Source organism: Capra hircus, chromosome 10 (assembly GCF_001704415.2).
Source record: "Capra hircus breed San Clemente chromosome 10, ASM170441v1, whole genome shotgun sequence".
Classification (NCBI taxonomy): domain Eukaryota; kingdom Metazoa; phylum Chordata; class Mammalia; order Artiodactyla; family Bovidae; genus Capra; species Capra hircus.
Genome location: NC_030817.1, coordinates 43,952,244 through 44,096,422, shown reverse-complemented (window position 1 = coordinate 44,096,422; position 144,179 = coordinate 43,952,244). Strand labels below are relative to the sequence as shown.

General features: G+C 42.9%; 2 protein-coding genes across 3 annotated transcripts; both read left to right on the top strand.

Annotated features, from left to right (window-relative positions):
- CYP19A1 (cytochrome P450, family 19, subfamily A, polypeptide 1) lies at nt 37,857–88,464 on the top strand. 2 transcript variants are annotated; one of them, XM_013967046.2, is made up of 10 exons: nt 37,857–38,043; nt 54,462–54,644; nt 57,839–57,989; nt 72,520–72,674; nt 75,586–75,762; nt 78,174–78,288; nt 81,331–81,445; nt 82,107–82,269; nt 85,077–85,318; nt 86,483–88,464. In XM_013967046.2, the coding sequence occupies exons 2-10, from the start codon at nt 54,500–54,502 to the stop codon at nt 86,729–86,731; spliced, it is 1,512 nt and encodes a 503-aa protein (XP_013822500.2). In that variant the 5' UTR covers nt 37,857–38,043; nt 54,462–54,499; the 3' UTR covers nt 86,732–88,464.
- On the top strand, nt 114,742–140,265 carry LOC102172726 (aromatase-like). The gene is given in 10 exon segments (XM_013967186.2): nt 114,742–114,886; nt 117,447–117,597; nt 126,278–126,432; nt 129,812–129,988; nt 132,562–132,673; nt 136,266–136,380; nt 136,791–136,952; nt 137,537; nt 138,079–138,320; nt 139,487–140,265. Coding segments are annotated over 10 exon segments (1,509 nt in total). The 3' UTR covers nt 139,736–140,265.

The following is a 144,179-nucleotide window of genomic DNA, read 5'->3' as shown; positions in this document are numbered from 1 at the left end:
ATTTAACCTCTTGTGGTCTGGTCTCAGCTGGTTCATTCAAGGACCAGGGAGAGCATTATTTAGTGAAGACTTGGCAATTTTGTGTTTAAAATAATTTGCACAGACAGTCAACAGTATTTTGCACCAGGCAAGGTTTGTTCCCGTAACTCAGCAGATTTGGCCCCTTCGCCTTTTCTATCCAGCACTCCTCTGGAAGCCGAGCTTTCTACCCGAGATTACCATGGTCCGTGGAGCACTCGGCCCTAGCAACCCCGGCCTCTCCTCAACCCTGCACTGCCAGCCAGAGAGCCTGGTGACTGGTGACTAGGCCTGTGAGGCCTAGAGGAAGGCAGTCAGGGAAAAAAGAAAAAATGCTTCTCTTGAGAAAGCCGCCTTCCACCCACACAGAGGGACCCCAGACCTTTTCCCAACATACATGTGTAAGCAAGCCCCCATTAGCCTACGCTCCTTTGGGCAGTTTAGAAAAAGGTGTCACATCTGGATGGACCTAGGACTAGGCAAGAAAGCAGGAGCTGGATTTCATTCCCACTTGGCCCCTGCACCTTTGGCCCCAAGTAAAGAAGTCTTTTCCTTGGCTTTTTAACATTGTTCCTCCTGAATCAGAGGCTGACAAAATGGGTAAGACCAAGAAGCAGCTTAAATCCACACAAGTTGGATATGATTGGCCCCTTTTGGAAATGCTCAGAGCTTTCTACAGATTTGGGGATCCCCAAGGCTCTTCGACAGCCTAAGCCATTACTGCTCCCACACAGAGTGGCGGGTTGGTTGAGGGGATCGCCAAGATTCTAGCATCATGTTAGAGATACGCTACTTTCACAGCCAGTGGTGGTGGCAGAATGACCCCTGCCAGAGAGTTTGAGTTGAAAGGGAGGTGCTGTAAAACTGTTGCTTCTGAAGTATGGTCTGTTCAGGCCAATAAATAATCTGGTTGGGGATGATTTCTCTCTTTGCTCACTGCAGGGATTATGAGATGAATGATTAAATCTGTGCAATCCTGCCTGAAGGAGGGAGGGTCCCCTCCCCCACCTCTTTCAGTTCTCTCCTCTTTGACTCTTCTTGAAAGGAGAGTCCACACTCGCTGCTCAGCAGCTCCTCTGCTCACCATCTGACAGAATCTGGCTGGTGGCAGAGCAGCAGTGTTCTCCTAATGGTTGAAGCCACTAGCCTCCTCTTGCTTCTTCAGCTTGTCAATATAGTGTTCTAAGCTTATGGCTTCTTGCTCCTGTCTTTACATTGCCCTCCTTGGACTCTCCAGTTAAATGATCCACTCCTGGTTTTCCTTCTACCCCTGTGGCTTCTTTTCTGCTTCTTCATTAGTTCCTAAACCTAGGGTGCCCCTCAGGGTGGTGGCCTGCACCTTCTTTCCTGATCTCTGTGTCTGTGCTGGAGATCTGATGTGTCCAGGAGTGGCTGATGCCCAGGTTTGTCTCTCCAGGTCCTGATCTATCTACAGATCTCTAAGCCCACAGCTCTTGACTGCTGACTGGACTGCTGCCTGTCCTGCCAGCCCCTCAACCTGTTCAAAGTGGTCATCTTACCCCTCAATTTTGCTCCTCTTTCTGGCTTCTCTAGATAAACACTCTGCACCACCAAGGGCAAGGACTTCAGGGTCATGCTCCTAGGCTGGACTCTGGCTCTGCACTTTAATGGGTAGCCTTGGAGGCAAGGTCCCTGTTTCTCAGGTTCCTTGTAGGCTACCAATGCTCCTTCCATAGTAAGAACTTGCTAGATGTTAGTCACCTTGTCCATTTCTTCCTAGCATGAACATCTTTCCTATAAAGGGGGTTTGCCTCCCTGGGTGCTTCCTGCGAAACTGAGTGGGAACCTCAAGTAAATAGAAACTGAGGGGTTAGGAGAGAGTGGGATCATAGGGGAAGGCACCATTCAAAAGACATTTTTTGCAGTTACCTAGTTGTTTCACGTAATAATGCTCTTTCCCTTCCCCTACACCTCCCCAGATTCACGTCAATTCTTCTAAACCACCTCTCACATTGGTTGCCTCCTCTCCACCTTGAGGGAAAGTTATCTAAGTCCCTGTGATCAGTGTCTCTGCCTTCAGGCTTTGCCTGTCCAGTCCATCTTGCCCACATGTGGCCTTCCTGCTTGAACACCTGTAGTGACCCTACCTCCATTCCATACCTTCTGCCACCAACCTAGTTTTCTGCCAAACCTTGACTGGCTCAATCACAGGGCACGCTGGGATGAAAGTGGCGTAGAATCTGGCATTTGGTGGGGAGGATAGCCAGTGTTCTACCCAATGGCATCCTGTCTAGAGCTTTTTGGGTCCTGGTGATGCTCAAAGTGAAGCAGGGGCTTTACCTGCACTAAGGTACTGAACTCTTGCCCTCAGGACTGGGGTCATGGCAGGTCTTGGGCAGGGAAGCAAACCTGTGCCCCCACAGAGCCAGTTAGAAATCAACACCACAAGAGGACCAGCTGGAAATTCAGACAGACTCAGGGAATGGAGAAAAAATTCCAGCCTCCATGTGGAGAGCAACATGACAAAGGAGAGGGAAGGAAGAAAGCAGGGCTGTGATCCTGGGCTATAGGCAGTAAGATGAATTCTGGACTCTGAAGGCAGAACCTCAGCTGTTTATCTTTCTGTTCCCCAGCTTTAGGTGGGAATCTTGCAAATTTTGCTTGCTTGTTTGGTTGTACACCTCTCATTAGCTTTCTTTCCTCCCGTAGATGGCACTGGGTCCTATGAAATCTTTTACATCATCTGATGAGCAGGAATTCTCACAACCAACACAGAAGACAGATGGGTGGTGTTTTGTCATAAACCTCCGTCTTAGGTATTGAGCAGTATACTCAGCCAGCACGAGAAAACTTTTTTCAACTTTCTTGGAGATTTAGGAATAATAAAATGCTCTTTATCATTGTCATTTGGCTAAAATGCATTCTTTTTCTACTTTAAAGAACTGCAGCTCCCTCCATTCCATAACTGTTAAATGAGTAGTCCACCACGCGCTGAGAATTTAGCTGCCCACCACTCTCCTGGTCCCCGGGCTATTCCTAGCAGCTTTTATGTAAGCATCCTGGATTTCATTCTGGATTTGTTCTTTAATGTCTAATAGCTAACATTTACTGAGTGCTTACTATGTGCCAGGCACTGTGCAAAGAGAAACATATAGTATCTTTCCCAAGTGGTTCCTGGGAATAATCTGAGCAGGAATGTGAGATAAAAGGAAACTCTTAGGAGCTGGGGAAGTAGGCTCACACAGGATTGGACCAGCCAGGGATAACAGTCTTCAAAGGGTACATTTGCAATGCACCCTCAGTTTCCCACCTGCTATCTGCCTTCCATTCACTCAGCGGTGGGCCTGAAGTTGAGTGGTGGGGCAGGGCCATGGCGGAGGAATGTGGGGGCTGCTTTCACTGAACCTTGCCAGCCTCTGCTGGGTCTGGTAGCAGGAATGTGGTATAGGATATTACGGCACTGGAAAGAGCCTCTCTCAGGCTCCTCCAGCCCCCTGAGGGTTAATGATAAATCCCTTCAAAGAGGCCAGTCTTTATTCCTTGATTCACTGGAAAGGGGCTTAAAAAGCAAATAGCTCTAGAGAAGGTGCTGGGGTTACCTCCCATTTACAAGAAGAGATTTGTAAAAGCTTGGCTCAGGAAGGCTTTCTGGCAAGGAGTGTAGAGAGAAGTGGTGTGAGAATCCTGCCTGTCTGAGGGGAGTAGGGAAGAAAGGGGACACAGTGGGCAGCTGAGAGTTCAGCAGGCAAACCTGCCATCTGAGCATGGCTGGGAGCGCCAAAGCACCCACCCAGCTAAAGCTGGAGGGTAGTTTGCAGCCTTACATGAGAGGACACCCGAGAGTGATGACAAGCAGAGCCGAGCTGACATCCCTGTGGATGAGAGCAGGACTCTGGTAACATGAAGCCTGTGGTTAGAGTCAGGTGCAGGGGCCCTGGGGAGAGCAGCTCTTTGCCCAGAATGATGCCAGGGGAGCCATCTACTCACTTGGGGGCCCCCCTTTCTCCCAATTCATGATTTGAGAAGGAATTCTTTTAAAGTGTTTTTGGAAATGTGTATAAAGTGCAACAAGGCATTTGAAATGTAAGGACTTGTGTATTTAGTAAAGCACAAAGTAAATTACCTTCACTGAAATGAATTAAAGCACCATAGAAAGTAGGATTGTCCCCACCAATTCAGTATGTCTCATTACTAGGGAGCTGTACCCCTACCCCTCCTCCCATGGAGAAAGTAACTAACCCCAAACCCTAGTTCCACAGCAATATACCTATTTCAGAGAAATCCCTCCCCACTTAGTTCACCTTCCATTTCTCTTGACAGTGCAAGAAGGATGCTGGAAACCAGTGTGTGTATGTGTGTGTGTGTGTGTGTGTGTGTGTGTGTGTGTGTGTGTGTGTGTGTGTGTTGGGGGTGGGCTCACCACCATTACTTGCAGATCCCTTTGTTGAAGGTTGCCAAGAAAGGTTGGGAGATCTCAGGGCCCCCTCACTATCTGTGGCCATATGCTAAGTGGAGGGCCACCTGGGAGGAGAGGGCACAGGGCTCAGTAATCCCCTGCCTTGACTTAGACAAATATGGTCAGTACCGGGGGTTGGGGGGTGGTTCGGGAAATGGAGATGGGGGTGTCCCATCAGAAGGGCAAAGCAGAGACCAGACTGAGGGCAGAGAGGCTGCTGTCAGCACTGAGAATAGTCTGAGTTTAACTGGGAGTAGACTGTTGGGTCAGGGGGTCAAACCAGGGCTTCTGTTTCCAGGAAGGAAGGGATGGAGGGTGAGGGGAGGGGAACAGGCTGGGGGATGCGTGGCCGCTATCCATGTAGTGGGCTGCAGAAACGTGCACAGCGGGGTGGTAGAGCTGGCGTGCTTATTAGACAGCTCACCCACACCGAGGAAACGGGGTCAGATGAGTCCCTACTCAGTACTAAACACTTAGGCCCAGGGGAATTGCAAGGAGTTATGGTGGAGAACCTGACTTGAGTAACAATGTAGAATGCTAGGGGTCAGCTCCAAGGCACCAAGGCCCAAGTTAGAAAACTTGGGATGGACGGTGAGTTGGTACCACACTTTGAACTGTGGACAGAGCTGTGGCTACTTGAACAAAAATCCCTGTGTCAAGACATGATTGGTCTGGGAATGCGGCGGGATTGAGAGCTCAGGTAGCTCAGCTGTCAGGCCCCGAGGAGCACCAGGGAAGGTGGGGACTGGGGACATGAGGTGAAGGGTAAGTGGCAAAGTTCACTGTCCATCTACTAAGGGCTGCAGACTCCAGCAGCCTAGGGATTAGAAGATGAGTAAGACATGGTCCTTACTCTTGAGGGGTGCATGAATTTGGGGGAGAAATAGGTTGGGGAAAAAAATAGAGACTTTAGCGCCTTGAGATAACTTGTCACATACATGGTGCTTTTAAACTATTACATGAAAACAGCCTTCTACTACTTAATATTTTACTCTAATAATAGTCTTTAGCTAATATATCAACTCTTTACTAATATATCAAATTCAGTCATCCATGGACTATTTCACTGAGGCATTGAACTTTTTAACATTCCACCTTCAATTCACATCCCACCTCGAAGACGTCAGAATTTCCTACTAGTTACCAATAAAATCAGCTGGCGACCTGGATCTGCTTTGGGTTGGACATCCAGAAGGCAGTGCTTTTTTGTTTCCTTTAACAGTTTTAGCCCTGCATCATTGCAGATTATCAGGAGTCAGTATGATAATTACTTTGGGGGTTTTAACTGAACAGTTAGAGGAGGGGTTGCCATTTGAAAGTAAGAGGGAGACCTGCAGGGGCAGAGTTAGGGCCAAGGTGCTTGTGGCCGAGAGAGGAGGAGGGGCCTGGGGAGCCAGTGTGGGAACAGGTGCCTTCCAGCAAGGTCGTGTACCAAAGCCTGAGCTGCAGCTGCTTGAGAACTGGAAGAGGCTCACTGCAGCTTCAAGGAAGCAGCACCATGAAAAGCCCTAAGTACAAGGGGACTCTGTTTCCTGGTCACTTCAAAACAGACCTTCCCTGGTCTTGCATTGCGTTAGCAGTGCCTCTTGGAAACAATCACACTTAACCCCGTGGCAGTGGTTAGCCACTGTCTCTCTTGGATGACAAGGCTGGGTTGTTTTCCCTTTCCTTGAATGTTGTATTTTCTATTCTTTTGATTGGGCTTGGTCTAGGGAACTGGAAAGGACAGGATAGGCAAGGAAGACTAAGAAATTTCCCAGCTCATTCCCACAGGGTCTATTTTTCATTCCTAGTGGGTGTCATCTGGATGAGTTATGTGTAGGAGGAACGTGCAGGGGCAAACCCTAACAGTTGTTGACCCTGCCCTCTCCTGATGCCACCATATGGATTGAAATGATGGGTGGGATGGATTGAAAGCCTTTTCTGCTGGGATCATCCTTGGCAAGACTGGGGCAGCACCTTCTGTCCCCTCCAGAGGCCTCCTAGAGGTGTGTTCTGAATATGCCACTGCTTACCTCTCAAGATGTCATGGGCACGAGGTCTCAAATTCTTGCTTGTATGTAAGCCAGAATGTCTCCTCTGCGTGGATCTCTTCCTTTCATTTCCTCCTGGGTGGTGTTCATCAGCCTTCCACTGGATGCCTGCTGCATGCTTTGTTGTTGTTTAGTTGCTGTGTTTACAAATCAACAAATCTCCTGCAGGATGAAAACAATTGGGAAACCCTGAGTGGGAAGGAGGTAATGGTGTCAGAAGCACGGGCAACTGGAGAACATTTGTTCTTTTGAGGAGGAGTCCCTTTAAGCTAACAGAGGACTGACGCCCTTACACAGTAGGCTTTGGCCATGCCGGGTGGTTACAGCACACTTGGCTTCAAAATGCAGTGTGTAGAGTGAAATAAGCACTGTGTACCCTGCTGGCTGAAAACTGTGGTTCAGGCAGGAATCAACCTTTAAAAGAGGGAAACAAAAACTAACAAAACAGGTTCCTGAAGACAGAGCAGTTTAGTTTAGTGCTTTTTGGCCTTTATCTTAGCCCACCTCATTTCAAGATGTGTGTCTGTCCCAGGCTTGAGCCAGGTATGCATAAAGATGGGGCAGGAGAGAGAGTGCTTCCCTGCAGAGGAGAGGTGGCTTGATGGGGGGATGTACAGGGAGAATGGGAAGACAGGGATAGATTGACTCAGAGGTGGATCAGAGAAGGGAGAGAGACTAGATTGAAGATAATTTTGCTCGGTTAATTTGTACTTTGCTAAAGCAACATTGTTGGCTTATAATTGTGTTGCAATTAGTAATTATCTCCCTTCGACCTCTCTTGAGGAGGATTAGAAGATTCTAGAGCTAGTTTATAGAGAAATTTTAGTGTGGATATTAATGTATGCACCTTGTGAGGACATGTAATCCTCATAAGTCAAGAGCACCAGATCCTTGACTTCTGTTTGCTTCCATATTTCCCTACCACAGCATATTCTTCTTTTGCTTCCCATTCCTTCTCCCATTTTTTTTTTTTTTCTCACCCAGGAAACTACTTAACAGATGGGTATAATACCAACTGCAAAAGAGGGTCAATGAGGGCCAGACAATCTATGAAGAGAACATCATGGTTGTTTCTCCAAGAAAAGCAGTGAAATTGGATTATGTGGTGGTTCTTATCAGGCTGGGCTCTTTTGTTATGTTAATTATCATACAAATTGCAGTCCGAGAGCTCTCCCTGCCTTGAATATCTGGCAACCAACAAGATGGGTTGGACATACATGCTTGCTCTGGAGACCAGGGGTGGTGGATGGGCTCTTTGTTGCGGTCTTCAGCATGTCAGAGCAAGGTGCTGCTGAGGCCTTTCTGGAACGGGGTTGCTGTAGCCCCTCTAGTGGCGGGCCGGTTGCCAGAGTGTTGGTATGACCAGAGCTTTGGGGACGTGGGGTGGGTGGAAGCCATATTTCCTATGGCAGGGTGGAGAAGGAAGGGAGAGAAGGGGCGTTCTACCTAGCAGGAGAGAAGGGGCAGAGGGTTGTCACAGGCACATTATCTGGATAGTTGGATCAGGTCCATTACTGGTAACGGGGGCAAGGATGAATCTTCCCTGAGCACCCAAGGGATACGCTGTGTCTGGCCTTGCTCTTTAGGTGATTATTGGACAGTGCGCCTGTGGACAGATGTATACCCTCAAAAAGCAGGGACACAATCTGGATGGGGGAGCAAGGTGTTTTGAGGGATTTTTGCTGAGTAAGGCTGTGATGATGTGCCAAAAGGGGTGATGCCATGTGATGTCTTAAAGCCTTCACTGCCAGGAGAAGGTGAGACCAGGAGGCACTGCCGTCAGGGAAGGCAGCAATATCATGAGCCTTGAGGCCTGCCTCTGTGTCTCAGATCTTAGCATGCCAGAAGTCCCTGTGGATTTCAACAAGAGTTTGGCGTCCAGAGAGGCAATCAGCACAAGGGCAAGCTTGGTTGCAGTACTTCTAGCCAGGAAGGACAGCCGTCTCTGGGAGAGACAAGCCCTCTCTGCACCTTCACCTCACACCTCCCAAAGTGGCCCTGAAGTTCAATCTGAGTCAGGGGTGTTCCGCTGCCGTCACTGTCCAAATCCCGTTCTTTAATAGCAGCCACTGCGCTGACAGCTAGAGGAGACTTTTCTGGGGCGGCAGCTCCTCTGTGGCCCTCCGGTACTCTAGCTTTTAAGAGTAGCTTTCTGCCCAGCACACAACATTGGCAAGGTACCTTGTTTGGTACTGCTTAAGCTTTTAGTAGTTGCTGTAGGCTGCCTGCAGGCAGAGGCGTCCCTCGAGAGAGGACCTCAAGCACTTGAGGCAGCCTCCATTCTTATCTAGTAGGGCATGCTCCTCTGGATATGCCCTTTGCCCTCTTCTGGGGATAGTTTCCTGTAGAACTAGGCATGGAAGTTGCAGGCCACTATACTGGAAGCTTTCCAGGATAGGAGTAGGTCCTCCTAGCTAATTAAGAAGGGGGCTCTTCTACTTCTAGAAAGTGTCTTTGGTTTTCAGTCAAGAGAGGCAAGTACTAGGGGAATTACTAGCAGTTGGGTAGGAGACAATAGATGCAATAGGGTGCCCAGTTGGGAGTGGCATCAAAGAAAACTGCTTTCATCAATGAAAGGCACTGGAAGCAGCAACCACTTCTGCAGGGGATGCCTTGGGGCTCAATGTCTCTCAGTGTACCATCTCCCTACTGTTCTGGATTCCCAGCTTCCCCCTCATTCCTGAGGTTGGGAGATGGAGCTTATATGGGCTGAGCAGCACCATGGCAGTGGTAGAACCAGGCTGTGGGGGCTCTTTGGTCCATGCATCTGTAGGAAAAGTGGTCTGCTGCACTGCAGGATCCCCAAAACACCAGATCACATTCCTTGGTGCAAACAGTTTATTTCCTGTGAAAAATGTCCTTTCAGTTTGGGACACTTGTAGGCAGAGGCTTCATGGATCCAAGCCTATTTTCTTCAGTCACACAGGGTTGACAACTGAGTGGGTCCTTCACAGACCCGCTGCATTTCTCACCTCCATCTAGGCAGGTGAAATGCTGGGGCTTGGCCAAAGATTGGTATCCTGAGTGGTGCCTGAATCACCTTCCAATGGGAAAGAGGTGGCCAAAAAGACAGGCAGGGGCCTCATGTCACAGAGGTAGAAGCGAAGAATCCAAAGCTAATGGCCACAAGGGTGGGGAGAGTCAAAACAGAGCCAAAGGAGTTGAGAGATTAGGGCAGATGGATAAGAAGAAAGGTGGGTTTTACTTTCAGATTGGACTCCAAAATATAAACATCTGCAGAGCCTACTCCTTTGGAGGGAACCAGGCATATGGGGTATAGGGCCAAGGAATAGTTCAACCTCTTCAGGCCCCGTTTTTTTTTCCCTTTGACTTGGAAGTTAACAAAACCATTTGATTGAGGTCTAAATGCAAATGCCCTGTACAAAGTATGTGGAACTGGGGAAAGAAAAGTATAAGGTGGTCCCTGACTTAAGAAACATGCAATCAACTTCATGGCCTCTTTCCCCTTAACCTCCTCTATGTTTCTCTCATTCCTTCAACTAAGGACCAATCATGTACTTGGGAATTTTAATTTCTCTTGACTTTTCCTGTCCCTAATTGCTCTCAGATCCCTTCCCTTTCTGCTTCCATTTCTTTCTCAAAAAAAAAAAAAAAAGGCAATAAAGAAAAATTGGGGGGATTAGAAACGGAGAAAAAAGACTTTAAGGGAAACCTTGGTGACATACCTGAGTTTATTCTGCAACACTCACATGCCCTATATCCATCTGACTCGTAGCTTGGGCTGGGCAAAGTCAGCGTTTCCTTTCCTCTTACAATGAATTTCTACTGAGCATTAGCCCCATTCCATTTGTACAGGTTGTAATTTTTTTTTTTCTAACTGCCATGTATCTCTAAATAAGTTGATACTGGTGGGTCTTTCATCTACTCTGTAAATGAGTGATGAGATGATTGCCACCTGACAGAGATGAGCACAAAGTAATGAATGAGAGCCAGACCACTGCATCACCCCACCTGATGCTTCCACCCTACCTCCTGGCCCTGGCCCCACATTCTCCCACATAATGTGTTCATCACAACACTATTTAGGAGTCAAGACAGGCATGAATTCTTTTCTAACAGCAAGCACTTTGGAGGCTTGTTTTATATATATATATATATATATATATATATATAAAATTCTAGGTACTCTTTTTATCTTACTTGATTCTTAACTCCAAGTCTTTGATCCCTTATTGCTTGCTTGCTTCTCACCTAAGATGGGACCAAAGAGAATTGTGAAGAATGGAGGAGGTAGGAAAAGAGATAGAGGATTGCGAGGCGTTATGAAGTCATACAATTAAGGAGTGCATATGGCTTTATTTGGCTCCCCTACATCACCTATCCTACCTGTTAGAAGCTTCACATGCTACCATTCTCAGTCTTTCATTTAAAAATATATCCCTAAAACGTAAATGCCCCCTGGGAGGGGCAATACTTGAATGACAGCTAATTTGAGGGGAGAGTCTCTCAACGGGCAAAGTCACCACACAGTGGGAGAGAAAGAACCCCAAGGCCAAACCTTAGCTACTTAACCAATTGTTTTTATTGCTGTCTCCTTGATGGTGCTGCACAGGGGAGAAGATAAAAGGCAGATTTGTACACCAGCCCCCTCCTCCCAGCATGGTACAGACCTGCAGCAGTGGCAGCTGTTCACACACAGAAATATCTGGCTGAAGCCTAAGATCACTTCAGTTTCCCAACTGAACATTTTTCCAAGTACAGCATCTTTTTTCTCTTAATTTTCCTTTGAAAAAGCCAAAAGTAGCTCCACAATTGCCCTGTCTTCATACTCCAAACTGCACCCAAGTTTACCTGGGACAGGTACATGTGTGTACGTAAATGTACATCTCAGACCCCCCATGAGGAGTCAAAGTTTCAGAGAGCCCCGTGAGGTTGTAACTCTCTCCCAGGGAATCAGCGGTGTTACTCCCTGTCCATGGGAGCGTACGCACAGATCTTTTCTCCTCCTCATGGTCCGTTTTCTATTTGTGATTAGTAATTGGCTTCTCTTGGTACGTTACGATCTATTACAAAAGCCAAACATTAAGAGGGCGAGCTGAAATGACAAATTTTGGTTATAATTTATGTTGGCCTCTGACATATATATTTTTTTAAATGATTTGGTCTCTAAGCAACTGATCTCTTAGCAACAAGAAGCACCTTTATAAAAGATGGCACACAAAGAGTGATTGCCAGAAAAGCCACCCGGTTCTTTAAACAGCCGCGCATCATTAGCAAAACTCACCATCTTCAAGAGTCCAAAACTAGAAGTGACCAGCAGACCCAGGTAACCTTGATATTTGCACATTTTCCTGAAAGAAAAAAAAAACAACTCATGCAACTATTGAAGAGAACAAAATTCTTTGAAATATGTTCCTTTCTTGAGGTCTTGTTAGTTGGTCTCGGCTAACTTTTAATAGAATGTATTCTATTAAATAACTGTTTCTTGATTTTTTAAAACAACTTGGACTTGAATTTTGTGATCAGAAAACTGTTCACTTAAAATATTTTATTGATATGAGGATGGAAAGGGGAAGCAATCTCTCCTTTTTCTGAGTTTATTTCTGTAGGTTTTCATTTGAGGGGAAAAAATCCACACTGCGGCAATATAGGAGTTTGCAAGTATCACCCCGAATGGTATGCTCTGCTAGGGGGAAATATGTGAATTTTTTTCCTAGTGCATTTTTAAGCTGCTAAAATATTTAAGGAGTATCAAAATAATTTTACTTCTAAACTTCAGCTTTTTAATCCAGTTTCTGTTTCAGTAGCAAGTGGTCTCTTTTTGTAAGTATTTATGGACCGGTTTTTCTCTTCTCTCTTTCATAGCACAAAAGCAAGCATTTTTCTATTTGTTTTCATTACCATAAGAAAAGATTTATTCCGAAGCTAAAAATAGAAATTCCAGGCATCTGTGCCTTGTTTCCTTTTTTTTTTTTTTTTTTTCAGGTACCCAGGAGTAGCTTTAAATCTTTCTAGAAATTTGGAGTTAGAGATGAGGAACAATTTTTTTCATCTGAACTCCATCAATTAAGACTGTGTAATTATAATCACACTTGGGGATTGCATAAAAAGATGTTTTGTAAGAGTGAAATAAAATTTTTTCCAATTGAACCTGGAAAGATTATAGAGATACCACAGATCTAAGCAAAGAGACTTTAGAAAATTTCAGTTTCAATAAAGACAAGTTGGGATGATGATACTTCGGTTTTTTATAACAATTGTGTGTGCCACTTATCTTTAAATTGAACCGTGTGCTGACACCTTTTTGGAACCAGAAAATGGGATACTTAGTCTAAATACAGAGTTCAGTGGGTCAGGGCATTCAAAATCAGGACAGTCCCAGAAAATTTGGGACCTAAAATTGCTCGGTTAAGAAAATGCTCCTTAATTAGCACAACACGATGATGCTTGATTTTAAAAGCTGCTTATGACTTGTAGTTCTGTTACTGCTACCAATTTCAGGCAAAAAGAATTCCTTCTTGTGACTGCTTTGCTTGGAAGTTAGCAACTTGGATATTTTAAATTGAATTGCAGAAAGTTTTTTTTTTTAAAGCAATGTACTATGCAAGTACAGAGAAACATAGCTTTGTCCTTTAGAACTAAAGACTTACTGTACTTCTGGTCATTATTACGGACACTTGTTTGTGGATTTAAGGAACTTGGATAAATAACTATAAGATATAACTTGTGTGGACTGTGTTTGGATGTATTTCCATTTTACAGCGTACCACAGTCTCCTAAATATGAAGGGGAATTAAGCGAAAATATGATAACATTTTTATTACAAGTGGTAGTTAAGTTTTTTCAGTGGTTCTTTAAGATTTTTCAGATCCACTCACTATGTCTTTTGAGGGTTACATCTACATTTTGTCTATGCATAAGGAAACAAAGGGGCCCACAGTGCTGTAGAGCTTGTCATTTTGGCTGTCTTAATGAGCTGTCTGACCAAGACAGACAAACAATGGCAAAATTTGAGATACACAATGAGATACTTAGAACAGACTGGCTACTATAGACTAAGGCAATTTGTTCTGCTGTTTGGGGATTAGTTACTTCTGAAACACACACACAAATACACAAATGGTCTCTATATAAGTCATAAACCAGGAAATCAAAATAAGCCTCTCCATTAGTGAGGGCTTCCCGGGAAAAAGAATAGTTTTATGAATGAAAAGCTTCTAATTATTTGGTGTCTAGGATTTTCAGATAAACTTAATGGCCCTTTTCCTTCAACTTTTGGGCTGGGATTGGGCTGGTAGGGTGGGGAGGGGTATGAGGGGAGGGTAACAGCTGGCAGACCCACTGGCAAACTGTCCTGCTTTGTGGGAGGTCCACACTGCAAACAAATCCATTTACTTTGGACACCTTAATACCTGAAACGAAATGGTCAGTCAGAAATGATCAATTATGACATGATTGGCTTTTTAACAGAAAAAATTTTAAATGAGTCATCCTTGAGATAATTTGGTCATTCTCTGGTGAGAAGGGAGCAAGAGAAAACCCTTCGGAGCAGCCCCTGTAGGCTGGGTGCTTTACAATATGCAGTTCTGTTTAATCCTCACAACAACTGTGCAAAGGCATCAGCAGCTCCATTTGACATGTGTGTGAACCGGGCTCAGCACTTTGCCCCAGGATGTTACTTGAACAGTGAATGTCAAGTTGGGATTCCCACTCAGGGCCAGTCTGAAGCTGCAGCCTATGTGCTCTCCTTGTGCCACAATGGCACAAGCTACCGTTTTAAACTGACCTTCAAGTAGCCCCTCTAGTCTTAGTAAAGCACAAGTTTTTAGTAAGTGGGCTGGTGGTAAAGCTTTAGGCATCTTTTCACAGCAGAGACTCCTTAACCCCTGGTTCTGGGGTGACTCGGCTCCCCAGTTTTCAATGGTTGTCACAGGCTATGAGCTGGAGGGGGGCACCTGGCTGGGCTGTGGCACTAGCAGCCACAAGGCATATGGCCTCCTTGCCGTGATGCACATCCCAAGTCAAATGGGGCAGGACTCTTTGAGGTGCCCTTTCTGTGAGAACAGAGCCTGAGGCAGGGCTCCCCAGGGGGCAGCCCCTGATCACAACAGTCACGGACTGCATGGGTAGAGGGGAAGCAGGTCAAGTGACACGCCACCAAGTTACAGTGACTGGGAAAGAACCCAGGTGGGCTTGGGTGGGGGCGGGTGAGACGATGCTGCCGAAAGCAGAGCTTCCTCCGAGGGACACAGCTTCAAAGTTGCAGGACAGCAGTGCCCTGGGCACTCTTGCTTCTAAAGCCTCTGGTCTGTGCAGTTGCCCCTTCTTCAAATATCCCTAACAAAAGGATGAGTCTTAGTTAATTTAACAAAACTTCCCTGAAACAGTATTTGAGGAGGAGATCTATAGAGGAGGGAGGGCCAGGACGGCTGTGAACCCTGGAACAAAGTGTTTCACGTGCCCTCGTCTCTTTTGATCCTTATATCAGCTTAGAGACCTGAAGAGTCCTGCCCAAGGCCTAACTCACGTCTCTGACTGGAAATCCTGTGGTTCTTTTCCTGCAGCTGGGAAATAGGGTGGTGTTAGTATATACAAGCACATACAGATTCTAAGGTGTGACATGGATCCAGAAAGGTTTGGGGTTGGAGGTGATCTGCTTTGAACTTGGCATGATCATCAAACGAATACCAGGGGCAGCTCTTCACCTGCTGCACTTGAGTCCCTCCCTGGAAGAAGGACTAACACTCCAACAGATGTAACAGGCAACTTTCCACTTCTTTTTCCAGACTTTCTCTACTGGGGTATACCCACAGGCAATCCCTCCAACCAAAGAATCAGAGGGCTAGTGGGCAGCTTAGGAAATGTGAAAAAAAAAAAAGTATGATAATAAGTTCTGCTTTTGCACAAAACATAATCATCATCTTTGGGCAAAGGTATCCAAATAATTCACATGCCTGTACTTCCCTCGAGTACTTGTCTTCAGTCGCACTCACCCTCTTTGAGCTCCTGCCTGGTGCATGGTGCTGTGACTCATATAGTCAGCACATAGATGCCATATACCGACCTCGGACAGCACAGGCCATGCCTCTGTCTCTATACAGGGTGCAGAAAGTCTCCTCTTATCTGGAATCCCTGTGTAGAAGAAGCAGGCCACTTCATTTCTTAAAAAGTATATCCATTGCAATTTGGGAGCTGACTTAGAGTTTGCCTCTTTTAGACTTCTCAGTTTAGAGATGAGGAAACTGAGTTGAAGTGATTTGCCCAAGGTCTATGCAGCTAGTCATAACAAGGGATAGAACTCAGTCCTCTTGACTCCCAGTCCAGTGCTCTTTCCTCTGTATTATAATTATTAATAAGAAGAGGATGAGAGTCCAAACTATTACCCCTATTTTACAGATAGAAAAACTGAGAGCCTAATTCAGTTTAGGAATGACTGCCACTCCAAAATTATGAAAATTCTCAAGTTTATGGAAGTGATTTGAAAGCTCCTCAGGAATTCTATTTTCCACTCTTCCTGATGGAAACACACGTGCAGAGTTCATTGCTGCAGTGAACACGCTGACGCGTTCAAACGCTGTTCAACCTGCTGATCATACAATTTCTCTCCTGTATGAAAAGGAAGGAAGGGGATTGAAACTGGTCCTTGCCATGATGAAGCCTAGTATCCAAACAGATTATGCATTTATAGATTCTCCTAAAAAGGCAAAAAAAACAGCATATATCTGCCTGTCAGATGTGTCACAGCCATGCCTCACACCAAAACTTGATAACAAAGGGTACTGCAAGAAGCAGTCTTGTGGATTTTCCTCCTGTTGGACTCACACTTGAATTTGGTACTACTCCAGAAAAGGCTCTAACAGAAATACCCTGATATGCAATTATGGGAGCTCGACAATTGTGATGACAATTCTAAAAATTTAACAGAAAGGTGTGAACTCAACATGGACTGAACTCTCTGTGCCAAGTTCTGTGCTAGGACCTTTACATGGGTTTTCATATTTAATGTTGGTGACCTATGATGCTAGCATTATGAGCACTGTTTTCCATATTAGGAAGCTAAAACTTCTTCACTTGAGGAACTCGCCACCATAAAGTGGTAGTTGATTATTCAATATATGTTTACTGCACTTAAATGATGTGCCTGGCACTGGACTAGATGCTGGTAATATAAAGTTAAATAAGACATGGTCCTTGTCTTGAAGAAGCTCATAGCCTGATGATATTCATTTCCAGTTGATGTGAGAACTTGTGCTTGTCAGAGCTAGATTAATGTAAATATAGTATTTGCTAAGTAAATTCTAAAAGACTTGCTCTAGAACATTCATTTTAAAGATTGGAAAGGGTTAGAGAAGAAATCCTAGGATAGCAAAATATAGGACTAGGGTCTACAATGAGAGGGAAAAATTGAAGACAAAGAATTGGCATTCATGACATGTGGAATAAAATGGGCAAAAAGCATGGAGGTGAGAATGACCAGCTCACATAAGAGGGCCAGCAAACCTTGGGTTTCTTCTCTTGGCTGGAGGTGTTTCATGTTGAGGAATAATGTGAACAATAAACCTGGTGATACAAGACACTGGCAGAAAGCCTTAGTGACCGGACAAAGCAGTTTGAATTAAGTGATCAGAAAATGAGTCAATAAAAATATGCTGATTCAGGCTCCTGGTTTTTGAATATCACTAGACTGCAGACATCTGTGACAAATAGTGCCCGAGAAAGAGTTTTGTCCATGTGTTACTGATCCTGACTTGGGGATACTACCAACTAGATCAGTCTTTTGAAATCCTTAAACTAATCAGGAGTGAACTGATGGTCCTGGCCTGGGCAATAGATGCAGAAGATAAAACCCAACTGGAGATGAGTTCAGAGCAAACAATGGGCTAGGCTTTGTGATTAGATGAAAGAAGGGAAGGAGGAAAGAAAACAAAGATAATGCTGGTAACCCTAGAAATAACAGAAATTTAGGAATTAGCTACCTAGTCAGATTGGTTTTCAGTAAGGTTTAGAGATTATAAATGTGCTTATTCAAGTGGGAGACATTCCTTGAAAACATTAAATATGTCCCCCAAAGTATAAATCAAGATATTTGGGGGGTGGGTCTAAGAATTTGTGCTGTTTTTAGAGTACAAGGTGGGAGTGGGGGGCAGCCTGGAAAACATCATGTCGATGTTAAGCCATTAGAATTTCCAAGATATTTTAATGGTTTTATGTGAAGATGAAGAGTAGGGGTACTCTGGAACACCCAAGAAGCCTGGGACCACACCTTTCAGCAACTGACAGACCTGTTGGAAAGGGTCTTGCTCCTACAAGTGTTTGGAAAGGTGTCTCTAAGAGTGAGTGTGGAGAGGGATGAAACAGAAGACCTCAGTCTGCAGACTGGGTGACCCTGGGTGATTAATGAGAAAAGAAATCACAGGAAGGAATTAGGGCAGAAGACAGATAAAAGGTGACCAGAGAGCCTTTAGAAGAGAGCCCAAAGCAAATAGTTGCAAGATGTTCTCTGCAGCAGCAGCAGAGTAAAAATTTCTTAGACTGGCAAGCAGTCCATCAGACTAGTGAGAGAGAAGCCGTTGGCATCCTCAGAAGATAGCATGGGTGGAACAGGAAACTGGTGGACCAGGAGGGGCAGGACATCAGAGCCCAGTCAGGCCTCCTGACATGCAAGCCCATGTGCTGGATGGATGCATAATTAGTCAATACAAAAGCTTGGCCATAGCATCAGTCTGTTTTAATATCTAGCTGTCTGGCTGAGTCAGACTGGGGAGGAAAGAACATGAACTTTGGGAGTCAGACAGAAGGATTTTAATCCTTCCTCAGCCAGAAATCAACTGTGAGAAAATACTGAGGAGATTTAACCTCTATTTCTTCATCTTTAAAATGGAACTGCTTTTCTTTATCTTACAAGGTATTTTTCCCCCCTTTTTTTAAAGACTAAGGTAAGAAAAAATGCCTAAAAATTATGGTTAAAGGTACTCTGCTGCTGCTGCTGCTAAGTCGCTTCAGTTGTGTCCGACTCTGTGCGACCCCATAGATGGCAGCCCACCAGGCTCCCCCATCCCTGGGATTCTCCAGGCAAGAACACTGGAGTGGGTTGCCATTTCCTTCTCCAATGCATGCAAGTGAAAAGTGAAAGTGAAGTCACTCAGTCATGTCCGACTCTTGGCGACCCCATGGACTGCAGCCTACCAGACTCCTCCATCCATGGGATTTTCCAGGCAAGAGTACTGGAGTGGGGTGCCATTGCCTTCTCCGTAAAGGTACTCAGTACATACCAACTCCCCTAGGACAGTGGGTTGTGTAGCTGTGTTACTTAGTGTCTTGCAGTTCTTAAGAGGATTTTCAGAAACTGTTTTTGAAGGTCAGGGGCAGGGAAGTTCTGGAGACACAAAGGCTGAAGCTTCAACTACACCCTACTCTTACTAGAGCACTGTAATTCCATAAAATTTTTATTTAAAAATATGAGGAAAGCAGAGACAAAACGACAGAGACTAGTAATGAATTCAGCAAAGTTTCAGGCTACAAGGTTAATATACAAAATTCAATTGTATTACATCAGTAGCAATCAATTGAAAAAAAAATTTAAACCATTCCAATACAATAGGACCAAAAGCCATAAAATACTTGTAATTTAAAAAAAAAAAAGGATGTTTAAGATTGCTACATCAAAAAGTACAAAACACTGCTGAGAGAAATTGAAGATCTAATGGTGAGATATATCAGATTTGTGCTCTAAGGCTGTATAGTTAAGGTGGCAATTCTGCCTAAATTGTTCTGTAGAGTCAATGAACTGTCAGTTAAAATTCCAGCAGGCTTTTTGCTTAGAGTTTCAAAAAACAAAGCTGATTTCAAGATGTATCAGTTCAGTTCAGTCACTCAGTCATGTCCCACTCTTTGCGACCCCATGGACTGCAGCATGCCAGGCCTCCCAGCCCATCACCAACTCCCGGAGTTCACTCAGACTCCCGGCCATTGAGTCGGTGATGCCATCCAGCCATCTCATCCTTTGTCGTCCCCTTCTCCTCCTGCCCCCAATCCCTCCCAGCATCAGAGTCTTTTCCAATGAGTCAACTCTTCGCATGAGGTGGCCAAAGTACTGGAATTTCAACTTTAGCATCATTCCTTCCAAAGAACACCCAGGACTGATCTCCTTTAGGATGGACTGGTTGGACTTTCTTGAAGTCCAAGGGACTCTCAAGAGTCTTCTCCAACACCACAGTTCAAAAGCATCAATTCTTGGGCACTCACAGTCCAGCTTTCACATCCACACATGACCACTGGAAAAACCATAGCCTTGACTAGACAGACCTGTTGGCAAAGTAATATCTCTGCTTTTCAATATGCTGTCTAGGTTGGTCATAACTTTTCTTCCAAGGAGTAAATGTCATTTAATTTCATGGCTGCAGTCACCATCTGCAGTGATTTTGGAGCCCAAAAAATAAAGTCTGACATGTATACAGAAATGCAAATAGCCAAAGTATGGTTAGTTAGGGACCTCTGAGAAGCAGGCAGGGATACTGGATTTAGATATGCAAGAGATTTCTAGAGGAAAATGGGAAGGAGAAAAGGTGGAAAAGGGAGCAGGAACAGACAAGAACGCTGTCAGATCCCAATGCAGGTGGGGCACCCATGAAAGGAGACAAGGAGGGAAGAATTGTATGTGAAGGGCTTCAGACCAGAGTGTAATTCTGAGAGTTTTAGTTAGGAAAGAGGTGTCCCCAGGCAAAGATTGCCTTTTGGAAGAGTCTTGCATTGGATGGAATGGGTTATCAAAATAACCACACCATACTCAGTCACTGGTTGGAGCTACCAAGAGAAAGATAGCCTTTTTGTGAACTTGCTGATGAATCCATAGCATTAGAGTCATCAACCACACGTCCAAAAGCAGGTTCTTTTGAAGGAGATCTGAGAAGCACACTTCCATGGCAAAGGTATTTATTGGGCTGCTCTGGGTCTTAGTTGCAGCGTGCAGGATCTTTTAGTTGTGGCATGAGAACTCGGTCACAGCAGGGACTAAGGACTAAGGACTCTCAGTCTAATTCCTTAACCAAGGCTTGAACCCTGCATTGGGAGCATTGAGTCTTAGCCACTGGACCACCAGAGAAATCTTGCAAAGTAATTTATAAAGAACAAAGTTGGAGAATTTGTCTTCCAAGTTACCAACCTTATTGCTATATTTCAATACTTTCTATAAAGCTACAGTAATCAAAAGTTTGGTATTGGCAAAAAATAAACATAGAGATCTGTAGAACAGGATAGAGAGTCCAGAGAGTCCTATACATATACTGCCAATTTTAAACAAAGGTACCAAGACAGTTCAATGGGGAAAGAAAACTTTTTTCAACAAATGGTGCTGGATCAACTGGATATGGTTAAGGAGGTAAGGGGTGGGAGAGGCATCAACCCTTAATTCACACCATACACAAAAATTCACTCAAAATGAATCACAGACCTAAATGTAAAACCTAAAACTGCTAAACTTTTAAAAGAAAACAAGAGAAAAAAAATATTTGTAATCTTGAGGTGGTGAAGGTTCCTTAGAATACATATAAAAAGCACAACACAGAAGAAAAATTAATAATTGGACTTCATCAAAAGTTAAAAAACTTAAGATTTTCAATAGACAGTAGGAACGCAAAGCAGACCACAGACTAGGAGAAAATATTTGGAACACATATATTAGACAAAAAACTTGATTTCAAAACAAGAAAAGAAAAAAAAAAACCTCTTAAAATTCAATAAGACAAACCAATTTTATAAAACAGGGGAGGGAGTTCACTAGTGGCCTAATGGTTAGGATTCCAGGCTTTCACTGCCAGGTCCAGGTTCAGTCCCTTGTCAGGGAACTGAGACCCTGCAAGCTGTATGGTGCGCCAAAGCAAACAAAGCAAAAAGGGGAAATATTTGACCAGATGGTTCACAAGAGAAGATATATGGCTGGCCCAGCCCTGCTGGCCTCCACAACTGATTTGGGCTGGGTCTCCTCTTACCTGCTCAGTGAAGTAGGTTGATGTGGGGGCTGGAGTTTTTAAAAAAAAGAAGAAGATAAACGAATGGCCAGTAAGCTCGCTAAAAACAGCTCAAAGTTATTAGTAATTCAGTTCAGTTCAGTTCAGTCACTCAGTCACGTCTGACTCATTGCGACCCCATGAATCACAGCACACCAGGCCTCCCTGTCCATCACCAACTCCTGGAGTTCACTCAGACTCAAGTCCATCGAGTCCGTGATGCCATCCCGCCATCTCATCCTCTGTCATCCCCTTCTCCTCCTGCCCCCAATCCCTCCCAGCATCAGAGTCTTTTCCAGTGAGTCAACTCTTTGCATGAGGTGGCCAAAGTACTGGAGTTTCAGCTTTAGCATCAATCCTTCCAAAGAACACCCAGGGCTGATCTCCTTCTGAATGGACTGGTTGGATCTCCCTGTAGTCCAAGGGACTCTCAAGAGTCTTCTCCAACACCACAATTCAAAAGCATCAATTCTTCGGTGCTCAGCTTTCTTCTCAGTCCAACTCTCACATCCATACATGACCACTGGAAAAGCCATAGCCTTGACTAGATGGACCTTTGTTGGCAAAGTCATGTCTCTGCTTTTCAATATGCTATCTAGGTTTAGGGAGAGGCAAATTAAGACCACAATCAGATACTTCTAGAATGGTTAAAATTAAAAGACTGATGCATATCAAGTGTTAGTGAGAATGTGGAACAACTGCAACTCTGATACTTCTGGTACTTTGAAAGATAATTTGGCAGTTTCTAAAAAGTTAAAAATATAGCTACCACATTCTATTCTTGTATGCCTGTGTTCACTGTAGTCTTATGTGAAATAGCCAAAAAGCTGGGAAACAAGTTGAAGGTTCATTAACAAGTGAATGGATAAACTGTATAGAATGCTACTCAGCAATATTGAGAAACAAACTGTTGAACTGAACAATGACATAAATGAGTCTCAAAACCAATATGCTAAGTGGAAGAAGCCAGACAAAAGAGTACAGATTATATGATTACACTGAGATAAGATTCTCAAAAATGTAAACTGATCTATAGTGATAGGAAGCAGATTTGTAGTTGAGGATGAGGCAGAGGAAGGGATGGCTTACAAGAGGATGATGAAAATGTTATCTTGATTTTGGTGATGATCTCATTCATGTATATCCATACATAGATATGTGTCAAAACTCATAAGATTGCATGCTTTAAATGTTTGAGGTTTATTATATGTCAATTATGCCTCAATAAAGTGGTTTTAAAAGGATGAAGGAAAGAGATAAGAGCTAGTGTAAACCATGCAATCCCATCAATACAATAAAAAGATTTGAACAGTGTCCTAGAAGAAACATAGGGAAGAGTGAGTCTAGTACTTTGCTTTCCTACTTGTCTATTGAGAATCTGCCTTTCCCTTAGGCTGGAGAGAGTGGAGAAAAAAAAGAGATGCCTAGTCTGTCCTGCCCAGTGAACATGGCTGGGCACAGATGGGAGAAGGACAGGACTGGTGCACAGCCAAGGGGCCTGAGTCATCACAGGGTGGTTGCCCTAAGAGTATCCCTGTGCCCAGGAGAGCACAACAGCAAATGGCAAACTTTAAAAGGCGGAAAGACCATGGAAGAAAGGAAAAGGCCTTTCCCTCCCTGCTTTTGGAACAAGAGGCTCCGCCTTTTCACTTTGCACTGAGCTGCGCAAATTCTGTCTATGCGCTGGCTGTGGAGTTGCCTGCTTGAGATTGCTGTGCTCCTCCCAGACCTGCCTGCCCAGTCACTGCCAAGCTGTGGATTGCCACCATGATAGGAGCTGGGCCAATTTTGCTCCTAAGAGCTTCCCACCACTTGCAGGGGAAAGGTGTGACTCAATTCAGCCTGCCCAGGAATGACAGAGAGTGGAGCATTGTCAGGAGAAGGTTGGAATGTAGGGCACATTCCCTCTACAGAACAGGAACTCTATTAGGATAGAAGTGAGGGAAAGTCTTGCTCTCCTAAGATCCCTCTGGATGCAGACTTCCCTGCTTGTTGATTTCCTCTCCAGTGTGGAATAAGAGTGAAAGTCCCAATGTGGTATCTTGAAAAAAGTAACCATGACAACAGCCAGGTCCTTAGAGAGAGTAGTAGAATGTATTGAGCTCACTTTCAATACATAGCCCTTCCTTCCGGAATGACTGCTCCTACGCAGTGATACAACTTCAACAAAAGAGCAGAAGGGAAGGGCAGGCCTGGAAAACCTTCGTGTGCCCAGGCCCATCAGAGATTAGTGGTATCTCGTTGATTTGTCAGTTCTGTGCCTCCAGCTGTCTTTACACAGTCCAGGTAGTCCGAATCAGCTTTAGAAAACTTATTCTGAAAGGATGAGAGCAGATAGGAGCTCTTTTTAGAAACATATCTGTTAAACACATGTGTTTAGAAGTAAAAATAAACTCGGAAAATTTCATTAAGTGAGTTGGGATATGGTCAAACTTGAGTGGCCTAATCTTTGACTCCATGGTTGGAGAATGAACTGGTAGGAGTGTTTTTCCTTCGGTCCCAGGGAAGGGCTTCCCACCAGCCCTTCTCCAAGGCAGAATGAAGCAGTCTAGTCTTCAAGGGCACTGGCTGGGAAGAGAGGAGGTCTGGGTTCTAAACTCTACCACTAACTTGGGACCTTGGGTACGCAGTTTAGTCTCTTAGGCTGAGCCAGTGTTTGCCCTGCTCTGTCAGTGGATGTAAATCACTGTGACCTGTGAGAGCATATCACATATTTGTCTTTGCTTTTCTCTGAGTCTGGCATTTTTTGCAAGGTGAAAGATAAGTCTTTCCTCTGCCGAGTCTGGGAAGACTTGGGGAGAGAACAGAGGGTTATTGCAGCTTTCCACTGAGGAAACCAGCTATTGTTCTCAGTGTTGGGGGAAGGTAGATTTGCTTTGTCTCTGAGATTATAACTAGACTTATCAAGACTGGTCATGTATGCCAGCCTGTAGCCTAGCACTTAGCACTGGGCATCAGAGATCTGAGGCTCTAGAGCCAAAAAATTCAGGCAGGCATTGGGTCAGAGAATAACAGATAATAATCAAAGGAAGTGGGGGAATGCCAGCCCTGCTGAAAGGGACAACAGACTGTTGGCCACAGAGATTGTGGGTCCAGTGTGGGCCGATCTGAGTTTTCCTTAAGAGAGGCCTGAAATCTGGGCTTTTAAAACTTCAGATGTCCAAAACTTTAAATAACCGCAGTGAAAACAAATTTAAAGCATAATGTAAGCCAAAGTGAGACAGGTTGGCAGGCTGGGACGGTTAATGACAGAAACTCTGGTTAGTGGGGGAAATGCAAGAGAAGGCCAGTCGCGTCCCACTCCCGCAGACAGCCTAGGCTGGAAGCAAGGCCCTAGGTGCTTGTGCAGGCAGCTCACCTCCTGTCTGTCAGCTCTCCTCTTCTGTCTCTCCCTCTTCCTCCAGCCTGAGGCTACTTCACGTCTATGTGGGAGGAGGAGGTTTAGGCACTCCTATCACCCAACCTTTTCCCAAAGCCACCACTGTGGCCAGTCCTCCCTACCCCTATAGGGCCTGGATTTTGAGACACAAAAGCCAGGAAAGTATTTTTCTCTTCTGCATTCTGCTTTTCTGAGGCAATGGAAAATGCTCAGCTGATTTAATGAGGAGAGGGTATAAAGGTAAACCTGGTAACACTAACCTGACCCCAGCCCAGGGGTTATACTGGATGGAGGAACATCACACGCAACAGGAGGCTCAAACGTGGGCCATGTGCTTGGGAAGTTAGGGCTAGTCTGGTATAGCTGGTGGAGTGTAGGGCAAATAGCAGGGGAGAAGACTGGAAAGACAGATGATAGAGGACTTAACATAAAAAGAAATTAATTGGCTTTGATGTCTGATTACTTATGTGTTATTTTTGTAAGACTAGTGGTCCAACCCTACATCTGTTTTGTGTAATTTTTTCATCCATGCACTTTAAAGTGACATAAAGGGCTTCAGAAAGCATAATCTGGGAACCATGCTCATCATAATTTGCCATCTACAAAGTATCCAAAGCTGACACAGCTGAACTCATTTGAGGGTATTAAGTAGCCCCAGACTTCACTGAGAGGTGCACCACAGCTGTCACTAAGCTTTCTTGCGATTTCAGAAACTACCACTTTCTGCATGCCGTCTCCCCACTGCCCCCACCCAGTTCCCATTGCCTACTTTGCCAGACTCCACCAAACTCCTCTTCTTCCCTCAGTGACCCTTTCAAATCCATCTCTGACCCCTGAGGACACTGTTTTCCTTTCTACCCTCTCAAGCAGAGGATTTGTTTTCAATGGTACAATCTCCAGTTTCAGTGTCAGGAACCTGGGTGCAGCCTCTAGACCATCACTCTCCTTTTCTTTCTAAAATACTATAACATCCTTGAAGTTCATGCTGTCCACCCCTTTACCCTGACTTCCCTCCTCAATGAAGACTTTAGCCTCTTTCTCTGAGTCTTCCTCTCCACTTTACCCTAAGGCACTACAGGTCCTTAGTGCTGATCAAAGCAACACCCTGGCTGCAGAGTTTGTTGATGACTGCACCTTCAGTGACCGTCTTCCTCCACCTCAGCACACTTTGAGAGGCATAAGTGAAACCTTGTCATCATCAGAAACTGCACCCGCTCTGACATCCCATCCTCATCATCTCATCCTCTCATCACCTTCCAGCTCATTTACTCCAGTCCCCTCACTCAAATATTCTCCAGCCTCACCGAGATCTCTAAGCCAGTGCTATCACCACTTTCTCTATGTCTTTGAACTTCCTCCTATCTTGAGCTTCTTCTGTATCTGGCCTAGAAGCCATAGTTCTTCTTATAACAGCCTCAAAATATTACTGAGTCCATGGCGCCCCTTTTGCTTACCCTTGCCTGGCAAAGCCCCACAGATATATATACACCTGTGCCTGAGGAGACCAGTATTACTGGAGAATATGGCACAACTGGGTATATGGGCGTGATGCTAACTTCATGTCTGCCAACCTTGTTAGTATCCTCAACACTACTCAGCCATTTTACCATGCTTTGCTAGAAGCTTCTGCTGCTTTGACAAATTTCATTTCCTCTTTAGGCTTCCAATCCCTTTATTCTCAAGACAAGAAGAGAATGATGACCTCCATACTCCAGGGAGAATGACTCCCTCTTCTTTATCCCTACAGCACTTCATTCAAATGGTCAATAATATTGCCAGTCGTATATAATACAAGTGATTATGTAGTAACTATGTCAAGGCATTGTGCCATCTCTGATGAAATAGCCACTTCAAACTAAAACAGCTGAAAAAGTCTAAGTTGAAAGAAGTATACTTATTATCTTTATTTTCTTGACTTAATTAATTAAAAGCATCTTTTCATTTTTTTTTTTAAACAAAGTTCTGGTAGGGCATGTGAACAATGCTTATTGCTCATTTATAAATAAGATTTATATATACTCCTTCCTTTGGTTTTGGAATTAACAATTTCTTAGTTCCAAAGAACTGAGAAGGCACCACCTTGGAGGAGGCTCTAAATGACTCTTGTATCCTGAAAACCCATGGTAACCTCATTCCTACTCTGCTGGTTCCAATTAACCTTTCTGTAAGCTATTTATATGTGCATGCTGTAGCCTTTTAAGAGGGGCCAGACATTTTTAGCCACACTGGATCAAATAATATGGTTTAATTCATACATGATGTGGATTGGATTATACAGATGTCTTCACATCTGTATATATGCCTAAAAATCCCCAACATTACTAGGGCTTCAGCAGTATTTTAAGACCAATGGCTTCTATGGAAACACTCAGAATGTATCTGAATACAGGTCCTACGCTGTCACCAAAAGCAATTTACCATCTAATTCCAGCAAAATCCTAATAATACCACAAGACCAGGACTGTCTCTCTGGGAGACAGTTCCCAGTTCCCATCTCCTTCCTCTGTCTAGAGTGATCCATTTGCTGTTCCACCTTTGTAATTTGCATACTCCTTTCATTCGGAGTTTATCACATAAAACCTTGCTATTTTTGTATGTATTCGTGTCTTTCTCTTTAGCTGTAGCAGGAGCTTCTTAAAGGCAGAGATAATATTCTCTTTGTGTTCCTCCTACCCGCTCCCACACCTTCCACCCACCCGAACTGGAATCCTAACACCATGCTTTGCACATAGTTGAAGTTCAGGGTTCTAGAAAAGTTAATAATGGATGAATGAATCATACACATAATGTGGGTCATTTCCCCCATGCAATGCATCACCTGTCTTTGCCCACTCTGAAAGCCCTCAGCCTCTTCTCTGCCCACTCCCTCAGCTTCCCATAGTTTCTCCTCATCTGTCTGGCATTCATCTCTACCTCTAAAGTGCTTTCCAATCTGCTGAAATGCTGGTGCCTGCACCATGACTCCTCCTTTTAACTCCTTTTCAAAGCCATTCAGTAAGACTTAATTCTAAGGCTTAGCACTCTTCCATTTGAGAACTGTCCTACCACTCTGTGCTTCTTCAGCCTTGATAATACTGCCCGCTCCCCATACTCAACCTATGAAGCCTCCCTTAGCAAACAAGCTAGTTGTCTTGGAACCAAAAGAAGCTATGTGTAGTGCCCAAGTAACCCACTAAAATCCCCCTGGAAACTGAAGAGCTGAATGTGTTTCTCCCTAGGTTCTTTCCTTATGCCATCTTTTCTTGAACATTGCCAAAAAGCTGCAACTATCTCCAATTATTCTGAAGCTTAAGTGTTTGCCAGAAACTGATGCATATGTAAAGCATGCACTCTTACTATTCATGAAAAAAAAAAATTTTTTTTTTTTTTTGCTTTGGTGATTACTTAACAGATGTTCCTGGCTATAGTGACCCTAAAATCTAACTCTGCCTACCATTACTCCAGAGATGTTTTCACTAACCACTCTCTCCTCTAACGATCACATCACCCTCTCATTGGGTGGGGGGTAGGGGACGCTGCATCAATAGTCCCATTTTATAGATGCACAGTCTGGGGCTGGGAGAGCGGTTTTGTGATTTTCCTAAATTGCCATGGTTTGTAAATGGCGGTGGTGGTACTGAGACTTTCCTACTTTCTCAAGCTTTTGTCAAATTTGTCGTGAGCAGCATTTGCTGCAGCCAACTTTGGTTCCTTGGAAATGTAGTCATCCATTTAAATGCTGGCTTCTTTGTTTATTTTTTGATTTAATATCTTCTAATTGAATAAACCAGATTTACATTTTAAAGGGAAAATCACCCTTATAGTCCTCTTAGTTTTTATAAATCTTTGTAACAATTTTAACAGGTCCCTATGTTAGAATTACAAGCAGCCAAAAGATATACATGGAGCACCTCCTTGTTAGCCCTACTGCCAGGCACAGAGAGCCTGGTGCAGGGTGGGAAATGGCATGGGATAGGATGGGGAAGAAACACAGGGAGCTCGAGGGCCTGGAATGAGGTCCACGTTCCCCTGAAGGAGTACCTTTTCCAAAGTTTATCCTTCCTAAGGTGGTTTTTTCCTAAATCACAGAAATGTGCTGCATAGACTTGGTAGAAGGGGAAGGGGGGGAGACGCAGGATAGTTTACAATCTAATCTGAGAGTCAAGCCACATGCCACAAGTCACATGCACACAGAGGCCCCCAGCTGTGTTGCATTGGGATAAAAAACATGCTAGAAATGTCACCAAAAATGTACACCAAAAGCTGGCTGCAGCCATAAGCAATAAAGGAAAATAAAGGAGAGGTGACTGTAGGGTGAGAAAATCTGGAAAGCTTTGTAGAGAAGAGACAGTGATTTGGAAAGCGCACAATCCTAGCTGAAGGAGGACAATGCTGTCCCATCCCCTGGCCTACCTAGTGCTTGCTTAAGGAGACTCCAGGCCTGTGGAAGCAAGTAGGATATGAAATGCTACTGTCTGCTACAAAAGAGAGGAGAGAGAAGAAAGCAGGGGTCACAGAGTAGGGCATGCTTCTGAGCCACACTTCCTGGATCTGCATCCTGGTTTGCCACTCAGAAGCTACGTGAACTTGGGCAAGCTACTGGTAGATTCTGGACTTCAGTACTGGTAGTGCCTACCTCCTAGAGCTAGTATACAGATTAAATGAGAATATTACCCACAAAGTACACAGAACAGTGTCTGGCACACAGTAAGTGCTCAATAAGTGCTAGTTATTATTATGATCACACATGCATACATGCTGCTGCTGCTGAGTCACTTCAGTGTGATCCACAAGTAGTACTAGGATCCATAGACTGAGATTTACTCTAAAAGACACCAGGAAAGGTCAGAGAAAGAGGACTTGACCATCATGTGCTGCTGCTGTTCTTACATGAGTTAACACCTTGAGATAACAACTCAGAGGAAAGGACAGTAACGAAGATGGTGATGTTTGGGACTGATCTTATGTCCTGGGCTCAGGCACTGGAGCAGAGGGTTCAAACATTCAAGCCCTGTTTGGATTCCCCACACCACAACCTGGAGGCAAAGCTGCTATTGGCTCTGTTGCTCTGTCAGAGGCAATAGATCTGAGTTGTGCCCTCCCCAGGGGTTTTTGTGGTCCAGGCCCTGGAGGTCACGGAAACCAGCCTCATTGCTAAGGGGAATTTCCAGGGCTGCTCTCATCACTGACAGAGTCATTGCCTGCTCTGCCTTGCTCCAGACTGAAAGGGACACAGAGGCCTGCCCCAAAGTACAGGAAGTTGGGGCCATCGCCCTACCCTCTACACTTGGCGAAATCTATACTCTTGGGCAAGTTACTTAATCTCTTCAAACTACATCTCTAAAATGGACGTAATAATAAAAAATCATTACGGGACCAGTTGTGAGATATAGATACAGCACGGTAAAGTTTAGCATTCTATAAAAGGTAGCCACTATCGTTGTGAATAGCTTCTACCCCTGTTGTTTTGATGCTGCAGGTAGCACATCTGAAAGCACACCTGAAATTCATCATTATGGTGACCAGAAAATGTATTGACCAAAGAGGGGAGTTTTTGAGTAAAGGGAGTGCGATTAGTGATGGCACTGGAACAACAGGCATAAATTGGGACTGTTTTGGATAAACCAACCAGTTCACGATTTTCTACCCATTAGGAAATGTTTTCTCCTTCTTGACATTTCTGTCTTTTGAAAGGCGTTTATTTTATTGTGTATATTGCTTAGCTCTCATTGATGGGGGAATGAATATGTGCTAGCCCTTATACCCAGCACTCTAAGGAAATGAACTCTTTAACACCCTTCTGATCACTATAGGAGGTAGGTGTGACCTCTACTGCACAGCTATGGAATCTGAGGCTCAGGGAGGTTACATAACTTGCCCAACCAAGGTTACAGGTCCACTAAACGGTATCTTGGCGATTTAAGACATCGGCCAAAGCCTATGACTTCTACTGGATCAGAATGTTTAGAGGTGATTTGAGGATGATTTTTGGGGGCCTTCACTCCCACCTCTCACCTGCTGGACCTAAAGGGTGGGTTGAGGTGCATATCTTCCTCCCATGTGCTTACCAATTCCCAAATCATCAGCTCTGAATAACCATTGCCTGCAATCTGATTTTCATAGAAATGGGAGCTTCATACAGTTATTAAACCTGCTCCTGGTTTGTTTGTATATGGAATTTTGTGTAGTTTTCATAAGACCTGAAGAGTTAATAGCTAAGCTGGCAGTAGATTACATCTCTATTTTTTCTATTTTGATATTCCCTGGGTGGGGTAGGGGCTGGGCAGCAATATCCCTAGTCCTGATGCTCTTCATAGATGAGCTATACGGAAACCCTTGTTTCAGGAATGCCCACTTTGAACTCTGCCCTGGTGATACAGATGCACTGCTATTGTGGAAAACATTAACCTTTGAAAACTTAGTTCCATGGGAGCAAAGCTATGGCTCCCATAAAACTGGGGAATGATACTCAGAACTCAGCCAAACTTCAAGGACAACTTTATCATTTCTGGGGCCCTAATTTTCAGGATGATAGCTCCCATGGTGTAAGATAATGACTGCTTCCTATAGCAGCAGCATAAGTATGAAAAGTGCTCTTTGGCAAACACGTTATTCATCCATTGTCACAGAGCCTGTCATGTCCAGAGTGCTCATCCAGAAGTTATCTCTACCTACATCCTGCCATAGCAAGCGCAAGTTTTCCTCCATACCTTCTGGACCTGGTTTCTCAGGACCACTGATAAGAGCTTCCATTTAGAACTTGGCATCACTAGCAGGCAAGTCACAACTTTTGTCTCAACTAAACTTTAGCCCCAGGGACAGCCTTCATCCAGGGGGTTAAGGGCTTCCAAACTTTCAACAGTGGCATTGATGCCAGTCCTGAGGAGTGGGAAGATCAAAATTCCTCCCTCCCTACCCACTTGGAAGCATGCAAACTGAAAAATCTATTCTCAAATATTCTGTTGAGTAAAGATTCCTTTGTGTTATTTTAACTGGGTTTTTATGGAGACAGAGATTCATTTTTGTGTCCCATGTCATGAGTGACTTTAATGAGAAATGGCAGAAGTCAATTCAGGGGAGCCCACATGCACCTGGGTCTAGGCCCCCACTTCACTCCCCTGACAGGTCAAGAAACCATGCAAGAAATTACAGCCTTACTCTTCCAGAGACCTTCAGCACAAATAATGCCTGCTCCTGATTACCAGAATAATGCCTGCATAATTTGGAAAGAGGGAGATTCCCTGCTTTTGGTATAAGCACTGTCTTCTTAACCATCAGGGGTGTCTGTACACACTGTTCTATCTCCCTGAAATAGGTCACCACTTGGTGGTTTTTTCTTTCGGTAAACACCTGCTATCTTTAAGACTCAGCTTAAGGGGGGCACCTGACTTCACATGGAGGACTTGGAAGATCTGGAAGTTACATAGGGCCCAACATGCTCCCTTTGACAAACCTCATCTCATTTTTATACTTACTAGTTGAAGGCTGCCTTCATTCTTGGGTCACGAGCTCTAGCTCAACCTGGACCTGTCAGCCATGTTCCTCACATGGCCATCACCTGGCAGAAGCAGAGAAGGCTCTCAGTGAAGGAGTGGAATATTTGGGAGAATGTGTCTGGTGCAGTGGTGGTAGCATATCAGAACCTTGTAGGGACCCGTGGAACGCTTACGTGAAGCTGGAGATGCTTTCTGTCTCCTTTTCAGGGATCACTAGATGGTTAGTTTCTGCTTTGCTCCTGAAGTCCTAGAGAGTTAGAAGGAGGTTCCAGAAAATCATGTCTTCCATTTGATTATATCACTTTATGGTTTATATAGATATTTCACGTATGCTATCTCAAGGCAAGGAAGGTTCTCTTATTTCCATCTTACTGGCAAGGACACGGAAGTCTCAGAGTGGTATAGGAACTTGTCCCCAGTCACACACAGTATGGGGTGGAACTGGAAAGTGAATTATCTCCTGCTGTGACACAACTACATTAACAATACAGCATCATTAAAAACTATAACAATGCTGATTGTGTCTTACTTCCAAGTTCCAGCTGGTCACAGATCATTTGGAGCCTTTTTCAAACTGTCTCTACCACTTATCAAGGATTCAATCATTGCCTTTTTGCAAGTTTACCCTGCCTTGAGGAAATTTTTATTATTGGAATTCTTATGCCTTACGAAAATCGCCCATGTTCTGCACTTCACCCATTCTTTGATAAGCCATTTTTACGTGTTTGCATTTCTGCTTGCTGCTCTTTCCTTCAGCCAGAACACTAACCTCCATGTCTAGCCTATGTTTATTCTTCTGGGTCTCCAGGTGTATGTTTTTTCGCTATTCATCCCTTGATACTTCTATGTTACCCTGTCTAATGAGGTCTAGAGTACCTACGACATCAACGATGCTGCTTCAGTGTCACAGGGTCTGGCCTCAGAGCCACATGACTGCTAAGTTAACTACTACGTCAGTCAATTCATGCCCAAACAGGTGATTCTCCTGTAAGCCTAATAACTACTCAGTCTAATATCACCAAAACATCACTGGAGCACCTTTGTTGGAACTGCTTTCAGAGATCAGTGACACCTTATTTTTAATATCCTCAGCAAACTTCTGGTTCAAGATGATGGATGAAGCACATGCTACAGCCTTTCCTTGTCACCCCCAGTCTCTGAAAGTGATAGAAAAGATAGTTTTTACCTTCATAAGTGAATTATAAGAAAAGAAGTGTAGCCCTCCTTGGGCCAGAAATTCTGGTAGTGTAAAAAATGTTGGGATCAACCTAATGAAGGAAACAAATCAAAATACATATGGGAGAGAAGAGTATCCCTCCATAAGCAGGACAAAACCCAGTAGGGCTCCACACTGAAGGCCATGGATAAAGGAAGCTGGAGAGAAAGTAGGGACAACCAGCAGATTGAAGAGCTGGCCCCAGGAGCTCTTATGTATCTTCTCTCCTCCTACCAAGTGGCAGCTGAAGTGGGGCTCTGCCCAAAGAAGCTATGGATAGGGAGCAGTGGCGCTGGAGACACAGAATATACCCAAGCCCTGCAGCCTCGGTACTAAGGTATTCTGACTAGAAGCAAGCCTTCCTCTTCTTGAAAAGAGAGTACAATCTGCAGCAGAATATCTGGCTTCTTCCAGTCCTTCCCCAAAAGGTGGGGAACAGAAGCAGCCCAGCTGACAAAGAAATTCAGCCACAAAGATGAGCATATAATTAAGACTCACCAAATATTTGGTGACTGCCAATGCCATGGGAGAAGGCAATGGCACCCCACTCCAGTACTCTTGCCTAGAAAATCCCATGGACGGAGGAGCCTGGTAGGCTGCAGTCCATGGGGTCACTGAGAGTTGGACACAACTCAGTGACTTCACTTTCACTTTTCACTTGCATGCACTGGAGAAGGAAATGGCAACCCACTCCAGTGTTCTTGCCTGGAGAATCCCAGGGAGGGCGGAGCCTGAGGGGCTGCCGTCTATGGGGTCGCACACAGTCGCACATGACTAAAGCGACTTAGCAGCAGCAGCAGCAGCCAATGCCGTTGGAAGGGAGTTTATTTCACGAGCTGTAAACAGAAGAGTTTATAATCGTTGAAATAGGGCTCTAGAATATGTTGCATCAACAGCCTCAAAGACACCAGCAGACATTGCATCCATAAAAGCATGAACAGACAATGGACATTAATACTTTGGCTTTTGAGATACAAACCTGAATGAATGGACTGAAAAGCCAAATACATAACAGTAGAAGTGATGGCTGGGAAATTCAGTCAAGGAAGTACCTTAGAATGTGGCACAAAGAGATAAAAGAGATGAGAAATATAAAAGAGCAGGTAAGAAATGTGAAGGATGAATCTGTCAGATCCAGTGTTTGTCTAACTGGCGATCTAGGAAATATGCAAAGAAATATTTGCTAAAAATATCCCAGGATTGAAGAGGACCTCCTAAATACTCAGCACTATAAATAAGTCACAGATATCTCAGTGGGGCCAGTTTTTCATCCACTGTAGACAGCCTTGATTTGGGAAGCAGTAGAAAGCCCTTTTAAGCCCAATGTAGTGGAAGAGATCATCAAACTCCATTCTTGCTGACAATGAGATATAAGCTAAATTAGATGGAAATTTAAGACCTTTTTGCAAGACTCATAAATTAGTTCCGAAGAGGCCTGCTGCCTTAGCACCCACACATACAGTTTAGCTAGTAGGATTTCCTGTTCTCTTAAAACTTCCTCTAGTTTCCTTGTATAGGAGTATACATATGCTAGCTTCCTAGCATAAGAGTATGTACACAAATTAGAAGCCAAGGAGTCAAGAGAGCAATGCCTCTCCTGCATCCTCCCTCAGCATCCTCACCCCTACTTCTGGTTCCACCAGTGGAAATTATTAATGCTTCCCAATGTGACTCTAGCTCCTTTGGTCTTATTATCCCAACCACACTGCTCGGTCCTACCTCCAAGCATTGCCAAAGCCCTCTTTTCTACTCACCATCAAAATCCTAGCCACATTCCAAGGCTCGGCACAAGTCCCACCTTTCACATAAAGGTTTCTTGGGCCCCCCTCTGTGCTAGTATCTCTTCATGCTTGTGACAGCATCACGCTTATTAGTATTTCCTCCTCCTAGCCTGCAGGCTCCCACAGAGTGGAAAGAGTGCCACACATGAACAATTCCACCGAACTGCTTCAGGTGCCTGTTAAAATGAGAATACCCTCAGGAGAGACAAAAAGCTGAAGGATTAGCCCCTGGAAACTAATTGTTTTGGTGAGATGATTTCCTCCGACTGGTCAAGGAGAAGGAAGCGGGTGGATAGGAAATGAAGAGAGATAGCACAGCCAAGGAAATGTGGTGGAGAGTGGCTCTAGAGTTGCATTCATGCCACATCAGTGTCCCACGACCACCAATTACTCCATGGCACCAGGGTCACAACTGCTGACACATGGACCACCAAGGGAGCTTAGAGATCATCTCATTCCCAGGCCTCTCAGAGTATCCAAGAAGGTGTGGTTATCTGCCCGCCAGGACACATTTCTTCAGTGATCACCCCCAAGGACACAACTCCAGTCTAGAGACTCCACTCTTACCAACTATTCCCATACTATCCCTTGTTATCCACAATCTTGTGGGAGACTGAGGACCAGCAGCAGCAGCAGCGTTTACTGAACTCTATGTGTTTCATCCAGATACTCTGGTAAAGCTTCAACATGCTTTATCTCTTTTCCTCCTCACAGTTACCATCTCAAGTTCAGTTCAGTTCAGTTCAGTTCAGCCGCTCAGTTGTGTCCGACTCTTTGCGACCCCATATCAAGAAACACTGTTATTTTCCCAATTTTTCTGATAAGGAAACTGAGGCAGAGCTGTAGCAGTAAGTATACTCACACAGTGATAGGGAGTCCATCTGAACCCTGGAAATCAAGTGGCGCTGGCAGGGGTGCAGGAGGAACTTTGAATTCCCCCTGTCAGTTGTTTTCTCATTCTCTGAACCTGCAATGCCTTTCCCTCAACTTGATGTCTTGAAAACAATACTCCTCCTTCAGGTCCTGCTCATTAGGCTATACCCAGACTTCCCAGGATAATCTCTTTCTCCTCTACCCTATTGCTGATCATGCTTCTGGTTGAACAATTGTAATCTGAGCTTATATTAACAGTAATAGGGCTTCCCTTGTAGCTCAGTCAGCAAAGAATCTGCCTGCAGTGCAGGAGAGCCAGGTTCGATCCCAGGGGTTGGGAAGATCCCCTAGAGAAGGAAATGGCAACCCACTCCAGTATCCTTGCCTGGAAAATCTCATGGGCAGAGGAGCCTGGTGGGCTGCAGTCCATGGGGTCGCAAAAAGTCGGGCACGACTGAGCGACTAACACTAACACTTAACGGTAATATGGGTGACTCTGTCTTGTCCAAATTAACTTCTTGAGAGCAAGGGCCTCATTTGGTTCACTGCTATATTCCCAGGGACTAGAACACTGGCTGGGTCATTGTAGATATTAAACTTTTGGAGTGAATACAGTGGTCTGCATTTGCACTTGCCCTCCATGAGACAGGCTCCCCCATCCCCCATGGCAGAAACCCAGAGATCCCATCAGCCTGGATGCCCACTGAGGCTTAGGGCAGCTGTGGACAGTGTCAGTATGAAGCGGGTCCCAGACATGTCCCTCATTCTCCCTGTAAATATTTCTCACTGGTTCCGCTGGCTGCATAATTTACCACTGTATCAAGCCTTCCTCATCTGAAAGATGTTGGGGCCCAGGTGAAAAGTTAAATGACATCAAAGTTAAAGGAGAATTCACTCACTTAACAACCTGGAAATCACACTCCACTGGTCAACACAGGTGGTTTTGATCCGGAAAGAGCCTCTGGGACACTGGAAACCTGAAGTAGTAGGTGGATAAAGGATCTTAGGAGTTGTAAATCCTGCAGGGAGTCCAAAACCCAGCACTGTATTCAAAGTATATTGATTACTGTGTGTTTCTCCACAGCTTTCCTTAGATTCTGAGAATGTGTCTGGGGCTTTAAAGAATGAGCAGAGCCAGAGGAGATGGCCAAACCTGGCCACTTGCAACTCACATTCCCTGACATCCCAGGTCAGTGCCAAGTGCCTGAGCCTATAGGTGGCACTGGCTGGCCTGAGGGTAATCGTGCAAAAGAGCCGAGAGAGGTGAAGAGAGAGAACGCTGGGGAAAGCTGTGAAGGGAAGCTGAGAGAAAGGGTAAGAACCCTGGGTATCAGATCCACAGCTCAAAGAGGTCATGTGGCCCAATCCCCTTGTTTTAATAGATAAGGAAAGGAGGTCCAGAGAGGTTAGGTAACCCTACTGTTTGAGGTCAGTCAGTGGCTCCCTCACCAGAGATTGGCCCTGCTCTAGGCCATTTCTGTGGCCTCACAGTTTGTTCATTAAACAACAGATAAGCTCACAAGTAAAGGCCGGTATTGCTGCATTTATCTGACTATTTGGGTGGTGGCTTCGGGCCAACTCATTGCTGGAATTTGGCATTTGGAATCAGAGATAGGATAAGGAAAATATCCCTCTGGGTACATGTGAATGCATCATGACCCCAGGCCTAAGAAGCTTAGCTCGTCAACTGTTCATTCATTCCCTTCACCAACATTTACTGAGCACGTACTAGGTACAGGCACCCACGGTGTCCCCCTCGGAGGCCCCAGAGAGGAGTGAATAGTGAGGATTTGCCTTGGAGGAACTTGCGCTGTGGTGATGATGAAGGACATCCCACTGCAGAGGCAGCTTTGTTGCTGCCCTTCAAAGGACTTATCACAACCAGGTAGGTGAGCCAACGCAAGGCCTCTGGGGACCTCGGTGTGGTAAATCTTGGACACGAAGGCTCAGACGTGGCTATGAATCTTGCCACGAGAAATAGGTTCAGTGGCCTCTGGCTGGTGGCCCCAGGGCTGCCCCCCCCTGTTTAGGAACCTTTCAGGTTGCTTTTGAGTCATGGAGTCACACAGCTGTGTGTGCCAGGGAGACTCTGAAGCTTGAGGAGCAACAGCCGAAACTGCTGGTGCCCGGTCCCAGAGGTTTCACTTTGACCGTGGGCTCAGTGTATCCTGAGGCAGAGAGGATCCACATCCTTGACCGGGTCCCCAGGGAGCCTTGGGGAGTGAACAAGGTCACAGGGCTAGTTAACCACAGAGCCTAGACTGGAACTTGGGCCCATGACCCCAAATCCCTCTAGTGTGATACTGTCACTTCTGCATTGCCTCACCTCAGGTAAAAAGTCAAAATTGGGCTGAAAAAAATCCCACTACCAATAATCCTTTGAGGCCAGATAACATGTTGTGAAGCCGTTCAGTCACGTCTGACTCTTTGGGACGCTATGGACTGTAGCCTACAAGGTTCCTCCGTCCGTGGGATTCTCCAGGCAAGAATCCCAGAGTGGGTTGCCATTTCCTTCTCAAGATAACATGTTAGATTCTTTTAAAATTGAGTTGAAAAGTGAAGTGGTGGGAAACCTCTTGAAGTGCTGCTATGGGAATGATGCCCAGCCTGGCCTGTTCTGCCTCTCCATGAGACAGACTCAGCCTGCTGGTGAGAAAAAAGTATGGTTTGGATGTCAAGTGACTCCTTACAAAAGGCTCTGAGGACGCCATGGGTCTCCAGTCTCTCGACATCAAACCCCACCCCACCCCCAACCCAACTTGTCTCATGGCCTGAAAAGGCCATCATCTAGAAGGCTCTTCAGGTGGTCAATGCTGATACTTTAAAACAAACTCACCTGGGGCAGGATATCAGATGCAGCCTACTGGGAAGACAATGGATTGGGTATCTGAAGGACAAGGGGGCAGCCTCGGACAGGTGAAGGTGAAAGCTGAGGTAAAGGGGCAGTCAGTAAGCAGCTGTGGAGAAAGGAGCAGTTTCACAAGCATGCATTGGCGTCATGGGACCTCAAAGATGAGTAGGAAAGCCCCAGGCCTGCCTGACACTCAAGAGCTTTGGATCTGTGTGCTCATGTGAAATGTAGATTTTGATATTTACTAGAGAAACTTGCCTTTCAGGCACCATCAACTGTCTTTCCTATGTGTAAGGAAAGCTTGTGGCTGAGGTCTCCCTATGGTGCCCTAAAGGGGAGTCCAAGCCAACTGCACAATCTTTATCCCACCAGATCTCCCTTGTTGGTTTCTATTATCTCTCCTCCAGAAAAAGAAATTCCCAGGGACTCACTTGGATGCCTGCTAGGAAAAATGACATACTCACCAGTGTCATGACCCCAATGCCAGGACATGGAAATCAGATCACAGAATGTGCACATGGAAAACTTTTCCCATTTTTAAGTGACCATTGACAAGTGACCTTGCTCCTCTGGATCTCATGTGGTTGGTTCAGTTTTCAAAGGAGAGAACTGTGCTATTGTAAGATCTCGGAGCTTTGCTCCCCCTACCACAACCCCGCCTGCCATCCCAGATCTGATACTCTGTGTTTCCTCGATGTAGAAGTTCATGGGCAGTTTTGCCTCCCATCTTAGACTTGTGGTCCTCACATGATGTCCTGGTGTACAGCACCTTCCTCAGAAAACTTTCCACATACCTCCTGTGTCTGAATGTAGCGCCTTGTTCAGACAGGGCCCTTAATGTTTAACGAAAGCCTCCACAACTCTAATGACTTGGCAGTCAAAAGCAAGAGTCTCTCAGGACCCACATCAAAGAGAAAGGAGGAGGGATGTTTCTACCAGGTGAGAAAAGGCTCAAGGAAGGAGAGGAAGACACAGACCGCTCCTGGGAGGCTCGCAGGGCAGAACCAGTTGAACTCGGGTGACATGGGGGAGACATGAGGTAGGTTATCTGTGGTTCAGTGAGGCGTCAAGAGTGTGGGTAGAGAGAGCCAAGAAATAAGGCTGACTAAAGATAATTCTGGAAGCCTTGTAGTTATCGGGAAGCAAAAAAAGTTTTTAAAGGGATTGATGTAATGAAAACTGAGTTGGAAAACAATCTGGCAGCAGCGTGCAGGATGAACTGAAGGGATGGTCTGAAGAGCAGGACGTCAGGTGACAATGGAGGAGAAAAATCTGCATAGAGGTGGAAATGCTTCAAACACAGGGGACAGATTTGTAGTGAGCATATGCATAGCCCTGGACACTGTCCTCCCATGGGACATAGTTGTAAAGGATGTAGATCCAGACCCCCAGCCTTGGGGGACCTCATCTTCCAGGAGCGAAACAGGAGGGAGACAACCCTTAAGAATGAAGACCTCATTTTATTCAGCAAAGGATTTGAGGAAACATACACATCCAATTCAGAAGGATAAATATAAATGATTTTAACTATTGTCCTTAATATCCCTTTAGATGAAACAATGATTTGTGTGTGACTGACCTTATAAAGTTACTCGTAGTTGAAGGCCTGGCACCAGAGCATGACTAGGCAAAGGCAGCTGCAGAAGGGATTTGCACACCAGGTCCAAGTGTGCAACGCCTCAAAGGCTGTGGGGCTTGACACTCAGCAAAGGCTGCCGATGGGCTGGAGTATGGATTGGCCCCATGGGGAGATGTTCTGTTTGGCATCACATCTGAAAGTCTGAGAGGAGTCCTGGGCTCTATAACAGCTACCCATCTCCACAACTGTGTCATCCGTGTAGCCCTTAAAGCCATCAGATCTTGGGAATGCCAAGAGTGGAATGAAGGGTCCACCAGAAAACTTCAATTTGGGGAGATTTTTCCCAACAGAGGCCTTTGAAAACCACTGGACATTAGATTTTAAGGTAATTTTTTGCAAAAGTCTATAAGGAAGACATTAATTTGCATTCAACTGACCACTGAGAATACATTTTGATCATTAATGGAGCAGAGGGTAGGGTTAAGGTCCATTTCAAAAATTAAGATATGGGTCCAGAGGTAAAGGGAAATCTTGTGTTAGAGACAAGACATTTTTAGGGAATATCTTTAGAACCTTGTGATAATGTGTTTAGACTGGGATACAGAGCAAATAGTCCTAGGGGGTAGGAAAATAAGGGTAAGGGGTAAGTAAAGATTTTGAGAATGACTGGGGAAATGATATATGAGAAAGCTGGGGTGGGAGGAGAAGTTTAGGAGGAAGTTAGTGGATTTGGTTTTAGCCGTTAAGTGTGGAGTGATGGTGAGACATCTAAGTGCTGATGTTCACTAGGCACTTGATGCTTCAGATATGGGGGTAAAGAAAGAGGACAGGGCCAAGAAGGGAACTGAGGGTGGGTACCCACACAGCAGCAAGAGCTAAAGTCAGGAAAAGAAATGAGTTCTCAAAAGGAGTATGAAGCCAAGAGCTAAGCTCTTAGGCTGGGAAATGCTCAGGGAGCTAGGAGCAGGTACAGAGGAATTTCTTATTACAGAGGAGCAGTGGGAGAAAGTGAAAGTGAAGTTGCTCAGTCATGTCTGACTCTTTGTGACCCCATGGACTGTAGTCTACCAGGCTCCTCAGTCCATGGAATTTTCCAGGCAAGAGTACTGGTGTGGGTTGACATTTCCTTCTCCAGGGGATCTTCCCAACCCAGGGATTGAACCCGGGTCTCTCACATTGCAGGCAGATGCTTTACCATCTGATCCACCAGGGAAGCCCAAGGAAAAGCCTATCAAAACAGCCATTGGCAAACAGATACAAGGAGAAGAGATAGCCAAATGGGTCCAAAGCCATTGGAGTGAAATCAAATGAACAAAGATGGAAGGGGAAAAGGTACAGTCTAGGAGGTAGGAAGGGCATTAACATCTCTGAGGGACAGATGGGAGTATAGGTAAAGCAGAAGCCAGAGGTTATGAGGAAATGGGTTGAAGGGAAATGGTAACATGGGTTATTTGGAAGAAAAAGAAGTTAACCTGCAAAGAAGATAGGAGGCCAGAGATGTAAAAGGAAAACAAGGAGAGGCAGCCAGGGAAGAACCAGGCATGTAGTGAGAGGACACGGAAAGCACGTTTGGGTTAAGAGGATGGGCTTTCAGCTAGCACAGATTGCTGCTCACCTCCCACTCTACCTACCATTTGCTTTGACATGCTGAGGCTCAGTTTTTCATCTGTCAAATGGAGGCATAATGAACTCATTCTAGAAAGTTGTTGTGGTGCCTGAGCCCTAGTGCATGTAGAGCACTTGGTGAAACATTCCAGGTGAGAGTGAAACTGATGCTACAGGTATCTGGTCTTGTCCACACTCTTCAAGGGACTCTTGACACCCACATCCAGGCTGTTTGTTTCTCTTGTAAAACAGCAATAGCAGCTGTTACAACTTTTCTAAAAATAAAAAAAAAATTATTTTTTTGGAAATTCATGCCTTTTGAACATTCTCCAGCTTCCATCTTCCTCTTTCTCAATTACCATAGCATCCTAGCCACACCTCCTTGCTCATAAAATGCTGGCACTTAGCCATGAGCAGCCTCTCCTGGTTTCTTGTTAGCTTTGGGCCAGTCCTCCTCCCCCACCTTCTTTTTATAAGCTTTATCTTCTATATTCTGTCATCAAGTTTTGGTGTCCCTTAAGATACCCTTCTCAGTCTATACAGTTTCCATAGCCCATAAGTCAGCTTAGACCTCTTTCCTGAATTATAGATTGTATATTACCTCTTGGATATTCCAAACCTCAAAACTGGTCCAGGCTCAGAAAATGGCACACCACCCCTCTAGATACAAAGTGTGGGGACTTAGAAGGCATACTTAACATTTTCCTTTTTCCTCAAATCATTGTATTTATATCATGACTACCATGCCAACTTAACCACCAAATATCTCACAAACCTGTCCACTTGTCTCTGTTTCCCAAGACCACAATACCGCCTTCTATTGCCTGAAAAACTATGGAAGTCTCCCCCACCCTCTCCAGCACCCCTCCCCACACTGTATTCGTCCCACTCAAGTCAGAGATTTATATTTTTAGAATGCAGGTATGACTTTGTTGATTCCTTGCTTAAAGCCCTTCGGTGGCTCCTCATTTCTCTTAAGACAAATTCTAACCTTTTTAATATTCCTACAAAACTTTGCACAGGTGTATGTTATCACTTCAGCTCAACCCCAGTGCACCCCACACTCCTCCTGCTCTCTGGGTCCCAGGTCCCCAGCCTTCTTCCTGTTCTTTGCTGATCCTTCTTTCTGCTTTACATCATGCTCACCCTTGCTCTGTTCCCATTGGTCCCAGGCCACCAGTCTCATTCCAGAGCCCCTCCTTGAGATAGGACCCTCTCCAGCCATAGGTCTTCCTGTCCCCAACTGGATGTTCTCACTCACTTGGGGGAACCATCCAATAAACATCTGTAACTTCTCAGTCCCTGGGGGCTGAGGTCACATCTGTCTTGCTCCGTGCAAGAGCCCCAGTAGTCAGCCTTCTATCTGTGGGGACCGAGATCAGAAGGTATAGCAGGGAGAACCAAGGTGACTGGGTTGTAGGGGCATGAAAGAGAGATGGGCCAGGTATACTAGAGAGAATGAGGAGGGCAGGCTTGGCACCCAGAGCTCAGACCTAGGTGGCTGTGTCTTCTCCCTGCTGGACAGGTCACTGCCATGCTGCAAGGTAGGATTTGATAGGGTCTGGCCAAGTTGGACAGCACTTTTGCAAGGTAAGAGCCTGCCTTCCCACCTTGCAGAGGGTCAGGGCTGCATCAGGGGATCTGGGAGGCCCTTCCAGCACTGTGGGGCCCAGAGTACATCCTGACGCCAAGACACTGGTACACCCAGCCTCTGCTGTGCCCCCTGCCGACTTTGCCCTTGCTCACACTGGGGACTCCATACTGGTATTTATCTCGAGGTTGTAGGGCATTAAGGTGGCAGGATACCTGTGGTCCACGCAGCATGGGAGCACAGGCCTAGTTCAACAGGAGGCCAAAGTCTCTGCTTGGTACAATGTGGGATGCTTCAATGAAGGAGACCACTCTGCAAACAAATGCCTGGAGAGCCAGGTATGTGAGATGGCTTTTGAAGGTACGTGGCCACATGTGTGTATATGCATGTTTGTGGGTGAGGGGAAACTATTCCTGGCACAGGGACATACAAGTAATCTCTCTGAAGTTCTAGGACCTTACTCAATTCCTGTACCATAACTCAAAGGCCTATGTTCAACCTGTGTGGGCCATTGGAATATTCTACTGGACAGGAAAACCAATATGCAAGGCAGGGAGAATCTTTAAGGACCTTTCCATTCAGAGGTCAGAAAAGCTAACTTTTAAAAAGAGAGTCGTTCTGAATAGCCTGGGAATGAATATGCATAACTGAAAGGTCCTTGAATGTAGAGACCAAATGAATCCCATAACAGGCAGCTAATGGCATGGTTCAGAGCACGGGCTCTGGAAACAGACTCCACAGGCTCCAGTCCCACCTCTACAATAACTGGCTGGGTGCCCAAGGGCAAAATATTTACCCACACTTTGGTTTTCTCATTTATAAAATGGGTACCATCATACTTAGCCTACTTATCGTGAGGATGAATGACTTAATATTTGTAAAGTGCTGGGAAAGTTGTGTTAACACACAGCAAATGCTTTGTAAGCGTTAAAAAAATTCTCAGCCTTTGGGTCTTTGGTGCTCTTTGAGGCATCTTTATGACATATTTTTGAGGAAGATGAGGAATCAGGCTTCTTTGCCCCTGCAAACATTTAGACATATAGGCAGTGCTAACATTGTGCCGTAGTGCAGGACAGTAAAATGACCGTGCAAGCTGAAACTATGCAAGATAATCCTAAAAACTGTACTGTAACCTATAAAAATTTTGTTGAAACATGAAATACTCTCTTACTATAGTTTTTAAGTGTATATGGAAGTGTAAAAAAATAAAACCAATATTTTAATACATTATAATTTAAACATTTGAAACATTGCAATTCTTAAAGTGTTTTTTCCTTTGTAAAAAATAAGAGTATTTCAGCAGTCCCTGCTGTCTTCTTTTGGTAGAACTGGAACATTTTTTTCTATGCCTTGCTGAACTGTCATACTCCTTTATAAATTTGCATCAGCTTCCAATATCTTATACTTTGTGCTCCCAATATTGTAATATCTCTCTGAGAGTTTCTTAAATGAGAAATTTTTGCTCTCAGCACTTCCTCTGGGACATCATTCCCCTTCACTCTCTTCACTTATGCTTTTAACACTGGTTTCAGGTTTCATCAATGTAGACAGAAACGCTGAGGGTCTTGACTGTCAGAAAGTCACAAGGAGCTTACTCAGAATGAGCTTTACTTAGTAAAATTTCAGTCTGGAAACTGAATACCTAAAAACTCAATCTGTTCAAAGGAACTGCTCACTAACAAAGGCACCAAATGATAATAGACACAAGGCTAACTTTTCAGTCTCAATTTACATATATATATTTAAAAGGAAAAAAAACTGCCCAACATATGTGCAAGAAGTTTTAGTGCCTTGCACTTAGCAGTTAATGATTACTTAAATGGTAGACTAATAGGATGAATCAATAGAGTGAATCAGGCAACTGAATGAATTCAACTATGTCATGAAATTTCTGTTCTTGCCAGAAATGTGTCCTTGATTGCATATCTAAGATTTCATACAGATAAGGGGAGAAAAGTAATTATATATACTTCAGGAATCTGATGAAAATTATGGCTTCTTTCCCCCATAAAAGAGCAGATATAACATTTTATTCAGTATTTCAAGGAGTGTGCATAACCCCTGATATCCACTAATAAGACTTCATTAAGAATCTAGAACTTTATTGCTAGGTAAAACCCACCCAGTTGGACCATAAAGAAGGCTGAGTGCCAAAGAACAGATGTTTTGAACTGTGGTGCTGGAGAAGACTCTTCCGAGTCTCTTGGACAGCAAGAAGATCAAACCAATCAATCCTAAAGGAAATCAATCCTGAATATTCATTAGAAGGACTGATGCTGAAGCTGAAGCTCCAAAATTTTGGCCACCTGTTGTGAAGCGCTGACTCATTGGAAAAGACCCTGATGTAGAAAAGATTGAAGGCAGGAGGAGCAGGGGACAACAGAGGATGAGATGGTTGGATGGCATCACTGACTCAATGGACATGAGTCTGAGCAAACTCTGGGAGATAGTGAAGAACAGGGAAGTGGCATGCTGCAGTTCATGAGGTCATAGAGTTAGACATGACTTAACAACTGAACAACAACAAAAACCCAGCCAAAGTCTGTTTCAAGAACACTGCAAGTCTTGGAAACTTAGAACACTTTCCAAGGGATGATAATCCTTGGAGTAGTCAGCTGGCACTAGGAACTGAATGGAATGGTTGCTCGTTCTTCATTACATAAGATTATTCAATATAAGTCTCTTCAACAAACTACAATCCCTGATACTCTCTTCTGAGATTATAGGTATTAGAAATCCTTATTGAAAAGAAAGAGTCAACACTACGTTGTTGAAAAACACTGCAGAGCGGAGTGGCCAAGATGGCAGAGTAGGAAGACCTTGTGCTCACCTCCTTCCGTGGGCACTCCCAAATTTACAGAGCAACTATCCATGAAAGTGATTTGAAGTCTAGTAGAAAAGATCTATAGCTCAAGATTTAAAGGAGGAACTATAATATGGGTAGGAGGAGCATATATATAGTACAGTCAAGACCCATACCACCAGGCAGGTGAATCCACCAACAGGAGATAATTAAAATTGCAGAGATGGCCTCCAATAAATGAGGGGTCCAGGCCTCACATAGCACTTCCCAGTCTGGGAGTTCTACTCTGGGAAGATGAGCTTCCAGAACATTTGGCTCTGAAGGCTAGTAGGGCTTGCTTTTGGGTTTCCCAGGTGATACTAGTAGTAAAGAACCTGCCTGACAATGCAGGAAGCTTAAGAGATGTGGGTTTGATCCCTGGGTTAGGAAGATCCCTTGGAGGAGGGAATGGCAACCCACTCCAGTATTCTTGTCTGGAGAATCCCATGGACTGAGGAGCCTGGTGGGCTACAGTCCATAGGGTCACAAAGAGTTGGAAATGACTGAAGCAGCAGCAGAAGCAGGGCTTGCTTTCAGGAGCCCCAGAGGGATGTGGGAAATAGAGACTCCACTCTTAAAAAAGTGTACACAAAACCTCACATGCTCTAGGGTCAAGGGCAGAAGCAGTCATTCAAAAGCTGGCAGGCCCACTGGCGGATCTCGGAGATGCTCCTGCAGAATCAGGAGACAACTGAGCCTCAATGTGGGGAGGAAGCCACTAGCAGCAGCCATTCTGGAATCCTCCAGCTAGCTGGTTAGTGTCAGGCCCTGGCCCATCCCCACCAGCCCATTGATACCAGTCCTGGAAACTCCCAGGTCAGGTGACTAGGCTAGATGGGGACACATCCCAACCTATCAGCAGGCCTGTTTCTATACAGGCCTGAACCTCTAGACACCCTGGAATATGGCCCCATCCACCAGGGGGCCAACATTAGCCCTGGACCCAGTTTCACTCCTCAGGGAGGAACCAGCCCTGGGATCCCCTGGGCCCCAGCCCTGCCCACCTACAGGCCAGCATCAACTCTGGGACCCCTGAGGCCCTACAGCCAAAGACCCCAAAGACAAGATCTGCCCACCACTGAGCTGGAAGTAACCTTGAGACCTGACTTCACCCTCCAATGGGTGGACAATAGCCCTAGGACCCCCTGGGCCATGGTTTTACCCACAGGCAGATGGACACAGCTCAGGGACCACCAAGGACCTGTAGCTAGCTGTGTCACAATCCAGTGAACTCATCAGTGTGCCAGCACCAGATATGGGAACCCTTAGGCCTACAGCCAGAGAACCTACGACCTGACTCTGCCCATCAGTGGACTGGCAGTAGTGCCAGGACCTGCCCTTATTGGTGGTTGGGCGCCAGCCCAGAGCCCACCCACCAGCAGGCAAAACAACCACCCCAGGATCACAGTAGCCCCAGAGCCAGCTATGTCAAGACCCAATCTACCCACCAGGAGATTGGTACCACCCAGGAATGCCCTGGGCTCTGGCCCTGGTTAACAGCAGGCCTACAGCAGCTCCAGGATACCCTGGGAGGACACCCTGGGAGGACACCTCTCAGCCAGCCAAGTCAGGATTTGACTATAAGATATGTCAAGAAGAAATGTTGAGGAGAGGGAGAAAATTCAGTTGTTAAAATTCCCTGGTGGCTCAGAGGTTAAAGCATCTGCCTCCAATGCAGGAGACCCGGGTTCAATCCCTGGGTCGGGAAGATCCCCTGGAGAAGGAAACTGTAACCCACCCACTCCAGTATTCTTGCCTGGAGAATCCCATGGACGGAGGAGCCCGGTAGGGTACAGTCCCCGAGGTCGCAGAGAGTTGGACACGACTGAGAGACTTCACTCACTCAAAATTCATTCAAACTTAAAAAATCAACTCAAAGTGACTATATATATACACACATACATATATGCTCATATATATATTACTATATATAAACATTTTGGTAACCAGAAATAATAAATCTATAGTAGATATACACAGAAAAAAAGAGGACTCCACATATAACACTAAAAATAGCCATCAAATTACAAAGGAAGAGAGAAAAAGGAATAAAAAGTCTCGCCAAACAAAAGAGAATTAACAAAATAGCAATAAATATATAACAATGAATTATTCTTTTAATCTGTTTTTTGGGGGCTGTGCTACGTGATATTCAGGATTTAATCCCATGTAGTTCCCTGATCAGGGACTGAACCTGTGGCCCTTGCATTGGAAACATGGAGTCAACAACTGGATCACCAGGGAGTAATTACTTTAAATGTAAGTGAAGTAACTGCTCCAATCAAAAGACACAGAATGGCTGAATAGATATGAAAACAAGACCCGTATACATGCTGCCTACAAGAAACTCATTTCAGATCTAAAGACACACAAAGTGAGGGGATAGAAATGTGTATTCCATGTAAATAGGAAAGAATAAAGCCAGGATGCCAGCGCTTATATCTGACAGAATAGACTTTAAATAATGTTACAAGAGACAAAAAAAAAAAAAAAGCACTACATAATGATCAAGGGCTCAATCCAGCAAGAAGTTTAACAACTATAGTCATATATGCACCCATCATGGGAGTACCTAAATACATAAAGGGAAATATTAACAGACATAAAGGGAGAAATTGACAGTAATACAAAAATAGTAGTGGACTTTAACACCCCTCTTACATCAAAGGACAGATCATCTAGACAGAAAATGGATAAGGAAATATTGGCTTTCAATGACATATTACACCAGAATAAATTAATAGATGTATAGAACGGTCCATCAAAAAGTGATGCATGTGCATGTGAATCATTCCCCAGGATAGATCACATCCTATGCTACAAAACAAATCTCAGTAAATTTAAGAAGACTGAAATATAATCATGCATCTTTTCCAGCTACAAAGTTATGAGAATAGAACCCAACTACAAAAACACATAGAGGCTAAATAATATACTAAACAACAAATGATCACTACAGAAATCAAAGAGGTAACTTAAACAGCTGGAGACAAATGAAAATGAAAGCAAATCATAAAGGTAAGAGCAGAAATGAACTGCTGTTGCTGCTAAGTCACTTCAGTCGTGTCCGACTCTGTGTGACCCCATAGACGGCAGCCCACCAGGCTCCCCCGTCCCTGGGATTCTAACGGGAGACTTAAAAAGAAAAGATCTATGAAACTAAGAGCTGGTTCTTTGAAAAGATAAGATTGGAAAACATTTAGCCATACATCAAGGAAAAAAAGAGGACCCAAATCAATAAAATCATAAAAAGTTACAACTGATACCACAGAAATACACAGGATCATAAAAGATTACTACCAGTCACATGACTTCCCTGGTGGCTCAGACGGTAAAGCGTCTGCCTGGAATGTGGGAGACCGGGGTTCGATCCCTGGGTCGGGAAGATCCCCTGGAGAAGGAAATGGCAATCCACTCCAGTACTGTTGCCTGGAAAATCCCATGGACAGAGGAGCCTGGTAGGCTACAGTCCATGGGGTCGCAAAGAGTCAGGCACGACTGAGCGACTTCACACAAATTTGCCTAGAAGGTAGACGATCTAGAAGAAATGACAGATTCTTAGAAGTGTACAACCTCTCAAGACTGCATCAATAAGAAATGGAAAATATAAACAAACCAATTACTAGCTATGAAATTGAATCAGTAATACAAAAACAAAAACCTCCCAACAAAAGTCCAGGACCAGATGGCTTCATAGGTGAATTCTACCAAACAGAAGATATCTAACAGTCTTTTCAAACTATTCCAAAACTTTTCAGAGGAAGAAATACTTCCAAACTAATTCTATAAGGCCAGCATCACCCTGATACCAACACTAGATTAAGATAACACACAAAAAGAATATTACAGACCAATATCACTGATGAACATAGATGTAAAAATCTTCAACAACATATTGGAAAGCCAAACTTGACAATACATTATAAGGATCATACATCATAAATAAGTGGGATTTATACCAGGGATGCAAAGATGGTTTCATATCTGCAAATCAGTCCATGTGATTCACATTACCAAACTGAAGAATAAAAATCATAAGATCATCTCAATAGATGCAGAAAATCTTTTGACAAAATACAATATCCATCTATGATTTAAAAAAAAACAACTCGCAACAAAGTGAGAATAGAGGGAACATAACACACTAAAGCCATATATGACAAGCCCACAGTTAACATCATACTCAATGTTGAAAAGCTGAAATATTCTTTAAGTTCAGGAGCAAGGATGCCCACTCTTACCACTTTTATTCAACATGGTTTTGGAAGTCCTAGCCACAGCCAACAGAGAAGGAAATGATATAAAAGGAATCCAGATTAGAATGGAAGAAGTAAGACTGTCACTGTTTGCTAATGACTTGATAATACACATAGAAAATCCTAAAGACCCCACCAAAAAAAATTTACTAGAACTCATCAGTGAATTCAGTGAAGTTGCAGGAGACAAAATTAACATGCAAAAATCTTTCTATACATTAATATTTATTAATATTAGTATTTAATAGTATTGCATTTATATACAATAAAAGGTGCACTACTAGAGAAAATTTTAAAAATAATCCCATTCACAATAATATCAAAAAGAATAAAATACCTTAGAATAAATCTAACCAAGGAGGTAAAAGACCTATACTTGGAAAACTATAAAGACATTGATGAAAGAAATTGAAGATGACACAAACAGATGGAACGATATAATGTGCTCATGGATTGGAAGAACTAATATTGTTAAACGATCATACTACCCAAGGCAATCTACAGATTCAATAAAATACCTATCAAAACATAATACTCTTCAAAGAACTAAACAAGTAATTCTAAAATTTGTATGGAAATGAAAAAGACCCCCATTAGCCAAGACTATCATAAGAAAGAAGAACAGGAGGTATCACACTCCATGATTTGAAACAAAGCTATAATCATCCAAATAGTATACTTCTGGCACAAAATCAGACACACAGATGAAAGGAACAGAGTGGGAAGTGCAGAAATGACTCACACTGATATGGGCAATTAATCTACAACAATGAGGAAAAGACAACCTCTTCAATAAATGGTACTGAGAAAACTGGACAGCTACACACAAAAGAATCAAGCTAGACCACTTAGACCATATACGAAAGAAAATTAAAACTAGATTAAAAACTTCAATGTAAGACCTGAAAATTTTAGAAGAAAATACAGATTTTGACACCAGTTTTAGCAATATTTTGGGAGATATGTCTCCTCAGGCAAGGAAAACAAAAATAGAATAAATGGGAATACAGTGGAAAAAAAAATCTTTTGTACAGCTAAGGAAACTACCAACAAAACAAAATGATCATCTACAAAATGGGAGAGGATGATATGTACAACAAAGTGTTAATGTCCAAAATATATAATGAACTCATATAATTCAATATAAAAAAAAACAATTTAAAAATGGGAAGAGGACTTGAATAGACATTTTTCCAAAGATACACAGATGGCCAACAGTCACATAAAAACATGTTCAACATCACTAATTATCCAGGGAAATGCAAATCAAAATTGCAATGAGATATCACTTTATACCAGTCAGAATGGCTATTATCAAAGACAGAACAAATAAGTTTTGGTGGGGATGTGGGGAAAAGGGAACACTTGTGCACTATTGGTGGGAATGTTGATTGCTGTAGCCACTCTGGAAAAAAGTATAAAGTTTCCTCAAAAAATTAAAAATAGAACTACCTATGATCTGGCAATTCCACTTCTGGGTATTTATGGGAAAAGATGAAAACACTAATTCAAAAAGATACATGAACCCCTATGTTTTTTGCTGAATTATTCACAATAACCAAGATATGGAAGCAATCTAAGAGCTCGTAAACAGACGAATGGATAAAGATGATGTGGGGTGTGTGTATAAAATGAAATATTACTCAGATATAAAGAGGAGTGATATATTACGATTTGTATCAACACGGATGAACCTAAAGGGTATTATGCTAAATGAACTAGGTCTGACAGAGAAAGGCAAATACTATATGATTTCACTTATATGTGGAACCTAAAAACCAAAACAAATGAACAACCATAAGTAAACAAACTCATAAATACAGAGAACAAATAGGTGGTTGCCAGAGGGGAGGGGTTTGGGGGAGGGAAATAGTTGAAGGAGATTAAGAGGTACAAACTTTTAGTCACAAAATAAGCTAGTCATGGGTATGAACTTGACAGTGTTGGAACACAGTAATAACTACATAATATCTTTCTGTGGTGACAGATAACAACTAGACTTATCGAGGTGATTATTCTGAAATGTATAGAAATACCAAATCACTATGCCGTGTGTACCAGAAACCAAAATGGTGGTATACTTCAATTAAACCTCAAAAACAAACTCATAGAAAAGGAAATCAAACATGTGGTTGCCAGAGACAGGGGGTGGAATTGGGGGTGGGGATTAAATGAAGGTGGTCAAAAGGTACAAACTTCCAGTAATAAGATAAATAAGTGCTTCCCTTGTGGCTCAGCTGGTAAAAAATCCTCCTGCAGTGCGGAAGACCTGGGTTCAATCCCTGGGTTGGGAAGATCCCCTGGAGAAGGGAAAGGCTACCCACTCCAGTATTCTGGCCTGGAGAATTCCACGGACTATATAGTCCATGGGGTTGCAATGAGTCGAACATGACTGAGCCGCTTTCACTTTGCAGTAGTAAGTACTAGGTAAGATAAAGTACAATATGATAAAGATAATCAACACGGCTGCCTCTTATATACGATTTATTAAGAGAATAAATCCAAAGTGTTCTCATCACAAGGAAAACTATTATTTTTCTATTTCTTCAACGTTGTATCTGTATAAGATGATAGATCAGCACTAAACTCATTTTATAATCATTCCAGGATGCATGTAAGTCGAATCATTATACTGTACACCTTAAAATTATATACTGCTGTATGTCAATTACAACTCAATAAAGCAGAAAAAAATAATGCTCTCCAAGAGGAAAAAGGAAAGAGAAAACCACATCAGAACCAGAAAATCAAACTGAAAATTATCCTGTTCAGGAGATTAGCTGCTGTGGAGAGCTTGGTGGCTGGGTGAGACCTTCTGAGCCTTCTGCTGGTGGTATCAACCAAGTCATCTCTTTTCTTCCTGCTTCCCCACTTCTCTTTTTCCTCCTCTCTTTTTATTCTTTCTCTCCTTTTCTTCTTTCCTACTACCTCTGTCATAGTCCAATGTGTACTGCTTCAACCAGCACATAGTGCAAGAGATTTTTAAGCTTCATTAAAGCCAATAGGAAAAGATTGTCCTGAGTGAGTCATGTTGAATTCAATAGACTATGGGAGGCTCTGAGAATGCCTCAGTGATGCCTGCGAAATACCTTCTGACTGGAGAAGCCTACCCTTGGGGGAAGTAATCCCAAGCAAGAAAGATAGTTGGGGATTGCACTTTAAAAAATGTATTTGGCTTCAGGGGGAAAAATACTGCCTAAACAGAAACTGCTGATGAAATCACAGAATGACTCCACCTCTGGAATGAGCTTCATTTTCATATATTTTGGAAATTTGGCTCTTAACTGAGAACTCAGTCACTCTACCCACTCAAGGGCAAGGTGATAAGTTTCTATCAGACCAAGCGTCTAAACGAACCTGAGACTCTACCAAGGTCAGAAATGCTGCACTTCAAGCCAAAAGATCTCTCTTGGGCTTGCTTGTTTTGACTCACAACTATAAATTTGTCTTGTCTAAGTGTCCAATCATATTATAAAACAAAGCGCCAATCTCTACGGTACAGCATCCTCTGAAGCAACAGGAGTCCTAAAAGTACATTTTGGGGATTTTCTAATTTTTCCACTCTTCTGATCTCCACAGGACTTTAAATTACTTCCCCTGAGATCAAGTAACACAAAATGCTTTTGGAAGTGCTGAACCCAAGGCATTACAATGTCACCAGCATGGTGTCCGAAGTTGTGCCTATTGCCAGCATTGCAATCCTGCTGCTCACTGGATTTCTTCTCTTGGTTTGGAATTATGAGGACACATCCTCAATACCAGGTAAGGCAGTCATCTATTTCTGCATCTAAGTAGATTGTTTCCTTGGGCTTTTGATACACGAGGGTAAAGGCAATTCTACAAAACGACAAAGAGTAAACCTGGGGAGCTGGCTGAAGTCCACAGCACGTAAGCAAATGAGGACTCAGGTGAAAAAATGTTTAGCCAATTATCTGCACATGTTTAATGAAAACATTAAAACAATACCTCAGATAATCTCTTCCAGGCTACACTTTGCTTTGGTAAAATCGACTTGGCACAAGTATCCTTTAAAATAAGTTTAAGATGGGGACAGCAAAGTAAAATTCCAGGAACTTATTTTTCTTTTGATTCAAACGTTCCGACTTTGCTCTGAAGGTGAAAATGTTTCTGGAATGCCTTCTGTTCCCCTTTCTGTCTCACTCCCACTTTGCCTCAGCCATGTCCCCTGCCCTCTCCCTTCTCAAACTTATTCCTTCTCTTTATCCTATTCCTTATTTTCTTTTATTCTTGGATAAGGCGGTGATGTTGATGCCAACATAAGAGCTGGATGGGTCCTGGATAGTGGAAGAAAAATGGGGGACCACTATCATTGTCTTGAAAACCTAAAAACATCTTCAACAAGCTCTGTGGACCAATCAAAAGTAGAGTATAATATAGTTATCCAGATAATTCCAGTAGAAACATCATCACTCTACACTGTCATACTAGCTCAGAATTCTCAGAAATATCAGACTACTTTTTAATTTTCAGGGAAAATTCCTCATAGCAAGCATCTGTCTCCAGTCCCATAAGATACTTGATAAGGCTTTATTTCAAGAGCATACTCATTACACACCTTCAAGTGTGGGCCTCTTTGCACAGTGATGGAGAGTGGGAGTGTAGGGCTGCTGCAAAATGCCCTGGGCCTGGATTCTTTATCATTTTTGAGAGAACGGCCTGTCTCTCTTGTTTGATTCAGCCTGGTATTTTAGGTTAATTTAAATGCCCAATGTAATGGAATGCTTAGTTGGTTTTCTTCTCTACTCCCTGATAGGAGTCTGAAGGAAGACTGTGCCACAGTCTTTAGCTCATTGAGCCCCTTCTCCATCACTGCTCCTTTCTCACTGGATTGTCTTCCCCCAGTGGGCACCCCAGTCAGGGTCCATGAATGGTAGAGGTGAGGGAGGGGCTATTTTTAACAAGTCGCCCCAGAGGTTTGCATTGCAGGTGATGGTAGAACTCCCTTGGAGCTTTGGGGAGGTGGGGGGAGGCAAGCACAGAATGAGCATCCCTGAAGCTCTGGACCAGGAGCCCCAAAGTGGCAGCTCCTCTGTCTACCACCTCTGGGCTGGGGACATGAGGCTGTCACACACTGACAGTCTATGACACTACCACGTAGTGCTGCCGTTCTCAGCCCTGCCTGATGTGGATCCTCACGTGGACTTCTCATTTTCCCAGGTGGTTTTCCTGAGCAGTCAGGGTTGAGAGCCACAGAATGGAGCCCAACCCTTTCATTTGATAGAAAGGGAAAGTGAGCACCAGAGAGGGCCTCTGCCTGGTCCAGGTGGTATGAGTAAGTGCGGAGCCAATCTCTTCTGTTCATAGGTGAGGGGTTAAAGCCCCAGAAGAGAAAAGGCTTCCCAGCATCTCAGCTGGAAGGAAAGTGCGAATAGGGGGAGCAGGGGAACCACCAGGAAGTCCTAAATCCCAGGTGGATGTTCATTTTGCTACTAGGGAGCTTCTATTGAATAGTTCCATGCTTTCCCTGGGGAAAGGTAAGGTCTGTTTAGAACGCTCTAGTTCTAGAACCCTCTAGGCCAGATCATTCCAATCACCAGCTCTCTGGACTCTGAGTTTTGTGCATATGGGGAATCTCAGGGTCAGTGGAGCCAAAGAGTTGAGAAGGTACAGTGAGCCAAATTCCTCAACTTAACAATTTTCAAAGCAGTTTCACACCCACTTTCTCTTGTGAACCTCTGGGCACTCTGGTGAGGTAAGTGTGTTGATCCCTACTTTGCAGATGAAGAAACTGAGACATAAAGAGGCCAGCGGTCCACAACTAGTAGATGCTGAAGCTGGGACTCAAATCTAAGCTTCCTAAACCCACATTTACTAAGAGGCCCTGTGTTATCAGGTCATGGGGACATGGGGTCCAGGAGTGTGCAGAGGTGACACACACAGGCAGAGGGCACAGTGCCAGGGAGGGCCCTGAGGGTTGGCGAGGAAAGAATCAATCCTACTTGGTGATTTGCAAGCTTCAATTTGGGGAAACTGCGCCAGTTCGCTGATCTCTGACAAGACTATGGTTACGTGGCGCCTGGCAGCTCTCCCTTCCCCAAGGTTACAGGGTGATGTCTAACCTTGCACATGGGCCCTCTTCCCCGGACCCTCTCTCTGCCCTGTGCACCACATTCTTTATAGGAGCACTGGAAAAAAAGGCATGGTGATACAGTCTCCTTTTGCCCATTAAAAATCTGTTCTACATAAAATGCACAAATAAACATGCGACCACAGATCAGAACAAGAAGGAGGATGCTACAGGATCCCAGAAACTCCTCTTGTGCCTTTCCAGTTATACCCTCTGTCACCCCAGAAGTAAATAGCCTTCTATTCTATAATGATCACTCCCCTGCTTTCTGATAGATTTTGCACCTAATTTCATATTCCAAACAATATCCTTCTCTAAACAATTATCTGCTCTTGCATGTTTTGGCAATAGGAATCCTATATTGCTTACTCTTCTGTCTCGGTTCTTGCCTTACATTTTTGCCTGTGGGTTTCATTCTGGTTGTGGCATGCAGCTGCAGTTCATATAGTATGCAGTTACATGAAGATCTCAGTGTTTAGTCACCTATTCTACTGTTAATGGACTTTTGGGGTCTCTTCATTTTGGGGCTATTGTGAACAAGTCTGCTATGAACATTCATGTGCACAGGTTTATTTTGTCTGATGAGGTTTAGCTTAAGATTCTCTTCTTAAACCAGTCCATTCAGACTGAAATGATTGAGACCGAAAGGAACTGGTGTGGTGTGGACTACTGTTTTACTTGTAAAGCTGTGAAGAGCCTCATGTTAACTTGTGTTGTTGTTTTAATTATTTTGTATGTATGACTCACCTGTATACATTAGAAATGTAAAAGGACATTTGGATTTATAGAAACAAGAACAGCAGTATCTTAAGCAATTGCTCTTTTGAGTGGTACTGAAATACTGATTGTGATCTGATGACTTTCCTAGGTCCCAGCTACTTTCTGGGAATTGGGCCCCTCATTTCCCACTGCAGGTTCCTCTGGATGGGGATCGGCAGTGCCTGCAATTACTACAACAAGATGTATGGAGAATTCATGAGAGTCTGGGTATGTGGAGAGGAAACCCTTATTATTAGCAAGTAAGTCTCAATAATTGGAGAAATACCTTAAAAATCAAGGTTGGGATATTTCCTATTAAACAGCAAACTTATTTTGATATTTTGCCATCTTTGTTTCCAATGTTTTTACTACTTAAAAAAGGTGAGTGATTTCCAGGTAAAAATCTAACACTTGAGACAAACAGAATAATTGGGTTTTGCTTGAAACTTGAGCTGACTGGAAATTATTCAAAATATCTCTGAGCAGGGAATGTGGAAACAGAATACAGATGATTTGGTTTTGACAAAACACTTGAAGGAAAGGTGTTATCTTTTATACTTCCCTAAAATTTTGGTCTTAACTGTAGAAGTAAGCATGAAAACAAATGAACAGCAATAGTAATAAAAAACAAGTACCTGAGGAGAGCGGAATTCTGATTGCATCAACTTGCTGATGTGTTTCTAATGCCAACAGAAGGGTAGACAGCAGATGAAGAAAGTATTCTTCTCTTTACCGAATGCTGCTATCCTAAGGTGACTGTCTGTCAGTGCCCCAGTAAAAGCAATGGTATTCTCCTGCTCCGTTACAGTTTCCAGATAACTTCGGTAGATTGAGTTCACTCCAGTGTTAACAAAATATGGACCAACTAAAGAACTAGCTTTGTGAAATATTAGTTTTCTTACTGACTGATCATAGAAAATGAAGAGTTTAAAATAAAGCACATAGATGTTCAGCTACTTTGCTACAATTTTAGCAAAGCTAACTGCCAGAATGTCTCATTAATGAGATTTTATAGTTATAATCCCTGACAAAGATTTACTCAGAAACTAAGACTGACCAGGGTGTTTACTTATGTATTAGAATTGTTTCTTCAGATACATAGACTATTGCCCAGAAATAAGTGAAGCATTTCTGGAAACTACATTGGCTTTTTTCATGCCATGATATTATATATCATTTCTGAAAATACCATGGTAAACATAAAGCCTGAATACTCTGAACCAAATACTTGAAAGAAGGGAGGAGGGGAGAAAAAGATGTTATCCTTTCAAATATTTCTACCTATCCAAGAATGTTATTTTGAACCAAACTAATTCCTCAATTGTTGCCTGGGTGTTTTCCCATTTCATTCAGTTTGGTATTGTAAGAGTCTTAACAGTACCTAAGACAGACCATGTTTATATAACTAAACATGTTTATACAGCTTCAGTGGAAATGCAATTTTGGGTGGAAATGTCATTTCACTGGGTTAAAATCAAACACCCCAGTACAGTGGTTCTCAGACTGTGGTCCCCTGACCATCAGTAGCCACATCTGGCTTTCCATCCTTGGTCCCTCCCTGACACTCTAAATAAGAAAATGTGGGGTTGGGGCCCAGGGATCTTCGACCATGAGCCATTCAGGTCATTCTGAGGCACACTCCAGTTTGAGATTCACTGCTCTAATAGTGAGAATATAAGTGCCCTTGGGTTTTACTCCTCTTGGTGTATTGAGCTCTGCTCAGCCAAACTTAAGTGAATTTGACATGTTCTCATTTTCAGAATCAGTACTTCACTCATTTTTGCAGCCAATTTTGAGTCTCAAAATTGTCCTGGAACAGATGACAATTGAACTTGGGGGACTGGGACACTGCCTCCTGCTCTTTGATCTCCCAGGGCAGCAAGCTGCCTTCCAGCCCTCCTCAAGTCAGCACCTGCCTGTCCCTCAGATACAGATGAAGGGACCCACAGGATAGTTATCCAAAAGCATGACACCTGCAGCTCGGGATCTAGAGCAGTGCTTCTTGCCCTGGCTTCACATCAAAGTCACCCAGGGGGCTGTTCAACATCCCAATGCCGAGGTCACATCCCAAATTTTATAATCTCTTGATGGGGGAACCCAGGCATTGATGGTATTTAGAGCCCTCCAGGGCTCTAAATTTCAATATGCTGCAGAGCTGGAGGGAGGAGAGGAGGTAAGAAGCTTCCAGGACAGAGGGCTTTTCCCTTCAGTATGGGGAGATACTGAAGCAGGTTGGAGTGGATTTGTCTAATTTCTCCCCCAAAGTCTAGGTCAGGTGGTGGAGGTGCAAGACTAGACCTGGAGGGAAAAATGAAGCACCTGAGAAATGATCAGATGACCAGGACAGACATAGCTTGTAGACAGAAAATACTCAGATCCCCAGATAAATGCCCAGGAACCTCACAGGCAATTCCTGAAATAGGATCCTTATCACAGCATGTGGCATCTGACCAGTCTGCACCTTACAGGAAAGTGACCTTACCGTCCCCAAAACTGTCAGGTGCTTACTTCACACTGAGGACACAGACAACAGCCACCTGCCTGCACCCAGCTCCATCCCTGCTCTCCCAGTTCTTGCCCTGTCCTGTCCTCACAGGCTTTTCTCTGGTTGGAGTCTCTGTGTTCTCTATAATTGCCTCTGAGCCGCTCGATTTTGTTGTTAAGGGCTGAGCTCCCCACAGGAATAGGACGTGTTTGTCCCCATCTCCTTCCCTCGCTGCTCTTCAGATCCTCCCAGAACTTCCTGTACCTCTTGAAGAGACCCCACTGGACCCCAAAGAGCTTTTTCTTTGAATAATATGCCAGGCCTTTTCTCTTCTGAAAGTTTGATATCTGTCATCATTACAACTGTGCCGAGATTATGGCCCAACTTTTCAATTCAGCTTAGTTCTGAAGTGGTGAGGGCTGCAGAACTTTGGGTGGGGAGATGTCGGGCACCAGGGCTGCTGGGCTTCTGCCTGAGCAGCGTGGGGCGGCAGGGGGAGGGCATCTGATCATCTGTAGGTAAAGTGTGCACAATTCCCCAGGCAGGGGTGCTGTAACTAATGAGGGGCCACAGACACTTCATGCCATAAGTATATACTGGTGTTTGCAAGAATATCATCAAGAAGAATGTGGGTAGCACCAATAAGGGAATAGCACTTAATACACTAACTGGGGTCAAATTGGCCCATCTGCTACCAGTCTAAATACTATCTATCGTTATAGTGTTTATATATCTGTTTTAATAGTGCATAAATTTACCCCCATGTTGTGGGATTTTTATAGTAAAACTCAGATAGTTCCAGGCAAACCAGGATGGTAGCCCACACTATTACCAGGTAGATATGTGCTGTATAGAAGACGAGGTGGGTGGAACATCTCTTGGATGGGGAAAAATCAGGATTCCATTTCAGACATGTTGACTTGACTTGCCTAGTACCACTGAATGGGATATTGAGAAGGAGGTTCTGACCATTCAGACTTTCCACTGTACTCACAAACTAGCAAAGGAGCTGAGGAGGAGAGCCAAACAGGAAAGGGAAAACCAGGAGAGTGTGGTGGTCTGACAGCAATGCACGTCAGGGAGGATGGAACTGTCAAGTATTCAGATAGTGCCACAAGGCTAGACAGAGATGTGAGCATTGCATTTAGCACCAGGGAGGTTAAGGGTGGCCTTAACAAGAGGAGTTTCAGTGGCATTCTGGGGGCAAAATGTGACCACTCTGGAAAATGGGGAGAGAAAAATTGGAGGTGGCAGGTACAAACTCTTCAAGGAGTTTGACCTAAAGGAGGCAGAGAAATAGAATAAGGCTGAAAGGGGTATTTGGTCCAAGTCTTTTTGTTTGCTAAGATACAAGATACTATGACATGTGTGCTTTGATGGTAATGATGAGTCACAGAGGAAAACCATCGATGCAGCAGAAAGGACGAGTGCGCCAGGTGAGACGACAAAGAGGTTCAGGTGACAGGTGGAACTGGCCTTGAATAGGGACCTGGAAGTTCATCCCCAGTAACAGAAGTGAAGGTTGAACATACGGGCACTGATCCTGATGGTTGGACTTGCAGAGGTTTTAGTTGCTTCTGTTTTCTCATTAAAATAGGAAATCAAGTCTCTCTCTCTGTGTTAGTTGTGTCCAACTCTTTGCGACCCCATAGACTATAGCCTGCTAGGCTCCTCTGTCCATGGGATTCTTCAGGCAAGAATACTGGAATGTGCAGCCATTCCCTTCTCCAGGGGATCTTCCTGACCCAATCAAGTCTGTAGCTGAGATTAAAGGTGAGGAAATAGAACAGTGGAGAAGAGAGGAGGCAGGATATAACAGTCATAGAGGAGACAAGAGCATTATTGGACTCAGAAAATGTACTAGAATGGGCAACTGCACCATGGGCCCATTTGAATTTAACTGCGACTTCCGTGTGTGTGTGTGTGTGTGTGTGTGCGCGCGTGTGTGTGTGTGTGTGTCTTTGTGCATGTATGGTTTTACCCTGGCCCCATTCAGCTGCCAGATGCAAGCAGAGTAATCTAAGAGTTGGCTTTAGCAGGGCTGAGATTTTACCAGGGATCCAGGACAAAGTAAGCAGAGGTTCAAGGAGGTGAGGATGCATGACAGGGAGACTTTAATGACAAAGAAGAAATATTTTTCCACCTTTCTAGTAAGAAAAGTTCAAATGAACAAAAAAGTTAGGAGAACAGTCTCCCTACTTTTTGCCCCCTGACCTTGACCTTCTGAAGAGACCATGTCAGTTGTCTTACAGGATGCCCCACATTCCATATTTCTTTCATTGTCTCATTATGGTGTCATTGAACATACTCTTCTATTCTGGTATTGCTTATAAACTGAACACTAGGTTTATAAGCTCAATTCAATTCAGATTAACTGTTTTGTAAGAATATTTTCCTGTTTAGTCTTAGATACTTCATATTACATCATAATCAAGAGCCCAGGGAAGGTAGTCCCATATTATGAATACTAAATCTGATCAGCTTAGGGTGGTTGCAGTCAGGTCTCTGTTATATTCATTTTCTCTTGCAGTGACCTCAGTATTACAGCTGCATAAGAATATTAGAGGGCAAAGTGCAGAAAAAATGTGATAGGATTGATGGAGTGTGAGTGACAGGCACAGAACAGGTCTACAAGAAGCAAGTGTTTTTGAATGTTTGGTACCAGTTGTTCCATTGATTGTCTCCCCATATTTCTAGTACTCATCAGTCTTGAACTTCACCATGGGTCTGTGAGTTCTTTAAACTCAGTAGAGTTTTTTTTTGTTTTGTTTTGTTTTTTTACCACCTAAACTTCTTTTTTACCACCTAAACTAACTTCCTGGCTACTTTTCATTCTGAAGAGACAAAAGATTTGCCTTCTTTGGAGATAGCTTTTGACTTCAGTCATGTTTTGAGAAGAATAATAACTCCAGGGACCAGGCATCTTAAACTACCCAGTATCCTTTCTGAGCCTGGGGACTCTGGTCTCTTCTCAGTGGTGAGAGATCCTCACTCTCTCAGTCAGTCAATCAATGTAACGTCCCCCTTACCTAGTGTTATAGCCGGTACAATTATGGGAAGGAGGTCTCCTCTGTCCTCCTAAATGTCAGGAGAGCTCTGGGCTGATGTCCTGAGCGCCTCACCAACCTTCCCTTCTTCGCTCTCCTGATTTACTCTGGTTAGATAAAACCAGCCTACTTCTGAAAAGTGATCTTATTTTAAACTGCTTGTCTTTAGCCACACTTTCCTTGCTGTGGGTATCACCTCTGTCTTGCCTGCATGTGCATGCTAAGTTGCTCAGTCGTGTCTGACTCTTTGCAACCCTTATAGACTGTAGCCCGCCATGTTCCTCGGTCCATGGGAGTCTCCAGGCAAGGATACTGGAGTGGGTTGCCATGCCCTCCCTGAGGGGATCTTCCCAACCCAGGGATCACTTGTACCTCCCGCATTGACAGGTGGGTTATTTACCACTAACACTACCTGGGAAGCATTCTTTGCCAAGTTAGAACCTCTGTCTCAGCATAAGTAAGATATTGGTGCCCCTTAAAGAACATATTGCCTTTAAATGGTAGCTCTTTATTAACCATCATTTAGTTGGATTAATTTGGGATTTCTTATTCTCTTTTTTTAAACTGATGAGGTAGTTTCTCAAAACATGGAAAGACCAATATCTTTTATGAAATATGCCAAAGCTCTAGGAGTCAGAATAGAAAAATACTGTTCTGCCTGTTTCCTAATTAAAATGTGAACACTAGTTTGTGAATAATAAGGAAATAAACTACTTGCTTTAATTATAGAATGAGGAGGGGGAAGGTGAGAAAGCTAGAGGCCTAAAATCTTTTAATTAATAAGAGTTTCAGTCCTTTCTATAGCATGATATTTCCACACAGGACAAAGTTTGGCTAGTTGGTCAAACTAATTCCCTGAAACACAAATAGAAGCATCTGGATATTTGGTTTTTTGCTTTTATAGTTGCTAGGAAGAGAAAAACTTACCCAAAACTTAGGATAATTTGGTTAATATTATCTGGGATTAAATCAAGAATATATGTGACTTAGAGAGTATTTTGGTTTGAAAATAAGATTTTGTTCCTAAAATGTATATCAAGTAAATTCATTCATATGATAATTCTGTTTTCATTTCATAGTACTGCCATTATTTCAGGGGCTTTCTTTTAAAGTTTAAATGGGAACTTGAAATCCATCACAGATGTGCGGGTTTGGCTAGTACTTAGCCCACCACCTAATCTACTCAGCTGGAGCTGAGCTCCTTTGGCCCAGGGTCTTCTACGGCAATGTGTTCTCACAGGCATTCACTGAACAACCTCATTAGGGATAAATCATCCTTTTAGGAGCCAGCTGCAACTTGGAGAGAGAGGAGCTAATGAGATGACCACTCTAGCCCACTGGAAGAATAAATGCATAGGGTATAGTAGCCACTCCCAATCTTTGAGTGTTGTCTGTTCAGAAAACAGCCATAGTAGGAGAATTTGCAGTTGAGAAACAGAATTTTAGTATAGAAGGAAGGAAGAGCCCAAGTAGTAGTGAGTACATGAGAATCTGTACAATATCAAGCACACCAAAATAAGGGAGAAAATAACATCTAAAGTAAAGCTAACATCAGAAATACGTTATGCATCCAGAATTTGCACAATTGAGCACTGTGTGATTCTTTCCAACTTCTATCCCCTGCACACCAGGAAAAGTCCAGATTCTCCCTCTTTTGCAATGTCAAAAAGATGTTTATAAATATATCCTAGGGATTTCCCTGGCAGTCCAGTGGTTAAGACTTCACCTTCCAATGCCTGTGGTGTGGGTTCCATCCTTGACGGGGGAGCTAAGATCCCACAGGCCTTGCAGCCAAAAGAATCACAACATAAAACAGATACAGTATTGTAACAAATTCAATAAGGACTTTAAAAATGGTCCACATCAAAAAAAATTTTTTTGTTTAAAAATATATTTACTTTCCTGTTATAATGTGCATATTTTCCTTTATTCCTTTGCTCAAATGTTTGATCCCTTTCTGATGTCATGATCTGTGTCTCTTCTGAACTCCACTCTGGCCTTGGACACATGGAATAGTGGGAAAGCTTTGGAAGGTCTATTTTAACTTCCCTAGCGCTAAGAGTCGGACACGACTGAGCGACTTCCTTTTCAATTTTCACTTTCATGCACTGGAGAAGGAAATGGCAACCCACTTCAGTGTTCTTGCTTGGAGAATCCCAGGGATGGGGGAGCCTGGTGGGCTTCCATTTATGGGGTTGCACAGAGTTGGACATGACTGAAGTGACTTAGTAGCAACAGCAGCAGACTTGAGCAGGTTGGCTCTTCAGCCCCAAATTTAAGGGTTTTATCATTTTAGCTCTGCCTACGGCAGCTCCTCACCGAAGCACACAAAGTGGGCATCTTTTATACACATTCTGGCTCCTGTCTTGTAAATACTGCTGAGACTAATACCAGTTCACCCTGCACTGACTTTCTTCATGTCTCCAGCAGCTGCACTGCAAAAAACCTCTACTTCTCTGTTCACCACTCTGTCCCTCTCTTTAATTCCCAAACTCTGCTTCTTTTTTCTGATTATCTCTGTGATAAAATGGCTGTCAATTTGAAGATACTCAAGAGGAAATTTTTTGAAGTTTCAGAAACATATAGGGAGGAAAGTCACTCTGTTATGCTTATGTGTTACTAAGATGGATTTACACTTGGCCACATGATCCACATATAAATACTGAATACTGTGACATAAACTCTGTAATCTGAAGAGCCTGTTGTCCTGCCCTACAGAGGGGTCTGGGTAACAAGCTCGGAACAGCTGTGCTAACACAGGGAGGTGGAAGGTGGTACATGAGACCTAAGGTTGGTCCAGCAGTTTGTGTAAGCTTTGTATAGGGTGAGATTTATGCTGAGTTTTTTTTTTTCTCTCTCTCCTCTGATGGGCAAGGCTGAGTGAGGTGGTAATCCTGTCTGCTGATGACTGGATTTGTATTCTTGTTTTGTTTGTTGTTTAGATGAGGAGTCCCGCACAAGGTGCTACTGGTGGTTGAGTGATGCCGGGTCTCGTATTCAAGTGGTTTCCTTTGTGTGAGTTCTCACTATTTGATACTCCCTAGGGTTAGTTCTCTTTAGTCTAGGGTCTTGGAAGTCAGTGCTCCCACTCCAAAGGCTTAGGGCTTGATCTCTGGTCAGGAACGAAGACTCCACAAGTGGTTTGTTATGGCATTAAGTGAGGTTAAAATAAATACCCCCAAACGAGAAACCAAAGATGAATCCCAGACAAATGGCAGTTATAAAATCAGGCAAATAATAATTATGATAATGGGATATACATATACATACACACCCATAAGCAAAATCAAAACAGTCCAACAGAAATAAAGTACAGTAGATTGATCTGGTGAACAAAGGAAATAATTATATCTACCAGTTAAGAACAAAACTAACTAAAGCACAAGCTGGAAAAGAAAACTAAAGCACGGTGCCAAGTGGGGAATAAAACAATGGAAACAAAACTAACAAATACATTGGGAAGAAAGGAAAGAAAGAATAGGTATGCAACATTAAATAGAGGTAGATAAAGAAGAATTATATACATTAAAGATTAACTGCAAGGGGAAAAGAACATTAGGAAAAGCAAATAAAGGGATAAATGTAGAAAAAATAATAATAGGTTTTAAAAATTAAAGTTAATAAAAGAGGGAAAAAAAGGAAGAAGGGGGAAAAAAGGCAAACTCCATTGAACTGCAAAAACCCAATGGAGAGGCAGAGGTTTATAACAACAATAAAAAATGTGACTGAGGAAAAAAAAAGCTCAAAAGCTTAATTAGATTTCATAGTGTCAATAAAATCAACAACTACAACAGAGGGGGGTGGGAAGGGAAAAAAAAGAAAAAAAAATCCAAAGAATCTACAGAACAAGTCAAAACATAAGAATAATAAATGTTTTTCTTGAGTCACTGCTGTCAGAGTCCTTTCCCTCTCTGGGAGTCATAGTCCACCTCACCTCCCTAGGATGCCCTCCAAAACTGTGCTGTTCTCTGAACCTGCTGTGGGGCAGGTCAGATTCTAATTTGGTCCTATTCCTGTGTGTTCTTTCCTCCAATGTCCACAGCTATCAGAACTAGTGCGTTTTCTTTTGTGGGAGCTCTCAATGTCCTTTTATATATTCCATAGACACAGAGTATGCCTAGTTGATCGTGTGGATTTAATCTGCAGCTTGTACAGCTGGTGGGAAGGTCTTCTTCCTTAGCCACACTGCCCCTGGGTTTCAATTGTGGTTCTATTTCCACCTCTGCATGTGAGTCATCCATTGGGGTTTGCTCCTGAGGACTTGGGTCTGTCTCTGTGAGGGCCAAGTGTGGAGGTGGTGCAGCTGCTTGGGTTGCAGGGGTTCTGGCAGCACCAGGTACTCAGAGGAGTTGGCAGCTAGGACAACAGGAAATATAGAGCTCTAGAAGGGTATTGCAACCAGTATTGGCCAATACACTCCAGTATTCTTGCCTGGAGAACCCCCCTGAAAGAGAAGTCTGGCAGGCCACAGTCCACAGGGTCGCAAAGAGCTGGACACGACCGAAGCAACCCTACATGCTTAGACGCAAGACTTTTTTTTGCCTGTGGCAGCTCTGCCCCAGTAAGGGTGGGGAGTGAAGGTGGCGCAGCTGCTTGGCTTGTGGGGACCCTGGCAGCACCAAATGTGCAGGGACACAGACTGCTTCCACCGCAGGAGTTCTGGCCCTATCAGAGTCTTTTTGAGCCTCTTGTAACTGGCAATCGGAAGGCATCTTTGGCCAGTCTTTCTCCATAGCTCTGCCCATTCAGGCACTTAGAGGGCTCCCTTGCCTGGGGTCCTCCTCAGTTGTTCCACACGTCAGGCACATAGACATGGATGGGGTCCTATCTGTAGATCGGCATGTCAAGCACTTAAAGGGGCACCCTGGATGGGGTCCTACTCTGCAGTTCAGTACATCAGGTGTTTGATGGGCCAGCCTCTCTATTGTTCAGCTGTGGATGCGAGTTTTGCATGGTTCTATATATTATTTTTTGCTGGTCAGGTACTCTTGTCTGCTCTCAACTGGTGTTCTGCATGCATTTCTGTGTCTGAAGGTGTATTCCTGATGTATCCGTGAAGAGAGATGTACTCCACGTGCACCTACTCCTCTGCCATCTTGTCCTCCTCAAATTTTTTATTGAAATATAGTTGATTTACAATGTTTTGTTAGTATCAGGTATACAGCACAATGATTCAGTTATATATATATATATACACATATATATACTTTTTCAGATTCTGTTTTCTTATTTGTTGTTGTTTATGACTCTTTATGACCCCATGGACTATAGCCCAGACACTCCTCTGTCTGTAGGATTTCCCAGACAAGAATACTGGAGTGGGTTGCGATTTCCTTTTCCAGGGAATTTTCCTGACTCAGGGGTCGAATCTGGGTCCCTGCATTGGCAGGCAAATTCTTTAGCACTGAGCCACTAGGGAAGCCCTGTTTTCCTTATACATTATTAAAAAATATTGAAGATAGTTCCCTATGCTATACATTAGGTCCTTGAGGGTTATCTATTCACATATAGTATTGTGTATATGTTCATCTTAACCCCCTTTCACCTTTGGTAACGTTAAGTTTGTTTTCTAGATCTGTGAATCTCTTTCTGTTTTGTAAACAAGTTCATTTTTATCCTTTTTTTCCCTTTAGATTCCACATATGAGTGATACCATGATATTTTTCTTTGTCTGGTTTACTTACTATGATAATCTCTAGGTCCTTCCAGTTCAGTTCAGTCGCTCAGTTGTGTCCGACTCTTTGTGACCCCATGGACTGCAGCACGCCAGGCTTCCCTGTCCATCACCAACTCCCTGAGCTTGCTCAAACTCATGTCCATCGAGTTGGTGATGGCATCCAACCATCTCATCCTCTACTGTCCCCTTCTCCTCCTGCCTTCAATCTTTTCCAGCATCAAGGTCTTTTCCAATGAGTCAGTTCTTTGCATCAAGTAGCCAAAGTATTGGAGCTTCTATTGGACTATTGGAGTATAGGTCCTTCCATGTTGCTGCAAGTGGCATTATTTCACTCTTTCTTATTTCTGAGTAATATTCCACTGTGCATATGTACTGCATCTTCTTTATCCATCCATCCAACAGTGGGCATTTAGGTTGCTTCCATGTCTTAGCTATTGTAAACAGTGCTGCTGTGAAAACTGAGGTGCATGTATCTTTCTGAATTATGTTTTTCTCCGGACATATGAATAGGAATGGGATCATTCGATCATAATGAAGCTCTATTTTCAGTTTTTAAAGGAACCTCCATACTGTTTTCCATAGTGGCTGCACCAACTTATTTAATACATTCCCACCAACAGTGTAGAAGGTTTCCTTTTTCTCCACATACTCTTCAGCATTTATTTATAGACTTTCTCATGATGGCCATTCTGACTGGAGTGAGGTGATACCCCATTGTAGTTCTGATTTGCATTTCTCTAATAATTAGCAATGTTGAACACCTCTTCATGTGCTTGTTGACCATCTCTATGTCTTCTTTGGAGAAATGTTTATTTACCTCTTCTGCCCATTTTTTAATTGGGTTCTTTGATTTCTTAAAATATTGAATTGTATAAGCTATTCGTGTATTTTAGAAATCAATCCCTTGTTGATCTCACCACTTGCAAATATTCTCTCCCATTGGTAGTTTGTCTTTTTGTTTTGTTTATGGTTTCCTCTGCTGTGCAAAAGTTTTAAATTCAGTTAGGCCCTATTTATATTTGTTTTTATTTCCATTGCTCTAGCAAACACATCCAAAAAGATATTACTATGATTTATGGCAAAAAGTGACCTTCCTATGTTTCCCTCTAGGAGTTTTATACCAACAGTGTCTGGTCATACATTTAAGTGTTTAATCCATTTTTAGTTTATTTTTTATATAGAAAGAAAGTGAAGTTGCTCAGTCATGTCCAACTCTTTGTGACCCCATGGACTGTAGCCTACCAGGTTTCTCCGTCCATGGGATTTTCCAGCCAAGAGTACTGGAGTAGGTTGCCAATTCCTTCTCCAGGGGATCTTCCCAACCCAGGGATCAAACCTGGGCCTCCCACAGTGTAGGCAGATGCTTTTACCATCTGAGCCACCAGGGAAGTTGCTTATATAGTATAGAGAAGGTTTTAATTCATCCCTCTACATGTAGCTCTTCACTTGTCCCAGTACCACTTTAATTAAAGAGACTGTCTTTTCTCCACTGTATATTCTTGCCTCCTTTGTCATAAGCTAATTGACCACAGGTGTATGGGTGTATTTCTGGGCTTTCTCTCCTGCTCCATTGATCCATATGACTTTTGTCCCAGTATCACACTATTTTGACTACTGTAGCTTTGTAGTATACTCTGAAGTCAGGAAACCTGCTTACTCCAGCTCCATTTTTCTTTCTCTAGATTGCTTTAATTACTCAAGGTATTTTGTGTTTCCAAATTAAAAATTTTTTAGTTCTAGTTCTGTGAAAAATGTCATTGGTAATTTGATAGGGATTACGCTGAATCTGTAGATTGCCTTGGGTAGTATAATCATTTTAACAGTATTCAATCTTCCAATCCAAGTACACGGGTATATCTTTCCATCTGTGTTGTCTTCAATTCAGTTCATCAGTGTCTTTAGTTTTCAGAGTACAGGTCTTTTGGCTCCTTAAGTAAGTTTATTCCTAGGTATCCTATTTTCATTGATGTAATTGTAAATGGTAGTGTTTTCTCAATTTCTCTTTCTGATCTTTCATTGTTTGTATATTTTTGCAATATCCACGAATCAATCAGTGTGATACACCACATCAACACATTGAAGAGTAAAAACCATGTGATCCTCTCAATAGATGCAGAAAAAGATTGATAATAAAAACTCACCAGAAAGTGGACAGAGACGGAATCTATGTCAACATAATAAAAGCCATGTATGAAAAATCCACAGCAAACATCATACTCAATGGTGAAAAGCTGAAAGCTTTTCCTCTAAGAAAAAGACAAGGATGCCCACACTTGCCATTTTCATTTGCCATAGTTTTGGAAGTCCTAGCCACAGCAATCAGAGAAGAAAAATAAATAAATTCAAATTGGAAAAGAAGTAAAACTGTCACTTTTGGAGATCACATGATATTACACAGAAAACCCTATCCTTCAATTATTAAATTATTTAAATGATTTATCTATACTTCCAATGCCATAGCCTAACTTATAAGCAGCCTTAATAAAAGAGCTTCTCACCAAAGTGAGCCTCTCTGCAGAAGAATTCTGTACCGCTGTCCTATGAAGACAATATTCTCCTCACATGTGGAGGCCCCATGATGCATTCAGTTAGAATTTTAAAAAATTCTATAATACTCAATGTCTTATCATGCCTTATTCTACTGAGATTGGAGGTAGGAAGCAAGCCCTGGAGGAGATCTGTGGGGAGGGGGCTGCCTCCTTCCTACCTACTTGTTCTAAAGGCTGAGACTAGGCTGTAAGAACTGGTCCAGGAGCGAGGGTAGAGGGCAGAGTAGTGGAAGAAGAACTGAGAAGTTGATGGAAGCCTAGCCTATTGGCAAAGTCCCAGGGATGCCACATCAAGGGCTATCTAATGGATCAACATATCCTACATCTTGGGAGAATTCTGTGACCCTCTAGACCCTGGTGATTCATGATGGAAGCAGAGCCCCAAGAGAACTGCTGTCATCACCACAGAGAGCCTTCCAGGTCCACCTAAGTCAGTCAAGCTCAAGGTAGAGGTACCCAGGTATATCCTTCAGTCCCAGAGTGATACCCCTGGAGGGACCAGGCCTGATTAGAGACTCTGGGGAATAGGTGGTACAAGGCAGAACTGCCACTTCCAGACTGAAGTAATGAGACTTCAAATATTCCAGCATCTTCCAATTCTGAGATTCACTTCTGTGGCGGGTGGTGGGGAGGGGAGAGAAGGGCACCATCTGGAGTGAGGCTGCTTCAGGGCTGGAGGCTCTTGGAAACATGGTGGTGTGGAGGGTGCAGTTTCTTACAGCCTTGCAGCTTTGACCACATTAGTGGGTAATATTTTAGAGACTTGGTGTTAGAGAAGAAGGACAAATAACTCTGTGTGTGTTGTTTGTTGATCTTTAGTGATGCCCAAACAGAGAGCTAGTAGGTAGAAATGTTTTAACTGGAGGAGGAGGTTATTGTGCTAACACAAATACTTATTTAATCTGAACGCTAGAAATCATGCATTTTTGTCTAGATCAAGTGCATTTGCTACAAGAGCCAACAGGTAGTCAAACTCATCATTTTGAGTTCTTGACCCTTAAAAATCAACACCAAGTTTTGCTTTTGCTGCAGATCCTCAAGTATGTTCCATGTAATGAAGCACAGTCACTACATATCCCGATTTGGCAGTAAACTTGGGTTGCAGTTCATCGGCATGCATGAGAAAGGCATCATATTTAACAATAATCCAGCACTCTGGAAAGCTGTTCGACCTTTCTTTACAAAAGGTATTCAGGTGCCGGGTACATTCTGCTGCTTTGTCTATGAACATGTCTGTTTTGAAATCATTTTTAACTTCTTCTGCTTCATAGTCTTAAAATGGTTACAGCTAACATTCATTACACATGTATTATATAGTAGGCACTATTTTAAACACTTAATTCTTAATTCCACAGCAACCCCATGTAATAAATAATAATATCACCTACATTTTGCAAGTGAGAAAACTGAGGCATAAAGAGGTTAACTATCTTGCCCAATTTCCACCATTAGTAAATGGTAACACAGAAGACAACCCCAGAGCCTACATATTTAACCACTTTGATCTGGTTCTTCCTGTTTCTACATCCATCTCATGGATTTAAAAAGAATTGGCTCTCTATACACTTAATGTCACTTCAATTAAGAATTTAGTGTGTCAGCCATATTTAGCATAGCCAACATGTTTGCTGAACCATTGGTTGACGTCCCACATGTTTTAACAGAAAACAATTTGCAGATAACTTAGAGAATTTTAAAACTGTGAGTGGCTATGTATGTTATTTCTTCCAGGCTCTGAGTTTTTTACTTAAGTAAATACACTTTTAGAGAGCTTGTGACTTTTCCCCAAGGCAACATAGCCAGATATGGAATAGCACAAACTAGATTCCAAACATCTTTATCTAGTGATTTCCCTCTTTACCATCTGCCACTGGAATTGAAGTCTTTCTTATAGTTTTATGGGTCAAAAGTCTGATGTGGGTCTCACAGGGCAATAATCAAGATACTGCTGCTGCTAAGTCACTTCAGTCATGTCTGACTCTGTGCAACTCCATAGATAGCAGCATACCAGGCTCCTCCGTCCATGGGATTCTCCAGGCAAGAATACTGGAGTGGGTTGCCATTTCCTTCTCCAATCAAGATACTGGGAAAACTCTTATTCCTTTCTGGAGGATCTAGGGAGAAAATGTTTCTTTGCCCCTTCCAGCTTCTAGAGGCTGCCCACATTCTTTGGCCCATGGCCCTATCAGTGATATTACATTCTGTTTATACATTTGAAATGTGGCTTCAAACTCTTGAGCTTAGAAGAAAATCGGACATCAGCCTGGAACTGATATTCAAGGCCAGTCCTTTCATGCAAAGGACTGATTCATGAAGGAATTAGTTGTCCTACTTGTGGATGTGACAGTCACCCAGAAAATAGCATCCCCACCTTCCGTATCTCCAACTCCGTCCTTAAATCAGAAAGTATGCTGCCAGCCCAAGCTTCCTTTTTATACATGGGTGGAAATGCTTAGAGTCTAGAACCACTTACAGGTCTCTTTCTTATTTGTAAAGTGTGTCTTCAGGGGCTCTGCAGCACAGCTGATTTGCTTTGTTTGCGCACTCTGAATTTAACAGCAAATCTGAATAATCAAAGACATAAAAAAGCAATTACTCCTAAAGAAAACTCAGAGAAACTTAGAACAAGGAGAGAAATAATTTTAAGAGTTAAACTCTCAAGTTAGACCATCTACCATCATGACCCACTAACTGCTAAGACAGTCAGGAGCAGGGCAAAGGGAGAGAATAGAGCTAGTTAACTCTACCAGGTTTCATTCATTCCTCTATCTGACAAATACACTTGGAGAGCCACCATGTACTATGGACTTGAAGTACAAAGCTAATAGGTTATCACTGCCCTGAAAGAGTGCCCAGTTCTATGAAAAAGACTGCTCAAACAAGGATTTGTTTTGTTGTTATGACATTGACTGAGTACAATAAATGATTGTAGTTTGAAGAGAAACTAAGATTAAGAGAAGGTTATATTTGGTAACCACAATTGACTCAGTGGTAAAGAATCCACCTGTGAAGCAGGAGACGCAGGTTTGACCCCTCGGTCAGGAAGATACCCTGGAGAAGGAAATGGCAACCCACTCCAGTATTCTTGCCTGGGACAGAGGAGCCTGGTTGGCAACAGTCCATGGTGTTGCAGAGTCAGACACAACCTAGCGACTAAACAACAACGAAAACATTTGGTAATTTAGAAAATTAGCTGCAACCCCATAGACAGTAGCCTACCAGGCTCCGCAGTCCATGGGATTTTCCAGGCAAGAATACTGCAGTGGGCTGCCATTTCCTTCTCCAGGGGATCTTCCCAACCCAGGGATCAAACCTGGGTCTCCTGCATTGCAGACAGACACTTTACCGTCTGAGCCACTAGGGAAGCCCAATCTATAATTAAACAGTAAGCACCTTAGATCAAAACAGTAAGATCCAGTTTGAATAGTTCTGTAGCAATGGCACCCCACTCCAGTACTCTTGCCTAGAAAATCCCATGGATGGAGGAGTCTGGTGGGCTGCAGTCCTTGGGGTCGCAAAGAGTCGGACACGACTCAGCGACTTCACTTTCACTTTTCAATTTCATACATTGGAGAAGGAAATGGCAACCCACTCCGGTGTTCTTGCCTGCAGAATCCCAGGGACGGGGGAGCCTGGTGGGCTTCCGTCGATGGAGTCGCACAGAGTCGGACACGACTGAAGTGACTTAGCAGTAGCAGTAGCAATATTCTGCTACCCAATGAAACATAAAATATCCCACAAATCTGCTTTAGAAGGGTATATAATAAACCTGGAAAATCACAGATTTGTGATTTATAACCACAAGTATTACATAGTTCATTTGCAATCTCACAAATGATTTGTTATAATATAAAGTATAATTTAGAATAGTCTGTTTTTAAAATATTTATTTTTTCATTTTAAACCATAAATGTGATGACCTGCTGTAGCAAATTAAGAGAATACAGAAAAAGTATAAAGAAGAAAATGAAAATTTCCACCCACTTACTGAATAAAAATCTGTGGTCAGTTAAACTCTGAACATAAAAAGCCAAAATTGCCTGATTGCTTGTGTGCCTTGGAGTTGGAGGTAGCTCACTCTGATGTTGTCCCCTTCAGCTTTGTCCGGCCCTGGCCTGGTGCGCATGGTGACCATCTGTGCTGATTCCATCACCAAGCATCTGGACAGGTTGGAGGAGGTCTGCAATGACTTGGGCTATGTGGATGTGTTGACCCTCATGCGGCGCATCATGCTGGACACCTCTAACATCCTCTTCCTGGGGATCCCCTTGGATGGTACTGAAATTTTCATTCTCATGACTTGACATTCAGCCCTTTACTAAACAGGGTATGAGAAGGATAATGAACTCATGGAAAGATACGCTCTTTTGTACACTGTTCTTTAAATCTTCCTAAGTATTCCTAAAGTGTTTTCCTAGTGTGTCTGCATTCTTCACTTATAAGCTCTTAAATATTCATAGCAAGAGCCATCTTCTATTTCTTTTGTATCTCTTCTCATTGCTCTAGGAAATAGGATAATTCTACCCACAGCTGAAACTTAATAGATGTGATCATTTCATTTGGTCATAAATATATCCTACCACTAAACCTATGTATTCAGCCATTACCAACCATTCTTTTGCACATGATATATGCATACACACATACAAACCCATAGCCACATTCAATCTATTTAAGTTTCTATGTATATATACAAACACACACACATAAATACACGCATACACCTCTCCCTCAAAGCCACTAAGTATGAAAACTTCAAGCTGATGCTGCTGAAAATGATGATAACTACCGTAAATTTAGTGTCTACAATGTACCAAGTAGTATAAGAAATTGCTTCACATAAAGCTTGTGATTTAGCATTTATAACAATCCTGGCAAGATTTCTTACTCAAGAAGATGCTTTCCTTATTATATTATAGAAACAAATATTAAACACATCCATTTAACTCTACCACCAACAAAAAAAATACAAACATTAATCACATGGACTCATTCCATTCTGCTGTTGTCACCTTAAAGAAATTTCTCCCGATTTGATTTCTAACAGTGTTCACTGCTTCATACCTTTATTCAACTAATATTTATCAATTGCCTATTTTATGGCAGGTTTAGGTTCTGGGGTTACAGCAATGAACTAGATAAAGTCTTTGCCTTCAAAGAGTTTATATCCCAGTGGACATATAAACAGTAAACAAGTTACTATCTAGTAATATTTTAGGCAATAATAAGTGCCTTGAAAAAAAAAAAGTAGGGCAAAGGGCTAGACAGTGAAGGGGGGCAGTTGGAGAGAAGTCAAAACTATAGAAGGGGTGATCAGGGAAGGTCTTTGATCCTCTGATGTGGAATGGACATCTGAAAAAAGCCCCAGATGAAGCTTAGCCCTGAACCCCCTGAAAATCTGAGGGAAGAACATCACAGGAATAAGAACAAGGCATGATTTTCACTCTCGCCCACGCCAACTGAGCTGTCACACCTGCTCCCTGACCGACCACATTGGACAAGCACACACTCTCCTCGCCTCCTGTCCCCACTCTTTAATTATTTCTTTCAAGAGGACATTACAGTCTGATTGACATCAGGATGGGTGTCTCATTCACTCTGAGGACCTTAGTCGCAGCCTCTTGTCTGCACTCCTCTCAGACAGGCACTGTAAAAGTCCTATTTGCCTGTTCCACACACACTCCTAAGGTTTGACAGGTACCTATTTTAGAAGTCTCTTCTCCTTGATTCCCAAACAGCCTTGAATCTTAGGAGGGGTAAAGAAAAGTGCATTGTACAACTCTCTGTTAATTTATGGATGCAGATTTTGTTGCTAAGAACCTGTATAATCCATACAGAGTTATGTGTACTTCTACCTGCGCACTGGGTCCTTGTTAAACTGTCAATGGGCCTGGGGGACACGGTGCACCAAAGAGGAAAGGACATGGCTCTGAGGTCAGATAGGACTGGGCTGCAGCCTAGGGGCTGCCAGCCACACTGGCTGTATGGTGTTGGGCAAACTTCTTCATTCCTATGAATTGCAGCTTCTGCATCTGCACAATGAGGACACCCTCACTCTCTTCTCAAGACTCTAAGGATGAAATGAAGTTTCTTTGTAAAGCACCTTACCCTGCGCCTGGTGTTTAACAGTTGAAAATACATGTCTCTTCCCTTCCCTTGTGTATAATTTGAGAAAAGCAGTGTTTTTCTTTTCTCTAGTATTCAATGTAATTCAAGAAAATCATTTAAGAACTGACTGTTCAGGAGACTTAGGATAAGGCATTGAAGACTACAAGATAAATGCTACACTCTGAACTGAAATATAAACAGAAGAATGGTAAGGCTTTTTGCCTTTGGTGCCAAATTGAGGCCATAATAGCATTAATTACTTTTTATTTTCCATGGTTAGGAAAACAGAAGGTGTTGGATGCTCAGCCAAGGAGAAACATGTGAGATTCTCAGCTGGATCTCTACCATAAACATGAAAACTGCCAAACCTCTGGTTAACTTGGCCATTTAGGTGCTAAGGTAGAATGAATTAGTGTTGATTTCTTTGGTGACATTCATGTGGCTGTAACACCCACTGAAGAAAGAACCTTGTCCTGCTTAGAGTCCAAGACACTAGGAGAGTCTACAGGGGATCTTCTTTCATTGGCATACCCTTCTTGGTCTCATATTTTTGCTCATCTGCTCTGATGTTTTTCCAGAAAGTGCCATCGTGGTTAAAATCCAGGGGTATTTTGATGCATGGCAAGCTCTCCTTCTCAAACCAGACATCTTCTTTAAGATTTCTTGGCTGTGCAGAAAGTATGAAAAGTCTGTGTAAGTAACACATTTTGGAATAATTATTGATGAGACTGATTTGTGTGTGTCTCAGATATTTCTGGCCTCTTTGGCAAGCTTTCTCGCCCCCAGAACCACAGGGAGCTGTTGATTAAGATGCTGGTGAAGCACTTTTTACAGCGCTTTGGGCACATGTGGCCAGACCACAGTGGAAAGGCAGCCTTTTGCCCAGGGATGCGTTTCATCTAGGAAGCTTAAGAACCCCAAATCTAGAACTAGGACACTGCAGTGTGTTTTGAGTTGAAGACAACAGGGTTGGCTGAACCTATCGTTATTATTTGTCAAAATTTTCTTTGCATGTCTAGAAAAATGGAAACATGAAATCATTTATTATATTACATTGAAACAATTTAATGCAATTTGTAAGAATTGACAGTAGTCACAGAAGAATTTTTTCATGATGAACTTTTATAAGGTGTGTTTTTTGTTTGTTTGTTTAATTGTACATCTTATGTCTTGGGGAATCCTAAAATTGTCATTAAATGGCTTTGCCTTGGTCTCAGACTAGTCTAGCAGAAGACTGGACAAATGCCCAATGGCCTACTGGATAATCATTGGGTTTTCAGGGTGCAAGTGTTATTGTTGTTTAGTCACTAAGTCATGCCAAACTCTTTTGCAACCCCATGGATTATAGCCCACCAGGATCCTCTGTCCATGGGATTTCCCAGGCAAGAATACTGGAGTGAGTTGCCATTTCCTACTCCAGGGGATCTTCTTGACCCAGGGATCAAACCTGTATTTCCTGCTTGGCAGGCAGATTCTTTACCATTGAGCCACCAGGGAAGCTCCAGTGTGTAAGTTGCCAGCCACTAAACATGCTACCTCTAACCACCAATGGAAAACCCAGGGGATTTAGAGGTAGACAGACCTGATTTGTATCCTATCTCTACCACTTAGTAACCAAATGGTCTTGGGAAGTTCTTTAAAATAAAATATAACCTACTTTCCAGGGTGGGATAGGAGTTAAAGAGATCCTCTATGTAGGGCAATTAGCACAGCACATGACACATAGGAGACAATAAACATGTTAGCTCTCTTCATACCTCTGTTCATATCTTACTCAGATGTCCAGACTGTCTTAAATTCTCCAACTCTTAAAGTTCCCAAACTTGAAGAGCTAACTTCATCCATTTGCACACTTTGAAATTCAATAATATTAGTCTCCAAGGAGGAAGTCAGCTTCATGTCGCTCTTACATGTTCTCAACTGGTCGATGAGCATCAGGTAGATGATTTGGACACGTGGTCCTTTAAACACTTCTCTTCGTCTCAACCAGAGCTTAGTGTGACTTGAATCAATAAGGTCAATTATTCATCTCTTCACTCTGGTCAGATTTTGTGGTGATCTAAAGAGTCATACTGGTCTGCAGCTACATTTGGTCATTATTTTATCTTCACTATTGTCAGCAGGCCCACAGAAACTTATCACGTGAGACTGTGTAACAGTTCCTCTTTGTTTTCTTTAAAATTAGCTCAGCAAGTCTCTCGATATATAAAATTTGCTAATGGATAGCAAACTAGGTTAACATCTACTATGACTGGGAGCAGTAAAGATCTAGAGAAATTTTTTAGTCTTCTTCCCGATATGCCCTTGCAATATGCCAATATTAGTTTTTTGTTAAGATATCAATAACATATACAGTTATGTTTCAGTTATACAACATAAATATTCAATATTTGTATATTCGGCAAAATTATCATCAGAGTAAGTCTAATGTCTGTCACCACACACAGAAAATTTTTCTTGTGATGAGAACTTTAAAGATCCCTCTTGCTGCTGCTGCTGCTGCTAAGTAGCTTCAGTCATGTCCGACTCTGTGCGACCCCATAGACAACAGCCCACCAGGCTCTGCCATCCCTGAGATTCTCCAAGCAAGAACACTGGAGTGGGTTGCCATTTCCTTCTCCAATGCATAAAAGTGAAAAGTGAAAGTGAGGTTGCTCAGTCGTGTCCGACTCTTCGCGACCCCATGGACTGTAGCCTACCAGGCTTTTCCGTCCATGGGATTTTCCAGGCAAGAGTATTGGAGTGGGATGCCATCATCACCTTCTCCAAAAGATCCCTCTTTGCAACTCACAAATATACAACACAGTAATACAAACACATACTGTTCATGACATCTCAGTGACTTATTATAACCCAAAGTTTGTATCTTTTGATAATCACCACCACCAGTTTGCACTCACCCTCAACTTCATGCCTTGGTAAACAACAATCTGCTCTATGTGTCTATGAACTCCCACTTTTATTATTATTTTTAAATTAATTAATTAATTTATTTTACTCTAAAATATTCTACTGGTTTTGCTATCCCTTTTAAAAAGATTTCACACGAGGCTTCCCTGGTGGCTCAGTCGTAAAGAATCTGCCTGCCAATGTAGGAGCACAGGTTCGATTCTGGTCCAGAATGACTCCACAGGAGCCAAAGCAACTAAGCCGGTGGGCCACAACCATTGAGCCTGTGCTCTAGAGCCTGGGAGCCAAAGCTACTGAGTCCAAGTGCTGCAACTACTGGAGCCTGCATGCCCCAGAGCCACAAGGCTGTGCTCATCACAATGAGAAGCCTACACCGCAATGAGGAAGTAGCCCCCACTCACTGCAGGTTGAGAAAAGCCCAGGCAGCAGTGATGACCTAGCACAGCCAAAATGAATAAATAGAATTAAAGTAGAAAGATTCCACATACAAGTGAGAAAGCCAGTATGTATTTTCTCTATCATGCCAATACTTGGAAAAATACATTGGATTTAGCCTTTTGGTAACAGTTCTCAACATTTAACTATAGGTTATAGCTTTGATTTTGCTACCAGTAGCTAGATATGTGGATAACTCTGGTTCCTTACTATGAATTGTAATCTATACATAATTTAAGGATACTTGCAAATAATTAAGTATAAACTTGGTTATTCATGAGTACTAATAGCTTCATCTACAGCATTTCATTTTATTTAAACGGCAAATAAATCCATTTTTTGGTGTCTTAACTGAGTACAGGTAGATTATATTTTCACTTTTATTTCCAGCAAGGACTTGAAAGATGCCATGGAAATTCTCATAGAAGAAAAAAGACACAGGATTTCAACAGCAGAGAAGCTGGAAGACTGCATAGATTTCGCCACTGAGTTGATTTTTGCCGAGGTACAGACCTACACTAACCATAATTCCCACACAACATATGTATATGACTGTATGCAAGCGTACTCAGTCATTCGGTCATGTGCTACTCTTTGTAACGCTATGGACTGTAGCCTACCAGGTTCCTCTGTCCATGGAATTCTCCAGGCAAGAATACTGGAGTGAGTTGCCATTTGCTCCTCCAGAGGATCTTCCTGACCCAGGGATTGAACCCAAGTCTCCTGCATTACAGACAGGTTCCTTACCACTGAGCCACCTGGGAAGCATGTATGGTTGTGTATAGGTATCTAAAAATTCCCCCTTGTTAATTGGTGCATGTTTCTGCTTTTAAGTGTTTGCTTTAGTGTTTATATAATACCCAAACTAAATAGCTCAGTATTAGACAATCTGATTGGACTGACCCTTAAGATTTAAACATCTCTGTGTCTGTACAATACAAAACATGAAAACCAGGGAGTGCAAAGACATTAAATACATAGATAAATATCTAAATTGTTCAGCTTTGAGCTGAAGATTATTAATAAAAATGTCCATTGTCAATTCCAAAGACTTGTAATTCCTATGATTTCATTTTGTTGAAGTGATTGATCCTTGAGTGCCACCTCCCTTCCTGTTCTGAACCTCACTCACTTTCCCAATATTTCTCTCCCTTCCTATTCTTCAGAAACGTGGTGAACTTACAAAAGAGAATGTAAACCAGTGCATATTGGAAATGCTGATCGCAGCGCCAGACACCATGTCTGTTTCTGTGTTCTTCATGCTATTTCTCATTGCAAAGCATCCCCAGGTTGAAGAGGCAATGATGAGGGAAATCCAAACTGTTGTTGGTAAGAATTTATCAAACAAACAATAGAGCTCAGAAAACAATTTCTTGATATTAGCTTCTACGTCCTAAAATTTTTATGTCAAAAACTGTTAAAATCTGCTCAGAGAACAATAAGGCAAGTCATTGGGTTGTATTTTCATTATGCCAGACAGGTTAAAATGATAGTTCTTCCTGTGTTTTCCTAATTTTAAAATAGCACATACTCATTGAAAAAATCCAAATAATGGAGAGATGTATAAAGCAGAAAATAATGTCACCTGAACCCAACCATTCTTCTCCTCAGCCTCATCCCAATTCCCAGAGGGAATCACTGTTATTATTTTGTGTATTCTTCAAGGTCTTTTTAAAGGGCCACATAAGCACATGCATGTGGTTTTATATGTCTGTGTTTAAAACACATGAGATCATCCACAAGGATTTGCTACCTTGTCAGTACCAAAGGCTTTTGAAGGTCCACTTAGGGAAATGGCTATCATTTAAGGCAGTGTTTCCGGGTTTCAAGCAGTCCTTTCTTCCAGTTGGGAGCAGAGGGAGGAAGAGAGGGTGATAGCAAAGGCAGGGGAGTAATCAGTTTCCCTCTCCCACAGTCCTGGGCTGCCAGGCCCTTCCTCCCCCTACCCTCTCCTCCCCTGCAGGGGAGCCCCCAGGTCCCTGCTCAGCTCTTCCCAACTCCATCTCCTCCTGTTCTGCCTCTGCTTCACATCATTCTTGCACTGCTTCTGATATCCCCACCTTCCCCCAGAAATACAGCCACATTCAAGTCAGAATTGCTTTCTGGGAGAAAATGAAATGCTTTATTGGGAACATGCTTCACATAAGTAATCTCTTTAGGAGTACTTTTCAGACACACGTGAAGAGATATCTGTAATGATAGACTTTTCTTTGTTGACTTTAAAGAGTCCCTGTGAAACAACCTATTTTGTTGATGAAAGGCAATACATTAAAAAAAAATTTTTATCTTATTACCTTTACAACAATTGAGTGCTGCTTGAAATAGTTGACAATAAGGTGAAATTTCATACAAGTATTAAATATGCGAAAGAAGGTTTCTGCAGACGTGTTGTTGTAGGAGGAAAGCTGCCTGGGAAGGTAGATAGCGAGGAACCACAATAACCTCCAGGCTTCAGTTCTGGAATATTTTCTCGAGCACCCATTTCAGGTTATGGGTTCTGTGCCAGGTGCGGGGCACCGTGGTGAACAAGCCAGCGCCATCTCTGCAGTCCTGGGGCTCTCAGTATCATGAGAAAAAGAGAACTCGACAAGCAGGCTCGCTGGAGTGAGGAGACCCATAGAATGACAGACTGCAGGCAACAAGGAGGAAACTGCTCTTGAGATCATAAGCCTTTAATACAGTTTCCTTGAGAGGTGAAAAGGGCTTGTGCTCCATGATGCCTCCCTGACAAAACAGTCCTCTTGAAACATAAAACCGGGGTAAACACTGCTGCGTGTACACGTGCTCCCTCTAGACCCACACACTTGGTCATTCCTAGGAAATGACTTGGATTACCTTCCCCACCATCTGCCCTCTACCTCCCCACCCCAGATAAACACAAAGAGCAGTACATGAAGGGCTGGGTCAGTAGAGTTCTCTGACCAAGTAAGACCTCTCCTGGATAGCATAGTTATACAAGAGACAGACCTGCCTTGGGACTCTGGGTTGATTTTCATTCTACAGAAGTGATACTCCATTTGAGAATGCTTTAAAGTTTTGCCAATTCTGAGAGTTATCTGAGCCTGTCTGACCAGTGTTGGGCCATGCTGAGACTGTAGAGGTGTCCATCAATCCCCAGCTCACCTAGGGCTTATTTTGTGTGGTGAGGATAGGGAGTTCTTGGCACCCTACTACACCAGGTTGTCCTGGATGAGATGGGGAGGAGGGATGATCAAAGACATTTTCTGACAGATGACTGCACAGGGTACCAGAAGAGAACATTTCCTTGAACATGATTGAACTTACTATCTCAATCTGACTAAAGAAGAAATTAACATCTTCTAGAATTTAGAGTAGGGAACCAAACTGAAGAACCACAGAGGTGGCAGATAAATGTTTGAAGTAGACTGGGTATGTCTACATCATGCTGCAGAGAGGAGTTTCTCTATAGGGCTCCTCAGACACTCAGCCTCAGCTAACTGCGGCCATGTGGGATGTGGATCCAATGTTTTTTTGTTTTTGTTTTCTAGAAATTTAGACTTAACTATGAAACTTACTCCAGCACTCTTGCCTGAAAAATCCCATGGATGGAGGAGCCTGGTAAGCTGCAGTCCATGGGGTCGCTAAGAGTTGGACTCGACTGAGCGACTTCATTTTCACTTTTCACTTTCATGCATTGGAGAAGGAAATAGCAACCCACTCCAGTGTTCTTGCCTGGAGAATCCCAGGGACAGGGGAGCCTGGTGGGCTGCTGTCTATGGGGTCGCACAGAGTTGGACACGACTGAAGCGACTTAGCAGCAGCAGCAGCAGCATGAAACCCATAGGTGTTAAGATAATAAAATTCAAATCAAAATTTTCATAAGACATTCTATGGAACAAGCACAGGATATTTTACTCCAGTTACTGGTTTACATTAGAATTATAGATATACATTTTATACATACATTTTATATTAGAATTATAGATATACAGTTTTTAGAATTATAGATATACATTATAGGCTGCCTGGACTGCAGCCTACCAGGCTTCTCCATCCATGGATTTTCCAGGCATGAGTACTGGAGAGCAAACTGTTCTGTGGAAAATGTATGATTTTAAACACTGACCATATATTGAAACTAACATGAGCTGTGTCTTTTTAATCTTATTCTACAGGTGAAAGAGACATAAGGATTGATGATATGCAAAAGCTAAAAGTGGTGGAAAACTTTATTAATGAGAGCATGCGGTACCAGCCCGTTGTGGACCTGGTCATGCGCAAAGCCTTAGAGGATGATGTCATCGATGGCTACCCAGTGAAAAAGGGGACTAACATTATCCTGAATCTTGGAAGAATGCACAGACTTGAGTTTTTCCCAAAGCCTAATGAATTTACTCTTGAAAATTTTGCCAAGAATGTAAGAGTCCTTCCTTAAAACTGAGTGTGCCACCCTTGAAAGCATCAACTGTTAAATCCCCTCTGTATTTGTGTTTGTACATTTCATTTTATTTACTCATCCCCTCCAGCCTCACCAGGTATATACATTTCCCCTGACCGGAACATGGCCACCAGTTCTGTCCTCAAGCCAAGAAGGCTGGCTCTCCAGCTCTTGGAAATGTCTTCATGGAGGGCACACGAGAGATCAAAGTGTGAACAATTCAGGCCCTTAATTTGCCTAAAATGAGATGAAGTTTGTTTAACCAACCCACTTTTCCATTTAAACTTATCACATTGCCATCATGTAGATTCAGCTGAAGCATCATCAATGATGATTAGATGGAAATAAATGAGAAGAAGTGATTTGTTTTTTGCAGTCTGCCTTTGGTTCTTCAAATGGCCTCACAAGTACTAGTCTCTATTCTAAACAGGACTTGGTAATTAGAAGAACTCCCACCTTGTTCTTTAATTGAGGTGTACTAGAGATTCTGCCTCTGTTATATCAAATTCTAGGCAATTTTTTAAAAAATCTGAATTATCCATATAGTTCCCTCTGTGCCCCCTTTTCCATTGCCATATGGGGAAGAGATATGATCTAAGTTAAACCAGTTCTCTAATTCGTTCTGCTTCTATATAAGCAACCCATGCCATGTTGCCAATTGGTCTAAAATAACTAAGCATCTATTAGGTGCCAGAATCCAAATGGGGACAAGACAGAGAGGTGTGTCCCTTTAAATATTTGTATATCAAAAAATATTTAGATTCTTGGCATTAAAAGGACAGGAATCCACACTTTTGCCTAAATTTGTCCTTGTCATCAGGTTATATGGCCTGGCACAACAACAGTCTTTGCCTCAGTGACTGGCAGGACAGCAGTAAAGATGTGGCCTTCCCACAGAGCTAGCCGAGTACTTTGCGTGAAAACGTCACTGAGGATTGTTGAGGTTGTGTCTGTATCACAAAGCGTGAATCAAACTGGAAGGAGAAAGTCTTATCTGAGTCATAGTCACTCCTGTCTGTGAAGAAGCAGTACGGCTAAATCGCTAAAGCCGAGCATGCTGACTGACTGGTTTCAGGGTGAATCAAATGGAGATGCATGACTCTCGCCTTTACTACTCTGGCTAATGTCTGATCTCTTTCCCAGGTTCCTTACAGGTACTTTCAGCCATTTGGCTTTGGGCCCCGGGCCTGTGCGGGAAAGTACATCGCCATGGTGATGATGAAGGTCATCCTGGTCACCCTTCTGAGACGCTTCCACGTGCAGACTTTGCAAGGTCGGTGTGTTGAGAAGATGCAGAAGAAAAATGACTTATCCTTGCATCCAGACGAGACCAGCGACCGGCTGGAAATGATTTTCATCCCGAGAAATTCAGACAAGTGCCTCGAGTGCTAAAGAAGTTTGGTCAGTCCCTGCCCCAGAGCACTGCTCAACAGAATTCCACATGGGAACCACCCATCTTTGCCAGGTGGTCCTCCTCACATGAACAACCATGGCCTGTGCCACTTTATAGGCTTACCTCCTGTGGGTTGTCAGCTAGCCAGGAGACACGGTTCATCTGACCAAATCCAAACCAGACAGCAGACTGCAAGAGAAAATAGAGGCCAAGAGTTTGTACCGGAAACGGCAGCCCTAAAGACCCAATTCCACAACACATGCTTTGCATGAAAGTGAAAAGTCAAAGTGAAGTCGCTCAGTCATGTCTGACTCTTAGCGACCTCATGGACTGCAGCCTATCAGGTTCCTCCGTCCATGGGATTTTCCAGGCAAGAGTACTGGAGTGGGGTGCCATTGCCTTCTCCATTGGAAAAGACAAGTCACCAGCAAAACTCACTCCAGCTCCTTACTGTCCTGCACTGAATTGGGAGCTTTTTAACATCTGGGGCAGAAGCACTCAATTTGATTACAAAGGCCAGGCCAACATCTGCGTACCTCGGATCAAACATATCTCCTAGTGTGAATAAAACAGTTTTCATTTGCTTTTTGGTGGGGTAGGGACTACAACATCCATACCCTTGGAGAAATGCTTACAAATTCAGCATTTGATTTTCCCTACAATTATATTCAATTAAGTCTTGTTTATCTACATGTGACTTGTCTGTGGAAAAAGTTAAATTGAAGACTATCCTTTCCCAATTTCTCAATTTATTCCTCTCTTACCTCTGATACAACAGGCGTAGATTCAGGTATATGAAGACAAAGTAACTTATTAATAGCCTGAGTAAGATATAATTAGTACCATTCATCTGCCACACTAAAAAATTCACACAATGCATTTTAAATTAAATAAAATTCCTCTTTTCATGTCTGCATAGTTGCTTAGCTCCAGGAGTGCAGTAACCAAGAGATAAATTTAGATAATGCCACCTGTTAACTCTTACTGAAGCTTTTGTGATTTTTCAGTGAGGGTAAGACTCTGAGTGTATAGCTAAATCTACAACCCAGTAGGTTCAAACTTCTAAGGAATGCTCCTTGTACCATTATCCTTCTCTCTCACCATTTCTTCCCTCCTCTTTCTTTCCATGACCCCAAGCCAAGAGCAACAAGCATATCAGGAGAGAACACAGCCAGGGTAGAACCCCTACAATCACATTTTATCCTAGCTCCAATTTAACAGTTACCTATGAGATTTAACAGTTAACCTGGTTTACTGAATCACCACTATATGTAACCGTGGAAAAATGCACATCTTGGAATTAGCGCCAAATCAAACAGATGAGTGAATTTTCCAAGTAATAATAGTACTTTCCTTGTGTATTATTGATATGACCTTACAAGTGTATCTGCTGAATGCCACATAAAAACTAAAAAGGTAAATTCATTTACAAACATGTAAATGTTTGCCATTGAGTCAACCTGAATATTCTTCTCATCCTGCTGTTTGGCAGTAGGGCAACAGCTGAGTATAAAATGAGAATGTAAGCTCCTGAGAGTGGAAGCTCTTTTCTTTCTTTTGGAATCCATGCCTGTCCCTTCTTCTTACTCCCCATATTTGTTTTCAAGATCAATACTGAATTGACACTCTGGCCCAGAGATATTCTAATTGACCCAGAAATCAAGTAAAGGAGAAGCAGTTATCCTAAAAATTAAAAGATGGGCATTAATAAAGCAAATATTTGAAACTGAAATTATCTAGACCATCTATATGACATAAACATATGCAGAAATATATCTGTGTATCTGGATATATCTGTGTAGTCAGGTCTAGAAAGTGAAAATTGCTCAGTCATGTCCAACTCTTTGTGACCCCATGGACTATACAATCCATGGAATTCTCCAGACCAGAATACTGGAGTGGGTAGTCTTTCCCTTCTCCAGGGCATCTTCCCAGGGATCCCAGGGATCAAACCCAGGTCTCCCGCATTGCAGGCTAATTCCTTACCAGCTGAGCCACAAGGGAAGCAGCCAGGTCTAGATGAGTGTCCAAACACTTCAAAAGCCTGAAAGAAAAGAATTTTAGACTTAATGTATCCTCATTATTTCACTTGGTGATTATTAATGGTTTACTTTGGCTGGCTGGAGCTACAAAGTAGAGCAAAACACGCTTTGGATCCCTGTACTTCATCCATCTAATTCTCTTGAACACCTACTGTATTTAATATACATATATGCAGCCAAGGTCATACTCTGCCTATACAAAGTGAAATGGAAGGTGAATATAGTTGTATATAGATAATGCAGATACAAAAATATGCTTGGGGAAATCTGGGGTGGGGTGGGGGCAAGGGGAGAAGGAAAATATTGGTTAGCGTTATCTAAGCAAACTCTCCCAGAAACAAGTTATCTGGGTAATTGTTCAGCTTGTCACTCTTTTCCCGGTATTGACAAACCTCATAAGTATGTACAGATTTGGCTTAAGGATATGGAATGTCATTGACTTTACACTGGGTTGATGAACGTATATTTGAAAATCCTGTTTTTGCTTCAGAATTTTGCCTTATTGTTAAGTACTTAATTGTGACTCTGAATGTGCTGTGTATTCTGTCTTCACCAACTCTCAAAGAACTGGAATGTATAAATTATTAGTGAAATGCACACACATGAGGGCTCTATCATTTTCAACCTGTGAGGAAAATTGTAGTTTCCCATCTTTGGAAGTTCCAGACACCTGCCTCTGCCTTCATTGACCTCTTACTTTTCCCTCCCCCAAATGGAAAATCATCTCATTTAGAAAGACTCCACATAATGGGAAATGCCAGTTGGAAGCTGTCTCTTTTTATTTCTAAGCAGCACCCCTCACCATTCATGGTGCTAATATTCCACAGAAGTGTGGGGCACTGGTCCACTGGAAAGAGTGCTAGCTGGGCCCTCCTCAATCTCCTGTATTAGTTGGTCTCTGGAACTGAATTTCTCATCTGTATTTGCAAAACGACTGGCTAAATTAAACTTTGTCAAAGTATGGAGTTGAATGGAATTTGTGGTACTTTAAGTTTAACTCAGCTCGAAAACAAAGTCAAGAGCTAAGAGCAAAGACAAACTCTCCGTGGCTCATCTCAAGATATTAGTCATTCTCTTATTGAAGTTTTTAGCAGGTTTTGACCTATATCTAGGGAGTCACTGCCATACCATTTCCACCAGGTCAACAAGACAAAAGGAATGCACATGGATAAGGCAATCTGGTCATCAAACCCAGCCCATCAGGCATACATGCCTCTTTTATGTTCCATCAAGAACATAAAGCATTACAGGAAACCCAAACAGGGGCTCTGTATCAACCTAGAGGGGTGGGATGGAGAGGGAGATGGGAGGGAGGTTCAAAAGGGAGGGGATATATGTATACCTATGGCTGATTCATGTTGAGGTTTGACAGAAAACAACAAAATTCTGTAAAGCAATTATTCTTAAATAAAAAAATAAAAAAAATTACAGACTGCAAAACAAATTAAAATTCTTATGAGAGTTTTTATGTTAAAGTTAATTAAAGTTAAATTAAAGTTCTTATGAATGATTACTGCAAGAATAATCTTAAATGCACTGTACTTACAGCCTAAAGCAAATTTTTCACAGACTTTAGCATTTTAACTTATTGATAAAACATTTCTTGTAATAAAAATTGTAAGTCACAAGACCTGGAAGCTGAGCCTGCAGTCCAAGTGTTTTTTAATGTTTCTTTCACCTACAAATCTACAAATAAGGAGGCAGTAAAGCCTTGACTCTGGGCCCAGTCTTTTTACAAATGTATACATGGGTCAAATGTTTATTTACTTTCTCATATCTCAGTTTTCTCATCAATCCAATAGAAATAATAAATTCCTCAGAAGGTTCATGTGGCAGTTACAAGGGATAATTTAGGTGCTGCTCTCAGCACAGTGTCTGGTATAGGGCAACCTCTCAGTAAGCCTTGCATCTGATAATGGGGATGCTCAGTAATTAGGCTGATGATGACACTCTGAAACCTCTTTTCATGCAGTGGAGGGGGGGCAGAAGATGTGCCAGATGCTTCTGCATTCATGATCTCACTTTAAATTTCCTGACAACTCTCACATTAGTATGATTGCCTGGGAAGGCCCACACTGTATTGATGACAAGACAAGGGAGATGTGCCCATAAGGACTCAGCCAGTAAAGGAGTTAGATTCTTGCCCATTTCTCATTCCAAACCCTCAGCCCTTCCATCATGCTGCCTCTCTGCAGCAGGACTCACTGCTGGAAGGCTGAGGAGTCTAGTCCCAGGTTCTGGGCTCTCACCCATGTGATGCTGGGTAAACCCTTTTCAAGTCTCATTTCACCTCATGTTCATCTCATTACCCAAAGAAAACAAGTCAGGAAATATCTTGGTTTCTTCATCCATAAAATTTGGATGATTCTACCTGCCTGACCCATTTCCCATGAATGCTTGGAGGCTCATGCTCAAGATAGGTATTTCACGGGAAAGTGCTGTAAAACTTCACTTAGAATAAGGTGATGGTATTAACATGTGGATTGCACCAGCTGCCTCAGCTGGAAATTATCAGATTCCATTAAGCTATTACCTAACCATCAGGAACATTCTTAGTTTTGCATAATCTCAATTCATGTGGTATTGCAAGAAAAAAAAGAGCGGAGGAAAAAAGTAGTAATTTACTATTATCAGAGGGCAAACCAGACCTCAAGATGGCCATAAAATCCTCTCTACTTTGGCCAAATTGAGAAATGCTAAGAAACCCATGTGAAATCAAGTGGGCCTTAGAAAGCATCACTACAAACAAAGCTAGTGGAGGTGATGGAATTCCAGTTGAGCTCTTTCAAATTGTGAAAGATGATGCTGTGAAAGTGCTGCACTCAATATGCCAGCAAACTTGGAAAACTCAGCAGTGGCCACAGGACTGGAAAAGGTCAGTTTTCATTCCAATCCCAAAGGAAGGCAATGCCAAAGAATGCTCAAACTACCACACAATTGCACTCATCTCACACACTAGTAAAGTAATGCTCAAAATTCTCCAAACCAGGCTTCAGCAATACGTGAACCATGAACTCCCTGATGTTCACGCTGGTTTTAGAAAAGGCAGAGGAACCAGAGATCAAATTGCCAACATCTGTTGGATCATTGAAAAAGCAAGAGATTTCCAGAAAAACATCTATTTCTGCTTTATTGACTATGCCAAAGCCTTTGACTGTGTGGATCATAATAAACTGTGGAAAATTCTTCAAGAGATGGGAATACCAGACCACCTGACCTGCCTCTTGAGAAATCTGTATGCAGGTCAGGAAGCAACAGTTAGAACTGGACATGGAACAACAGACTGGTTCCAAATAGGAAAAGACTACATCAAGGCTGTATATTGTCACCCTGCTCATTGAACTTCTATGCAGAGTACATCATGAGAAATGCTGGGCTGGAAGAAGCACAAGCTGGAATCAAGATTGCTGGGAGAAATATCAATAACCTCAGATATGCAGATGACACCACCCTTATGGCAGAAAGTGAAGAGGAACTCAAAAGCCTCTTGATGAAAGTGAAAGAGGAGAGCGAGAAAGTTGGCTTAAAGCCCAACATTCAGAAAACGAAGATCATGGCATCTGGTCCCATCACTTCATGGGAAATAGAGGGGGAAACAGTGGAAACACTGGCTGACTTTATTTTTTGGGGCTCCAAAATCACTGCAGATGGTGATTGCAGCCATGAAATTAAAAGACGCTTACTCCTTGGAAGGAAAGTTGTGATCAACCTAGATAGCATATTGAAAAGCAGAGACATTACTTTGCCAACAAAGGTCCATCTAGTCAAGGCTATGGTTTTTCCTGTGGTCATGTATGGATGTGAGAGTTGGACTGTGAAGAAAGCCGAGTGCAGAAGAATTGATGCTTTTGCACTGTGGTGTTGGAGAAGACTCTTGCAAGTCCCTTGGACTGCAAGGAGATCCAACCAGTCCATCCTAAAGGAGACCAGTCCTGGGTGTTCATTGGAAGGACTGATGCTGAGGCTGAAACTCCAATACTTTGGCCACTTCATGTGAAGAGTTGACTCATTGGAAAAGACCCTGATGGTGGGAGGGATTGGGGGTAGGAGGAGAAGGGGACGATAGAGGATGAGATAGCTAGATGGCATCACCAACTTGATGCATATGAGTCTGGGTGGACTCTGGGATTTGGTGATGGACAGGGAGGCCTGGCGTGCTGTGATTCATGGGGTCATAAAGAGTCAGACACGACTGAGTGACTGAACTGAACTGAAATGAAGAAACCCATTATGATGGAGACAGATATCAGGCAAACTCTTCTTTTGGCAAAGATGTCAGATATGAATGAAATAGTTCCTCATCTGGTTATTTCCAGAATATCCAGATATTTAACCCAGCCAGACATAGGCATGGGGGTTTCCTCTTCTAGCCTAGTTCAGCTTGGATAGATTAGGAGCTGAGAACACTTCATTCTTCAGCCTTTCTTATTTCAATTTATTGTGAAGTGTGTTCTTTCACACCAAGAAAGCAATCATAACTGTGGGCACTTTCTTATTGTATTCAGCCCTTTACAAAATTATTTCATTTAATTCTTCTAACAATACTACAAAGCAGATATCTCCCCCATTTTACAGATTAATTCTGCCCTTTCAGCCATTAAAATCTTGCTACTAGCTTTGTTAGCTGTTCGCTGTGCTTAGTCACTCAGTTGTGTCTGACTCTGTGATGCCATAGACAGGACCCTGCCAGGCTCCTCTGTCCATGGGGATTATCCAGGCAAGAATATTGGAATGGATTGCCTTGGCCTTCTACAGGGGATCTTCCCAAACCAGGGATCAAACCCAGGTCTCCTGCATTGCAGGCAAATTCTTCACTGTCTGTGCCACGAGGGAAGCCCAAGAATACTGGAGTGAGTAGCCTATCTCTTCTCCAGGGGAACTTCCTGACCCAGGAATCGAAATGGGGTCTGCTGCACTGCAGGCAGATTCTTTACAAGTTGAAATGCTTGCTTCATAGAGTTTCTCAAACCTCCCCATACAAACTTCAGCATACATTCTCTGTGTCTCAGGTTCTCTTATCAACACCTACCCCCTCCAGTTTTTCTTGATCTGCTGAACTTATCTACCTCAGTTATAAAACATACATAAATCCAAAATCTTTTCCTCCTTTCAAACACAGCTATTTTCCCAAAGAATTGCTTAAGAAAATTATAAGCATCAGCAAGCAGGACTTGTGGAAGGAAAGGAGGTTCTGCCTTCCAGATACCCCTAAAACAACAGCATTTCCTTTACCTAAAGATGAGGCTGGTCCTACCTGTACAGTCTAGGTTACAAGGGTTCCCCAGTCAGAATGTCTAGAGGAGCAAGGCACTTATGATCTGTAAGTAGAGCTTGTGGGGAAAAAGGAGCATGCCTCACCTGCAGGCACTGAACACAGGCTCAACATTCTGAAATACAGTGTCAATCAAACCAAGTCATCCATGACCTAGACTGGCTCACTAGTACCTCCCTTCCCATAGGAAATTAACACTTTCCCTGACCATCAACACTTTCCCTCAGGCAAGCTTATCACCTTCCACAAACATAGCTGCATGCGTTTACTACTCGTTGTTGTTGTTCAATCAGTTAAGACATATCCGACTCTTTGCAACCCCATGGACTGCAGCACACCAGGTTTCCCTGACCTTCACTATTCCTGGAGTTTGCTCAAATTCATGTCCATTGAGTCGGTGATGCCACCCAATCATCTCATCCTCTGTTGTCCCCGTCTCTTCCTTCTCTCTATCTTTCCCAGCATCATGGTCTTTTCCAATGATTTGGCTTTTTGCATCAGGTGGCCAAAGTATTGGAGTTTCAGCATCAGTATCAGTCCTTCCAATGAATATTTAGGGTTGATTTCCTTTAGGATTGACTCATTTGATCTCCTTACAGTCCAAGGGACTCTCAAGAGTCTTCTCCAACACCACAGTTCAAAACCACCAATACTTCAGTGCTCAGCCTTCTTTATGGTCCAACTCTCACATCCATACATGACTACCGAAAAAATCATAGCTTTGACTATACGGACCATTGTTGCAAAGTTATGCCTCTGCTTTTTAAATGCTGTCTAGGTTTGTCATGGAGAAGGCAATGGCACCCCACTCCAGTACTCTTGTCTGGAAAATCCCATGGATGGAGGAGCCTGGTAGGGTGCAGTCCATGGGGTTGCAAAGAGTCGGGCATGACTGAGCGACTTCACTTTCGCTTTTCACTTTCATGCATTGGAGAAGGAAATGGCAACCCACTCCAGTGTTCTTGCCTGGAGAATCCCAGGGACGGGGGGTGGGGGGGGCTTAGTAGGCTGCAGTCTGTGGGGTCGCACAGAGTCGGACACGACTGAAGCAACTCAGCAGCAGCAGCAGCAGGTTTGTCATGGCTTTTCTTCCAAGGAGCAAGCATTTTTTAATTTCGTGGCTGTGGTCACCATCCACAGTGATATTGGAACCCAAGAAAATAAAGTCTCTCATGGTTTCCATTTTTCCCCCATCTATTTGCCATGATGGGACCAGATGCCATGATCTTAGTTTTCTGAATGTTGAGTTTTAAGCCAGCTTTTTCACTCTCCTCTTTCACCTTCCTGAAGAGGCTCTTTAGTTCCTCTTCACTTTCTGCCACTAGGGTATTACCTGCGTATCTGAGATGGTTGATATTTGTCCTGGCAACCTTGATTCCAGTTTGTGATTCATCCTGGAATCAGGATGTGATTCAGCCCGGCATTTCTCATTATGTACTCTGCATATAAGTTAAATAAGCAGGGTGACAAAATACAGCCTTGACATTGGTCTGTTATTTCTATATCTTTAAGAATTTTTCACAGTTTGCTGTGATCCACACAGTCAAAGACTGTGAAATCAGTGAAACAGAAGTTAATGTTCTTCTGAAATTCTCTTGTGTTTTCTATGATCCAGTGGATTTTGGTAGTTTGATCTCTGGTTCCTCTGACTTTTCTAAATCCAGCTTGTACATCTGGAAGTTCTCAGTTCGTGTACTGTGCAAGCCTAGCTTGAAGGATTTTGAGCATAATCTTGCTACCATGTGAAATGAGTGCAATTGTATGGTAGTTTGAACATTCTTTGGTAATGTCCTTCTTTGGGAATGGAATGAAAACTGACCCTTTCCAGTCCTGTGGCCACTGATGAGTTTTCTGAATTTGCTAGCATATTGAGCACAGCACTTTAACAGCATTATCTTTTAGGATATTAAATAGGTCAGCTGGAATTCTATCACCTTCATTAACTTTGTTCATAGTAATGCTTCCATAGGGCCCACCTGACTTCACACTCCAGGATGTCTGGCTCCAGGTGAGGAACCACATTATTGTGGTAATCTGGCTCATACAGACTTTTTTTTTTTAACAGCTTTTCTGTGTATTCTTGCCACCTCTTCCTAATCTCTTCTACTTCTGTAGGTCCATACCATCTCTGTCCTTTATTGTGCAAATTATCCCCAAACTCACCACCATCAGTCAGTCATTTATTATGCTCATGGATTCTGGGGTTTAGGAATTTAGACAAGGTACATCAAAAATGGCTTGTCTCTGCTCCATGATGTTGTTGGAGGTAGCTGAAAAACTTGAAGCCCAAAGGCTAAAATCTTCTGAAGGCTCCTTTACTCACATACGTCACATACATCTGCCCCTGGGAGCCTCAGATCCCATACATGTGGCCAGTGGGCTTCCTCACAGGATGGTGGCTGCCTGGGTTAACTACTATACAGTTACTTCTTCTCACTTTGTTATTACTAAGTAGCTTATAGGGAGATAGTATGAGACTGAATAAAAACTCTGTATCTCAATCATAACTTTTTCACTACTTTTAGCATCTACTGATGATATCTGCCTACAGTAATTCATGTACTATTGTTGCAAACTCTATTTTTAAATGCTAGTTCACTTCACAGACAACTACATTTCTTCAAGAAGCTCAAAATCCAAACAGATTACAGGTTAAATCTCGGAGACATAGAATCCCTCTTGCTCACAAAACTTCATCATTGATAAAGCCTCTTGTTTTTCTAGTTTGACAATCTTTGTTAATCCAATAGGCTACCAAAAATGATATCTCATTATACATTTAATTACACTTCTATTATTATACACCGAAGTTGAGCATCTTTTCATATTTGAACCATTTATATTTCCCTTTTGATAACTGTTCATATCATTTTTCCATTTCATGTGAACTTGCAGGATGCTTTTTATATATGGGCTTCCCTGATAGCTCAGTTGGTAAAGAAGCCACCTGCAATGCAGAAGACCCTGGTTCGACAGCTGGATCAGGAAGATCCGCTGGAGAAGGGATAGGCTACCCACTCTAGGACTCTTGGGCTTCTGTTGTGGCTCAGCTAATAAAGAATCCGCCTGCAATGCGGGAGACCTGGGTTTGATCCCTGGGTTTGGAAGATCCCCTGGAGAAGGGAAAGGCTACCCACTCCAGTATTCTGGCCTGGAGAATTCCATGGACTATACAGTCCCATGGGGTTGCAAAGAGTCAGTCACAACTGAGTGACTTTCACTCACTTTTATATAAGCAGAAGTAATTATTATATAAAAATATATTATGACAGATAGCCCTTTATCAGTTACACAGGTGGCAAGTATTTTTCTCAGCTTTGTGTTTGCCCTTTCTCTTTTAATTTTGCTTGAAAATTCTTTCTCATGCACACTTGTTTTTGTTATTTCTATGTAGTAGAACTTACTAATTTGTGTGTATGTAGTTTATTAAAAGATTACTTCACATTCTGCTATTATTAGTTAAATCACTCATATTTTCACATATTACATTTATTATTTTATTCTTTATGATTTTTTTTGGTCTATCTGGAATTTGTTGTTAAAAGTAAGTTAGAGATCCAACTTTTCTTTTCATATAATGATGTATTTAATAGTTGTCTGAACATCATTAAATGAATAATTTACCTTTTCCCTACCTGATACAACTTTTATAATGTAATAAATTCCAGTATATGTCTACCTTACTTTTTAGTCTATATTAGTGATATAGTCATATTTTAATTATCATATTTATAATTTTCAATATTTGGTCTCTCCAGCATCTTTCCATTATAATTTTTCTAAGAATATGCTTTTTTTCCATGTGAACTTAGATTCAGGTTATATGCAGAAAAATATGAATTTAATCATATAAACAGATATACATCAAAAACACATTTAGAATGCTATGTTAAGCCACACCAAAGAGGATACCATAAAAGTCTTGAGCAGTAGAAAGGTCTGATATGTTTGAACTTCTATGGATTTGAAAAGACTTTGATACTGATACATCTGTGTGAAAATATGTAAAGTCTCCCTAAATTAATCCAGAAATATATTACTTTCATGATAACATTTATTTGGGGAATATTTTATCTGCTTCTCACTTTTATAAGTGAATTATTTTTTCCCACCCTATCTTCTAATTGCAGCTTCTATATAGTTAAGTGTTTATAAGTACTTCAAGAGTTTATACATTCCATAAGTTTGTATCACTTAATGGAAGAGCATATTATTTCTTTCAACATCAATCACCAACACACTAAGTAGGAAATGAATCTAGGGCTCCACACAAAAGCAGAAGACCACTTTTTGTCCTCTTCTTATCCATTCTTCAAACGACCTCATGAGGGAGATATTATGATAACTCTAACTTTTCAAGAAATATAAAATCAGCACAGTTGTATGGCTTCCTTGACCTCTACAAAGTCAATGCTTCTGCTCAGACAGCTTCAACAACTTTGTCTGTCTCCAGCTGGTTCATCAAGTAACCACTATCACAAGGCTTGATCCCTACTGTGTGTGGAAACCTATATAGGAAGAAAAGGAAAAAAAGTAGTTTCTTTCAAGCCTTAGAAGAGGCAGAGATAAACTTCATAAAATCCTAGAAAAGAAGCTGAGATAGATGGGCAGAACTCAGGAAAAGAGCCACCTAGACTCCTATATGAATGAGTTCCTCAGGAAAGTCAGGCAGGATAGTGGATAATGCCTGGTTAGAGAAAAATGGTCATTACATTTGTTTGTAGGTTTATTCTGAATGGTTTTACAATCCTTAAATACATCTTTGATAAATTTTCCACTGTTGTATATAATGAAGCTTTCAGTGGTATTTTACAAAGAGAAATTTGTTTTTATGGAGCTGAAATACAATGAGGCTAATTTTGTAGTTTATCAAAAAGCAAGTGTTCTACAGGGAGTCCCTTGGACAGCAAGGAGATCAGGATCACTCCTAAAGGAAATCAACCCTGAATATTCATTGGAAGGACTGATGCTGAAGCTGAAGCTCCAATACTATGGCCACCTGATGCGAAGAGCTAACTCACTGGAAAAGACCCTGATGCTGGGGAAGATTGAGGGCAGGAGGAAAAGGGAACAACAGAGGGTGAGATGGCTGGATGGCATCACTGACTCAATGGACGTGAGTCTGAGCAAACTCCAGAAGATGGTGAAGAACAGGAAAGCCTGGTGTGCTGCAGTCCACCGGGTTGCAAAGAGTTGGACGTGACTGAGAGACTCAAGAACAACTGCAGGGAGGCAAGTGAGTCTCTCTCGTGACTTAGGAAACATTTCTGAATGGGAAACAGCAAAGGAAGGTTCCATTTGACAGCCACTGAGAGGATACAGAAGTCCAGACAGGAAACCCATAGTTGTCGTTTCTGAATGGAAAAATCTTGAAAAACTGCTCAAAGTATTTAAAGTGAAGCATCACAAGTAGAACAGGAGCTCTGACCTGACCTATGTACCATGCTTCTCTTCTGCTATACAATATAATTTTCACATTTTCTCTTATCCAGAGTCCTGCTTTGTTGACTTAAGTATTCATAGTCAGTGGATGGACCATGTGAGCTGACCATAACTCAAAGTTCAAACCTGACTTACTTGACTCTTCCACCTTCAAAACTGCCTTCTGCTCTGGCACGAGCCCTCCTTGTTCTCCAGATTCTACAGCCTGTCATCCAAGGTTATCATTTCTACATTTAAACTATTTTTAAATGAACACTTCCTTCCTACTGCAACATCCCAGTCCTGGCCTTTATCCCTGAATTCTAGATTCTCATTTATTCAACACATTTTGACCAGGCACTGACTGCTGGTATATTCAGCCACACACTGGGCAGGGGGTAGGGACAGGAGGCAGCACCACCTGTGGACCAGGGAGAGGGCTTATTCACAGAGGGTTTCAGGTGAAACTGGGCAAGTCGAGAAGGATGAGGAGCTTCCCTGCTGGGCTTCTTGACACAAACTCTTTCTAATTCAATCCACCATAACTTCTCTTCAGCCTGACTGCTCTCTTTCATTCTTGAGTCAAAGCTTTCAAGTTCCCTTCTTCATCCAGGCAGCTCATCCACCGAATCTGTCTCGCTCTGTGCTCAGAGATACAGATGGGGTGAAATCCAGTCCCTGGCCTTAAGGAGTTCAGAAGGAGAAAGACCAACAGAACCACAAGTACGGAGCTGTCTGAGGCAGGGATAACAGGTGCTCTAGGGACCCAGAGAGGGCATAAGGAGTTCTGCTAGGCACTGGAAAGAGCTGGACTGGGGGGGGGCCTTGTTTTCCAAGAGAAGGTGACATTCACACTGGACCCTGAAAGATGAGGAGGTTACAGCTAGACATGGGGGAAGGCTAGGCAGAGAGCATCCCAGGCAAAGGGAGCTGCAAGTGGAAAGACACAGAACAAACAGAGGGGTCTGTAACTGCAGTCCCTCTCCATGGTGGGAGAGGAGGTGCACAGTTAGTGGGGTAATGACCCAGATTCTGACCACCTCAGAATGGTCGTGATGGCCATATGTTCCCTCCACCGGGCAGATTTATCATTCCTGAGGGTGCCTGAGGCAATAACAACTAATAATAAGGTTTCAAATGAATGAAATCCCATGCAGCCACTTCTGACTCATTTCACACGCCACTGCACCGACATGGCTGGGCTTGCATGGGGCTCAGCAGTCACTGAAAATCAGGCTCTGGGATCAAGGCTCATATTCACAAGTCACAGTGTGGACTGAGGTGGTGTATGTACTAGACTGAGGCATCGATCACCAGCTGCAGGAGTTTTCCTCTAGGATTTGCTCTCAGTTGAAGAGAACAGCCTCATTCAAAGTCATGACCCCTTCCCACAGATAACCCACATCCAGTGATGGATGCAGGGAACAAAGCCTGGGCCTCCTACCTTTATACAGAACAACTTGAAGGGGCTGTTCCAGCTCCAGGGCCTCCCGTGGGATTGGCTGACCTCTGTCGCATCTGCATGGCACTTCAACTCCCTCTTCCCTCCCTGCTGTCTTCATACCCCCATAGATGTTCGTCCCAAGAGTACCCCTAGTGCACATGCATCTCTGCCTGTGAGTCTGCTTTCCAGAGAACCTGATCCACAACAGATACCCTAGGTGACTTGGTTCCAATGCAAACAAACCAGATGGTATTAAATAGTTTCAGAAAGACTGTACTGATCTGAAGGAAGTTGGTCAGCCATGGAAAGCCTAGAGAGGTTCACCCAAGCTCTGTGCTAGGAGAACGAGCCTTGTTAAGGCCTCACCAGCTCTGTTCCACCTGGAAGGATGCTTCCCTCCTGGGGACAGAGGGTTGCTGAGATTTGGTGCCATTAAATGAACCCACATCCTGTAATTAAATCCTCTCTCCCAGTTCTCATGCTCAGCAATAGATACTCTGATTCTCATCTGCCTTTCTGTGTACTTGCAGACAGAGATTCCTGAATGTGCAGTCCATCTGGCAGTTATAATTTCTTATTTTCATCAGCACATTGACTTTCAGGCTTGGAGCTTGTCTCCACAAACTCCATCAACCTGGGTGGATTTATTGGTGCCGAGACGGTGAGGGAGACATATTGCAAGCCCATAAAGCAGAGCCTAAAACTTGGATGATGGTCAGTTCACCATGGCAATGACCTTCTGGGGGTGTCTCAGTGGACAGACAATCCACTGCTTCTTATGATATGTCAGCTAGACTTTCAAAAGTCTATAGACTTAGTTCAGAGGGAACACAGAAACAGTTCTGCTTTCCCCATGTAGCCCCTTCTCAGACCAAACTCACTATGAAACAGATCTCTTTTACCTCAAATGTCAGGGGAGATGACTGATTGGAGGTTGAAGAGATTTTTCACAAGCAAAGGAAAGGAAAAGAATTGAGAATTTCCCAAGGAATGAAACATGACTAAGGCCCTCCCGTAAGGACATGTAGTTGGTATATTAAAGCAAGATTTGTATAAGTAATTTCCTTGGAATAAAGGAGATAGTTTCACTGATAACTGCTTTCTGAGTTCACTTCAAAACCTCAACAGTAAACTGAGTGATGCTGATAAAAATAAAAATTCAATTTTTAAGGAAACACCAGAAAAATTTAAACATACAGCTTTTTCTCTTTGGCCTTTTTCCTCCTGTCTACTGTGCACTGTGCATCTGTATTTACGTTAACCAAACCACCCCTCAAAGGAAGAAATTCCTGCTGAGCCATAAAGATCAATTTTTCTCCTTCTGACACCAATCAGGTAGCTCCTTAGACGATAACAGTTTCTCTTAATCCTATAATGGACACAAAGACCCATAACTCACCATGTAGATGTAGACATGTTTGGTGATCTTTATATACAATGCCAACATATAATTTCCCTTAATCATAGTGGTTGGTGCAGGTCACACTGGTCAGACAACCTTTGGGGATAATGGACCAAACCTAATGGAAATTCTTTAAATAAGAATTTAAATAATTATTTATGATTTCATCAATGTTATTAGCTATGTGACTTGTATCTGCCTATTTACAAGATTGGGCTTCCCATGTTGTGCTAGAGGTAAAGAATCCACCTGCCAATGCAAGAGATATAAGAGACTTGGGTTGGATCCCTGGGTCAGGAAGATCCCCTGGAGGAGGGCATGGCAACTCACTCAAGTATTGTTGCTTGAAGAATCCCAAGGACAGAGAAGCCTGATGGGCTACAGTTCATGGGGTCACAAAGAGTTGGACACGACTAAAGTGACTGTGCACACATAAATTTACAAGATTATTGTTCCTGGTATTACTAGATGTGTATCTGAGCCTAAGACAAAATGAATGATGATTAGGCAACCTGAAACTATTATCAAATATATAGTCTTATAAGATCAACCATCTTAACAATGAAACTCTGGATATGGGAAGAAGCACCAAGAGGAAACTATTTCCTGGACCATAACAGGCTAGTAAAACAGGCAGTCCAAAGGCCTACTCCAGTAATAAGTAATAATAAAATCCACCCTTGACAGGGGAATAAAGCTTCCTGGCACCTTGGAACAAACTGGTCATGAAATGCTTATCAAACCTGGTTCAAATAAAGACCAAAGGAGACCTCTTTTCAAGGGTCTCTTGACCATCCTTGATGAGGGTCAGGGGTTCAGAGCATAAATCATGAACTGTCACTGCTGAAAGGACCATGGAGATGAGAACAACACTTCCATTCTACAGATCAGCGACCCAAGGCCCAGAGAAGGGCTGTGGCGAGTTGGGAGAAGAACCAAGGCTTGCTAGTAGATAAGTCCCCCAAATACCAGTCTTGGCTCAGAACCTGAGTGGGACCCTACTGCCAGCTGTACTTCCTTCTCTACAACACTGGGAGGTAAGCAGAGAAGAAAGGGAAGATGGCTTGATGGAAGGCGCTTCTGAGCCAGACAGACTGGCCAGATCTGCTGCTTTCCAGCTGTGCAAATTTTGCTGCCATGGAAATAGAGTCTCCCCACCTAAATAGAGTCTCCCCACCCAAATAGAGTTTCCCCACCTAAAAGATGAAGTGAGATAAGATGCCTGAGAGGCTCAGCGATCCTGCCATTAGAGCACGTGCTCATCAAGGTTGTGTCCTGCCCACCTTCCCTCTCTCCCTCTACATCAGGAGCTCCAGCTGGGACCACAGGCAGATTTGGAAACTAATCATGGATGATGTGAGGTGGAGCATCCCAGCAGCTAGTTGCATCTCCTGAAAAACATTAATCTGAAGACCTTATGAGAAGAGACTTTAACTATGTACACAGCTGAGGTTCTGACTGACAGGCAAACTGGGGTTCAGTGGGAAGGGATAGGGAGAAGCATGAAGGGATCCTCATTTTGGATCAGCAAAGGCCTGGGTTCACATCAGATACGCCCAGGATGTCCAGAAATCTTTGAGGGAAGAGGGAAACATACAATTGCTGCTGAGAACCTGTGGGCCAGCAGGGATGCGAATCAGTAGTAAAATCCATGTGTTCCCATCAGTGGGGTCTCCTGGTCTCCTCAGGCTGCTGAGGACTGCAATTGCCTCACACCCCACATAATACAAGGAAGACGTCTACAGGGGCCCCTAAGGGTGGGGGACTCCAAGAAGACCCCATTGGCTATTTCTGTCACCAAAGCCACTCCTTTCCAGCTTACCTCTCACTCACTCTCCTCCACGTACCTTTCAACCCTCCTGTCTGTGCTCCTCTGACTCTCGCTTAAAAGCTATGGCTGATTTATGTCAATGTATGGCAAAAACCACTACAATATTGAAAGTAACTAGCCTCCAATTAAAATTAATTAATTAATTTTAAAAAGAAAAAAAAAAAAAGCCAACTTTTACCCAAGGAAGCCTTCTCCTATCTCAATGCCCCTCCTGGAGGAAGCTCTTCTCACCTCATCAGCTGGAACCTTGTACACATTTATGGTCCTTCATGCTGGCCTGGATCTCTGTCCCATAGAAGACTATGACTGGGGCTGGGACCCAAGCCTGTGTCTCCAGACACTGTGAGTCTCCTGGTGCAAGAAACACTGAACTAGTCACCTCTGTACCCTTCCCAGTGCCTGACACAGTGTTGGTGTCTTTAAAATGTCAATAAAATGGAATAATTGGGTAGCTGTCTCAACATTCAGAAAACTAAGATCATGGCATCTGGTCCCATCACTTCATGGCAAATAGATGGGGAAACAGTAGAAACAGTGACAGACTTTATATTTTGGGCTCCAAAATCACTGCAGATGGTGACTGCAGCCATGAAATTAAAAGATGCTTGCTCCTTGGAAGAAAAGTTATGAATAACCTAAACAGTTTATTAAAAAGCAGAGACGTTACTTTGCCAACAAAAGTCCATCTAGTCAAGGCTATGGTTTTTCCAGTGGTCATGTATGGATGTGAGAGTTGGACTAAAGCTGAGCACTGAAGAATTGATGCTTTTGAACTGTGGTATTGGAGAAGACTTGAGAGTCCCTTGGACAACAAGCAGATCCAACCAGTCCATCCTAAAGGAAATCAGTCCTGAATATTCTTTGGAAGGACTGATATTGACGCTGAAACTCCAATACTTTGGCTACCTGATGTGAAGAGATGACTCATTTGAAAAGACCCTGATGCCGGGAAAGAGTGAAGGCAGGAAAAGAAGGGGACGACAGAGGATGAGATGGTTGGATGGCATCACCAACTCAGTGGGCATGAGTTTGAGTAAACTCCAGGAGTTGGTGATAGACAGGGAGGCCTGGCATGCTACAGTCCATGGGGTTGCAAAGAGTTGGACATGACTGAGTGAATGAACTGAACTGAACTGAACTGACTGTCTAATTATCGCACACATGTGCAAGTCTTACCCTCTACATTTCAGTCCCAGAAGCCCACAGTACCCCTCCCCATACCTTTGACCACCCACACCAACCAGCACACGCACACTGCTGACCCTTCACTGGTTTAAGGCATTTCATTATCTTTGCCGTTTTCCTGATGGCTATGGGTCACAGAAGGGGGTCATACCACAACCTCCCAGCACTTTTCTGGGATAATCCGTCCTTGCAATCCATCCACCTGTAGCTATTCCACAGCCCTAGCTGCACCCAGCACCATCCCTCAAGACCTCTTTGCTTCTTCCTCATGTTCTCAGGTGCTAGAGCTCCCCAAGGCTCCCTTGTCCTAAGCAACTGTTCCTACTCAGAAGCACGTGTCTCTAAACCTGTGTGTCTACCTTGTCTCCCTCTGCAGTGCCACAGGCTCTGATTATGGACACTCCTATCAGAGTGCCCACAGAGGACGGGGGCACACTAGAAACCATGCACACAGGGATGAGCACTGGGTTCTGGAATGCAGACACTTTGGCGGACAGAAGAGAAGGTGAGGACTTGGGAACTTATTTGTACAGTTCTAGTTCTCTAAAGTTACAGGTAGGTATTCTAAAGCAGCAAATAGGAAGGGTGTCCATGGTTGGCAAAATATTCTGCATGTGTGTTCACACATATACCATAATTTAAGATTTTTGAAAAGAACAAAATTTGAGGATATGAGTACAACATCCTTTCCACTCACACTTTGTACATCTCTGCCTGAATCCTGCACATTCTTGCCTTCTTCCCAGTGGCCCTCAGGCTGCTTAGGGCTGCCAGTCCCGGAGCCCACAGTGAAATTAGCAAGAGGAATGCCTACAGAAGCCATACACAGTCCTTCAATCTCATAGGATGGAGGGTGTAGCCAAGTAGACCCAGAATCACTTTCTTCCACAGGCACACCAAAATTACTACTATTTACAGGCAACTACTGATGAGAAAGATCTGAAGACTAGCAGAAAGGATCTTCTACAACTAAAGATATGCAGAAGGAACCACAACAAGACAGGTAGGAGGGACAGGAGACTTGGTTAAGATTCCTACACGCTGGGTGGGCAATCTACTAATGAGAGGATAATTATAATTGCTGAGGTGCTCCCCTGTGAGTCAGGGATCTGAACCCCACACTGGACTCCTCGGCCAGTCATTCTGTACGGGGAAGATGAGCCCCATGCACTTTTGTAGGTTTTTAATGGCTAAAATCCATTTAACTTTTATTGAAATAGTTGATTTATAATGTTGTTAGTTTCAGGTGTAAAGCATAGTGATTCAGTTACAGTTTTACAAATAAATATACATACATACTTTTTAAGATTCCTTTCAATTATAGGTTATTACATGATATTGAGTATAACTCTCTGGGCTTTAAACTAGGTCCTTGTTGATCATCTATTTTATATATAATAATGAATATATTTTAATCCCGAACTCCCCTTTGGAATTGATCCCTCCCTTGCTTTCCCCTCTGAAAACCATAAGTTTGTTTTGTATGTCTATCATCCTGTTTCTGTTTTGTAAATAAGTTCATCTGTATCTTTTTTTTTTCAGTTCCACATATAAAAGCAATATCACATGGTATTTGTCTTTGTCTGGTTTACTTAACTTAGTATGATAATCTCTGGGTTCATCCACTTGCTACAAATGGCATTATTTCATTCTTTTTATCGCTGAGCAATATTGAGTATATATACCATATTTTCTTTATCCGCACTTCTTCATGCATACTTCCATGTCTTGGCTATTCTAAACAGTACTGCTATGAACACTGGGGTGCATGTATGCTGCTGCTGCTGCTAAGTCGCGTCAGTCCTGTCTGACTCTGTGTGACCCCATAGACGACAGCCCACCAGGCCCTGCCATCCCTGGGATTCTCCAGGCAAGAACACTGGAGTGGGTTGCCATTTCCTTCTCCAATGCATGAAAGTGAAAAGTGAAAGTGAAGTCGCTCAGTCGTGTCTGACTCAGCGACCCCAAGGACTGCAGCCTACCAGGCTCCTCCATCCATGGGATTTTCCAGGCAAGCGTACTGGAGTGGGGTGCCATTGCCTTCTCTAGGGGTGCATGTATATTTTTGAATTATAGTTTCCTCTGGGGCTTATGTCCAGAGGACTGCTGTAGGATATGGTACCTCTATTTTTAGTTTTTAAAGGAATCTCCATACTGCTTTCCACAAGGGCTACACCAATTTACATTCCCACCAAAAACAGTGTAAGAGGGTTTCTTTTTCTCCACACCCTGTCCATCATTTATCATTTGCAGACGTCTTTGTGATAGCCACTCTGACTGGAATGAGGTGATACCTCATTGCGTTTCTCTAATAATTAGCAATATTGAGAAATTTTTTCGTGTGCCTATTGGCTATCTGTCCATCTTCTTGGGAGACATGTCTATTTAGATCTTTTGCCTATTTTTCGATTGGGTTGTTTAGTTTTTTAAAATTGAGCTGCATGAGCTATTTGCATATTTTAGAAATTAATCTGTTAGTCACATCATTTGCAAATATTACTCTCATTCCATAAATGGTTTTTTTGTTCTGTTTTTCGTTTCCTTTGCCGTGTAAGGCTTCCCTGGTGGCTCAGACGGTTAAGTGTCTGCCTGCAATGCGGGAGACCCAAGTTTGATCCCTGAGTTGGGAAGATCCTCTGGAGAAGAAAATGGCAACCCACTCCAGTACTCTTGCCTGGAAAATTCCATGGACAGAGGAGCCTTGTAGGCTACAGTCCATGGGGTCGCAAAGAGTCGGACATCACTGAGCGACTTCACTTCACTTCACTTGCTGTGTAAAAACTTTTTAAGTTCAGTTAGGTGCCACTAAGTGCAGGCGGCGGCGGCGGCAGCGCACCAAGTGCAGGCAGCGGCGGCAGCGGCCGACTAAGCGCAGGTGGCGGCGCCGGTGCATTAAGCGCAGGCGGCAGCAGCGGCGGCCGACTGAGCACTAAGCGCAAGCGGCGGCAGCCGACTGAGCACTAAGCTCAGGCGGCGGCGGCTAACTAAGCGCAGGCGGCAGCGCCGGCCCATTAAGCGCAGGCGGCAGCGGCAGCTGACAGCGCGGGCGGCAGCGGCAGGCGGCGGTGGTCTGGCGGTGCACTAAGCACAGGCGGCGGCCGGCGGGCACACTGGCCGGTGCACTAAGCACAGGCCACGGCGGCAGCGGCCAGCCGGTGCACTAAGCGCAAGCGAGAGCTACCCGGTGTCCAAGGCCAGGGGTGGCACCCGAGGCCAGGGGCGGAGGCCAGGAGGAGCAACCCCATGCCCAAGGCCAGGGCTGCGACTGGGAGAAGCAACCCCACGCCCAAGGAGTGGTGTCTGTGCAGGCCCAGGAGGGCCTAGAGGAGCCATCCCACGTTGAAGGTCAGGAAGGGCGACGGGAGGAGATACCCCTCATCCAAAGTAAGAAGAAGCAGCTGCGCTTTGCTGGAGCAGCTGTGAAGAGATACCCCACGCCCAAGGTAAGAGAAACCCAAGTAAGATGGAAGGTGTTGCAAGAGGGCAGACACACTGAAGCCATACTCACAGAAACCTAGTCATTCTAATCAGACTAGGACCACAGCCTTGTCTAACTCAATGAAACTAAGCCATGCCCAGGGGCAACCCAAGACAGGCGGGTCATGGTGGAGAGGTCTGACAGAATGTGGTCCACTGGAGAAGGGAATGGCAAACCACTTCAGTATTCTTGCCTTGAGAACCCCATGAACAGTATGAAAAGGAAAAATGGTAGGATACTGAAAGAGGTACTCCCCTGGTCAGTAGGTGCCCAATATGCTATGGAGGTCAGTGGAGAAATAACTCCAGAAAGAATGAAGAGATGGAGCCAAAGCAAAAACAATACCCAGATGTGGATGTGACTGGTGATAGAGGCAAGGTCTGATGCTAAAGAGCAATATTGCATAGGAACCTGGAATGTCAGGTCCCTGAATCGAGGCAAATTGGAGGTGGTCAAACAGGAGATGGCAAGAGTGAACGTCAACATTCTAGGAATCAGCAAACTAAAATGGACTGGAATGGGTGAATTTAACTAAGATGACCATTATATCTATGACTGTGGGCAGGAATCCCTCAGAAGAACTGGAGTAGCCATCATGGTCAACAAGAGTCTGAAATGCAATACTTGGATGCAATCTCAAAAATGACAGAATGATCTCTGTTCATCTCCAAGGCAACCCATTCAATATCACAGTAATCCAAGTCTATGCCCCAACCAGAAATGCTGAAGAAGCTGAAGTTGAACGGTTCTATGAAGACCTACAAGACCTTTTAGAACTAACACCCAAAAAAGATGTCCTTTTCATTATAGGGGACTGGAATGCAAAAGTAGGAAGTCAAGAAACACCTGGAGTAACAGGCACATTTGGCTTTGGAATGTGAAATGAAGCAGGGCAAAGACTAATAGAGTTTTGCCAAGAAAATGCACTGGTCATAGCAAACACCCTCTTCCAACAACACAAGAGAAGACTCTACACATGGACATCACCAGATGGTCAACACCGAAATCAGATTGATTATAGTCTCTGCAGCAAAAGATGGAGAAGCTCTATACAGTCAACAAAAACAAGGCCAGGCGCTGACTGCGGCTCAGATCATGAACTCCTTATTACCAAATTCAGATTCAAATTGAAGAAAGCAGGGAAAACCGCTAGACCATTCAGGTATGACCTAAATCAAATCCTTTATGATTATACAGTGGAAGTGAGAAATAGATTTAAAAGCCTAGATCTGATAGATAGAGTGCCTGATGAACTATGGAATAAGGTTTGTGACATTGTACAGGAGACAGGGATCAAGACCATCCCCATGGAAAAGAAATGCAAAAAAGCAAAATGGCTGTCTGGGGAGGCCTACAAATAGCTGTGAAAAGAAGAGAAGCGACAAGCCAAGGAGAAAAGGAAAGATATAAGCATCTGAATGCAGAGTTCCAAAGAATAGCAAGAGATAAGAAGGCCTTCCTCAATGGTCAATGCAAAGAAATAGAGGAAAACAACAGAATGGGAAAGACTAGAGATCTCTTCAAGAAAATTAGAGATACCAAGGGAATATTTCATGCAAAGATGGGTTCGATAAAGGACAGAAATGGTATGGACCTAACAGAAGCAGAAGATATTAAGAAGAGGTGGCAAGAATACATGGAAGAACTGTACAAAAAATATCTTCATGACCCGGATCATCACGATGGTGTGATCACTCACCTAGAGCCAGACATCCTGGAATGTGAAGTCAAGTAGGCCTTAGAAAGCATCACTATGAACAAAGCTAGTGGAGGTGATGGAATTCCAGTTGAGCTATTTCAAATCCTGAAAGATGATGCTGTGAAAGTGCTACACTCAATATGCCAGCAAATTTGGAAAACTCAGCGGTGGCCACAGGACTGGACAAGGTCAGTGTTCATTCCAATCCCAAAGAAAGGCAATGCCAAAGAATGCTCAAACTACCGCACAATTACACTCATCTCCCACGCTAGTAAATAATGCTCAAAATTCTCCAAGCCAGGCTTCAGCAATATGTGAACTGTGAACTTCCTGATGTTCAAGCTGGTTTTAGAAAAGGCAGAGGAACCAGAGATCAAATTGCCAACATCCGTTGGGTCATGGAAAAAGCAAAAGAGTTCCAGAAAAACATCTATTTCCGCTTTATTGACTATGCCAAAGCCTTTGACTGTGTGGATCACAATAAACTGTGGAAAATTCTGAAAGAGATGGGAATACCAGACCACCTAACCTGCCTCTTGAGAAATCTGTATGCAGGTCAGGAAGCAACAGTTCGAACTGGACGTGGAACAACAGACTGGTTCCAAATAGGAAAAGGAGTACGTCAAGGCTGTATATTGTCACCCTACTTATTTAACTTCTATGCAGAGTACATCATGAGAAACGCTGGGCTGGAAGAAACACAAGCTGGAATCAAGATTGCCAGGAGAAATATCAATAACCTCAGATATGCAGATGACACCACCCTTATGGCAGAAAGTGAAGAGGAGCTAAAAAGCCTCTTGATGAAAGTGAAAGAGGAGAGCGAAAAAGTTGGCTTAAAGCTCAACATTCAGAAAACAAAGATTATGGCATCTGGTCCCATCACTTCATGGCAAATAGATGGGCAAACAGTGGCAACAGTGTCAGACATTCTTTTTTTGGGCTCAAAAATCACTGCAGATGGTGACTGCAGCCATGAAACTAAAAGATGCTTACTCCTTGGAAGAAAAGTTATGACCAACCTATATAGCATATTCAAAAGCAGAGACATTACTTTGCTGACTAAGGTCCGTCTAGTCAAGGCTATGGTTTTCCCAGTAGTCATGTATGGATGTGAGAGTTGGACTATGAAGAAGGCTGAGTGCGGAAGAATTGATGCTTTTGAACTGTGGTGCAGGAGAAGACACTTGAGAGTCCCCTGGACTGCAAGGAGATCCAACCAGTCCATTCTGAAGGAGATCAGCCTTGGGATTTCTTTGGAAGGAATGATGCTAAAGCTGAAGCTCCAGTACTTTGGCCACCTCATGAGAAGAGTTGACTCATTGGAAAAGACTCTGATGCTGGGAGGGATTTGGGGCAGGAGGAGAAGGGGACGACAGAGAATGAGATGGCGGGATGGCATCACTGACTCGATGGACGTGAGTCTGAGTGAACTCCGGGAGTTGGTGATGAACAGGGAGGCCTGGCGTGCTGCGATTCATGGGGTCGCAAAGAGTCGGACACGACTGAGCGACTGAACTGAACTGAGGGCCACTTTTGGGAGAGCCAGAGGTCTGTGGCAAGTAGAGAATCCAGTTCTAAAGGATGGACATAAAATCTCACAAGCTCACAGACGAAAGATAGAAGCAATCATTTGAAAGGAGCCTAGGTCAGACCCACTTGCTGACCTTGGAGAGCCTCCCAGAGACACAGGAAGCAACTGAAACTCAGCGTAGGGACTTAGACACTGGCAGCAGTCATTAATGAGAGAACATCCTACCAAGAAACACAGGTGCTGGTAATCACCATTGTGAAATTTTCTGCCTAGATGATCAGTGCAGGGACCTGCTCTTACCCACTTGTGAGTCTGCCCCAGTCACAGGAAGTCCCAGTACGGGCAGTCAGCTGGTTGGGGATACTGTCCCACCGGCCAGCAGGCCTGCTGCTGAAGGACACCCTGTGCACCCAGCAGCCCAAGAACTGGCCCTCCCTACCAAGAGGCCAGCAAAGCCCCAGGACCTCCAGGATTCTGAAGCTAGCCATCAGACCCAGATCACCCACCAGAAGGCCTCAGTTCAGTTCAGTTCAGTTCAGTTCAGTTCAGTCACTCAGTCGTGTCTAACTCTTTGCGACCCCATGAATCGCAGCACACCAGGCCTCCCTGTCCATCACCATCTCCCGGAGTTCACTCAGACTCACGTCCATCGAGTCAGTGATGCCATCCAGCCATCTCATCCTCGGTTGTCCCCTTCTCCTCCTGCCCCCAATCCCTCCCAGCATCAGAGTCTTTTCCAATGAGTCAACTCTTCTCATGAGGTGGCCAAAGTACTGGAGCTTCAGCTTTAGCATCATTCCTTCCAAAGAAATCCCAGGGTTGATCTCCTTCAGAATGGACTGGTTGGATCTTGCAGTCCAAAGGACTCTCAAGAGTCTTCTCCAACACCACAGTTCAAAAGCATCAATTCTTCCGCACTCAGCTTTCTTCACAGTCCAACTCTCACATCCATACATGACCACAGGAAAAACCATAGCCTTGACTAGACAGACCTTAGTCGACAAAGTAATGTCTCTGCTTTTGAATATACTATCTAGATTAGTCATAACTTTTCTTCCAAGGAGTAAGCGTCTTTTAATTTCATGGCTGCAGTCACCATCTGCAGTGATTTTGGAGCCCATTAGCCCTAAATCTGGCCTCACCCACAAGGGGTTAGGCCCTAACCCTTGCCGGCTGACACAAATTCTGGGTGTCAAACTAGGGCCCTGCTGCCAGAGACCCTGGGACCCAGCTCTGCCCAGCAGGGGGCCAGCACTAGTCTTGAAAAGCACCCCCTGCCTTGTCACTGCCTACCAGCAGGCTAACACCTAAGGACCTAAGGAAATCTAAGGACCTTCCAGCCAGAGACACAGATCCACTCAACCAGTGGGCCAGCCCTAGACCTGGGATCTTGCCTTATTCATCAGTAGGTGAACACTAGCCCTGGGAAAACCATGCCCTGCAGCCAGCTGTGTTAGGATCTGGGGCATTCACCAGTGGCCTGTCACCAGCTCTGGGTCACCCCAGACTGCACAGTCACCCAATTCCAAGCGAGGAATTGGCCCTGCCCACCAGTAGGGGGACATCAGGCCTAGCACTTCTGAGCCATGGTCCCACCCATCAACAGGCTGGCCCAACTCTAGGAGTCCTGGACCCACAAGCAGCCACCCCAGGACCAAGCTCTGTCACCACCAGATCAGCATTAGCCCAAGGATCCCCTTTCCTGGACTTCAAAGCCACTTCATGACCTGGACCTGCCCACTACAGGTGGCAGTCTATGCACACGGGAGGGCCTGGCAACCAACCTGACCTTGGTGCAGCCACGTCAATCACCATACCCACAATAGTCAGCCTGCCACAACAGAAAGACTCATGCAGCCAACACAGAGGGCACCCCTAAAGTATATTGCTCAGGTGACCAGAGGGCAGTGTACTGCTGGGCCCCGCAGGACATTTCCTCATAAAGAAATCTCCAAGATCAGAAGCAAAATCAACATACCAAATACATAGGAATAAAAACAGTGAAATAGGCAAAATGAGGCTATAAAGAAATCTGTTTCAAATCAAAGAATAAGATAAATTCCCCCCAAAATAATTAAGTAGAAATAAGCAATCTACATGCTGAAGAGTTTGAGGTAATGATCATAAAAATGATCAGAGTCAGAAGAAGAATGAAGAGTGAGAAATTAAAAGTTCTCATTACTGTAAAAAGCTTACTCTGGGGAAAGTAATTTTCAGCAGGAAGGGGATGAGGGATTGCTTTAAAAAAAAAAAAAAAAAAAGAAGGTTGCCTCCAGAGAAAAGATTGCCTAAACAAAATGCTGATGAAGTCACAGAATGACTCCATCTCTGGAATAAGTTACTTTTCATGTATTTCAGTAAGAAATTTGGCTCTTAATTAAGCATTCTACCTACTCAAGGGCAAGATGATAAGGTTCTATTAGAACAAGCATCTAAAAGAACCTGATACTTTGCAAAGGTCAGAAATGTCGCACTTCAAACCAAAAGCTCTCTCTTGGGATTGGTTGTTCTGACTTGAAATCACAAATTTGTCTTGTCTAAATGTCCAAGCACATTATCAAACAAAGCACCCATCTCAATAGTACAGCATCCTCTGAAGCAATAGAAGTCCTAGATGTACCTTTGGGGGATTCTCTAATTTTCCTGCCCCTTGATTTCTACAGGACTTTAAATTGCTTCCCCTGAGATCAAGGACCACAAAATGGTTTTGGAAGTGCTGAACCCAGTGCAGTATGATGTCACCGGCATGGTGGCCAAGGGTGTGACTGTTGCCAGCATTGCAATCCTGCGGCTCACTGGCTTTCTTCTGTTTGTTTGGAACTCTAAAAACACAGCCTCAATACCAGGTATTATAGCCATTTAGTTCTATATCTAAGGAGAATGTTTTCTTGGGGTTTTGGTCCATGAGGGTAAAACAATTTTGAAAATGACAAAGAGTAAACCTGAGGATATGGCTGAAGCCACAATATATTAGCAAATGAACTCAGGTGAGTATTTCTACAACAATCATCACATGTATGTACATGTTATGTACATGTTAAGTGAAAGCATTAAAAATATCTTAGATAATCCCTTCTAGTTTGCATTTTGTTTTGGTAAAATATACTTGGTAGAAGTATCCTTTAAAATAAGTTTAAGATGGAATAAAACAAGGTAAAATTCCAGGATTGCTCTTCTGATTCAAATTCATTCCACCTTTGCTTTGAAGGTGAAAATGCCTCTGGAATGCCTTTTATCCTGTCTCCCTCCCACTTTGCTTCATCCTTGCCTTCCGCTCTCTCCCTTCTTGAACTTGTTCCTTCTTGTCATCCCACCCTTTAGTTTCTTTTATTCTTGGGTGTGGTGGTGATGGTGGGGCCACCATAAGGGCTAGATAGGCCTTGGACAGTGGAAGAAAAATGGCGACCACCGTGGACTGTGGATCCTTTGAAACATCACACCCTGAAAGAATCTTCAACAAGCTTTGTGGATCAATCGGCAGATGAATGGATAAGAAAGCTGTGGTACATATACACAATGGAATATTACTCAGTCATGAAAAAGAATGCATTTGAATCAGTTCCAATGAGGTAGATGAAACTGGAGCCTATTATACAGAGTGAGGTAAGTCAGAAAGAAAAACACCAATACAGTATACTAACACATATATATGGAATTTAGAAAGATGGTAACGATGACCCTACATGCGAGACAGCAAAAGAGACACAGATGTAAAGAACAGTCTTTTGGACTCTGTGGGAGGGGAAGGGTGGGATGATTTGAGAGGGTAGTGTTGAAATGTGTACATTATCATATGTGAAGCAGATCACATGTGCAGGCTCAATGCATGAGAGAGGGTGCTCAGGGCTGGTGCACTGGGATGACCCTGGGGGATGAGACGGGAGGGAGGTGGGAGCGGAGTTCTGGATGGGGAACACATGTGCACTCGTGGCTGATTCATGTCAATGTATGACAAAAACCACTACAATATTTTTAAGTAATTAGCCTCCAATTAAAATAATTAATTTAAAAAAATAAAAAATTTTTAAAAAGCATATAATTATCCAGATAATTCTAATAGAAACCCCACCACTCTACACAATTAGATTAACAGAATTCTCAGAAATATCAGACTGTTTTGTAGTTTTCAGGGAAAATTCCTCATAGCAGGCATGTGTCCCCAGTCCAGTAAAAAATTCTATCAGTCAGTCAACTGCTCATAGTGTTATTAGAACAATAATAAGATTAAGACTTCTTGACCTAAGACTCCCAAATTTGTTTTTGTTATATAGACATTAACAAAGACTTTCCATTTTAAGGGCAAAAAGAAAACCCTGACCGTCTTTTCCACATTACTTCAGCTACTTCAAAGTTAAGTAATAAATCTTGTTTATCAGATTTGGGCTTTGACATCCACTTTAAATAATTCACACAAAAACTTATCTAAATTACCATCATTGTACTGTCTCAGACAGTTGAGTGAGTTTTGGCCCCAAGACTAATTCACTGACAGAATGGAATTCAGGAGTAAGATATAGAAATGTTATTACCTTACAATAGGACTCCTAAAATCTTTTCAACAAGCTTTTGATTAACTTTTCACCATCACCCCTGAAATCAAGCTACCAGGTTTGTTCTCTGATATAAGCAACAGCAAATCCCCTGGCTGCTCACCAGATTCACACTCTTCACAATTCTATCACCATCTACATCAGCAAGGGTATGAGGGCCACTGCTCTTCAGAAAAACCTTGTCACCAGACTCAGACTCTGGTCGAGACACTGATCAGACCCACTGCCTCGTTACTCAATGCTTCGTTTTATTTTGTCTAATGAGGTTTAACTTAAGATTCTCTTCTTAAACCAAAACCTTTCTGGAAAAAAACCCAAAAAACAGAAATGGATGCCTTTTGTTTGGACACTGTCTTTGCAGACCATATTTCTCACAGTTAAAAAGATGACACCAAAACCACAAATTCAAACCTACCCATTCCATTCACTGGTGCTTTCAAATCCAAAGTTTCCAGACAAAACTCGGCAGCCACACAAATCTGTCAGCTGGTCACTTGTCGTCATTTTCATTCCTATTCTCGGAGGGACTGATTGACTTGTATCTGACACCACTGATACCATTTAACACAGCAAGAGTCAAGTAGACATCTATTGCAGTCCATTCAGACTGAAATTATTAAGATCAAAAGGAGGTGGCATGGTATAGAATCTGGACTACTTTTCATTCATAGAGCTATGAAGAGCCTCATGTTAACTTGTGTTGTTGTTTTAATTATTTTGTGTGTGTGACTCACCTACATACATCAGAAGATGTAAAAGGACATTTGGATTTATAGGAACAAGAACAGCAGTATCTTAAGCAATTGCTCTTTTGAGTGGTGCTGAAATACTGATTGTGATCTGATGACTTTCCTAGGTCTCAGCTACTTTCTGGGAATTGGGCCCCTCATTTCCTACGGCAGGTTTCTCTGGATGGGGATTGGCAGTGCCTGAAATTACTACAACAAGATGTATGGAGAATTCATGATAGTCTGGGTATGTGGAGAGGAAACCCTCATTATTAGCAAGTGAGACCAACCTAGATACCATATTCAAAAGCAGAGACATTACTTTGCTGACTAAGGTCCGTCTAGTCAAGGCTATGCTTTTTCCAGTAGTCATGTATGGATGTGAGAGTTGGACTGTGAAGAAGGCTGAGCACCGAAGAATTGATGCTTTTGAACTGTGGTGTTGGAGAAGACTCTTGAGAGTCCTTTGGACTGCAAGGAGATCCAGCCAGTCCATTCAGAAGGAGATCAACCCTGGGATTTCTTTGGAAGGACTGATGCTAAAGCTGAAACTCCAGTACTTTGGCCACCTCATGCGAAGAGTTGACTCATTGGAAAAGACTCTGATGCTGGCAGGGATTGGGGGCAGGAGAAGAAGGGGACGACAGAGGATGAGATGGCTGGATGGCATCACAGACTCAATGGACGTGAATCTGAGTGAACTCTGGGAATTGGTGATGGACAGGGAGGCCTGGTGTGCTGCGATTCATGGGGTCGCAAAGAGTCGGACATGACTGAGCAACTGAACTGAACTGAACTGAAGACTGTTAATAGTTGGGGATATATTTAAAAATCAAGTCTGGGGTTTTTTCGTATTAAAAAACAAACTCATTTTGATATTTTGATGTCTATTGCTAAAGATATCTTTTTATTACTTAAGTCAAGGAGGACACCTGCAGCTCAAGAACTAAAGCAGTGCTTCTTACCCTGGCTTCTATTCAAAACCCCACAGCCCTGGCTATAAACCCAACTTTTACAGTCTCCAGTGGGGAGGGAACCCAGTCATCAGTAGATTTTAGAGGTCCCCAAGTGATTGCAGCATGCTGCAGAGCTGGAGGGAGGAGAGGAGGTAAGAAGCTTCCAGGACAGAGGGCTTTTCCCTTCAGTATGGGGAGATACTGAAGCAGGTTGGAGTGGATTTGTCTAATTTCTCCCCCAAAGTCTAGGTCAGGTGGTGGAGGTGCAAGACTAGACCTGGAGGGAAGAATGAAGCACCTGAGAAATGACCAGATGACCAGGACAGACATAGCTTGTAGACAGTAGATACTCAGATCCCCAGATAAATGCCCAGGAACCTCACAGGCAATTCCTGAAATAGGATCCTTATCACAGCATGTGGCATCTGACCAGTCTGCACCTTACAGGAAAGTGACCTTACCGTCCCCAAAACTGTCAGGTGCTTACTTCACACTGAGGACACAGACAACAGCCATCTGCCTGCACCCAGCTCCATCCCTGCTCTCCCAGTTCTTGCCCTGTCCTGTCCTCACAGGCTTTTCTCTGGTTGGAGTCTCTGTGTTCTCTATAATTGCCTCTGAGCCGCTCGATTTTGTTGTTAAGGGCTGAGCTCCCCACAGGAATAGGATGTGTTTGTCCCCATCTCCTTCCCTCGCTGCTCTTCAGATCCTCCCAGAACTTCCTGTACCTCTTGAAGAGACCCCACTGGACCCCAAAGAGCTTTTTCTTTGAATAATATGCCAGGCCTTTTCTCTTCTGAAAGTTTGATATCTGTCATCATTACAACTGTGCCGAGATTATGGCCCAACTTTTCAATTCAGCTTAGTTCTGAAGTGGTGAGGGCTGCAGAACTTTGGGTGGGGAGATGTCGGGCACCAGGGCTGCTGGGCTTCTGCCTGAGCAGCGTGGGGCGGCAGGGGGAGGGCATCTGATCATCTGTAGGTAAAGTGTGCACAATTCCCCAGGCAGGGGTGCTGTAACTAATGAGGGGCCACAGACACTTCATGCCATAAGTATATACTGGTGTTTGCAAGAATATCATCAAGAAGAATGTGGGTAGCACCAATAAGGGAATAGCACTTAATACACTAACTGGGGTCAAATTGGCCCATCTGCTACCAGTCTAAATACTATCTATCGTTATAGTGTTTATATATCTGTTTTAATAGTGCATAAATTTACCCCCATGTTGTGGGATTTTTATAGTAAAACTCAGATAGTTCCAGGCAAACCAGGATGGTAGCCCACACTATTACCAGGTAGATATGTGCTGTATAGAAGACGAGGTGGGTGGAACATCTCTTGGATGGGGAAAAATCAGGATTCCATTTCAGACATGTTGACTTGACTTGCCTAGTACCACTGAATGGGATATTGAGAAGGAGGTTCTGATCATTCAGACCTTCCACTGTACTCACAAACTAGCAAAGGAGCTGAGGAGGAGAGCCAAACAGAAAAGGGAAAACCATGAGCGTGTGCTGGTCAGAAAGAAAGGTGAGGAATGAGTGTCAGGGAGGATGGAACTGTCAGTTCCGTTCAGTTCAGTCGCTCAGTCGTGTCTGACTCTTTGCGACCCTGTGAATCGCAGCATGCCAGGCCTCCCTGTCCATCACCATCTCCCGGAGTTCACCCAGACTCACGTCCATTGAGTCTGTGATGCCATCCAGCCATCTCATCCTCGGTCATCCCCTTCTCCTCCTGCCCCCAATCCCTGCCAGCATCAGAGTCTTTTCCAATGAGTCAACTCTTCACATGAGGTGGCCAAAGTACTGGAGTTTTAGCTTTAGCATCATTCCTTCCAAAGAAATCCCAGGGTTGATCTCCTTCAGAATGGACTGGTTGGATGTCCTTGCAGTCCAAGGGACTTGCAAGAGTCTTCTCCAACACCACAGTTCAAAAGCATCAATTCTTCGGTGCTCAGCCTTCTTCACAGTCCAACTCTCACATCCATACATGACCACAGGAAAAACCATAGCCTTGACTACACAGACCTTAGTCGGCAAAGTAATGTCTCTGCTTTTGAAGATACTATCTAGGTTGGTCATAACTTTTCTTCCAAGGAGTAAGCATCTTTTAGTTTCATGGCTGCAGTCACCATCTGCAGTGATTTTTGAGCCCAAAAAAAGAAAGTCTGACACTGTTGCCACTGTTTGCCCATCTATTTCCCATGAAGTGATGGGACCAGATGCCATGATCTTCGTTTTCTGAATGTTGAGCTTTAAGCCAACTTTTTAGCTCTCTTCTTTCACTTTCATCAAGAGGCTTTTTAGCTCCTCTTCACTTTCTGCCATAAGGGTGGTACCATCTGCATATCTGAGATTATTGATATTTCTCCTGGCAATCGTGATTCCAGCTTGTGTTTCTTCCAGTCCAGCGTTTCTCATGGTGTACTCTGCATAGAAGTTATAAGCAGGGTGACAATATACAGCCTTGACGTACTCCTTTTCCTATTTGGAACCAGTCTGTTGTTCCATGTCCAGTTCGAACTGTTGCTTCCTGACCTGCATACAGATTTCTCAAGAGGCAGGTTAGGTGGTCTGGGATTCCCATCTCTTTCAGAATTTTCCACAGTTTATTGTGATCCACACAGTCAAAGGCTTTGGCATAGTCAATAAAGCAGAAATAGATGTTTTTCTGGAATGCTTTTTCCATGACCCAACGGATGTTGGCAATTTGATCTCTGGTTCCTCTGCCTTTTCTAAAACCAGCTTGAACATCAGGAAGTTCACAGTTCACATATTGCTGAAGCCTGGCTTGGAGAATTTTGAGCATTATTTACTAGCGTGGGAGATGAGTGTAATTGTGCGGTAGTTTGAGCATTCTTTGGCATCGCCTTTCTTTGGGATTGGAATGAACACTGACCTTGTCCAGTCCTGTGGCCACCGCTGAGTTTTCCAAATTTGCTGGCATATTGAGTGCAGCACTTTCACAGCATCATCTTTCAGGATTTGAAACAGCTCAACTGGAATTCCATCACCTCCACTAGCTTTGTTCATAGTGATGCTTTCTAAGGCCCACTTGACTTCACATTCCAAGATGTCTGGCTCTAGATTAGTGATCACACCATCATGATTATCTGGGTCGTGAAGATCTTTTTTGTATAGTCCTTCCATGTATTGTTGCCACCTCTTCTTAATATCTTCTGCTTCTGTTAGGTCCATACCATTTCTGTCCTTTATCGAGCCCATCTTTGCATGAAATGTTCCCTTGGTATCTCTAATTTTCTTGAAGAGATCTCTAGTCTTTCCCATTCTGTTGTTTTCCTCTATTTCTTTGCATTGACCATTGAGGAAGGCCTTCTTATCTCTTGCTATTCTTTGGAACTCTGCATTCAGATGCTTATATCTTTCCTTTTCTCCTTGGCTTGTCGCTTCTCTTCTTTTCACAGCTATTGGTAGGCCTCCCCAGACAGCCATTTTGCTTTTTTTTGCATTTCTTTTCCATGGGGATGGTCTTGATCCCTATCTCCTGTACAATGTCACGAACCTCATTCCATAGGTCATCAGGCACTCTATCTATCAGATCTAGGCTCTTATATCTATTTCTCACTTCCACTGTATAATCATAAGGGATTTGATTGAGGTCATACCTGAATGGTCTAGCGGTTTTCCCTGCTTTCTTCAATTTGAATCTGAATTTGGTAATAAGGAGTTCATGATCTGAGCCACAGTCAGTGCCTGGCCTTGTTTTTGTTGACTGTATAGAGCTTCTCCATCTTTGGCTGCAAAGAATATAATCAGTCTGATTTCGGTGTTGACCATCTGGTGATGTCCATGTGTAGAGTCTTCTCTTGTGTTGTTGGAAGAGGGTGTTTGCTATGACCAGTGCATTTTCTTGGCAAAACTCTATTAGTCTTTGCCCTGCTTCATTCCACATTCCAAGGCCAAATGTGCCTGTTACTCCAGGTGTTTCTTGACTTCCTACTTTTGCATTCCAGTCCCCTATAATGAAAAGGACATCTTTTTTGGGTGTTAGTTCTAAAAGGTCTTGTAGGTCTTCATAAATGGAACTGTCAAGTATCCAGATAGTGCCACAAGACTAGACAGAGATGTGAGCATTGCATTTAGCACCAGGGAGGTTAAGGGTGACCTTGACAAGGGGAATTTCAGTGGCGTTCTGGGGGCAAAATGTGACCACTGTGGAGAATGGGGAGAGAAGAATTGGAGGTGGCAGGTACAAACTATTCAAGGAGTTTGCCCTAAAGGAGGCAGAGAAATAGAATAAGGTTGAATGGGGTATTTGGTCCAAGTCTTCTTGTTTGCTAAGATACAAGATACTATGACATGTGTGCTTTGGTGGGAATGATGAGTCACAGAGGAAAACCATCGACGCAGCGGAAAGGAGGAGTGTGCCAGCTGAAATGACAAAGGAGTGACATGTGGCATTGGCCTTGAATAGGGACATGGAAGTTCATCCCCAGTAAAAAGGGATGAACTAACAGAGATTAGTTCATTCCTAACCCAGGGATTGAACCCACACCTCCTGTGGCTCCTACATTGGCAGGCAGGAGACTTTACCACTTACCACTTTACACTGGCAAATCCTTTACCACTGATCACCTAGGAAGCCCATATCCACGTGCATCAATAGCCTTTTCTCCAGCCCCATTCAGCTGTCATGTGCAACCACAGACTTAACTAAGAGTTGGCTTTAATCAGGGTTGAGTTTTTACAAGGCAACTAGGACAAATTAAGCAGAGGGTCAAGGGGGTTGAGGATGCATGAAAGGGAGAGACTTTATTTAGACAAGAGATACTTTTCTAACTTTCTAGTAAGAAAAGTTCAAATGAACAGGAAAGTTTTAAGAACGATTGCCCTACTTTTTGCCCACTGACTTTAACCTTCTGAAGAGACCATGTCAGTTGTCTTACAAGATGTCCCACATTTCATACTTCTTTCATTGTCTCATTACGATGTCATTGAACTTACTCTCTATTCCCGGTATTGCTTATAAACTGAACACCAGGTCTAATAGGCTCAGCTCGATTCAGGCTACTTTGTAAGAATACTTTCCTGTTTAATCCTATGCACTTCATTTTGCATAGCATCAGGAGACTGGGGAAGGTGGTCTCATATTGTGGATACTAACTTTGATCAGCTTAGGATGGGTGCAGTCAGGTCTCTCTGTTAATATTCAGTTTCTCTTGCAGTGACCTCAGTATCAGAACTGGGTAAGAATATTAGAGGGCAAAGGACAGGGAAAACGTGGTAGGGTTGATGGAGTGTGAGTGACAGGCACAGAACAGGCATACAGGAAGCAAGTGTTTTTGAATGTTTGGTACCAGTTATTCCATTGATTGTCTCCCCATATTTTTAGTACTCATCTATCTTGAACCTCACCACCGGTCTGTGAGTTCTTTAAACTCAGAAATGAGGGTGGCTTCTCTTTACTACTGACACTAACTTCCTGGTTACTTTTTATTTTGAAGAGACAATAGGTTTGCCATCTTTGGAGATGGCTTTTGACTTCAGTCGCGTTTCAAGAAGGATAATGACTCCGGGGACCAGGCATCTCACACTGTCCACTATCCATTCTGAGCTTGTGGATTCTTTGATCTCTTCTCAGTCAGTCAGTGTGATATCTCCCTCACCTGCTGTTACAGGCTGGCCCCAACTGGGGGAAGGAGGTCTCTACAGTTCTCCTGAATGTCAGGAGAGCTCTGGGCTGGTGTCCTTAGCTCCTCACCAACATTCCCTTCATCATTTTCCTGATCTACTCCAGTTAGAGAAAGCCAACCTATTTATTTTAAACCCTAAAGAAGTGTATATCATTTCTGTCTTGCCTACTTTGTTCTCTGCCAAGTCAGAGCCTCTGACTCCGATTTGTCTCTGAGATATTGGCGCCCCCTGGTGGACAATTGATTTAATCGTTAGCTCTTTATTAGCTAACATTAAGTTGGGTTGAAGTTTTTGGTTTTGTTTTTAATTAATTTATTTTTAATTGGCTTCCCTCGTAGCTTAGTTGGTTAAAAAAAATCTGCCTGCAAGGCAGGAGACCTGGGTTCGATTCCTGGCTCGGGAAAATCCCCTGGGGAAGGAAATGGCAACCCACTCCACTATTCTTGCCTGGAGAATTCCATGGACAGAGGAGCCTGGCACACTACAGTACATGGGGTCACAAGAGTCAGACATGATTTAGAGACTAAACGACAACAAATGTTTAATTGGAGGATAATTGCCTTACATTACTGTGTTGGTTTCTGCCATCCATCAACAAGAATCAGTCATAGATGTAAATATATCCCCTCCTTCCTGCAGCTCCCTCCAACTCCACCCCATCGCATCCCTCTAGGTTGTCACAGAGTGCTGGTTTTGGCTCCCTGTGGGCTGAAGTTTTTAACTGGACAGAATTCATCAAAACATTTGGACACACCAATGTGTTTTATGATATACCCTAAAGCTCTAAATGTCAGAGTAGAACAATAGTATTGTTTGTCCTCTAAGAACTTAAAATTTGTTGATCCTAATTTGTGAAGTAAGAGTATACAAACGACTTACTTGCTGCTTTGATTATAGAGTGAGGGAGGGGATGGTAAGAATAGCTAGAATTCTGAAATCTATCAATTAATAAGAAGTTCAGTCCTTTCTATGGCATGATGTCTGTACATAGGGCAAAATTCTATCTGTGTGTCAATCATATTAATTTCCTGGAATACAAATAGAAATATCTGGATTTATGTCAGTATTAAATACACAATGGAATAAATAAAGCTATTCTACATTTTATACTAAAGAGAACTATCCTGTTATCCTTTATCCTCTCAATTGTAAATTATTTAAATGGTTGATTTTTTTTGCCAATGCTGTACCCTAACTTATAAGCAGTCTTAATAAAAAAATCTCAACAAAGTGACGCTCTCTGTAGAAGAATTCTATACCACTGTCCTAAGAAGACAATATTCTCTGCACACATGGAGGCCCCAATTTGTCTTCAGCTAGGAATTTACAACAGTCTATAATGCTCCTCGCTTACTGTGCCCAAATTAGACTGGGATTGGGAGCAGGAAACAAGTCCTGGAGGAGGAGATGAGTGGGGAAGAGTTGCCTCCACCTTCCTAGTTGCTCTGAAGCCCAGTCCAGGGCTCTCTAGAGTTGGGTATGTGAGTGAGGATAAAAGGCACAATAGTGGAAGAAGAACTGGGAAGCTCAAGGAAGCCTGGGCTATTGGCAAAGTCCCACGGATGCCACATCAAGGGCTATCTAATGGCTCAATATATCCTATGTCTTGGGAGAACTCTGTGACCCTGAAGACCTTGGTGATTCATGATGGACGCAGAGCTCCAGGAGAACAACTGCCACCGCCACACGAGGCTTCCAGGCCCACCCAAGTCAGCCAAGCTCAGGGCAGAGGCACCAAGGTGTATCCTTCAGTCCCAGAATGGTACCCCCGGAGAGGCCAGGCCTGATTAGAGACGCTGAGGAATCAGTGGTACAAGGCAGAACTGCTGCTTCCAGACTAAAGAGATGAGATTTCAATTATTCCAGCATCTCCCAATTCTGAGGCTCCTTTATGCGGGGAGGGGGGGTCTTGGGGGTAGGGGTGGGGAGCAAGGAGAAGGGCACTGTCTGGAGTGGGACTGCCTCAGGGCTGGAGGCTCCTGGAAACATTGTGGTGTGGAGGATGCACTTTCTTACAGCCTTGCAGCTTTGACCACATTAGTGGGTAATATTTTAGAGACTAGCTATTAGAGAAGGGCAAATAACAAATAACTCTGTGTGTGTATTGTTTGTTATCTTTAGTAATGCTCAAACAGAGAGCTAGTAGGTAGACATGTTTAAACCAGAGAAGGAGGTTCTTTTACTAACACAGAGAAGGAGGTGCTCATTTAATCTGAATACTAGAAATTGTGCACTGAATTTAGATCAACTGGCATTTTTCTACGAGAGACACCAGCTTAGCAAACTCATCACACTGAGTTCTCTTGACCGTTAACAAGTAACCCCAAGGTTTGCTCTCTCTGTAGGTCCTCGAGTGTGTTCCACGTGATGAAGCATAATCATTATACATCTCGATTTGGCAGCAAACTTGGCTTGCAGTTCATCGGCATGCATGAGAAATACATCATATTTAACAATCATCCAGTTATCTGGAAAGCTGTCAGAACTTACTTTATGAAAGGTATTCAGGTATCTGGCTAAATTCTGCTTTTTTGTCTATGACTATGCCTTATGAAATCATTAACTTCTGCTGCTTCACAGTTTTGAAATAGTAAGAGCTAGCATTCATTACTGGAGAAGGCAATGGCACCCCACTCCAGTACTCTTGCCTAGAAAATCCCATGGACGGAGGAGCCTGGTGGACTGCAGTCCATGGGGTCGCTAAGAGTTGGACACGACTCAGTGACTTCACTTTCACTTTTCACTTTCATGCATTGGAGAAGGAAATGGCAACCCACTCCAGTGTTCTTGCCTGGAGAATCCCAGGGACAGCGGAGCCTGGTGGGCTGCCGTCTATGGGGTCGCACAGAGTCGGACATGACTGAAGCGACTTAGCAGCAGCAGCAGCATTCATTACGGGTTTCCCAGGTGGTGCTAGTAGTGTAAAGAACCTGCCTGATAATGCAGGAAACACAGGCTCAATCCCTGAGTCAGGAAGATGCCCTGGAAGAGGGCATGACAACCCACTCCAGTATTCTTGCCTGGAGAATCCCCAGAGACAGAGGAGCCTGGAGGGCTATAGGGTCACAGAGTTCGAAATGACTGAAGCGACTGAGCATAGCACAGCATTCATTACACATGTACTCTGTAATAGGCACTGTTTTAAATACTGGATGCCTTAATCCCACAGCGACTCCATGTGGTAAATATCACCTACATTTTGCAAATGAGAAAACTGAGGCATAAAGTTAAGTACCATGCTCAATTTCCACCATTAATAAAAGGTAGCACAGAAGAAAACCTCAGAGCCTACACATTTAACCACTTCAATTTGGTTCTTCCTGTTTTTACATCGACCTTATGGATGTGAAAAAGAACTGGCTCTCTATACACTTAATGTCACTTCAATTAATAATTTAGTGTGTCAGCCATATAGTTGATTTAACAGAGCAACATGTTTGCTGAACCACTGGCTGACATCCCAGATATTTTAACAGAAAGCAATTTGCAAATAACTTAGAGAATTTTAGAACTGAGAAGGGGTGCATTATCTCTTTCAGCCTCTGAATTTCATACTTAAGTAAATACATTTCTAGAGAGCTAGTGACTTTCTCCCAGGCAACACAGCCAGATATGGAAGAGCAGAAACTAGATTCCAAATATTCTTATTTAGTGATTTATCTCTTTACTATACCCTGCTGAAATTGAAGTCTTTGGCTTCAAACTACACATTCCTTATCTTACAGTTTTAAGAGTCAAAAGTCAGATGTGGGTCAGTTCACTTCATTTCAGTCACTCAGTCGTGTCCAACTCTTTGCAACCCCATGGACTGCAGCACGCCAGGCTTCCCTGTCCATCACCAACTCCTGGAGCTTGCTCAAACTTATGTCCATTGAGTCGGTGATGCCATCCAGCCATCTCATCCTCTGATGTCCTCTTTCTGCCTTCAATCTTTCCCAGCATCAGGGTCTTTTCCAGTGAGTGGCCCTTCACATCAGATAGCCAAAATATTGGAGCTTCAGCTTGAGCATCAGTCCTTCCAATGAATATTCAGGATTGATGCCTTTAGGATGGACTGGTTGGATCTCCTTGCAGTCCAAGGGACTCTCAAGAGTCTTCTCCAACACCACAGTTCAAAAGCATCAATTCTTTGGCACTCAGTTTTCTTTATGGCCCAACTCTCACATCCATACATGACCACTGAAAAAACCATAGCTTTGACTAGACACACCTTTGTAGGCAAAGTAATGTCTCTGCTTTTTAATATGTTCTCTAGGTTTGTCATAGCTTTCCTTCCTAGGAGCAAGTGTCTTTTAATTTCATGGCTGCAGCCACCATCTGCAGTGATTTTGAAACCTAAGAAAATAAAGTCTGTTACTGTTTCCATTGTTTCCCCATCTGTTTACCATGAAGTGATGCAATTGGATGCCATGATTTTAGTTTATTGAATATTAAGTTTTAAGCCAGCTTTTTCTCTGTCCTCTTTTACTTTCATCAAGAGGCTCTTTAGTTCCTCTTCACTTTCTGCCATAAGGGTGGTATCATCTGCATATTTGAGGTTTTTTATATTCTCCTGGCAATCTTGCTTTCAGCTTGTGCTTCTTCCAGCCTGGTATTTTGCATGATGTACTCTGCGTAGAAGTTAAATAAGCAGGGTGACAATATACAGCCTTGACATCCTCCTTTCCCAATTTGGAACCAGTTTGTTGTTCCATGTCCGGTTTTGACTGTTGTTTCTTGACCTGTGAACAGATTTCTCAGGAGGCAGATAAGATGGTCTGGTATTCCCATCTCTTTAAGAATTTTCCACAGTTTGTTATGATCCACACAATCAAAGAATTTAGAATAGTCAATGAAGCAGAAGTAGATGTTTTTCTGGAAGTCTCTTGTTTTTTCTATGTTTTTCTATGATGAGGGTCATGTCATCTGCAAACAGTGAGAGTTTTACTTCTTCTTTTCCAATTTGGATTCCTTTTATTTCTTTTTCTGCTCTGATTGCTGTGGCCAAAACTTCCAGAACTATGTTGAAGAACTGCCTAATGACCCAGCAATTCCACTGCTGGGCATACACACCAAGGAAACCAGAATTGAGAGAGACACGTGTACCTCAATGTTCATCACAGCACTGTTTATAATAGCCAGGACATGGAAGCAACCTAGATGTCCATCAGCAGATGAATAGATAAAAAAGCTGTGGTACATATACACAATGGAGTATTACTCAGCCATTAAAAAGAATACATTTGAATCAGTTTTAATGAGGTAGATGAAATTGGAGCCGATTATACACAGTGAAGTAAGCCAGAAAGAAAAATACCAATACAGTATACTAACATATATATATGGAATTTAGAAAGATGATAACGATAACCCTGCATGCGAGACAGCAAAAGAGACACAGATGTATAGAACAGTCTTTTGGACTCTGTGGGAGAGGGAGAGGGTGGGATGATTTGGGAGAATGGCATTGAAACATGTATAATATCAAGTAAGAAATGAACTGCCAGTCTAGGTTCGATGCAGGATACAGGATGCTTGGGGCTGGTGCACTGGGATGACCCAGAGAGATGGTATGGGGAGGGGGGTGGGAGGGGGGTTCAGGATGGGGAACACGTGTACACCCACGGTGGATTCATGTTGATGTATGGCAAAACCAATACAGTATTGTAAAGTAAAGTAAAAAAAATAAAAAAATAAAATAAAAATAAAAATGATAAAAAAACATGATACTGGATACTAGACAATTAGTAGAATATAGAAGAAAATTTAAAGATGAAAATTTCCACTCATTTAATAAAAATCTGTGGTCAGTTAAGCTCCAAACATAAAAAGCCAAAATTCCCTGATTGCTTGTGTGCCCTGGAGTTGGAGGTAGCTCACTCTGATGTTGTCCCCTTCAGCTTTGTCCGGCCCTGGCCTGGTGCGCATGGTGACCACCTGTGCTGATTCCATCACCAAGCATCTGGACAGGTTGGAGGAGGTCCGCAATGACTTGGGCTATGTGGATGTGTTGACCCTCATGTGGCGCATCATGCTGGACACCTCTAACATGCTCTTCCTGGGGATCCCCTTGGATGGTACTGAAATTTTCATTCTCATGACTTGACATTCAGCCCTTTAAACAGGGCATGAAAAGGATAATGAACTCATGGAAAGATATACTCTTTTGTACACTGCTCTTCTTTAAATCTTTCCAAGTATTCCTAAAGTGTTTTCTTGGTATGTCTACCTTCCTCACTTATAAGATCATAAAAAACCATAGTGGGGGCCATTTTCTATTTCTTTTGTATCTCTCCTCATTGCTCTAGGAAATAGGATGATTCTACCCAAACATATCTATTACGTTTCAGATTAGAAACTTAAGTTTCCAATCATTTCATTTGGTCATAAATACATCTAATCACTAAACCTATGTATTTAACCATTACACACCTTTTGGCCATTCTTTTGGCCAAAATATAGATATATATACACACACACATACACATATACATGTGTATATACACATACATACACAAAGAAACAGTCTATCTCTCCATACACACACACATGCACGTGCACACACACACACACAACACATAAATGGACAAACACACCTCTCCCTCAAAGTCACTAAGTATGAAAACTTTGACTCTACCTATATGATGATAAGGGTACTGCTGCTGCTGCTGGAAATGATGATAACTATCATTAAATTAGTATCTACTATGTGAAAGCCGGAGAAGGCAATGGCACCCCACTCCAGTACTCTTGCCTGGAGAATCCCATGGACGGAGGAGCCTGGTGGGCTGCTGTCTATGGGGTCGCACAGAGTCGGACACGACTGAAGCGACTTAGCAGCAGCAGCAGCAGCAGCATGTGAAAGCAGTATAAAAAGTTGTTTCACATAAAGTTTGTGATTTAACAAGTGTAACAACACTGGAAAGATATTTCACTTAAGAAGATGCTTTCCTCACTACACTACAGAAAAAAAATCATTAAACACATATATGCAACTCTAACCAACAAAAGAACAAATATCAATCATGTGGATTCATTCCATCCTGCTGTTGTCAGCTTAATGTAATTTCTCCTGATTTGATTTCTAGCAGTGTTCACTGATTCATATGTTCTTTCAACTAATATTTATTGATTGCCTATTATATGGCAGGCTTAGGTTCTGGGGTTAGAGTAGTGAAGTAGATAAAGTCCTTGCCTTCAAAGAGTTTACATCCCAGTGGACATATGGACAGTAAACAAGTTAACTATCTAGTAATATTTTAGGCAAAAATAAGTGCCTTGAAAAAAAAGTAGGGTAAAGGGCTATACAGTGAATGGGGTGGTTGGAGAGAGGCCGAGACTACTGTGGAGAGGGAAGGTGGTCAGAAAGGCCTCTGACCCTCTGATTTGGAATGGACATCTGAACAAAGTCCCAGATGAAGTGTAGCCCTGTACCCCCTGCAGATCTGAGGGAAGAACATCACAGGCATAAGAACAAGGCATGATTTTCATTCTCACCCACACCAGCTGAGCTAACACACCTACTCCCTGATCAACTACATTTGGACAAGCAAACAAGTGAAAAGCCCTCCCTTTTTATTCTCCAGTCTCCTCACCTCCTCTCCCCTGCTCTTTATTATTCCTTACAAGAGTCATAGGACCCCTGTCTGACTGACATCAGGATGGGAGCCCCATATGCTCTGAGGACTTTAGTCACAGCCTCTTGCCTGGATCCCCTTTCAGACAGGGACTCTCAAGGTACTTTCCTTGCCACACACATCTCTCCTACGGATTGGCAGCTACCTGTTTTAGAAGTCCCTTCTTCTTGGTTCCCCACTAGCCTTGATTCATGAAGGGGTAAAGTAAAATGCATTGTACAGCTGTTAACTTATGGATGCAGACTGTGTGGCTAAGAACCTGCATAATCCATACAGCGTTATATGTATTTCCCCCTGCTCACGAGGTCCTTGTTAAACTCTCAGTGGGCCTGAGGGACCCAGTGAACCAATAGGAAAGGACATGGCCGTGAGGTCAGATAGGACTGGGCTGCAGCCTCGGGGCTGCCAGCCACACTGGCTGTATGGTGTTGGGCAAACTTCATTTCTATGAACCACAGATTCTGCATCTGCTTATGTCTCTTCCCTTCCCATGCGTATAATCTGAAAAAATAAGTAGTTACCTTTTCCCTGGTATTCAATTTAATTCAAAAATACCCATTAATGAGCTGACTGCACAAGACACAGGACAAGGCATTGAAGTTTCCAAGATGAATTCTACACACTGGATTGAAATATAAACAACAGAATGGGAAGGCTTTTTGCCATCCCAGGTGCCAGAATTGAGGCCATAACAGTTTTAATTACTTCTTATTTTCCATGGTCTGGAAAACAGAAGGTGTTCAAGGCTCAGTCTAGGAGAAGGATATGAAATTCTAAGCTGTGTCCCTAACACAAACTTGAAAACTATAAATATCTCTGATAAACAAGTAGGATAGATTAGTGTTGATTTGTTTGATGACATTCATGTGGCTGAAACACCCACTGAAAGCAGAACCTTGTCCTGCATAGAGTCCAAGTTGCTAGGAGAGTCTACAGGGATCTTCTCTCATCAGCGTATCCTTCTTGGACTCATATTTTTGCTCACATGCTCTGACCTTTTTCTGGTTTTCCAGAAAGCACTCTCATGGTTAAAATCCAGGGTTATTTTGATGCATGGCAAGCTCTCCTTCTCAAACCAGACATCTTTAAGCTTTCTCGGCTATGCAGGAAGCATGAGAAGTCTGTGTAAGTACCACATTTTAGAATAATTATTGATAAGACTGACTGGTGTTGGGTCTTAGCTATTGCTGGCCTCTGTAAGTTTTCTTGTCCCCAAAACCACAGAGATCTGTTGACTAAGATGCTGGTGAAGCACTTCTTACAGCACTTCAGGCCCGTGTGACCAGACCACAGAGGAAAAGGTAGCCTTTGGCCCAGGGGTGCTTTTCACCTCGGAGGCTGAGAGCCCCATCTCTGGACCTAGAACATTGAAGTGTGTTTTGAGTTGAAGAGAAGGGTTGGCTAAAGCTATCATTATTATTTGTCAGAATTATCTATGCATGTCTGAAGAAATGAAAACCAAATCATTTTATTGTTGTGCTGCTTCTGAATGAATTTTACTTAATTCAACTTGTAGGAAATGACAGTACTCACAAAACTTTTTCATGATGAATTTTTATAAGATGTCTTATTTGTTTGTTTATGTATCTTATATTTGGGGGATCCTAAAACTGTCATTATTGGGTTTGCTTTGGTCTCAGATTACCCTAGCAGAAGACTGTACAGATGCCTAATGACCTATTGGATAGTTACTGGGTTTTAAGAGTACGACTAGCCAGCCACTAAATGAGCCACTTCTAACAACCAGAGGAAAGCCCAGGGGATCTAGAAGTAGACAGACCTGATTTGTATCCTATCTCTACCACTTGGTAACCAAATGGTCTTGGGAAGTTCTTTAAAACAAATTATAGCCTACTTTCCATGGTGGTATATAGGTTAATTAGATCCTCTATGTAGGGCAATCAACTCAGAGCATGACACATAGTAGGCAGTAGACATGTTATCTCTCTCCATCCCTCTGTTCATATCTTCCCCAGATGTCCAGAGTATCTTAAATTCTCCAGTGCCTTAAGTTCCTAAACTTGAAGAGCTAACTTCATCATGTTTGCACATTTTGAAATTCAATAATATTAGTGTCCAGAAAGTCAGTTTCATGTTGCTCTTACATGTTCTCAAGTGGTCGATGAGTAGCAGGTGGATGATTTGGACACATGGTCCTTTAAACGCTTCTCTTTACTTCAACCAGAGCTTACTGTGACTTGAATCAAGAAGGTCAGTGATTCATCTCTTCACTGTGGTCAGACTGTGTGGTGGTTTGAAAAATCATATTGAACCACAGCTACATTAATTTAGCTTCACTATGGTCAGCAGGCCCATAGAAACTTACTGCATGAGAATGTATAACAGTTTTCTTTGAAATTAGCTCAGCAACATTCCCGCTCTATATAAATTTGCCAATAGTTTGCGAACTAGGTAATATCTTCTCTGATCTAAAGCGCTAAAGGCCTAGGGAAATCTTTTAATCTTCATTCCCTCATGCCTTTTCAATAATACCAATACTTTTATTGTTGGGGCATAATTGACACATAACATTATGTTACTTTCAGGTATACAGAATGATTCAATATATGAATATACTGAGAAATATTCATCACAATCTAGTTAACATCTTTCACCAAACATAGTTATAAAATTTTTCCTTGAATGAGCACTTTTAAGATTTACTCTCTTAGCAACTTTTAAATATGCAAACAGCATGTTAATTGTAATCACCATGCTGTATATTACATTCCCATGACCTATCAATCATATGACTGAAAGGAAGTTTGTATCTTTGACCCCTTTCACCCATTTCACACCCAAACTACAGGCAGCATCCATGGCAATCACCAATCTCTTCTTTTAACAAATAGCTTGGGATTTTTGCTTTTTCTTTTAAGATCCAATATATAAGTGAGATCATATAGTACTTGTCTTAATCATGCCAACACTTTAAAAATATATATATTTATGGAAAGGATTCTGGGACATCTACTTCCATCCCTAGATATCCAATTTCATATTTTTCCCTCTTTGAATTCCCAGTATTACAAAAGTATCATTTTGTACTTTTTATTTTGTTAAGTGTAAGGTTTTTTCAGTCTCAGAATACATTGAAGGTGTTTGTGGCCTAGACTAGGAACCTAGCCACAATTATCTTGTACAAAATACATTCAGAGTTCCAATAGACGCATTCTTATAAGTTTGTAAGTCAGAGAGTTTGTATTTTCCGAAAACTATCACTAAACTCAATTTTCCTAGTTTTTAATGACATACAAGTTCTAATACATACATTTAATTAGGAGCAACTTCTAACCTGAATAGGAGGAATCCCAATGGATATTCACAGGCCCCTGATTCTGACATAGGGAGGAAGCAGATACTTAGAAATGGATTCAACTCTATCAAAACTTTCTCTATGAATTCAAAGTCTAAGGGCATTTCAGTACATCCCAGACATTTGGGGACCACTGCTTAGGTAAGTAATGTTATGAACATTCTAGACCACCACTGAGTGAATATAGGAAACACTCAACAAATATTTGCTGAACAAATGGCTGGGTAGATGACTAAATGAATGTGAATATATCCCTGCTATATATTTGGAATGATGTGTGAATGTGTGCCTGTAAGCATACTCACAGACATATACAATAGTAAACATCCTTATTTGGAATGACACATTAAATTACTCTCCTGAAGAATACCTCTCAACATTTAAACATCTTCCCTGAGAAACCAAAAAAAAAAAAAAGGAGAAAACTTTAAAAATAGGAAGAATATTAAAGAATATTCCCTTACTTTTGCTAAACTGGAGTAAACATAGAGGCTACTTAGGTCAATTGAGTGTTTAAATGTGTAGGCAAACATGTCAACAAGAATTTGAAAGAAAGATTTATTGTACATTTAACCTAGTACAGAATAGTATTCCCTGAAACTGGGGAACAATACAATTATACATGAATGCATATACTTAAAGACAAGACTAGCAGAATAGAGATCTCAAGATGGCCTTAATGTTTATCTAGTCTGATCTCTTCACTTTAAAAGAGACATACACCTCAGAGACTAAAAGTAGGTTATGTGGAAGGACAACAACCTGGGCCAGAACCTTGACTCTTCTCCAAGGTGTTTCACCATCCACCACACACTCAAAATGCAGAAGCCTATTGATGTAACTAGTCATTCATTCAACAACTATTTAGTCAGAATAGTTGAGGCAGAAACTTCAAGGTGTGAGATAAATATCAAGAGGAATAATTCCTGTGTAGAAGAGGAACCTCACATTTAATCATCTTTGGGGTTATGCAGATAAAAGTGGCCTAAGTGGATATGAGATAAAGAAAATGGAAGTGCCTATGGCAGACTGGGGTATGCATGCTCCTACCAATGGCATTCACTAGCTTTGGGATCTGATGTTTAATTTAAGCACAGTGCTGGCCCAATCAAATATCAGAAAACATAATTGGATTTAGCATTTTGGTACCAGTTTTCAACCCTTAACCACACATTACAATCTTGATTTTACTAGCAGTGCTGAGATATATTGGCTAACTCTGGTTCCTTAACTTGATATAACATATATAATTTAAGGATATTTGTAAAGAATTAAGTATAAACTCAGTTATTCATAAACACTAATGACTTCAATTAAGCAAATTTTAAATGGCAATTGAATTTGTTTATCTAGATGTCTTATCTGTGTACAAGTAGGTAATATTTCCTGTGATTTTTCCAGCAAAGATTTGAAAGATGAAATAGAAATTCTAATAGAAAAAAAAAAAGACATTATTTTCATAGCAGAGAAACTGGAAGACTCTATGGATTTTGCCACTGAGTTGATTCTGGCTGAGGTACAGACCTACACCAGCCATAATCCCTCACAATATATGTGTGTTACTATTTCCCTATTAATTGTTGCATGTTTTTGCTCTTGAGTATCTGTTCCAGTATCTATCATGTCCAATCCAATAGTCTACTACTGGACAATCAGGTAAGACTTTAAGTCTGAAACATCTGTGTTTGCACAACACAAAATATGAAAACCAAGGAGTCCAAAGACAATAAACACACAGAAATCTTTGGTTAAATTGTTCAGCTTTAGACTGAAGGTTGTTAATGCAGAAGTCTATCATCAATCCAAACGACACATAATCCCTATGACTTCATTTTATTGAGGTGATTGATCTTTGAGTGCCACTTTGCTTCCTGTTCTGACCTTTCTTTCACTTTCCCAATATGTCTCGCCCTTTCCATTGTTCAGAAACGTGGTGAACTGACGTGACAGAATGTAAACCAGTGCATACTGGAAATGATAATCACAGCACCAGACACTATGCCTGTCTCTGTGTTCTTCGTGCTGTTTCTCATTGCAACACATCCCCAGGTTGAAGAGGCAGTAATGAAGGGAATCCAGACTGTTGTTGTTAAGAATTCATCAAACAGATAATAGAGATTAGAAACCAATTCCTTCTGAATATCAGTTTCTGTCTCCTAATAATCTTATGTCAAAACCTTTCTAGAAGCCACCCAGAGAATAATGAAGCAAGTCATTGTATCATATTTTCATTATGCCAGACAGGTATCAATGTTTTTCTGATATAAGAAAAACACATGCTGGTTGAAAAGAAATCAAATAATGGAGAGATTTATAAAGTGGAATGTAATGTCCCTTGATCCCTCCTACTCTTATCTACACTCTTGTTCCCATTCCCCAGGGGGAGTCACTATTGAGGGGCTGGGTTGGGTAGAGTTCTCTGATCAAGTGAGACTTCTCCTGAATAGAGTAGCTGTACAAAAGCAGAGCTGCCTCGGGACCCTGGGTTGATTTTCATTCTGCAGAAGTGATATCCCATTTGAGAATGCTTTAAAGTTTTGCCAATTCTGAAGATAAATTGAGCCTCTCTGACCAGTATGGAGCCAAACAATCTGAGACTGTGGAGGAGTCCACCAATTCCCAGCTCACCTGGGACTGATCTGAGGACCCCTTTTTGTGTGGTGGAGAGACAGGGTTTTTGCCACTCTGTCGCATCAGGTTGTCCTTAATAAGATGGGGAGGAGGGACAATCAGAGATATTTTCTGACAGATGACTGCACAGGATACCAGAAAAGAACATTTCCTTGAACATGATTAAACTCACCATCTCTCTTTGACTAAAGAATTAACGTCTTCCAGAATTGAGAGTAGGGGACCAAACTCAAGAACCACAGAGGTAGCTGATAAATGTTTGAAGCAGACTGGGTAGGTCTGTATGATGCTTCAGAGAGGAGTTTCTCTGTAGAGCTCTTCAGCCATTCAGCTTCAGCCAATGGCTGCCATGAGGAGATGTGGGTCCAATGTCACCTGGCCTTATTTTTCCACAAGTCCAGATGTCTCAATGACATCCCTCAGATGTTAAGATAATTGACTTTAAATCTGACTTTTCATAAGACTTGGTGGACCATAGCATATTAATATATTATAATTATATATATATATATATTTTCAAACTGACCTATAACAACACTGAAATTAGCATGACCTTCTTTGTCCTTTTTGTCTGCTTCCACAGGTGAAAGAAAAATGAAGAGTGATGATATTCAAAAGCTAACTGTGGTAGAAAAATTTATTAATGAAAGCATGCAATACCAGCCTGTCATGGACCTACTCATGTGCAAAGCCTTAGAGGATGATGTCACTGATGGCTACCCAGTGAAAAGGGGGACTAACATTATCCTGAATCTTGGAAGAATGCACAGACTTGAGTTTTTCCCAAAGCCTAATGAATTTACTCCTGAAAACTTTGCCAAGAATGTAAGAGTCCTTCCTTAAAACTGAGTGTGCCACCCTTGAAAGCATCAACTGTTAAATCCCCTCTGTTTCTATATTTGTACATTTAATTCTATTTACTCATTCCCTCCAGCCTCACCAGGAGAGAACACATTTCCCCTGGCTAGAACATGCCCATCAGTTCTGTCCTCAAGCCAAGAAGGCTGGCTCTCCAGCTCTTGGAAATGTCTTCATGGAGGGCACACGAGAGATCAAAGTGTGAACAATTCAGGCCCTTAATTTGCCTAAAATGAGATGAAGTTTGTTTAACCAACCCACTTTTCCATTTAAACTTATCACATTGCCATCATGTAGATTCAGCTGAAGCATCATCAGTGATGATTAGATGGAAATAAATGAGAAGAAGTGATTTGTTTCTTGCAGTCTGCCTTTGGTTCTTCAAATGGCCTCACAAGTACTAGTCTCTATTCTAAACAGGACTTGGTAATTAGAAGAACTCCCACCTTGTTCTTTAATTGAGGTGTACTAGAGATTCTGCCTCTGTTATATCAAATTCTAGGCAATTTTTTAAAAAATCTGAATTATCCATATAGTTCCCTCTGTGCCCCCTTTTCCATTGCCATATGGGGAAGAGATATGATCTAAGTTAAACCAGTTCTCTAATTCGTTCTGCTTCTATATAAGCAACCCATGCCATGTTGCCAATTGGTCTAAAATAACTAAGCATCTATTAGGTGCCAGAATCCAAATGGGGACAAGACAGAGAGGTGTGTCCCTTTAAATATTTGTATATCAAAAAATATTTAGATTCTTGGCATTAAAAGGACAGGAATCCACACTTTTGCCTAAATTTGTCCTTGTCATCAGGTTATATGGCCTGGCACAACAACAGTCTTTGCCTCAGTGACTGGCAGGACAGCAGTAAAGATGTGGCCTTCCCACAGAGCTAGCCGAGTACTTTGCATGAAAACGTCACTGAGGATTGTTGAGGTTGTGTCTGTATCACAAAGCGTGAATCAAACTGGAAGGAGAAAGTCTTATCTGAGTCATAGTCACTCCTGTCTGTGAAGAAGCAGTACGGCTAAATCGCTAAAGCCGAGCATGCTGACTGACTGGTTTCAGGGTGAATCAAATGGAGATGCATGACTCTCGCCTTTACTACTCTGGCTAATGTCTGATCTCTTTCCCAGGTTCCTTACAGGTACTTTCAGCCATTTGGCTTTGGGCCCCGGGCCTGTGCGGGAAAGTACATCGCCATGGTGATGATGAAGGTCATCCTGGTCACCCTTCTGAGACGCTTCCACGTGCAGACTTTGCAAGGTCGGTGTGTTGAGAAGATGCAGAAGAAAAATGACTTATCCTTGCATCCAGACGAGACCAGAGACCGGCTGGAAATGATTTTCATCCCGAGAAATTCAGACAAGTGCCTCGAGTGCTAAAGAAGTTTGGTCAGTCCCTGCCCCAGAGCACTGCTCAACAGAATTCCACATGGGAACCACCCATCTTTGCCAGGTGGTCCTCCTCACATGAACAACCATGGCCTGTGCCATTTTATAGGCTTACCTCCTGTGGGTTGTCAGCTAGCCAGGAGACACAGTTCATCTGACCAGATCCAAACCAGACAGCAGACTGCAAGAGAAAATAGAGGCCAAGAGTTTGTACCGGAAACGGCAGCCCTAAAGACCCAATTCCACAACACATGCTTTGCATGAAAGTGAAAAGTCAAAGTGAAGTCGCTCAGTCATGTCTGACTCTTAGCGACCTCATGGACTGCAGCCTATCAGGTTCCTCCGTCCATGGGATTTTCCAGGCAAGAGTACTGGAGTGGGGTGCCATTGCCTTCTCCATTGGAAAAGACAAGTCACCAGCAAAACTCACTCCAGCTCCTTACTGTCCTGCACTGAATTGGGAGCTTTTTAACATCTGGGGCAGAAGCACTCAATTTGATTACAAAGGCCAGGCCAACATCTGCGTACCTTGGATCAAACATATCTCCTAGTGTGAATAAAACGGTTTTCATTTGCTTTTTGGTGGGGTAGGGACTACAACATCCATACCCTTGGAGAAATGCTTACAAATTCAGCATTTGACTTTTCCTACGAACTACATTCAATTAACTCTTGTTTATCCACATGTGATTTATCTGCTGCAAAATTTAAATGAAAGACTGTCCTTTTCTGATTGCTCAGTTTATGCCTCAGCCAGATCACATATGTCTTATAAGAAAAAAAAATTCATGTGATGTGCTTCAAATTAAAATTTCTTTTGTCATGTCTGCATTGTTGCTTAGCTCCAGGAAGACAGCAACCAGTAACTTTAGGTAATGGCACTTATTAACTCTTATTACAGCTTCTGTGATTTTCAAGGAGGGGAAGTCTCTAGTCTATATGTAAAGCTACAACCCAGTGAGTTCTCATTTCTAAAGAGTGCTCCTCATGTACCAATATCCTCTCCCTTAACATTTCTACCCTCTTTCTTTCCATGACCCCAAAAGCAAAGAGAAACATTTCAGCAGAGAATGTGGCCAGGTTAGAACTCCTGCAATCACATTTTATCCTAACTCAGATTTAACAGTTACCTTCGAGATTTAAAAGTTATGTAGTTTATCTAATTACTACATGTAGCCAGGCATAAAATGCATACTTCAGAATTAGCTCTTAAGAGAAAATCAAATAGATGAGTGAATACTCCAAATACCAGTTTCCTTGTATTATATCACCAATCTGAATGTATGTACTGAAGGCCATTAAAAATTGAAAAATTAAATTCATTTACAAAGTTGTAAATGTTGGCCATTGAGTCAACCTGAATATTCTTTCATTATGCTATTTGTCAGAGCTCTTTTCTTTCTTTTGGAGTCCTGGCCCATCGTCCATACTTTGTTTTTTGGCTGTGCATCACATCATGCGGAATCCTGCCATCCTCCACTCTTACTCTCAGATCACTTCTGAATCAACACTCTGCTGCCCAGAATCCAGGTAAAAGGGAGAGGTATCACAACTAGTCAGGGATGGCAGTGGAAAAGAAGGAAATATTAACACTTTGTCATACACCTGAATCTAACACATGTTGTGAATCAACTATACTTCAAAAAATAAAACATAGGAAATACTTGAACTTGGAACTCTGGATATGTGGAGAAAGGGCTGTGTACCTGGATACGTCTATAGTCAAGTCTAGACAAGCATCCGAATAACCCAGATCTCCAAAGGAAAGGCCAGGATTTTAACACTTAATGTTTCCACCATAATTCACTAGATGATTACAAATGCAGTTTACTGTGATTAGAGATCTACAGTAGAGAATAACAGACTTTGGATCAGTATACTATACCCATCCAAATTCTTTGAAATCTACTGTATTCAATGCGCATATATGGAGCCAAGGCCTATACAGTCAAACTGAAATGCAGAGGATATAATGTATATAGACGATGCAGATATAAAAATATGCACAGGGAAACAGGGTGGGGTGGGGACCAGCGGAGGACAGGAAGAGGAAGTGCTGGTTTCCATGCACTTCCATGCACTTCCTTAGAGGAGTTCCTCAGCAAGCTCGATGCATTTGCTTAGAGAGTTCTAAGCAAACTCTCCCAAAATCAAATTATCTGGGTAATTATTCAACCTGAAGCTCATGTCTCTTTTTCCTGTATTGACAAGTCCTATATGTTTGCACAAGCTTGACCTAAGGAATTTGGAAGGTCATTGACTTTTTAGTGGGCTGATGAACATGTATATGAAAATCCTGTTTTCAGAGTTTTGCTTTATTGCTAAATACTTAATTGTGACTCTGAATGTGCTTTGATTCTGCTTTCACCAACTCTCAAAGGAACTGGGATGTATAAATTATTAGTGAAATGCATACATATAAGGGCTCTATCATTTTCAAACTATGAGGAAAATAGTAGTCCCCTATCTTTGGAAGTTCCAGACATCTCCTTCTGCCTTCATTGACATATTACTCTTTCCTCTCCTAAATGGAAACTCATCTCATTCAGAAAGGCCCCACATAATCGGAAATGCCAACTGGAAGCTGTCACTTTTTATTTCTAAGCAGCACCTCTCCCAGCTCACCGTGCTAATATTCCACAGAAGTTTGTGGCACTGGCCCACTGGAAAGAATACTAGCTGGGGCCTCCTCAATCTCCTGTATTACTGTGTCTCTTGGACTGAATCTCTCACTAGTACCTGCAGAAAGACTGGCTAAGTTAAAGTTTGTCAAACTGACATGAAAGGAATTGGTGTCCTTTCAGCTGGGTTTATCAAAGTTTTAAGCTCTCAAATTATGAGACATGGAAGCTGAGCCTGTGGCCCAGGTGATTTTTAAAGTTCCTGCCAGCTACAAATCTATAAATAAAGAAGTGATGATGCCTTGAATCTGGGCTCAGCATTTTCTTAAATGTATGCTTTGGGGGCTTCCCTGGTGGCTTAGATAGTAAAGAATCTGCCTGTAATGCTGGAGACTCAGGTTCAATTCCTGGGTCAGAAAGATCCCCTGGAGAAGTGAATGGCTACTCCAGTATTCTTACCTGGAAAATTAAAAAAAAAAATATCCCATGGACAGAGGAGTCTGGCAGGCTACAGTGCATGGGATTGCAAAGAGTCTGACACAACTGAGCAACTAACACTTCTAACTAATCTATGCTTTGGTCAAATGTTTATTCTCTCATACCTCAGTTTTCTCATCAATAAATCTGTGATGTGGCGATCATAGATTAAGGTCTGGAGAAAATATTTTTTAGATAGACGAACAGCAAATAAGAAGGCCTTGGTCGGGGAATGAAGCTTGCTGTGTTTGGGAGCTCACAGGTGGTAGAGCTGCAGCGTCATGATCAGAAGGGAGCATGAAACAAGGTGAAATCGATGAGGTAGGTAGATGGTATGGAATTGTGTTCCTCCAAAATTCATGTGTTGAAGCTCTAAATGTTAATGTGACTATTTGGAGACAGGTTATTCACCGAAGTAATTAAGGTTAACTGAGGTCATAAGCCTGGGAAGAGTAGGACATAACAGGTTAAGCATCCTTTTAAGACAAGTCAGTAGAGAACGCTTTAGTCACCTGAGGATGCAGTTGGAAGGCAGCTGTCTGCAAGCCAAGAAGAGATTCCTCACCAAGAACTGAAATGGCTGGACCTCTATCTGAGACTTCTAGTCTCCATAACCATAAGAAAATTCATTTCTGTGTTTTTATTACTACACAGGCTGTAGTATTCGCTTGCAGCAGATTGAGCTAAGACAGCAGACTATACTGGGCCACAAGGGCCACAGTAGGAAGCTGAGTTTTAAGAGAGTTGTGCTGAGTCCAGGGTTTCACAGCTCACATAAGTCAGCTGTTCAGGTTTCAGGAATTTTGTAAACTGTTAACTGTCAAATTCAAAGCTAAATGTTGTCTATAACAATAGGAATATTTACAGCAAGGAAACTGGCAAATACTATAAATCAAGGCTCTTCTCTCTCTTCCCAAAACCCCCTTCCAAGAGAACCAGTTGGCAACTATTCAGAACACTAATGAGGTATGTGTAATTTAAGTTCAACCATTTGTCACTGGAGGGTTTAAGCAGGATGATGAGTTGACCTAATTTATATTCTGAAGTAATCACATTGGCCACTCTCTGGAGAATGGTTCCTGGGGCATGAGAGTGTAGGGCCAGGGGATTCAAGAAGAAAGACTTGAGTCCGGATCATCTGACCCAAAAGGCCAGCGATCACTTTACTGTCACAGCAGAGGACACCTTTAGTACTCCCTTCCTGAGCCTATAGAACCTTATAGAAAATATGCTTCTTTAATCTTTTGCTCAGGCGCCCAGTTTCCTAAAACTTCAATCAGAAACCAGCTCTCCTCTTTACCCCAAATTACCATCAGGATCAGGCTTCATAGATGAGA

Coding starts and splice junctions, on each gene's coding strand:
- CYP19A1 (XM_013967046.2), top strand. CDS start 54,500: ATGCTTTTGGAAGTGCTGAACCCAAGGCATTACAATGTCACCAGCATG. Junction 72,675..75,585: donor TCGACCTTTCTTTACAAAAG/GTATTCAGGTGC, acceptor TGTCCCCTTCAG/CTTTGTCCGGCCCTGGCCTG. Junction 78,289..81,330: donor AGAAAGTATGAAAAGTCTGT/GTAAGTAACACA, acceptor TTTTATTTCCAG/CAAGGACTTGAAAGATGCCA.